The 144,179-nt window shown below is 33.3% G+C and overlaps 1 protein-coding gene across 1 annotated transcript; it reads right to left on the bottom strand.

Moving 5' to 3' along the window:
- Window positions 1–42,178: 42,178 nt before the first annotated feature.
- On the bottom strand, window positions 42,179–143,473 carry LOC129230547 (paired amphipathic helix protein Sin3b-like). The gene is made up of 24 exons (XM_054864950.1): window positions 143,357–143,473; window positions 142,592–142,723; window positions 139,843–139,988; window positions 131,744–131,966; window positions 124,845–124,928; window positions 120,951–121,073; window positions 120,538–120,618; window positions 116,250–116,336; window positions 114,146–114,264; window positions 110,527–110,663; window positions 109,185–109,282; window positions 107,969–108,085; window positions 107,414–107,571; window positions 104,913–104,993; window positions 101,477–101,660; window positions 99,041–99,158; window positions 97,030–97,146; window positions 86,713–86,930; window positions 71,896–72,067; window positions 59,528–59,688; window positions 53,242–53,421; window positions 52,309–52,481; window positions 46,908–48,483; window positions 42,179–42,503 (listed from the first exon to the last, which is right to left on the bottom strand). The coding sequence occupies exons 2-24, from the start codon at window positions 142,670–142,672 to the stop codon at window positions 42,276–42,278; spliced, it is 4,662 nt and encodes a 1,553-aa protein (XP_054720925.1). The 5' UTR covers window positions 142,673–142,723; window positions 143,357–143,473; the 3' UTR covers window positions 42,179–42,275.
- Window positions 143,474–144,179: the final 706 nt, after the last annotated feature.

The following is a 144,179-nucleotide window of genomic DNA, read 5'->3' as shown; positions in this document are numbered from 1 at the left end:
GCAGCGCCAGAGTGTCGCTAATAAAGGTGTTTTTTTGCACAAGGTGTTAAGTGCTTTTTTGACTTAGAGCTATCGAAGTTGGTAATTTTGGCCAACAAATATGGTCCGTCGAGCCGGATCTGTGTGGATATACGCTCCTAAGAATCGGTGAAAGTCGAGTGATACAGTGCATTTAGTTGCGAAAGTATTACGCGTATATCGTTATAAGGTAAGTGAACGCTTATACGATTGTACCATGTCTGAAACTCTTAAAGAACTATTATCGAGAAAGTGAGTTCTCAAAATACAACTTACAAAATTTAAACAGAAGGTCTCTGTAACAGAGTTTGAAATTAGTGACTTTGAACTATTAGAACGTAAGCATAAAGATTTAGAATTGGAATTAAAGGCTTGTTTTAAATCTATTAATGTTGCATGTAATGAAGAGGCTACTGAGTCTTTTGAAAAAGAGCAAGAAGAAATTAACGATGTTTTAGATGAATTGGCATACGAACTACATCGAAAGCATTCAAAAGCGAAAAGTGACTTGAAGGTAAATTCGAGGGTTGAATCCAACTGGAATGCCGAGACAAATGTTAAGTTGCCTAAAATGAACTTACCGTCGTTTTCAGAAAATTTGCACGAGTGGCTTTCCTTTAAAGATATATTTCTTGCAAGCATTCATCAGAACAAGAATTTGTCTGATGCAATGAAATTACAGTATTTAAAATCATCGTTAAAAGGCGATGCTTTTCGGATTGTTCAATCGATTTCAATTGTAGATAGTAATTATGCAGTAGCTTGGTTTCTGCTAGAGGAACGTTATTCAAATTCCCGGGAACAAGTTTATGCTCATCTAAAGCGCTTTTTTAGAATTCCTGCAATTCAAAATGAATCTGCCGCAGCAATCTTAAATTTATTAGATATAAGCACTGAGTGTGTGAGGTCTTTAAAAATGTTAGATCAAAAGGTAGATGGTTTTTCGTCTGTAATTCTAACTTTTATTTTAAGTCAAAAGTTAGATACAAACACTAAGCTATGGTGGGAAAGGAATCTGAAAAAAGATAATTTGCCGAAGGTATCGGAATTATTAGACTTTTTGAAAGATCATGCGCGTACTTTAAATGCTTCAAAAACAAATGTAAATGTTAAGCAAAACCAGGCAAAAACGGCCGCAATGGTTTCCGGTGTAGTAGATAAAGTTTTGCAAAAGTGCATAATTTGTGGTAAAAGAAATCATAACATTTCCTCTTGCTATCAATTTCTTAAATTAAACGCAAGAGATAGAGTAAAAGTTATTAAGAAACACAATTTATGTTTTCTGTGTTTTGATAGAAATCATGCGTCAAGAAATTGCGTTTCAAAATCTATGTGTAATATTTGCAGAAAAAGCATAATACTCTTTTATGTTTTGATATCGGGAAAAAATCTAATTTGCTTACTGGTTCGCGAGGTCAGTTGAACGCAGTGGAAGTAAATACTAACGAGATTTCCCAGGGGGTCGTACTAGAATCAAACATAAATCATTTGAACGTAGATGAGTCCGTTTGAACCAATTAATGACAAGCAAAGTTTTGCAGGGTATTCCAACGAATCGTTTCAATCGAAGAGAGTTTTATTAAGTACAGCGATTGTTTATATCAAAAGTAGGGTTGGAAATTTCTTTCCTGCTAAGTGTTTGTTAGACTGTGGCTCGCAGAGCCAATTTATGAGTTGCGAATTAGCGGACAAATTAGAACTGAGAAAAGAAAAAGCAAATGTTTCCGTATCTTGTTTGACTGGGGTGTCAATGAATGTTAAATTTAAAACGTCAGCTGTGATTCGTAACAAGGGTGGAGGTTATTCTCGGGTTTTGGATTTTTTAATTGTTCCGAAAATAACTCAAATTACTCCTGTTAGTCATGTAACTACCTCGGAGATGGGAATATTTGAGAATGTTAACTTAGCTGATTCTGAGTTTAATAGGCCAGGGAAAATTGAATTGCTACTAGGAGCAGAAGTGTTCTTAGAATTATTAAGATTTGGTCAATTGCATGTACCTAATTTAAATTTAGTATTGCAAAATACTGTGCTTGGCTTTATTGTGGGTGGTAGTACTAAAGATAATTCCCAGCCTAAAGACTTGCATTGCGGGTTAATTAATGAGGCCGAATTAAGTAGGGAAATTAAAAAATTCTGGGAAATAGAAAGTATTGACGAAACAGATCAATTTAAAAGTTCCGAAGAAATTGAGTGCAATGAGCATTTCTTAAAAACTCACAAACGAGATCAATCGGGAAGATTTGTAGTTCAAATGCCTTTTAAACAGGATCCGCGGTTATTAGGAGATTCGAAACAAATAGTAATAAAAAGGTTAAATTCTTTATGGAATCGATTGAACAAAAATCCAAAGCTCGCAGATTTGTATTGTAAATTTATGACTGAGTACAAACGTTTGGGTCACATGGAAAGAGTAATGGAAACTAAAGACCCTACTTCATGTTATTATTTACCTCATCACGGTGTCTATAGGCCTGAGAAAAACTCAACAAAACTTAGAGTAGTGTTTAATGGCTCGCAGATAACTTCTAAGGGGGAATCGTTAAATTCCTTGCAAATGAATGGCGGATTTATCCAAGAAGATTTGTTTTCTATAATTTTAAGGTTCAGGACTCATCGCTATGCATTTACTGCAGATGTCCGAATGATGTACAGAATGATTAATGTGGATGAAAGTCAACGTGACTTGCAAAGGATTGTATGGAAAAATTCTAAAAGTGAAGAGGTCAAGACTTATAGGTTATGTACGGTAACATATGGTACAACAAGCGCACCATACCTCGCCATGAGATGTCTCAAGCAGTTAAGTGTAGATGGGGAACAGCAGTATCCAAAAGCTTCAGCCATTGTGAAATCAGACTTCTATATGGACGATGTTCTGACCGGAGCGGCGGATTTAGAGACTGCGAAGGATCTTAAAGGGGAAATTATAGAACTGTTAGGAAGTTGTGGAATGCATCTTCACAAGTGGTGCGGCAATCATCCAGAGTTGATTGATACATCATCAGATGCAGATTGCTACGATTTTGATAAGCTGCGTGACACGAAAACTTTAGGACTGTTATGGAAATCACAGAATGATGTTTTTGCTTTTAATTTATCCTGCGAAGATCAACCTAAAGTTACGAAAAGAACCTGTCTTATCTAAAATTCCGCGAATATTTGATCCATTGGGGCTGCTTGGCCCCATAGTAACAAAAGCTAAAATTATTCTTCAGCGCTTATGGAAGTTACAACTAGACTGGGATGAATCTATACCTAAAAAGGAAACTGAAGAATGGCTTCGGTTTACTCATGCCCTCAAGAAAATTAGTAACGTTTACGTCGACAGATGTTTTGACTGAAACTCCAGTTGTCAAGACAATTGTCGGCTTTTCTGATGCTTCTGAATGTGCGTATGGAGCTTGCGTTTATATGGTTTCGTCCAAAGAAAGAAACTCATCCTGCTCCAAATTACTCTGCAGCAAAAGCAGAGTTGCTCCAATTAAAACCGTTACAGTTCCACGGCTGGAATTGTGTGCAGCAGTTTTATTAGCGAAGTTGGTGACAAAAGTGCTAAGAGTTCTCAACTTAATGGATAATTTGATTTACTTATACTCAGACAGTACTATAGTGCTAGCGTGGCTACAAAGATCACCATGGGAGTTAAAAACTTTTGTTGCTTCACGAGTAGCTACAATTCAGAGATTGACAGATATCAATCGTTGGTTTCACGTAAAATCGGAGGAGAATGCGGCTGATTTGGTATCGCGTGGGGTGGACCCTGAACAATTGATAAATAATGACTTTTGGTTTAACGGTCCACCTTGTCTAAAGCAGGACATTCCTAACTTTCCTTTCGATCATGAAAATGTGGAACTTGGTGATGAATCTTATCTAAAAGAGATTAAATGTTTGACTGTTGAAAACCAACCAACTGTAGTGTTAAAAAATGACTGATTTCTCTTTTGTAAATGAATTTTTAAAATTGAGTAATAAATATGACAAAATTCTTCGCATACTTTGTTATGTTCGTAGGTTAATTCATAATTTAAAAAGTAAAGATAATAGATTAACTGGAGTTATCACTTCAAAAGAAATATGTGATGCTGAAATTTTAGTTATTAAAGCAGCACAATTATCTTTAAATGATAAGTGTAAAACAAAAAGGGCAGGTAAGTTATATAATTTAAATCCATTTATTGATGAAAATGGTGTCCATCGAGTAGGTGGTCGGCTTGAAAAAGCATCCTTGCCTTTCAATCATAAATGTCCTATTCTTTTGCCAAAAAACTCTAAATTAAGTGAAATTATATTTTATACCTATCATTTAAAATTATTGCATGCAGGTCCGCAAGCTTTATTAAATGTTGTTCGTACAAAATTTTGGCCTTTAGGAAGTAAAAATTTTGCTAGAAAATGTGTTCATTCCTGTGTTACTTGTTTTAAGTGTAAACCTATTTTAACATCTGAAATTATGAGTAACTTACCTAGTGAAAGAGTAAATATTTCTTATGTATTTAATTACACGTGTTTGGATCTATGCGGTCATTTCTACGTTAAGTTTAAAAATCAACGAAAGGGTGTTCTGAATAAAGTTTACATTTGTGTATGTATATGTTTTGTAACCCGAGCAATTCATCTTGAATTGCTCTCAGATTTAACTACAGATGCCTTAATAGCAACTCTTAAAAGATTTTTTGCTAGACGCAGAAAGTGTTCCAAAATATTTACAGATAATGCGACCAATTTCGTTGGAGCCAATGCTCAGTTAAAAAAGTGGTATAGTATGATTAATTTTCCAGATGAAAAATTAGCTTCTTTCTTTAATTCTGAAGGTATTGATTGGTCGTACATCCCTCCTAAATCCCCCCCATTTTGGTGGACTTTGGGAGGCCGGTGTAAAATCTGTTAAACACCATTTGAAACGGGTAATGTCAAATTTAAGACTCACTTATGAGAAATTTGAAACGGTTACTATTCAAATTGAAGGGGTTTTAAATTCGCGACCTCTTACTCCTTTGTCAAATGATGATGATGATTTTCAATGTTTATCCCCAGGTCACTTTTTAGTTGGTAGGCCAATTTCTGCAATTGCAGAGCCTCAACTAATTGATATAAAAGATAATAGGTTAAGCCGCTGGCAAAGAACCACTAAGGTAGTCCAAACTATTTGGAGAAAATGGAAAACGGACTATTTAAGCACACTTCAACAACGCTCAAAATGGATGTTTGCAAAAGATAATGTTAAATTGGGCTCTTTAGTTTTAATAAAAGAAGACAATTTGCCATGTTGCAAGTGGTTAATTGGTAGAATTATACAACTGCATAAAGGTTCCGATGATAAAGTTAGAGTTGTGAAGATTCGAACTGCAACAGGTGAACTTAAAAGATCGGTAACCAAGATTGCTCTTTTACCAATTGAAAATTGATTTGTGCTTAGTGTTATTTTGTATTAGTGCTATATTATTGTGTATTTTGTGAAGGACTTTCTTTTCATTGATTTCATTATGAAGTTTTCTTTAATATGAATGATTAACTTTTTGAAAATTTTTGTAAAATTTATCATGGCCGGCGGTATGTTTATGCAAATTAGCATATAATGCTGTAACCGCCGGTACGCGGCCCAAGTTTATAACTGATGGCTAGTCTCAGTCTGTTAGTTCTGTTCTTTGAGAGTGTAATGTGTTTGTGTTGCAGCGCCAGAGTGTCGCTAATAAAGGTGTTTTTTTGCACAAGGTGTTAAGTGCTTTTTTGACTTAGAGCTATCGAAGTTGGTAATTTTGGCCAACAAATAGAAAAAGAACCACATCGAATTTTCGAAAAATCTCTTCGAGGTGCACACTCCCATGCTACAAACAAACTTTGCGTCAAATTTCATGAAAATCGGGCGAACGGTCTAGGCGCTATGCGAGTCACAGAGATCCAGACATCCTCCGGACATCCAGACAGAGAGATTTCAGCTTTATTATTAGTAAAGACATTTAGAAAAGTAAATACCATAATTCTTTCTGACATTTTAATTAAGTATTTGTTATTCATAAATTTATTTTATTAACTAATGCTAAGCAATTATTTAATATATTCCCCCCCCCCCCGAAAATCGATGAAATCATCAAAAGAATATATTTTTGAATGCTTGTTGGAGTATGATATAAGAATGGTGGACTATCGATCCTGGACCCCCTCTTTCAGAAATTCCTGGGTGCGCCACTGGTTTTGAAACATAAATTAGTTTGGGAAACCTTTAATATTTAAATGGTTTTAATTAAATTAGCAAACAAAAAATCCTAGAGAGGGACAAGGATTAATTTTTATTGCCAACTGCTTCTAGTTGGTACGTGTATAGGTTTTTCCTTTTAGTACCGAGCATTAATATGAAAACATATGGTGGAGTTTCGTGATGGTAAAATTATTCTATTTCTGAAATACTTTTACACTAAAAAAAATAAAATAACAGAATTTAAAAAAAAAAAAATTTAAGCACTTTTCATAATACACTCCAAAGGACAAAATAACTTTTCTGTGTCAGAAAGGACAATTTAAGAATTCCTGTATATTTCAAAAATTCCAAGAAAATGACACCACAACCGAAGAAAAGTGCGCTTCTAGTCATATCAAACCAAACCTTCCCAATAAGAAAAACATGCATACTTCAACACTCAAAGTTATGATTGAAAGCTAGATAATGATAAGAAATTCTCTTCATGACCTAAGCCGCACTTTTCTTCGTGTATGGTGTCATTTTCTTGGAATTTTTGAAAACTACAGTAATACTTAAATTGTCCTTTATGACAAAGAAAAGTTATTTTGTCCTTTTGAGTGCATGATGAAAAGTATTTAGTATTTTCTTAAATTCTGTTATTATTTGATAAAACTAACGCAGTAGAACCTCGTTTATCCGGTTCCCGTTTATACGGATCTCCGGTTTATCCGAATTAAAGATGCGGTTTTTTGAAAAGTTTTATTAGCTGAACAATAAATGCGCCAAAAATTCGCATTTTATTTTGATCGAGTGTACAACTTCTGCATAGATCATGCAATTGATTATAGTAATATAATAAACAATATGGGGTATATGAAGCATCACTCCGACACCACTACAACCGAAATATAAACGAAATGATAAAGAGATTTACGCGAGGCAATCTTATGTAACTTGGTTATAAAGCATTGTTTTTTTCTCTAATAAAAGGTATGTCTGATTATTTAAGAATTTGCACTGGCATGGAAAACAGTAAAACAAATATTTCACTAGTTTATTTGTGTTTGCATTCTTTCTCATGCCTTCCTTCTTTGATTTATAATTATTTGTTCACTTACTTATTTATTTTAAATCGAATACTGCGATTATTTTCATCTTTGTTAAAAAATTATATTGTATAAGTTTTATTTCTCTCATCACAATATTTCTGTAATTTTATACTTTGTCTCTCGCATAAAATAAACTTTACTTACCCAAAATTATTAATTATTAACAAATTTAAAAAATATTAAAAAATATTAACTTAATATTTTTTAAACTAATTTTTATTTGGCCTTATTTAATTACTTTTGTTTTTAAAGCCTCAAAAGGGATGCTCTGCAGAATGAATCAGGAGTTATATTTAGGCAACACTTTTTGAATGGGATCTCACTTTGTTCATGCATCTTAATGTTGATAATATAATTTCTTGCATAGCTTTAAACAGTTGTTTAAAGAGGTTTAAAGAAACAATTGGACTTCTTGGTAGCCGATTAATATCTTCTTTGTGTAGAAAGCTGCAAAATATTCAGCTGTTCCAACGGAATAATAACGCACAAATGCCCCTAATCCTTCATTTGGCTTGTTGGAAAGAAAGTACTTTGAAACAAATTAAGAGGGAAAGGAAAACTACGACGTTTATGATCGTATTTATTATATTCTGGGTATCTTATAAATCAGGACTTTTCAAGTTTCGTCAGCAGTGCAGCATTGCTAGTAACAAAGCCAACAAAATGCTTGGGTTTATCAATACATCTATTTCAAATAAATCTAAGAAGGTTCTTCTGCCTTTATATAGGAGTTTAGCAAGACTCCATTTGGAATACGCTGTTCAGTGTTGGTTGCCTTATCTGAAGAAAGATATTTTTGTATTGGAAAGGGTTCAAAGAAGGGTAACTAGATTAGTAAGGGGACTTTCAGATTTAGATTATGATACCAGACTTAATAGGCTTAACATGTATAGCCTGGAGCAAAGGAGAGTCAGAGGGGACATGATTCAGTTATTTAAATTTATTAAATGAAAGATGTAAATAAATTAAATTTTTGAGGGGAAAGCAGGACGAGGGGTCATTGTTTTAAACTATTTAAATCTCAGGCTAACTAGGAAATTAGGAAAAACTACTACTTTAATAGGGTCGCGGGCACTTAGAATAGCTTACCAGAAGAGGCGGTAATGAGCAAGGGGGTGGATAGCTTTAAGAGGGCCATTGATTTTCATTGAGGACTTATTAACTGACCTGGACCAGCCTAGCTTGGGCCTTTGCTGGTCGTCACATTTGTATTTGTATTTCTGGTTCCAACAAAGTGGTGGAATTCCTTCATCTAAAAGGAAAGAAATATAGCTTGTTACCTTGTGATAAGTTTCGAGTCATACAGAACTAGGAATTATTCAGTGGTATTTCAAACTCTAAACATTGCTAAGACAGTTTTAAAATGCTTAAAATTGATCTACTTAATTGAAATACACAAATTAATATGAATTTCTAACTACTCCGTTGGGTAAATTACTGGGTAAGGATGTGGATTGTTGGGCTGGGTCGCCGAGTCCCCCCCCCCAAGGTCCGGGACCCTAGTTTATTAGACTAGGCTCTGATATGGCCTCTCGTCGGGCCTGCCTGCAATAATGAATACTCTAGCCATTTTTTTCAATCAGCTCTCACCTTTCAGTCATGAAATAAAAGAACACCTTATCTTGGAAAACACAATATTCGTATCTCGTCCTTTTATTTACTTTTATAGAAATTATCCAATTTTAAGATTGAACCTTAAACTATTTTTTTTCTGTTTTATCTAATAGTGGCCGCCGCTTATATGAATCACGTTTGATCTAAACAGGTTTGATTCCATAAAGCGGCAGATTCAATAAAGCGGCTTCTTTACTAATAATAAAGCTGAAAATCTCTCTGTCCGGAGGATGTCTGGATGTCTGTAGGATGTCTGTGACGCGCATAGCGCCTAAACCGTTCGGCTGATTTTCTTGAAATTTGGCATAAAGTTAGTATGTAGCATGGGGATATGCACCTCGAAATGATTTTTCGAAAATTCGATGTGGTTCTTTTTCTATCACTAGCATTCAATATAGCTGGATTTTATTCCGTTTTTTATCATTGGATTCACTAAAGCGGTTAATTCAATTAATCGGCGGTGGCGTCCACTGTACATCGTATAACCAGTGCTGTCATAAAGCCTAGTCATCTTTATCTTTACTAATAATAAAGCTGAAAGTCTCTCTGTCCGGATCTCTGTCTGTCAGGATCTCTGTGACGCGCATAGCGCCTAGACCAGTGGTTCCCAACCTTTTTTGGCCCATCGCCCCTTTCGGAAGTTAAATTACACCTATCGCCCCCCACGTTCTTCCCTTAAAAACACAAATTAGATGGCGCTGATTTTAGTGAAGATTAATGTTACTGAACGCCTAATTTTAGTTTAAAGCTTCAAAAAGTGCGTGATAAAGCAATAATTAGCTTTAAAACTGAATTTTTTATTCTTAACCCCTTCCCCCCCCCAAGAAAAAAGATAAAACGTAATTTTAAGTGCTTTAATTAACCAACGTCATTTACATACCTTAGCAAAAAATAAGAATACTACATTTTTCAGTAACATGCTTTTTTTTTAAATTGAAATCCGAAAAAAATTGAAAATTTTAACTGTTAAGATTTGTTCTTTTTTGCCTTTTTAATGGCTGCCTTGTGCTTGATGGAACTCCCTTAAAGCTTTGATGTCTGGCTTTATATTAGTGAGATTTGATCTGAGGTCCCCTTTCAGGCAGATGTCCAATCTATTTCTTTGCTTCGTGAGAAGCTGCACTACAGAGCTAAATCCTCTTTCAACTAAATATGTTGAGGGGAATGAGATGAGGAGCTGTTCAACTTTTTTCCAAAGTTGTGGATAAGTACCCATAAGCTTCACCCAGGCAAGTTCGTAACCGTATTGCTTGAAAGTAATTTTTGATTCACAATCAAATTTCAAATCCATAAACTCTGTCTGCAAAGAGTTTTCGAGTTCATCCACATCTTCAAAACTAAATGGGTCTAAAATCCAGTCAGGAATTTGTAAGTTGATCAAATCTGCAAACCTTGATTCCAAGTTCTTTTTTAACTGATCAAGGTGATCAATCAAAATTAAAATTTTTTCTTCAGGAAGTTCATCCACGATTAAACTTTTTTTTAGATTCGGAAACAGGGTAAATTCTTTAACTGCCAATATTTGCCTTGTGGATTTCGAATTTGGCAATGAATGCTGAAATTATGCTTTTGGCCTTGATGAGGTTCATCTTGTTTCCTTGAAGCTTAATGTTGACTTCGTTCATTTTTTCAAAAATATCTATGAGATACGCAAGTTCCAGTTTGCGCTGTTTCAAATTCTCACTTAAAGCGGGATCATGCAAGTCGAGAAACTCAGCTACAGAGTCAAATAATTCAAAGAAACGGCGCAAACAGTTTCCTTTGGAAAGCCATCTCACAGACGTATGTAAAAGCAAGCGTTCGAATTTTTCATCATTTTTCATGGCAAAGCTCTCGAAACAGGCGATCATTGAAAGAAGTAGCTTTAATCTTATTAATACCAGCAATGACTAATTGTAAGGTTTCATGTAAAACACCGCTCAATTTTTTTGCAGCCAAGTGTTGACGATGAATGACACAATGGATCGTGATCACTTCTGGCACTTCTTTTTTAAGGTGTGCAAGAAACCCAATATGACGACCCGCCATGGCAGGGGCACCATCTGCTGCGCAAGCACTTGCATTTGTCAATGGAGTTTCTTTTTCTTCAAAATAATCCTTCACCACTTTAAAAATCGACGATCCCTTTGTATCAGTAATCAAAGTTCTAGCGAACAACATTTCCTCAGTTATCTCTTTCAGCTCATTAATAAACCTCACGTAAGCTAATACAATAGCTCTGTTATCTGTCACAGTTGATTCATCAATCTGTAGTGCAAATTCACTTTGTTTCAAAACATTTATGAGTTTGCACTCAACGTCAACAGCCATTTCATCTATTCTCCTGGAAACTGTGTTGTTACTCAGGGGGAGAGATTGACTTATTTTTTTACTGGAGCCCTCACCAAGCAAAATTTCAACTATTTTTTTGGCAGCCGGTAGAATGAGAGATTCGCCAATCGTATGAGGCTTACCACATTTTGCTATCAAAAGAGACACTTCGTAAGAAGCAAGAAGCCTTTGTCAAGATCTGTTGCTTGTCTTCTAAGTAATTCACCCACCTTTGGCCGTTTATCCGCTTTTGTTTTGAGGTCTTGAAAATAACTAAGAGGTTTATTTACTTTATCACCATGTACTCTTGACAAATGCTCTTTCATTCGCGAGGGCTTTATCGCTTCATTGCTAAAAAATGTTTTATCGCACAAAAGACAGTGCGGAAACTGCATATTTTGCGGTGACGTGACAAAACCAAATTTTAAATACTCTTCTGAATACTGCCGGCACTTCTTTTTCGAATTCATATCGAACTTCCACACTACGAAACATGCACAATTAAACAGAAATTCACTAAATTAAATCAAACAATAGAAACTACGTAAGGAGGTTTATGCGCTGATTGCAAGATTCTGAATGACAACTGATAAGTAAATGCAAAAATCCATTCCTACACATATCCATCCACTTTTCAGGCGTTAAATATATGCTGGCGCCAACGGTCAGACAGTGCTTACAAGATTTTTTTTTTCTTCCTCGTGAAAACGGCAATAAAATAAAAGATATTATTTTTCGCTTTTGGGATTTTTTTTATCCGAACAGATTTGATTGAGCTGTAAATCATACATACCTTATTTTCTGGGAACGCCTTTCTTTGATTTGACGTGCCATATGCTTGGTTCAGTATTACACAACACAGGTATTCTGAAAGATATTTCTGAATTGTGTACCGATTTGTTTTAATAAATATAGTTTTTGAAAGGTCAAGAATTTCCCATTACCAGGTATCCGAATACCGGTCGCCCCCCTATCGCCCCCCAGAAATTTATCGCCACCTAGAAGAGTTCGATCGCCCCTTTGGGGGCGATCGCCCCCAGGTTGGGAATTACTGCCCTAGACCGTTCGGCCGATTTTCATGAAATTTGGCACAGAATTAGTTTGTAGCATGGGGGTGTGCACCTCAAAGCGATTTTTCGAAAATTCGAAGTGGTTGTTTTTCTATTCCAATTTTAAGAACAAAAATATCATAAGATGGACGAGTAAATTACGAAATTATCATAACGTGGAACCGTAACATGGGCTCAAGCCAATTGGCGAGATACGAAATTATCATAACGTGGAACTGTAAGATGGGTACAAGCCAACTGGCGAGAAAATTCACCATACATTATTTGTAAATATACAGGCGAACCAAAAGACCTTTTGATTTTTCTATTACGGGCAAAGCCGTGCGGGTATCACTAGCATTCAATATAGCTGGGTTTTATTCTGTTTTTTACCATTGGATTCACTAAAGCGGTTAATTCAATTAATCGGCGGTGGCGTCCACTGTACATCGTATAACCAGTGCTGTCATAAAGCCTAGTCACCTTTATCTTTACTAATAATAAAGCTGAAAGTCTCTCTGTCTGTCAGGATCTCTGTGACGCGCATAGCGCCTAGACCGTTCGGCCTATTTTCATGAAATTTGGCACAGAATTAGTTTGTAGCATGGGGGTGTGCACCTCAAAGCGATTTTTCGAAAATTCGATGTGGTTGTTTTTCTATTCCAATTTTAAGAACAAAAATATCATAAGATGGACGAGTAAATTTCGAAATTATCATAACGTGGAACCGTAACATGGGCACAAGCCAATTGACGAGAAATTCACCATACATTATTTGTAAATATACACGCGGACCAGAAGACCTTTTCATTTTTCTACTGCGGGCAAAGCCGTGCGGGTACTGCTAGTTTTATTATAAAACTAGTGGTGCCCGCACGGCTTTGCCCGTAGTAGAAAATTAAACGGTCATTTAGCTCGCCTGTATATTTACAAATAATGGATGATGAATTTCTCGCCAAATTGCTATGTTCATTTGCTCGCCCATGTTACGGTTCCACGTTATGATAATTTCGTAATTTGCTCTTCCACGGTTTGATAATTTGCTCGGAAAATTTTTCTTAAAATTGGAATAAAAAAAGAACAAAATCGAATTTTCGAAAAATCGCTTTGAGGTGCACACCTCCATGCTATAAACTAATTCCGGTGCCAAATTTCATGAAAATCGGCCAAACGGTCTAGACGCTATGCGCGTCACAAAGATCCTGACAGACAGAGATCCAGAAAGAGAGAGGTCCCGACAGAGAGACTTTTAGTTTTATTATTAGTAAAGATAAAGATGATTATTTTCACTGAAAATGGCAACATATGAACTGGTGGTAATGTGTATCAGCACCACTGAGCTCGTGATGCTGAAACACTCACATTCTATTTAGCAGCACTAATACAAGGTTTTTAACCCGAATTATGAATGATCCAGGAATTTTTCACTTTCTAAACAGATGCCTCACCAAAATGGGAATTGCATGTTCTAAAATTCTTCCTAGCGTGAAACACATCACGCAATATCTTTTGGATTGATACTCCAGACAAATTTTCTTACTTCTCAGTTCTTGACGTGTGTGATATCTCCTAGATCGCTTATCTTTCCGCTAGGAAGAATAAATGCATTCTTTGCAGTGCCAGAGAGCTGTCTTTTCAGGCAAGCTTGTTTGAAGGCGAGCGAGAATTGGTTTTTGATTAGTGTGTTTAAAATAGGACATCTACATTCCGGAATTTTATTTCTATACAAACATGACACATCAAAATTTATTCGAGTGGTTCCGGTATTAGAAAACTTAGTTTGTCAAAATATACACTTTTTGGCTATTTTGTACCTTAATCTATCTAAGTGTCAATCTATCGTGGCTTAGCATGCTCCTGTTCCTCTTTTCAGTTTTGCGCGGATATTTGCTGATCACACATAATTCTGACTTTTTATGTATGATGCAGGTTCTTTTTGGAAAGACTATTTCTTAAGTTACTTTCTCTGACCTGATAGCTGCCGATTCCGCTTTATAGTTGTGGCCAAAAACAAAAATGTATAATTGTAATTGCAAAATTAATTTCGTTCATTAAGTTAAAACACTAATTTCAAAGTTGAACGTAAGCAAGCATAGATTTTTTATTTTGGGCATTTGGAACTTTTCAAGTAATAAGTACATATGTTTTCGAAGCTTTCTTTTATTCAAGTCAAGTCATTTGTTTAAAAGCGTTTTTAAAAGTTTTTTTTTCCACTATATACTTGTTCAAAACTTTTTAAATTCGAGAATACTAGCTTGCAATATTTAGAGACAATTACAGGCATACATTTACATATGTAAAGCTATTCTCTCTTTATGCCAATTCATTTATATTAAAACATAACTGAATAATGTTCATTTATTTATTTTTAATAAAAATAAAAACAGTAAAATATGTTATAATGTTTTACAAATTTTACCTGAAATAAATTTCAAAACGAAAAAAACTAAAAGAAAATAAAGAAATTTATTTTTTTTAAACATAAATACTACTTTGATAAATTTGACTCCCACAGAAATTTATGAAATAAAATTAGTGTATGATTTCTTGATGGCAACATTCAACAGTTGCAGTTAATCTTAATATCCTTTAATGTAAGTTATTTCTAAAACAGCTACTTAAATTTAAGTTAAAAATTTGAGGAAAGAAATAGGCGATAAATAGCGTTGCACAAATAGCTTTTACTACCCCGCCAATATTTCTTCTACTAGCAATTTTCAATTTAAACTTTATTGACTGCTTTAAAATTAACCTAAATAAAAAGATATTAAGATTAACTGCAATTTGTGAGCATTGGTATCGAGAAATCATACATGTACTTATTTCATTTTATAATTTTAAGTGGGAACCAAACTTGTCAAAATAGTCTTTAGAGATTTAAAAAAAAAAAAAAACATTTTTCACATTTTATTAAAAATTTAGCCTTGAATCTATCCATATATCTATATACTTTTTAGTTATTTTCTCAATTTTTAGAATTGCAGTCTTATACTTTTACGTAAATGTTTTTAATTTGATTTTTTAATGTTATTTTTTTACTTAGTATACTCATAAGGAAAGGAGAGTGGTAGCAATTTACACAAAGTACATATTTTTTTTATAATTCATCTAAAAGAAAAATTCTTGCCAAAAAGGAATTAAGTTAAAGGATTAACTGCTTGAGCTTTACACAGTTTTACCGTATCCTGTGCGAATGGAACATCATTGAGAAGAAGAATAGAAAATTCAGGGTTAAGAAAAGGCCATTGGCCTAAATCGTAATATATGTATAATTAAAGTAAAAAGAAATTCAAATTGTTGAATGAAGATTCATGAAAAAACATTTGATTTCATTTCTTAAGTAACGTACACATATATTAAGTACTTGAATAATTAAATCATTTATTTCAAAAGCAAGTCAAACGCTAGAATTGCAAAATTTCAGAAAAAATAAGTTTATATCACCCAGTCATATTTTTCAATGAAGATTGCAACATCGTTTCTTGAAAGAAATGCACCTAAATATATATCTCCTGCAGTTTAAAATACTGTAATCCTTATGGAAAACTTTTAATACGAAGGTAAAAATGTTTTTTCGAAACTTTAGAGTTTTTCACTTGATTGGTTTTGAAATAAAAGGTTTAATTAGTTCATTTAACAATTTTAAAGAAATATAATTACTCTATCTCGTGTCATTAATCTTTATTTCTGACTGTTCATTTATCTTTCATCACATCAATAGAGCGAGAAATAGTTTTAAAACTTCACTAATAGTCATTGACATTTTTAAATAATTATACGAAAAACATAACTTTAAGTAATAGGGTTGATTTTTTGTAGTAGTTCAACGACCAAACCAATAGAATTCTTAATCAATTGAAACATTCTTACTTTTTACAGTAATCACAGATCTTGACATTTGTATCTCATATTGCAAACTAATATTTGAAGTATAAAATTTCCAGAAAAGTTTTCTTTTGTAAAACAATGAGACAAAACACAATTTCATCCGACTCTTTTGGTAATAAAAGAAGATTTCTAATACACGTATACCTTTTTTTTTTCAAACATATAATAGCACCATATTTATTTGACTCCCTGTATCAGTAATCAAATATTTCTCAATATTTTGGCAACTTCCATCATAGTGTTTAAGATGTAATCAATCAGAGCTATCTCAGAACAGTTTGTTAACGGAGGTATGTCCACGATTGGAGCTAGTCTGTTTAAATTTGCACACAGCTCATTCAAATCGAAAGTCATGCCTTCTCTAATATAGGAGATCGCTGATGAAGATATGGAAACAATCTGCCGGGCGAACACAACTGTCGGATTTTCTAATTCATAATCAGTGGCAACTTCGGGTGGTGATTCAGTGTAATCTTCGTACAAACTATCATAATCTTCTGTATTCTGATATTCCTGCTCCATTGGTGATTGAAAACTTGGTTGCAATTCAACAGATGAAGATGTCCTGTTTTGTTGGAAAACATCAGATGAAATTCGTTCAGTATCCATTGACTGATCTTCACCCTTGGTTTCAGAAGCTTCACTTGAAGAAGAATCGAGGCTTGGATTTTCTGAACCATCAGTTTCATCTTTTCGCTGATTATTTTTTTCTGTAGTAGCAACTTCCGTTTCGGGATTTTGAACTGATTTTCCTTCTTCTGGAAAATCGTAATCATTTGGTTTTAGTGCGGTTCCATTTTGAAAGTTATTGTCTGAAGGTGTGTTTGAACTTTCTATTTGAGTTGGCATGTCTGTATAAAGGAAACCCGGATCTGGGGTAGAATCACTCATGACATCAAATGTTGTTGTTGGAAACATATCTTCAATAGGAAAGTTGCTTGTCTTGAAGCTAAAATTTTGCATGGACAAATCAGGATTTTCATTCACCGGCATCACTGTAGACCAAGAATCAACTGCAGCTTCAGTTTTCACAGGTAGACTCTCGGATTCCTTTTGCTGATTTTCAAACATTGCTGATTCGGTTTTCGAGATTGCAGAAGAACTCTGAAGCTGAGTTTCAACAGTTGATGTATCTTCGACCTTTTGAGAAGAATTATCCAAGAGAACAGATGCGGCTTTTGTCCTATTCATAACCTGACTGCTTATGAATTCAGCCCCGATGTTCTCCGAACTTATAGGAATTTCTGGACGTGGTTCTTCCAGCACTACAGGAGCCGGTACAATCTGAGGTGCTTGCATTTCATGTTTAATTGGCATGCTACTGGTTGCATCTTGACTGCTTATAACTTCAAGCATTGATTTTGATAACAATTCCGGGTTTATTACTCCCATCAAATTCCGAGATACCAGTGTATTTATTAACGCCCTGGAGAATGCCTCAGCGTACGTGGGATAAGCTGAACCGTTAGGTATGCTTTGGAATTGGTTTGTAATTTCTATTTCCGCTTTATTTATTGCATCAATACCGTACGGAGAAAGAGCGTTTCTTGCCATCTGCAAGCACTGGGATAAAATGAATTCTTTGTTCAAGACTGGGCTAGAAAACTCATCTCCACTTGTTGGGCTTCCTGCAGTATCTGCCACAGCAGAAGTCGCCATGTCTTTTGGTGGAGAAGTATTGTTTTGAATATTTGATTCCTGCATTGTAAAAGACACCTGGTCGTTAGTCGGAATAGTAATTATTGCCAGGGGAGGATTATTAGGTTGCCTTTGCTTAGGTTCTGCAATAAATTCTCCATGTGGTGCTTGCTGCATTTGCGCCTGTATACCGCGAGAATTAACATTTGCAAAACGCTTATTACCAAAACGGGCTTGAAGATCCGAAATCATAATATTTCCAATGCGATTAGCATGAGCAGAAAGAGGTATTCCGTAATGGTTTAACACTTCAGAAATGGACCTACTTATTGCAATAGCAAAATCCCTAGTGCCCCAATTCTGTGATCGCATCGACATTGCATTCGCAGCAAAATTTGAAGCATCAGTTATGACTACCGGACGGAAACCAGTCATAGATGTTAAAGCGATTGCTCTAGCTGCGTTAATGGCATCTTGATTCGATATTCCAGGGTGAAACACATTACTAAATACGGGTGAGCTTAGCAGAACATTTGCTATAAGGTCTTCGGGAGGAAAGCTTGGCTGCTGTGTGGTGTCGCTTGAGTAGGCGAAAGATGTAGCATCTGTTTGAGGTCTAGGTCCCACAAAAGCTTGCTGAAGTGCGAAAGTCTGCGCAGTTTGAGAGGGAGGCGAAGATAAAGCACCTTGAGGGTTTGAAGGTGCTTTTCCGTTAGTGCTGAAGAGGGGTCGTAGTGCAAAGAATATTCTGGTAATCTCCCGGAAGAAGTTCGCATCAATTTCACCAATCACTGAAAGTGAGCACTGTTCCGCTGAGATCAGAAGCTCTCTTCTTCTCGATTGGCTTGGAGCAAATCCTTCACTGAGTGATATTTCACACAGCGAAGTGATAAAAGCTGTGAGCAAAGCTTTGTTTAGTAGGTGTCCATGTTCATTGTTCGTCACTCGACGTAGTCCATCGTACAAAACGACGGCTACTGAACTTAGATCATCTCTGTCTCCTGCAGAAAAAAGAGGCGATTGACTCATCTTCTCAATCATGCATCGGCCAAACTTGAAAGCAATTGCTGGAGATGAATCCAAAGCACCATGGCTTTTACCAATTAGTGCAACCAAAACAAAAGCAGCGAGAAATACAAGTTGATTTCGCCAATCCATACCGAAATCGGCTAATTTTCTTTATCCCTCTTAATACATAAAATATATGCTTGTAGCACTAAATTTCGTGACAAGCGGCTTTGACACCTGCGCTGAAGTGATTGTGAATACATTCTCACGCTTCTCCTTCCTTTAACACGGAGATCTTGATCATGACGTAATCCACAGAAGGCTACTAATTAAACAAATCGGGGTTGTAAAACTTATAAAACGACATCGGCTACCGTTTTTGCATCTCGTTGTCATTCATAGAATGACTCATGTTTTAGTGCCCGAGAATGTGTCTGAAAGTTGTTTAAAGCTCTAATTTTAGAAGAAAATGATTGATACACCTTTGTAAAAATAATCAAAATGGTTGCAGTCTAAGAGAAGCACATAGAATGGTTGGCCGTTGTATTCCTGGTCACACAGGCGCAAATCATAAAATTCATGAAGGTGATGCATATTTGAATGTTTTAATGCGCCTTTTGATACTAGGGTAAGGTACATTTTTTGCCAAATTTATCTTTTTTTTCGTCTTCCTTGCTCTTTAACAATACGGAAAAGAAACGGTCGTAAATTCTGCTGAGATGTTGAATAGTCTTAAGGTCTTGAATTTGTCATAAAGTAATCATTACATATAAGATAAATACGAAAAAAAGCATTCGTCACTTTACTGTTTGCGTTATTCGTATTTGAGAGGACGATTTTTTATGTTTTTCATTTTTTTCCTCACATGGCATGTATCCCATTTTCTGTATTCTTGAGAGTGAAAGCAATTTCGAAAATTATACAGACGATAACCTTTTCCGTTTGTAGGTTGTAAAATGCTGTGTTTAATTTTTTTTCTTCTCTAGAACGACGCACTGTTATAGCTCAATAAAATGTATTTTAATTATTTAATAAATTAATTAAATAAATTAATAAATTATTCGGACGATTACCTTCTTTTCAGTTTGTAGACTGTAAAAAGCTGTCTTTGATTTTTATATTCTGGAACAACGCACTATTATATATATCTTATACCTAAATGAATGTATTTAAATAAATTTTTAATGATTCAATTAAATATACGAATATTTTTAAATAATTTATAAAATATTCAGATGATAACCATTTCAGTTTGTAGATAATCAATGCTGCTTTTTCATTTTTTCTGCTCCAGAATGATGCACTGTAAAATATCAATGAATGTATTTAAAAAAATTAATAAATTATTCAATTAAATGTGTTTCAATTACAGTCGAGTCCCGACTTACGCAAGGAATGCGTTCCAAGACTCCTCGCGTAAGTCGAAATTTCGCGTTGTGGAAAAATATATGCATACAAATTTTTAAAAGCATACCAAATACTTATAAACACCCCTCAAACTGCTCTAAAGCATTCCTTAACCATACACTACAGTTTCTTGCATAAAGAATGATCCTTTACTGTATTTAAAAAATAAAAAAACTGTTATTCAACATGAAATACTTTAAGATGAATAAAATGAATGACCAATGGGAATGAAAGACGTACAATTAAAATGATGCACTATAATAGTACAGTAGATACAGTAACAATATTTAAGAGTTAAAAAATGAAGATAGTGATGATTTATGCTCCATGATCGTTATTCTTATCTAATTTTACATTTTTAAATACGTTTGTTTCACCTTTATAACGTTTCAATTTATGGCAACATCTCCTCTTCCTGATCTCTTTATTAATCCACAATACAAGAGCAGCTTCCATTTTCATAATATTTACTTTGCTAGACTGCTCTGCATGATTCAATATTGAAACTAAGTTCTAAACTTTTACGGATATCTTTTACTTTTGACTTTTAATGGTACGGACGGAAGATTCACTCATACTTATATTGTTGAGTTATCGTCGAAGTTTTGTAGTTGTTAAAGTATATCGAGAATTTTAGCGTTTTTTATATTTTTCATCAGAAACTTTCTTTTTCTTCCCATCTTCAAACTTTAGATGAAGGTGACACTAAGTTGTCATATTATATTTCAACAACTTTTACATTTAGAATGAAAAAAATAAATAAATGAAGGATGCTGAGTGGTTATTTGATGCACTAGACTGGTTTGGTGTGGGAGCTTTGGCTGTCAGTGATGCTTAAAGGGATGCAATAACATTCACGAAATCAATATTTAGTCGCCAATAACGAAGCTGATACTTCCTTCCAAAAAAAATCGTGTTGTGGGCGAAAAATTCGCGTTAGCTCTAAAATTCGTTACTCATGAAAAATTCGCGTTATAGTCATTTCGCGTAAGTCGAATCGCGTTGTAGCGGGAGTCGACTGTATTAATTAATTACTCAGACGATTAAAATGCTGTCCTTTATTTTTTTCTGTTTCGGAAAAAGCACTATAGCTAAATGAGTGTTCTCTTAAACTACTAAAGTGTTCAGTTAAACGTATTTTTGAATATTTAATAAATTTTTCAGAACTTTTCAGTTTGTAGGTAGTGAAACACTGTGGCTTCTATTTTTCTGCTCCGATAGGACTCAATGTTATGTTTCAAAGAATGTTTTTTACAGCACGTTTATATATTTTTTTCCTTTATAATATAATTTCATCGACTTTTAGAAGTCTTTGTTGCTCAATTATGTTAATTTCGCATGAAATTTTTGTATTTAAGTTTGTAATAATTACGTAGAAATCAAATAAGTGTAAAAATGTCGAAAATCTTGAATGAAAGTTAATGGACTACAATCAAGTCAAGTATAAATTTGGAGCATTTTTATCGGTAATTTTTATGTTTGAATCGCTTGAAATAAATACAGTATTCGGTAATCTTTGAATCAGTTTACCAGCAAAGAGATTAAATATTTCGTTTTTAATGCCGAACATACTAGTTTAAACGCAGCACCATTTTCATGTTTAAACAGTTGCTGTAAAATGGAATAGTTTTACAACATTAATTTATTTCTTTTGTTTTGCCTACTTTCCCGTAAAAAAAGAAAGAAAAAAAAAAGAGAAAGTAAAATACACGAAAGAATTTTTTATTTTTCAACCGATTAAGCTGAATTTAGTATCAGTTTCAAGCTAATACTTTTCTCTTTCAGTGTGAATGACAAAAAGTATTCTGTGAATAGTTTGGTGTTGCCACTTTTTATCTAAAGTCACTTTTTATGCTTTTTCAATTGGGAGATTAAATAAGTCATATTTCTGGAGTACCTACTATGATCTGCGTCAAAAAAAATTTTTTGTAGCATATTTGAATCATTCTCTTGCTATGTAGAAAAAATTAAAAGAGTATTTTTTATTGTTTTGAAATACAAAATAAAATGTTTTTCAGAAAACATAAGTTTCTATTACTTTAAATCCCTTTTAAGCTTAAAAAAGCCCAAAACCTTTTCTGAATAATGAATATTCGACTGTCAAAGGGTGAAAATTGATTTGTATCAATAGCTAATTGTTAAAAAGTTGTTCACTTTGGAAAAGAATTAGAATTGTGCAAAAACCTCCGTTTCAGACTTCACACACACACAAAAAAAAAAAAAAAACACTTTTGATTAAAAGTGTACTAAATATTAAGAATAATAATTTGAAGAATAGTGTAAAAAATATATCTAATGGCGTTATTTGGCGTTTTTTTTTCGACATTTAAAGATGAAAAAAAAAAAGAAGAAGGAATAATTACTATTGAAAAATTTTCATAGCATAAATTTGTTTGGTTTACGTAACACCCTGACAATGAGCTTCCACTCTTACAATACTCATGCAATACGCATCATTCTTCTTTGGCTTTGAAAGTGAATCGACGCATAGCTTTCGTCGATTATAAAATGTGAAGTGAAAGGCATGCTTGTGCGGGCTGCACTTATTTTCAGAATTTACTTCCTTTGTATCAAAAGATGAGAAAATCAGAATTTCCATCAATAAGTTTCAAAAAGATTTTAAAATATACTTCAATCAGCAAAAATAATCTTCCTTAGAGAAATCTAGAGTTGCGCTGCATGTGTATTGTAAAGAGTGGAGGATCACTGCCAGGTGTAACGTAATCTAAAAAAGTTTATGCTATGAAAACTTTTCAATAGCATTTTTTGAGCAATCACGATTTCTTATTGTTCTCACTTGACTGTTTTGATGTGTTATCATTTTATTTTCCTTCCCACCAGAGCACCCTTTGCAGCATCACCGTCGAGCGGCTCCTCACGATGCTGCTCCTATAGCGAAAGCCGGCCCCCCTGTTGCATCCATGTCCTACACACACGCGCATACATACGCAGCTACACACACACACGCACGCACACACACATACACACAACTACCCACACATTCATGCCTGCACACAGACACAAACACATATGCTTACACACATACACATACCTCCTACACACAAACACACATATACCACCCCCCCCCCCACACACACACACGCTCGTGATTGCGAAAAACATAATTTGAATTCAAGATGTCAAAATTCAAATTACTTTTTCTTTTTTTTTTAAATCGTTTAATGTTATTAGAAATATATTTTTACGCTATTCTTCAAATTATTATTCTTAATACTAAAAAGTCGCCCGTCAAGGTATGACGGGTGAAAATTGCTTCTCTTCTTCTGCATTTTAACGAAGCAATTGCCTGTTTGGTGATGTTTTGACGGCTGAAATTGTAACCCTAACAACAGTGGATTATCCCTAAACTCCAGAAGATAGCGGTAATTGTTTTCGTTTTTTCATTCCCCTGAAATGACACAAGCCTTACCAGTAAAATTGTTAAGTTACCGGATCGAGTTCAGCCTTGTCACAATAAAATCTTTCCCTTCATGTTAAGCATTCCCAAAACATATTATCAAATTATCATGCCGCGGCGCGAGTTTCATTGTTGAAACACGCGGGTTACTCAATCATCGGCTATTATTTATATGAGGAAGACGGTCTTACCAGTAAAATAGTTAAGTTACCGTATCCAGTTCAGCATTGTCAAAATAAATCGAACATTAACAAAAAATGTTATTAAAGTATCATGCCCTGTCGCGAGTTTCTTTGTTGGTGACGTCAGGAGCGTTATTCGATCATTCGCTATTATACATATACATGAGGATGAAAAAATGTGAAAGTAAAGTATATATTGAGAAGGAGAAATTTGTATCTGACAATCTGTCCTTTCTAATGTGTCTTTAGAGAGGATAGTCGTCTGCGAACTAACTTTTTTTAATTTTTTGTTCAAAAGATATCGGCTGGGACACAGCATTCGCTTTTTTTCATCTTTTAATGAGAACAATTTTTCATTCAGTTTTAAACAGTTCAAAAGAAATTTAACATTAGTACCTGCGGAGAAATTTTAGGTATGGATAAACCTTTAAAGTAAAAAGCGAATTTTTTATGAACAAAAGAACTCTTGACGAAGAATTTGAACTTAAATCTACTTTTTTTAAATCTTATGACGATGTCTTTGCTCACATTATCAGTCATAATCCCTGCTTCCGGTTTCAAAATAATGCCAAAACTATGAAAAATAATTGTAATTACAAATTAATACTTCCACTTTTTACTGGTTGCCATAAACAATGAAAAAATGAACTGTCAATCAATTTAACAAATCAGTTTCAAGGCTGAACCTAAGCACGCATGCATTTTTCACTACTAAAACAAAATTGCTTTTAAATTCGAGCAGACAAACCAGCAATACTGAAAGAAAAAAATAAATCCTCATATAAATAATAGCCGATGATCGAGTAACCCATAGTCGTGCTGCAACAATGAAAAAAGCGCCACGGCTTGATAATTTGATAATATGTTTTGGTAATCTTTTAACATGCAGGGAAAGGCTTTATTGTGACAACGCTGTACTCGAGCCGGCAACTTAAGTTTTACTGGTAATGGGAATGAAGAAACGGAAAAATGGTCAACAATGAACGCTACCTACTAGAGTTTAGGTTAGGTTAATCCACTGGAGTTACAGTTACAATTTCAACTATCAAAGTATGATCAAACAGGAAACGGCTTCGTTCAAATGTAGAAGCAATTTTTCACCCGTCATACCTTGACGGGCGACTTTCTAGTAAATAAATAAAAGCTATTCACTCTTTATGCACAATACATTGACATTAAATGAAAGTCCATACCGTTTTTTCCCCCCTTGATAAGAATATGTAAGCTTGAAAAAGGTCGAGCTAAAAACGCAAATAACTCCCGCAAGTTAGAGCATTGAAACAAATTACGTAGAACGCGGAAAATTCTACCCTTTCCAACGATATATAATATTAATATATGCAAGTAATTTTTCACCCTTTTAATAGTCAACAATAAGCAATTTACGTGAAATTCGAACTTAAAAAATTAATTACAAAAAAAAAAAAAAAAACTAATTCGAATTTAAAAAAAAAAAAAAAAAACAGGTGCAGACCCCCGGGGCTCGAAGTAACTTTGTACAAAATTTCAAGGCTGTAGGTGCTATGGAGTCTCCTTGACGCACGTCCGCCACAGTCTTCCTTCCAGAATTCCTTTAAAACCTTACGCTGCCGTGTGCAGGTAAAGGGCAGTAACTGCAAATTTTTCATTTTTTTTTTTTTTTTTTTGCATTTTTATCATCTATTGTACGTTAGCAATATTGTGCAAGCTCGCTTATACGGTTTGTGATGAAAAAAAGGTGCGAAAAAGGCGTCTAATTCCAACATTTCTCTATTGTTAGTATTGAACTCAAAACGCGTTTCTTCAAATATCTCGAAAACTCATTTCTGCAGATACTGCCGTTTACCTGCACACGGCAGTACTTTTATTTACTACAAAGAGATTATAAATACTACTTCTACAAGCTTGACTGACGCTAAAAAGAGCGAAATAAAATAAACTTATGATTTCTTGATTAAAACACTAAAAAATTGCAGTTGATCTTAATATCTTCATATTTAGGGTAATTCTAAAGCAGCAAATAAAATTTAAATTAAAAATAGAGAGAAAAAGAAATAGGCTGCACGCAGCTTTTTACGAATAGCTTTTACTAAACCGCCTCTATTTTTTTCTGAATTTTAATAATTAAATTAACTTTTATTTGCTGCTTTAGTTTTTATTACCTTAAACCATGGCCCCACTGAATGCGCTAGCGCTTACCAGGCCTTGACAATTTTTGACTTTCCTGTGTTAAACCGGGGCAACTATTTCTGCACTTAAACATGGAAACACTAGATGGAAAAACTTCAAAACTTCATATTTGCCCATTCTGACCGCAAAGAGGCGCCACAAGCCACGGTTGCATCAACCAATCAACGACAAGGTATATGTAGTAAATTACCGCCTATTAGCCAGGCTCTAGCCAGGGCTAAAGCAGAAATATATGTGGAAATGACTGAGCTGGCAGTGTATTTCACGTAATCAACGACAAGTTTCAAAGCTTGTTTATTTTAATTAATAAATGAAACAGAAAACAAACATCAATATTTCGCAAGATGCTCAGAAATATACCGAATCAACCAATTCGAATCGATTCAGTAATGTTATTCAGCTGATTATTCAATGCGTAAATGGAGCATCTAAAGTTTGGCAATTTCTTTTAATTTAATTTTACATGCTCATTTATAGTTTGTGTTTCATTTGTTGGATTATTTTATGCATAATGGAGAAACTTAATTATTCAGAGGATTATTTTTTTATTTTAATGGACTTTTTGATCTTGTTTCTAGGCTTGTTCGCTTATAAGTCTTTAAAAAGACAAAATAGTTTATGGTATCGCCAAATAGTAAGTACTTTATATATAACTTGAAATAGTCCCTGACAATAAATAAAATTGAAACTAATCGCCAGCTTAAAAAATGCACCGCTACGTACCTATAACGGAAAATTACCCCCCTCTCCACCCTTTTTTATTTTAAGAAATGCTAGATATTTAGAGCTCCTCCTAATGCTATACAATTAGAACAAGATTACAAAAATTTGTAAGCAGATCTTAGACTCCTGCGGATTCTTAACGGTCTACTGTGTGTGTGTATTTATTTTTCCAACAGAAAATACATATCCTAATTTTCACCAAACTTGGTGATCAAATTTCTTACAAAGTTTCTAGTTCAAAGCTCCTTTCTCATTCATTTTTTAAGTGTAGAAAATAGTTTTTTTTGACTAGAATTCAATGTTTACAGGACTTTACATCGCTAAATATTTTAATTTTCTTAAAAATACAGTCGATTTGCGATAACTCGAAGTCCGATAACTCAAATATTACTATGACTCGAAGTTTTTATCAAGTCCTGACTTTTTTGTCTTTAATTCCATTCTAATTATTCTAAATAACTCGAAGTTAACCTTCTTCAACTCGAAGTTTTTTCCAAGATTACTCGAAATTTATTTCGAAAGGACGAAAAAAAAAAAAGAAAGACAGAAGTTACTATGGGAGAATAATTATTTCACGTTCACTTGCAATCCGAATTTGAAACGAATGAAGATGTGCACCTTTCCTGAAGTGGAGTCAGCTCTATTCAAGTGGTTCCAGCATGCTTTTGATTTTTTTCTATCAATATGTTTGATTAAACTGTACATATTGTACTAAAAAACTTAAGTTCTGTAATTTTGTCTGTTATATGTACATATTAATTAAATTATTCGATGGTTTTTAATATTAAAATTTCAAAAACCAAAACTAGCGTTAAGTCAAACTTTCGATAAGTCGAAGTTTATCGTCGGTCTTTTTACATTCGAGTTGTCGCAAATCGAATGTATGTTTAAAAATATCTTAAAAATGGCAAGTAAAAAAAATTCATATCATTGTTTTGCTTTTGCTAAGACAAAATAAATTTTGTACGGAACTCTTCCCCTGCTAGGATTTTACAAAATATCAACAGTGTTGATATTTTGTAAAATAATCTGTTCCCCCTTAAAAAAAAAAAAAAAAAATCAGTTTCACAAATTCATGTGTAGATATTTGAGGAGTTTCTTTCCCTATTGCATGTATTTGTTAAATGTTAAAAATAAATTTTAAAAAATAATAATAATTTGAATTTTGGCTGCTTGAGTTCGAATTAAATTATTCACGATCATGAACTGAGATAGGATCCTACTCGTTGGGTTTCTTGTTTCTAGAAATGGAATGAAATGGAAATGACCAAGAAATTTGCACCCGTCATAATATGACTGTTGATTTTCTAGAATAGGTAATACGATGCCGTAAATAAGATAAATATTTTATGGTCTAATCTGACCTTTATCATAAAGATTATTTACTGCGTGAACACTTTATAACAATTGAAAAATATATTGAAGTAATAGCACCTGGGATGCTATAGGTAAGGTGGGAGCCTGGGGGTGGGGATAGAACCTGAGCTAAAAAGAACGCTCTCCGGTCTGTGCGCCTTCCGATGTGTGTGTGTACACCCAAACCTGTTTTTGTGCGGTCTTTTTTTGTGTGATTTTTTTTGTGCGGTTTATGAAAATTATTCATAAAACGAGTGGAAATTATTTATAAAACGAGTGCGTGGTAGTATCATCAAAGGTCGACAGGGGCATTCGATGGGAAGTCACTGTGGTCTCCCAAAAATTTCTTAAATTCGGGAAATTTTTCGGGAGTCGGCAAAATTATCATCGCTTGGTTTATTTTGATTTCGTTTAAATATAACATTTTGGGTATTTTCAACGTGAGACTTTTTTTATGCGGTCCCTAATTCGCCGCATAAAAAGAGGATTGAGTGTATATATATACATTTTTTTAATGCTCAAAGCGTGTGAAGCAACAGGGTCGTTTCCGAAATTTTAAGGGTTTTTTTTTGAAAGAACATTTAAAAAATCATAGGATCTGACCATTTTTTAAAATAACTTGACTAAGTTTAATATTTTTAAAAAATGCATTAATCGGTGCGCTTTCATTGTTTACGCTTCTGCCGATGACATCACAAATGATGAAATGCCATTCACTGATGCCACTCACTGAGCACAATATTTAATTAGTTTCTTTACTCACATGTGTTGGCACCTATTTAGTATTAGCGTAGAGTGCAATATGTAATTCGCTTCTTGATCATCAGAACGTAGAAACGCGGTAGACAGATGTGCCAAAGTACATCATTTGTGACGTCATAAAGACCACGCCTTATTTTCAAAATCGGACATTTAAAAAAATTAATTAAAAACTATGCTTCGGGAAAATGAAAGTTTTTTCTACCCCCATGTTATTTTTATTTATTTTTTGATTATGCTATGAATTTTCTTTCGTAAGGAAAATAAATCTGCACTTTTTCGAAATAGCTCTTGTGCACTAAACTTTTGTGCATTTCTATGCGTATTGTGCACTAATATACAACTAATATCTACACTAAAGTTATTATAACATGAGATGTGCTAAAAATGGAAGGGGAAAAAGATAAATGACATTATTTTGGTGTCCGTAAAATATTGGTGCGAGAACCACGGAACCGTCGTAGAACCATGTATTAGTCACACTCTGATTTTAAATGTTTTTAAAATTATGTTAATGGTTCATTTTCTTAAATTGCCATCATATTTTTAACTTTTCTATTGTTCTTCTTCATTTGAAAAAGAATATTCCTAACCAGGCCTGTCAAGTGGGGATATCACGGGGGGAGGGGGCAATTATGACACCCCTAAATTTTACAAACATACTAAAATTAGGCATTTTGCTCGTATTTTGTTGTTTTTTCCCGAACACAAAACCTTTGCCCCCCCCCCCCGGAAATTTTTAAATGTCGGGCCTGTTCCCAAGCGTACATTTTTAATTAAATTCTATTCGTTGTAAAATATACACTACATTACGAGCGAAAAGAATGGCAATTGTTAACGTAAATTCCTATACCTCTCTAATCCCCATCAGGGTCAAAAGGGGCAATGAATTACCCTCTCAAGTTTTGAGAAATGAATGTATTTACAGATTGCGGACCGTGTTTTTTTTTTTTTTTTTCGATGTAATTTATTGAGCAGAAAAAATTTGCATGTAAATGAGCATGCAAAATTAGAAATGAGGGCTGAATACCATACATCATCAATCTTAGAACTGTTGTATCCAAAAAAGAAACCCCAGGGGATTTTCAATAAAAAATTTGAAAATTATTTGCAAAGCTTTCAAAAAAAAAAGAAAAGCGTTTGAAAAAATATATTAAGAATTACGCATTAATATTTAAAAACAAAATCATATGTTTTCTGCGTTTAGTTTAAATTTTTTATTACGCGTAATTTTTGATATGATATTAAAATAACAATAAGAAATGCTCTTCACCTTTGTAAAACAATGTTTATTCAGCACTTTTTCTCTTCATTCCTTCTTTTGAAACTAAAATTTTCGTCAAATGACGTACGCCCGATAATAAGTCGAGAAATCATCTATTTACAGATGCCAAAGCGCCAACGCTCACAATCACGCCAAGTGGAAATAAAAACAGGGGTAGCCAGTGGCGCCCTCTTTGTAGCCATGAGTTTCAGCGATTGCCACGGCCTTTAAGTATTCAGTGGGGCCATGCCTAAACATAACGACATAAGATCAACTGCAATTTTTTAGGGTTTTAATCAAAATATCATATACTCTCATATTTCAAACTTTTTAGCGTTAATCAAGCTTAATGAAATAATCTTTAGGATGGGATAGTTTCACAAATTTTTAAAGTATTTTTTTTTGAAAGTGCATGCTTAAAAACATAGGATCTGACCATTTTTTGATAAATTTACTTACGTTTAATATTAAAAAAAAAAATACTTTAATCGGAGCGCTTTCATTGTATACGGCTTCTGCCGATGACATCACGAATGATGAAATGCCATTCAGTGTTGCCATTCACAGTGCAAAATATTTAATTAGCATCTTTACTTACGTGTATTGGGGCCGTGGTAGCCTGATCGGTAAGGCATTGGACTCGGGGCCGGAGGGACTCGGGTTCGATCCTCGCTGGTCGAAGACCCACCGTCGTCATTAAAGGGGACTGGGCGACGTTAAATATGCTCGTGGTCTCAATGTCCTCCAAGTGAAACGATACCTCTGGGGGTGCTAGTACCAGGTAGCTATTAGCTCTTGGACTAGTTCTAAATTCTCATTAACTGTTCGATCCGGTGATGGTGCTGCCATCTATCGGTATATAAAAATAATGGAGGCAAGGCACTTAGTATGCAGTCCTCGACATAAATACAGTTGAAGTCAGTTGTGACTCTAGAATAGAATAGAATAGAATAGAATACTTACGTGTATTGGCAACGATATGGTTAATAGCAAGCGTAGAACGCAATTTTAATTCGCTGCTTGATTATCATAACGTGGACACGTGGTAGAAAGTTGCGGCAAAAGTGCATCATTTGTGACGTCATAAAGACCACGCCTTGTTTGAAAAATCGGACATTTTAAAAATTAATTTAAAAAGAACTGTTGGGAAAATGAAAGTATTTTCTGGGTCCATGTTATTTTTTTGCTTATTCTATCAATTTCAGTGACAAAAAGTACTACTTTTGACTGAAGGAAACCACCCATTAAAAAAAACATTTTATACTTTTTTTTTTGACGATGTGAGAAAAACATTTTTTGACAAATCTAAGATTTTATTAACATTAAAGCCTAAGTTCAAACTCTTATTGCAAAGAAACCAATACTAAAATGATTTTTTAGTACTTTACAACTGAAAAAATATAATATCTATTTTGTTTTTAGAAGTAAAGAAGAAAGTGATGAAAGATTGAAATGTAGTTTCTCGAGCACATAATTTGACGAAAGTTGTAAATTGATCGACTCCAGAGGTTTTAATTTTGATATAAATGATGATGGATACGTATCATTAGTTTCACAATAAAATTTGTGCAATTCATTTATATTTTTGATAACGATTAAGACGTGAATGCTAAATTCTTTTGAAACAAAATTTTGGTTTTTATGTGTTGCTGTTGTCTTGTGCCAGCTAGGCTGGCAATTTGGGGTGCGTTGCTTCACTTTTCCAACTGTACCGTAATTTGGTGTGAAGTCCGACTTCTACAGTACACACATGCCATAAGGACCCGTTTATAAGGTAGGCAACCATTCACAGCATAGCAACACATTCACACAAAGGAAATGACAAGGACAGGAGAGAGAAAGTATATCCATGCTCGGCCGGGATTCGAACCCGGGACCACCTCACCGCAGTCAGACTCCTCTGACCACTAGACAAGGCGGGCAGCAGTTTTTATGTGTTCTTTCATTTTAGTAACAATTGAAAAATGAAATAAATCTTCGGGAGAAAGGAATTTAATTTTTACTATTATCCGATTAAAACTAGGCCTCATTATTGTATGGACCTTGGACATCGAATTAAAAATAATAATAATAATAATAATAATAATAAAACATTTTGGAGACTTTTTTTTTACTGAAATTTATTTACATAGTTTGCTTCTAATATTTATTTATTATTATTATTATTATTATTTTTTTTTTTTTTTGTGCTTAAATATCTCGGAATTCAGTTGCACTATTTCGGCACTTATTACACCAAATGCCATTGTGAGCTTTCTCACAAAAGGCAAGCTAAACGACCTTCAACATTCACTTGGAGGAGCCAGCGAATCATGTAGTGGAATGGATTTTAAACATTCATCATTGCTCTGAATTCTTGAATTGCACCACAGACTTAGGTTTAATTTATGGAAAATAATTCGGAAATCGATACATGTACTAGCTCATTACGTTTATGAGACATCAGTAACAAATTATTGGCCCGACAATGTTTACAGGTATTAAAACAAAATTAAAATGTTATAGTATTTTGCGTTTGAGTACAGCGGAAGAAAGTTTTTATGAGACACAAAAGAAAAAAAACCGTCCAAATATTTTTCTACAAAATATTTCTAGATTTGTCTTATATAGCACGTATGAATTTTCAAAAGAAATTGACGCACATCTGTTTATTTACAGGCATTGACGGCGTGAAATTTGAAGCCACAGCTGTGTTTATATTATTCTACAGGTGTGTTAAATCGCATGTTATTCGACTGCATCCAGGGCTTAATTTGCATGGAAGCTTATGAGTGATGATCTTTGAGCTTCTATAGTCATTTTCAATTTCATGCGAACTTTTGCGTATAAGACGGCATGCAGGCGATTTTAGTATTAAAATAAGTTTTAATGACTATAATAGAGCTCCCAAACTTTATATTAGATCAATGATTGCATCTCAGTTGAACTAAAATGAATGAGAAGTAATTTCAATTGATTACGTTTAAAACAAGTTTTATTAAAAGCAATTTTTTTAAATTATTTCTTCGGTTTTTTCAGTGGAAATAAGTCTACGCATATTTCCATCTGGTAACGTACCCAGTTTAGTCTATTATAGTGCCACCAGGAACGCCCCAAATTAAAATTTTTGGGAGGGCGGAAATTCTTAATTTGCCGAATTGAACTCCAATTTTCGCCGAATGAAAACAGTTTTCTTTACTAATAATAAAGCTGAAAGTCTCTCTGTCTGGATATCCGGATCTATCTCTGTGACGCGCACAGCGCCTAGACCGTTCGGCCAATTTTCATGAAATTTGGCACGAAGTTAGTTTTTAGTATGGGGTCGCTTTTTCAAAGTCTTGTTGATATTCTGGCCCACGTAGAAAGAAATGAGAATCCAAGAAGCATTACTAAACGTCAAAAACTAATGCAAATTACGTAGTTCGTAGTTCTAAGCAGCAGGGCCCGATTAAGATATCGAGGGGCCCCATGCAAATATTTTTTTGGGGCCCCCTGTATTCAAACTATAACTTCAGCCGTTGGCTGAAACAAATTTAGCCATAGACTAAAGAAATTTCAGCCATTTTGGGGCCCCTAAATATCCGGGGCCCTAGGTCAGGGCCTAATTGGCCTATTCAGTAATCAGGCTCTGCTAAGCAGCCATTTCCACGATGTTGAATTCGATATTTATCACTGCTTGCTAAAACTAAATAATAATTGTGACCTGACTAGAATAACAATTAATGTTACAAAATTTAATATGACATTACGTATTATTATCAAAAAAAAGATGATACTTATTTGCTTTGCTTGGCTAGCGCTTATTGTTTTGCATTTGTAGCTGAGTTATTTCTCTCAAATTCCCGAATCGGTTAATTTAAAAATTTTCTGCTTCGATGTTTCTCTAATTTCTGAGTTATGATTTAATTATGTCATGCTATGCAAATCATCAACAAAATTCTCACGGACATATGGTGGTAGTTTTCTTTTCAGTTTGATCTACCATTATTTCTTTTTACTTATCGAATTCTGTAATCTTTCTACCATTTTATTCCACTCATGATAAAAATTAAAAATGGTTTAACCAACATGCGGAATCTCGCCAAGGTCACTTTGCTCGCACAATACTAAAACTGTAAACCTAAACAAATTTGGCGAAACCTTTCAGCTGAGAATAAAAGGAATAAAGTAAATTCTTTCTCGGTTAAACATTTTTCATTTTGTTCTACGGTAATATACTCAAGAGAATATTTTGCATACTGTCCATCCCAACTAAATGCTGCTGTAAAATATGGTTAGTTAAATTAATTTAAGATTAAAAAAAAAAAAAACATATTTTTACAAATTCACACAAAACAATAAAAAATTTTACCTGGTATAACGTTATCCAAGTTTGTTAATCCAGAGTTTTCGTGTGTTAAAGCTTTCACCATTTCTCAATCAACTCACGTTTTAGAAGGAAACTAACATTGTTTTGAGAAGCTCGAGAACACTACTGAGGGACGAAACAATTTCTGTAGTTGAAAGCAATCTAAGACACGTCGATTGCGTTACTAAATACTCAGAACAAACTGCCTGTGTTTACGTCAACAGATACACGTGTGGAACGCAATGTGGCAATGTTTTAGTTTTTTCGGCAGTTTTGTAAATCACCGCAAGATAGCGTATTCGAGCCGCTGGAGTTGCGAATATAATAAGTATATTTTTGAATTTGTAGCATAAAAGCAGTTATGAATAATTAATAATCCTTAAAAACTACAATTAAGACAAAATAGTCAGTTTTTAGCACATAAGCTTCTAAATCAATTAGAATAAAAAATCATTCTGAAGATAAAATTTTGCATTTTTCCAGAAAATAATTACGAATTATCCAAAAAAAGTGCACATTTTGTGCTGTTTTAAATCGTTTGCATTGCAATAAACATCCAATGCCGTTTTCAGAAACTTAGGCACTTAAAAAGTCTTGTGTTCCTACATCTTGGGAATGACCTAATATGGCGGGCGGCAACCCAAAAATTAAGAAACAATTTTTTGAATTAGTAGCATGAAAACAATTTTAAAATAATAAATATTCATGAAGCTACAATCCAGTTGAAAAATTTTCAGCACATTTGCTTTGGAAACTTCGGCATTTAAACATCGTGTCTATTTCCATCTTCTGAATAACCAAAATTGGCGACTGCGGAAGTTTGTTTTGGTGAGGCTACCACTTTTTAGCCTACTTTCCCAGTAAATGTCAGAAAAAGAAGAAAAAAGCATGAAAGATTGCTCAATGCATCTTAAAAATGTCGCGAAAAACAAAAAAATGTTAAAAATAATTAAAACAATTAAATAAATATCGAAAAATTAAAAATTGGAAAGTAGGGTATTGAGATGGGGAAAAATGTCTGTCGGTCCGTCGGTCTGTCCCCCCCCCCCTAATAACTTTTGAATGAATAGTCCGATTCGAAAAAACTTTTTTTTGTTCGAAAGATCTCGGCGAGGACACCTCATTCCCATATTTTACTTTTTGATTTGAACTATTTTTTGTTCAGTTTTGAACAGTTCAAATCCTTTAACAATAGCGCCTACGGGGAAACTGAAAGTCAATGTAGATTCTGTACTTGAAGGCGGATTACTTCAAACGAATTTTGTTGGAAATAGTTCTTGACGCCAAACTCCAGAGTTCCACTCCGAGAATTTAGGGGCACTTGACTCCGACTCCGACTCCCCGACTTCGACTATGACTTCGTAGCTTTGGCAAAAATTTATACACGGAGGACAAATGACTGACTCCGATTCTTAAATATTCGACTCCGACTCCTTTATCTCAAAATGAGATTGACTTCGACTCCGACTCCGCAGCTATGGTTTTAACTGTGAAATAATTATTGTTGATTAGGACTCGACCGATGCATCGGCGCCGATGGTTCAACAAGTTAGCCATCGGCATCGGCATCGGCGGCCGATGCAAACTTGCAGGAAACATCGGCCCATCGGCCTTAAAAACATCGAAAAGCCGATGGAATTGGCCGATGTTTTCAAAAAAAAAAAAAAAGACCTTTTCTGTTTTACTTTTTAATGCAAAGTAAAGGGCGTTTCTGTTTTGATATAAAATTGTTTACTTAAACTAAAGTATGAATTTCTATTTTAGTCACCCCTGAAAGAGTTTTTAATAATGCATTCTGGTACCAAACAAGTTAATTATTGCGTTGTTTCTTGCGGCTGCATGTACGTATGTATCTCTCATAAGTCATAACACAAAAATGGTAAGTTGTAGAAGGTTAAAATTTCGCATGTGGGGTGTGCGTACGTTCCAGATGTGCACTTCAATTTTTGTTTTCCATCGGGTGTTCTAAAAAGCCTATTTACTCATTTTTTGTGGCCATTAATTACTTATTTCAACACAAAAATATAGCGTCTCAGACTGACGATACACTCTATAACAAAAAAATCGACGCACCAAGAAGGAGTGATCCGATTGAGACGAAAATTGGTGGATAGGAAGACAATGCACATAATAGTAAATGATTAAATTCTTAGAACAATTGAATAAATTATGTCAGAGTTACAGTAACGAGTTCAATAAGGTATTGATCCGCCTCTAGCCTAGATACAAGCTGAAGCAGGACGTGGGAAACACCGATAAAGCTCCCGGAGATTGTCATACGGTATTTCCAGCCAAATTCGCTCTAATTGTCGGACGAGGTTACCAACATTCTTTGCCAGATGCAATCGCCATCCCATCATATCCCAGAGATGCTCGATGGGACAGAGATCTGACAAGTCACGGAAGAGTTTGACAAGCTTTCAGACAGTTCATAGCAGCACATGCTGTATGTTATCTGGCATTGTCCTGCTGAAAACCAGCCCAGAGTACTGCGAAAGGAACGGTAACAAAACAGGTCTTAGGATGTCGCCGACGTACCACTGTGCAGTAAGTGCACCTCTAACTACGACCAAAGGGGTCCAGATATCAAAGGAAATGGCACCCCAGACCATAATGCCTTGTTGAGGGCCAGTGTGGCGTGCAAAAGCGAAACCAGGATCCCTCCTCTGCCCTGGGTGTCTCCAAACACGTCTTCGATGATCGTCATGACACAATTTGAAGCGGGATTCGTCGCTAAAGGTTATACATCCCCAGTCGGCATCCTTCCAACCTGATCAAGCCATGCACCACTGTAATCTGGATCGGCAGTGTGTAGGCGTCAGTGGCAGGTGGCGTAAAGGTCGGCTCGAGCGTAGATTTCTTTCTCCCAACTGTCTGTAAATGGTCAAGATGGATACTGGTGTTTGGGTTGAATGTCTGATGGTTCATAGAGATGAAGAAAGCACTGTGACAGCTGATCGGACAATCAATCTGTCATCACGATCTGTTGTGACCCTAGGTGGACCGCTGACATCCTGACGCTGAACTCTGCCACTTTCCACCCATCCTTGCCAGTATCTTCGAATCGCCGCATGCTTTGACGCAAATGACGAGCGATTCTCCAATTTGACCAACCGGCCTCTTTCAATCCAATGATATGACCTCGTTTAAACTCTGACAGTTCCTCGTAATGAGCACGAACCATGTGGCGAGGTATTTTTAAGTTGTTGAAAGGTAATCTGAATCGCAATCAAACCGAAAGTTTTAACCACTGTTGAAGAACTGCTCATCTGCTGGATGTGCAGTTACGATGCGCTAGAGATCAAACAATTCATTCAATGGACACCAAATTTTAATCATTTGCACATCTGGTCAAAACAATCATGCATGAGATGTTGAAACAGGTTTTTGTGTCATTTTGTTAAATTCCTGTTGAACCGACGGTAATTTTTAGAACACTTGCGTTGCCCCCTCCCTGTATTTCTGAAATTAAACTCTAGTTGCACTTCCGAGTTGTTTAAAACTAACACCATTCATAAAATTAGAGATTTTTTTTAAAAACTTAATCTATCGTTTAGGGAGAATTTAGAGCATTAATGTACGAAATTGATTTAAGACGTTTTGAATGGTGACATAATTCGGAAATCAAAGGGACTTTTGAATTTTTTCTTCAGAAGTGCTAAAGTCGACTCAGAAACTCTTCCGAGGCGTTGGTGGTACTAAACAAATGAGGCCGAAGTTGGGAACGAAGTTTTTTAATGTTGTGAGTTATTCCGAAATCAGCGGGTGACCCCCCCTCCCCCGCCCCTCCCTTGTCGTTTCAAGCATTTCTTAAATATTTAGCGATTATTTATTTTGCTCAAGAAAAGTCATTTTGCGTACTTCTCATTCTTGTTTCATCTTTGTTTCGTAATGCGCCATCTTTTTCGCAGCATTTATAGCGATCGATTTTTTTCTATTGTAAGTAACTATTTTCATGTATTTTTATAAAATCAATGAACGAGTTATTTTCGTTTTCATCATATTTTTAATGATATGTTATAGAAAAGTTTCAAGTATTTTCTATTAAGCAATTTTTTAAATTTCAGCAAATTATTGTTAAATTGAAAAATTTAATTTGAACTTTGTAGTGCTTCACAAAAGACTTTAAACAATCAAATTGTTCGATATCATGTGTGAAAACATCAGATCAAGTAGTATATGCATTCAGTTATTATTGACTTGGAGAAAATATCGAGTTTGTTTATTGTAGCTGCGTTTTAAGAACCTCACCCTTTTCATGGCTATTTCTTTTTTCAGAAAAATTTATGTCACTGTTATAGCTTTTATGAAAAATGCAAGTTTTTCTATTCATGAATTTTAAATAAGTATAAAAATATTCCTATCATGATTCAATATTGTAATTTATCTGTTACCTTTTTTGTTTAATTTAATGACTAAAAAATGTCTACGTGCATCTTTCCACTTTAATTGCGTAATCTGTTGACGGTTTCATATTTTTATTCTTAAAATTTGTTTTGAATGTTTAAACAACATAATTTAAAGTTTTTTAACTATGTATAGTGTACATAATCCAGACATTATTGCAATATTGCTGAAATCTTAGTTATATGTTCAATTAAAAAAAACAAATCAGTTGGTTATTAAACAGTGTCTTTGTTTTTCTTCTTTTTTTTTTTGGATGTTGTTCTTTCTCTATCATCATACAACAGTCAAAAAGAGAAGCATAACTACATCCTATATAGATTGTACGTAGTACGATCCAAAATTTCGGGGACAAGCTGTAAAATTTTTTTACCCAGAATAGTTCACATTACCGAAGCACATCCACCTTGAAAGGGTCACCTTGAGGGACTATGTACCAGCGTTCATATAACTTTTGGAAACACTCCTGGAAGCCTTTTTCGCAACCTACTATGATGCAGCTTTATCTTCTCCTGACGGAAGAAAGCGGTGTCCATGCAAATGTTTTTTTGCTGGGTACAGGTAGAGTCATACGGAGCTAAGTCCGACGAAACGTTAGGTTATTTGTTTGTCGTATCAGAGCATTGATCAATCAAACCATGCATCCTCAAAATAAGAGTTGCCATCTTCCCCACGATGAAGCTAAAGCAGCAGTGGAAGAGTCCTTACAGGAGGTTGCGAAAAATGGCTGCCAGGAGTGCTTCTCAAAGCTATACGAACGTTGGCAGAAGGGCATAGTCGTTCAAGGTGATTATTTTGTAGATAGATGTGCTTCGGTGATGTGAACTATATTCAGGGTAAGGTTTTATACTGCTTGTCATCGAATTTTTAGATCATACTACGTATGTATGAGTTTTCAACTTACTACTTTATAACGTTTCTGAGTGACGCAAATTTTAGCGTATGAAGACATCAGAAGAGAACTTGTGATAATTAACTGAGGAGGTGTTCAAAATGGATATTTTGGTCATCTATATGTTCTTAGGTACATATGCGTGTACAGATGTGCCGAAAAAAACTTGTAAAGTTTGAATTGGGTGATCGTAAAACAGAAATTAGGTCGAAATTTGATTTTTTTTACAAGTCCTTATTCGTAGAAAGGAAGTAAAGTGAAATGAATAAATGATCCTTTAAATCCCTGACAATCTTATCAATTTATTTCCGTTAGATTTCTTTTTGCCATCGGCATCGGCCATTTGGAGGAAAACAATCGGCAATCGGCAATCATTGAACAATCGGCATCGGCCAAAAAGTGCCATCGATCGAGCCCTATTGTTGATATGACTTGTTTTTATTTTTACGCTAAAGTTTCAATTTAGGTACTCAGTTTTTGGCGAATAAACTCGAAGTCATTTATGTTTCTACATAAAGATATGCACAGATGATTTTTTTTTTTTTTGACAATGAAAATTATTTCTTTAAGTTGACATTTTATTGTTTTTTTTGTTTTGTTTTGGTAAGTGCATTAATTCATTTAAAAAAATGTTTTTGGCAACAGGGGAAAAAGACGATTTTTTTTTATATGATGTATTTATTTTAATGAGCTTATTAATTTTAATTATTATTTTTTCGTTTTGAAAGCTGTTAAAGATTTTTTGTAATGGAAAAAAGTGTATTAGCTGCTTTGTAAGTTGCTGCTATTTTATTTGTTCGGTTTTTTTTTCTTTTTTTTTTACGCATCTAATTTTTTTTAGATGAGTGAAGAATATTTTATTCCTAGAAATCAGCTTAAAGTATTTTAAAAATATGTTTGAAAAAGTTTGCGACTTTAGCTATTTTTGAGAATATTGATCAGGTACTAGAAAGTAGTATGGGTATGCGGGAAAGTAGGCTCGTCTAGTTCTAGACAGAACTTCTTGTTTTTATTGTCAGCATCATTTTGCCTCAAATTTTTTATATATTTTTTTCAGGAAGCACCAATAAAAACGAAGAGTAGATCTTTTAGTACGAAATTCCCTGGCAAAAAAAAAAAAAAAAAAAAGAAGGGGAAAAAAAAATGGGGGAACAAAATTATAAAATTCCCTGACATTTTTACCTACGTCATTTTCCCTGACAAGTCCAGGTTTTCCCGGAGCGTACGAACCCTGTTAAGATGGCTTTAGAAAGATTTTCGTTTTGAAAGAATTAGTTGTAGTCATCAAGGTATTCCTTTCAATTGCCTGGATTTGTCAGACTTTAACATGTAATAATACAAGTGATAAAACAAGTGGCGCAAAAGATTTAAACCAGATTCTACGCTTAGTTATACAGTTTTCAAGGAATTCTGCATGGAATACTTCTAGAACCTTTTCTGTTTCCAACTGCATGCACAAGTTTTTCTTCCTTTCATATTTTACAGCTTTTCAAGAAAAGTAGCTTACTTATTTATTACTTGTGTAGTTGTTTACGAAATGCTTTAAAAGGTTAATTGGGCTTCAATGGTTGTGAGGTAGAAGCTTCACGTCATATGCCTCAGATCGTGGGTTCAATTCCCCCCCCCCCCCCATGTGCTGCCCTGGGTGTTGTTTCGTCTCCTTTTCTTCTAAATCTTTCATGTGTTGTCTTACCTGCAAATAAATAAAGAAATCCAACCTCTCAAGGCAACAGCACTCAATCCTTACATAGTGTTTATTAACTGTGGACACATAAACAACAAATGGGCGATTTCTCTGATGAATTCAATAAATAAATGAAGAAAGACACTGATGGCCTTTATGCGAGAACTAGGTAAGTCCAGGCTCACTCATTTTTGATAAGACCAACAAAACACATCAGTGGCCAATAGAAATTGTATTTCCCACATTATTTACTACAAAGCAGAGGGCTGACCTTACATTTGTGTTCAGTTGTTGCAACAATCAGTACATCTATATTGCCCACACACAAAATTGAATTAAAAAAAAAGAAAGATTTGGACTTACCTGGGTTCTTGCACCAAGGCCCTCAATTGAATCCAGGAACTGCAATGACTTTAAGACCCCCCCCCCCCCCGCCAGAATTACTGCTGAAGGGAGTGAAGGGTGTGAATAATCAACAACAATATTAGGATATCTAGAAAATATTCCTTCACACATAGGGGGAAAAAAAAATCCCCCATTCTTTTTTTTCCTTATTTTTCAATTCACCTGTTGTTTTGATTTAGTGATCCATTTTCAGTATCTGAAATACTTTAAAAATTAATAATGAACTGCTGCAAAACAACACCATAATTGCTTAAGATTTTTATCAGCCTTCCCCGCCATTGTATTCTCAAGAAAATTTTTTTAACGACACACAGATTTCAATTAATTGTTTTTAAAACTTAAAAAAAAAACCTTTACATAAGTTTTCAACAGATTTTATTTAACTTTTGTTCCAGAGAATATACAACAAAATAATAAAAAAAACTTAAAATATAATACATATTTTGCAACAAATCAGCAGACAAGTTTTAAGTTTCTGTTTTGTAATATCGAAGTCTGTACTTATTGTATGGAATATATGGAGGCTTTGTGCAGTTATTTATATTGCGACGAACCAATTTATACTTCTCTGGCTCACTCCGAAGAAGCCAGTCATTACAGGATTTGAGCATTGCTGAAGTTACATAACGATCCAGCCATACTCGATGCCATGCATTGAAATTAGAAGTTTTAATTTCTGAGACCTGTTGGTGAATCTGAAAATAAACAGCAACAAACATATTAAATGCTTACTTCTCATATTACATAAAAAATGCTAAACAAAATTGGAAAAAGAGAACATAAATAATTTTTAAGCTTTCATGATGAAAATATATAATAAACTTGTATGCAAAGCAAACAGTTTAACAGAATTGCGCTTGAATCAGCTTTTATATACCACACATACCACGCTGTAGAAGGAGGACTAGTGTGTGGGCTGAAGTAAACGTCATCATGACTAGTCCCTGTACTGTGAGTCCCATGTGCAGGGCCGTCCTTTAAGGAGGTCAGATGAATCACTTGCCCTTCCGTCCCCCCCCTCATCTTTAGAAAATTAAGCTCTTCAGACCTGGCATCTGGTACACCAGACATAAACTTTGAACAGCTACTAATCACTTGATAAATGATTAGATTACTCGATTTTTTTTATAGTCAACTCTATACTTTTTGCTTATTTTTATCTGTGAAATAAATTTTAGTTTTGGAATTGAAAACACTAATAAATAGGGATTGAAAGATTGCAAATGGCTCATTTTTCCAACCATGGACTCCTATCGCAAAATCAAGATTTTTTTTTCTGATTTTTTAAAAAAATATGTTAACTTTTATTGATCATTTCAAATGCTTATATTATATTTTATTATTATTTAGAGAACATTTTACAGTGAAGTTTATTTGAAGTTCCATCGTTTTTCTTTCTGAAATATTTATTTCAAAAATATATGTCCAGAATATTGGACGTGTCTTTACTCTTAATAAGATACTCTTTAGAATAGTACACTGTCTACCAAATAAAAGCATTTTTGATTTCGTATTTCGTAACTCCGATTGTTGGGAGCTATGAAACATGTGAGCTGCATTTTTGTGGTTTTGGGTATAATATGCACTGATTATATACCCTTTGCCCCCCCCCCCCCCAGGGAAAATTCAAACTGTCAGGCCTGCCCTTGTAGTCTAATAGTTGAGGCTGTGGTCTTTTACAAAGAGGGCCTGGGCTCAAGTTGTGGCTTGGGTCATGGGAAGAGAAAAGACTGACAGAAATAGCAAAAACTTTGGAACCAGGAAGAGTTTTTAAGTGCCATGCCAGGCAAATCATATCTCAGTGTTTAAAGGGAAATTAAGTGTAACATAGCTTCTGATAGATTCTTGTTCTAAAATGACTGATCCCCAAGGCGTGTTTTTAGTCACCCAATGTTTATCAGACACTTGCCATGAATCCACTACTTCTGTCGTGCAGTACGGCATTCCCAAGGCTTTATGCTAAAGAAATTGGTGGAAATGAACTTTTCCACTGCCTTTTATTTTAGGCATAATACTGTCTTATATTTAGGCTTAAATTCAATGACTGGCAAATTTTTTTTTTAAATCAAAAGCAAAAACTTATTTGTGGCAAAAAGATCCACCCAAGACAACCTTTTGCACCAAGGGACTTATTTTTAGTTCAAAACTAGTTTTTAATGCCATGAATTTTCCAAAAATTCCTTTATTGCACTCTTGATCCACAAGTTCTGGCTATCAATCTGACACCTTCATTTAGAGCAAGGCTGTCCAACTGGTGGCCTGCGGGTCGAATGCGGCCCGCCACCTTCTTATTCAGCATATTTCTTTTTTCGACATTTTATGGTATCAAGAAGCATCCAAGACTACCATTTATGGTCAAGCTGAGGTCCCTGAAATTTCCTCTTGATCGCTGTTTTACTCCTTTCATTTTGTATTGGGAGAAAAAGGTAAAGGACATCTACAGGTCAAGGTCAAGCAGTCCTACCCTGCACACTGGTGTTCAAACGAATTCCTAGACATAGTATTGCCTCTCGTTGGCTGGGGGAGACAGGGACGGTAGAGAAAAGCATTTTAGATAAGCAAAACTTGCCTGCAATTGGTTAAAAATAAAGACCCCCCATCACTGACTCCCCGGCTTTTGGTGATTTCGAAAAAGAAATTGAGAATTTGCTCTCGTTAATTCCATGTTTGGGAGCACATACTTATGAGAAAGTGCTTTTTTGGCGATGAACTTTATCGAGTATCGTCACAGGAGCTCTCTCTCCGACAGTTCATTGATAGACCTCATTCTGTTGGCAACGACAAACATCGATGTTGACACTCCTGCCCTTGTAAAGAAGGCGGATTGGCCTCAGCTTTCCCATTAAAATTTAAGCAAATCGTTTTATAATCATTCTGTTTCACTGTTTTATAATTAATAATTAAACTTGTAATTGTATAAGAGGTAAGAGGTTCAACTTTTTCAAACTGCGGCCAGCTAGGTGATTGAAGACCGAATTTCTGGTCCGTGGGCTCTTTGCAGTTGGACAGCCTTGATTTAAAGACTCTAAAAAGAACTAAATGGTCAGGTATATCTACGACTTCAACCCCCTCGAAAAACATAAGGTTTAATGCATTAGAAAACTCATTCTTCTATTACTCCATATCACAAATTGACAAATTTTATGTAAAGATTTAGTCATTCTGCACATTCAGAATATTTCAGCACGTCTTTCAGGACAGCTGAGAGAAAGGTATGGCACTTTGAATTCAAAAATGATCAAAAATTTAAATTAAAATAAAAGTATGTAAAAGTAGTGCAACTGCAACAACAAGGAATGGTTTTGTGAAGTATGTTTTAAGATTATGAGAAGAGAAAGCTTTGGCACAGTTTTGCCTAAAAGTTGATATCTTAAGTTTAAAATGGCTTAACATGTTCCTTAACCAAGCTTTGTTAAATGTTTTTTGTACTAATAAATTTTAGACAACATAGATAGGTTCTCTTATGGATAATGGACAGTTTTTTTTTTCATGTGTATGACAGCAGTTTTGTGAAACATTTATAATGAAAACTAGAAGGTTATCCTACTAATCACTGAAAATTCATTCAACTAGCTGAACCTGTACAGAACTTCTGTGCTCTTCTTAAGTTTGAAAAAATAATCTATCAACGCAGCATGCAGAGATTTTTTAGAGTCAGAAGCTTGTTGTGATCATGAACACTGGCAAAAACTTCATAACCAAGTTTCTTGGGACAACATACCCATACAGTCATATTTCCAACTAGCGGTATCCGAAAGGCTTTGCCCGTAATAGAAAATTAAAATGTCATTAAGTTTGCCTGTATATTTAGAAATAATGGAGGATGAATTTCTCGCCAATTTGCTATGTTAATTTGCTCCCCCATGGTCGCATATGGTAATTTGTTCGTCTACGTTATGGTAATTTGCTAATCCACGTTATGGTAATTTGTTTGTCCACGTTATGTTAATTTGCTAGTCCACGTTATGGTAATTTGTTCGTCCAAGTTATGATAATTTGCTCAATAAAATGTTTTTAAAATTGGAATAGAAAATGAACAAAATCGAGTTTTTGAAAAATCGCTTCGAGGGGCTTCCCCCTATGATACAAACTCATTTTGTGCCAAATTTCATGAAAATCGGCCGAACGGTCGAGGCACCATGTACGTAACAGACATTCAGAGATCCAGAGACACAGACTTTCAGTTTTATTATTGGTAAAGAAAATGTTTTTAAAATTGGAACAGAAAATGAACAAAATTGAGTTTTTGAAAAATGGCTTCGAGGTGCTCCCCCCATGCCACAAACTCATTTTGTGCCAAATTTCATGAAAATCGGCCGAACGGTCGAGGCGCTATGCGCATAACAGACATCCAGAGACACAGACTTTCAGCTTTATTATTAGTAAAGAAAAAGCATTTGAGGATGATCGCTCAATTTCTGAAATAATATAATTTGTCCTTTATTGCTAAGGATAACTTTTTTATTGATATGAAGGCAATGTGGTTTTCTTAAGACTAACTGTTTCACTTCTAACTGATACATCCTTTAAATTACTCCAATTCAGGCTTCGTGCAGTCCTTTCCTATCTGAATTGTTAGAAGCATGGCCATTTAAATAAAATTACCAATAATAGACCCAGTTCATGAACTCACCAAGCTGTTACGCTAAAGAAAAAAATAGTAGTTTTGGCCTGAAAGCAAACTGATCGAATGTCATAAATGTTTTATATATCTATAGATATTTTTAAATAAATTTTCTTATTGCTTAGCAAACAAATGATCAACCGGTAACAAGATTTTGTTACCAAATGGGAGAAAGAAATATAGATTCTTTTTCCACCACGCATACACATTTTAAATGCTCATCAATTATCTAGAGTGAATAGAAAAAAAAAAGTGCACATGATGCTAGCAATGCCTTGCATAGGTTTTCAAACAAAAATATATAAGGTACAATAAATTATAAATTCTCAAGCTATATAACTTTCATCATCATATGATTCATTTTTAAAAATAACTTGACTCCAAAAGAACCATGTCAAATATTTTATACTTGACATTAAGAAAAAAAAAAGAGATAACATGCAAAGAATTTTAGAAAATACAATACAAATTTTACCTCTTTAGCCTTGGACAAGCTGAAATTTCGATACATGTAAAAGCCTTTTTTCTGAACAAAGAGCATTTTATAGGAATCTTTTTTAAACGAGCATTCTGTATCATCATGAACGTACACAGATTTCATTGCTAAATCAAAAGATTTGTCTTCTTCAGGCAATTCGGAAAAAGCAGCAAAATCAAAAGAAATGTCATCATATTCTTTTGGGATTTTAGGTCCTGATTTTCGTTTTTTTTCTTTTGGCCCAGAGGAATAACTTGATCTCAAATTACTTTTCTTTACTCTACGCCTAATGTAATCTTGATGCAATCTTGATTTACGCCTTGTTCCTCCTTCATAAGCTTTTCGAGAAAGTTTTGGCCTTGATGGTTTTGATTCGGTTTTTGATTTAGAATCATCTCGTTCATCGCTTTTTGTAGGTTTTTCTACAGAAGAATCACTCACAATAGCAATATCTTCCTCAAAAGAGCTTTCTACAGTGATGACATCAACTTGCTCTCCAACAGTTTCAACAGTCTCATCAGCTTCAGCAGATTCAACTGTCACATTAGCTTCAGCAGGTTCAACTGTCACATCAGCTTCAGCAGGTTCAACTGTCACATCAGCTTCAGCAGGTTCAACTGTCACATCAGCTTCAGCAGGTTCAACCACCACATCAGCTTCAGCAGGTTCAACAGTCACATCAGCTTCAGCAGGTTCAACAGTCACAGCTTCAGCAGGTTCAACAGTCACAGCTTCAGCAGGTTCAACAGTCACATCAGCTTCAGCAGGTTCAATGGTCACATCAGTTTCAGCAGGTTCAATGGTTACATTAGTCTCACCAACATCAGTTTCACCATCTGTAGGACTGATATCTATCACAACAACAACATCACCTTCAGATTTTCTACCAGAACCTAAGTTATCTTCACTGTAATTACTGTCCCTACTACTTTCTTTCTTCTCCACGCTAACAGTAGAGCTGCATGAGTTATAGTCCACATCCATAGATTCTTGATCATCTTTAAAAACTTCAAGATCAATATCATTGGTCAACGTGCTTATGTTCGTCTCTTCAAACAAAAGAGAGCTTTCTTGTGGTACATCACCAAGAGTAGTTTCCTCTGATATTCCCTCTTCACATTCAAATTTCAAAATCTCACTAGCAACATTTTCTTGTATGTCATCCTCAGTTTGTTCAACAGCAAGTAAGAAAACAGATTTATTTTCCCCATCATTATCCTCATCTTTGTCATCATTAGGATTATTCATACTAGAATCTTCATCATTAGTAGAAACTACTTTACTAGCTTCACCATCGTCTACTAGCATTTCTTCATCAGAAACATTTACTTGAACAGGTTCAATGTTTTCATTGTTTACCTCAGACACAACTTCATCTTCAACTGCAATGTCATCATTAGGTTCAGAGCAGGCTATTTTTCTGCGTGCAAGAGAAAGCTGATATGCAGCTTTCCTTTTCCGTTTGAGTATTGGAGGATGGCGTTTCAAAAATGATTTAGAATAACGAGTCTTCCATAAGTTTTCCACATATAACACCTTTTTTTTCCAGTAATCTTGCTGTCGCTTTAGGTTTCTGGAAAAGTTAACATCTACATATGAATATGCATGACAATAAGAAATTAAAATTTAATCAAAATATACTTCAAGTACAGATATCTTCAAATGATTAATGTAACGTACAGCATAAAGAAAAATGGAGAAATATTACCACAATCTAAAAATAACAATAAGCCAAAAAAAAAAAAACCCCTTTACTACTCTAACACATAAGCATTACTAATATTGATCAGCCTTGGTCTGATAAGATTAATTCTGACTGATAAAAGATAAAATGATTCCACTTGTAAAATCGAGTCTGGTTTGCTTTGCCATTAACGATTATATGCATAGTGCAAGAGAAAATACAACAATTCCTCCTCTTTCAACATTAACATAACTGAACACCTCCAAGATTAAGCATCTTGTTATCACAGCCCTATTATACAACAACCTTGATACAACTATACTTAACACTAGAAAGACTGAAGGGGCCAGTGTGGCCCCTACTCATTTTTGGAGTGAATTCTTTTGAAAATTCTTCCTAAGTGATTCAACCTGCTCGATGCACCTTCTTTTATGACTAAATAAAAAAAATAGTCCGTAGTTATTTTGAATTTCTCAGGCTCTACTCAGGAAAGGTAGAATTAGTTTCTCTTTCCAAGATCAATGACTATCGTTTGGTTCATAAGCAATCGGTACTGTTTACAGCATTTGGATATCCAACTGGATGCAAAAGGAGGAAGTTACAGGTTAAACTAGAGTGAACTGCATTTTTTCTTATGCTACAACAATGGGGAGAAAAGAAAAACAAATCTTTTAATATTGTAAAACAGCTTAGGGGTCACTGTGGCCCCTCCCATCTTTCTAGGGATAGGGATCGATATTTACTGGACTATGAGGCCAATGACTAAATGATTAAACAAGCATACAAAGAGTGTCATTAAAAGAACAATCAGAAAGTTCCATTAAGCTTTGTTAGATATTAATCAAGCCATTGAATAACAAAGTAAACAAGGGGCCACAGAGCCCCTCCATCCTTCTCGCGTTAAGGGACCTAAAACAAATATTATTGAACAAGCTTGCATAATTGTATCCAGATGTGCCACACTTTTAATTTTACATACAACTTACAGCTTGTTTAACCTGGGAGAACTCGCATCGGGCCTCTCAGGCCCGGTCATTACAAAACTACGCTGCCAAAAATCACCCTTTCAACGCAAATGAATGAGGTCGACAGTAGCTGCGTTCGAGGTGACCTACATACTGACCACATGCTTTTCAGGAATGTACATTTCCCCTTTTCCCCAGAAAATTCCGGTTTGGGCCTCAGAGGCCCGGAGCGAGCGCTAACGCTTTTCATTTCAGATTGTGAATGTAAAGGAAGAGGTTGTGAAATGCATCGCTATTTAAGCTACAAAGATGAAATGAAAAGGTTGCAGACCTTGTTGGTTGAGGTTTCAATTGATTGAGAAGTCTTTTAATGAAGATGATGAAAAAGTTGACACAGAACAGCAAAGCGATCATCAGTAATGCTTATAAGAAGATTTAGATTCATGTATCATAAAACTTCCTTAAACCTTACTTTTTAAAACATATTTTAGAGGCTGTTTATCTATTTTTAATTCAGTGTTGAAAACACATTTTTTTTTCTATTTTGCAAACTTAATTTACTGAAATAACCACTCCGGGCCTATGGAGCCCCCCGCGAGCGTTCGTGTGACGAAAAGTACCGCGAGTTCTCCCGGGTTAATATGTTTCTAACCTTGTTATGATTTAGAAGGAAAAAAAAACAGTTACTGAAGCAGATAATGTATTTCCATATTTACTTAATACACACAATAATTACTTAAAAAAACGTATATAAAAGGAAAAGATAACCATCCCTTTTTTAATTGGAAAATTTTTTGGAATTTTTAAAATTTTTGGAAGATGTGTTGTTATTATATAAAGTCCTCCCGAAACTGGGAGGGGGGGGCATTGCCCCCTCTGCCCCCCCCCCCATAAATCCGCCTATGTCAGAAGCCCCTGTATTTGAGTCACATTTGAAATAAAAAAGAGTCCTTCAATTTCCCACACCTCCTATTTATTTTTTGACTTTGTAATGGCCCTGAGAGTCAGATCATGCTGCGGTAGCAACTTCTGACACTTGCCACTGATACAAAAGAGGGTTTTAATCCTTTTGAAAAGACCAAAGACAGTCCAAAATTAGGTTTTTAAGCATGGGTGCCCATATGCAAAATTGTAAGGGGGGGGGGGGCGCTCAGAAATTTTAACCATGATTTAGCATTATATTTTCCCCATGGAGGCAGATTTCAGGACAGATTAGTCATTAAAATTTGATGTTTTTAATTATTTATCCATTAATGGCTGGAGAAGAAGTATTTTTATATTTATGCAAAGAAAAAAGTATTAAAAGCAAGAAGTTCTAATTTCCAAGGGGGAGGGGGGCTCGAGCCCCCCCTTGCCCCCCTATATGGGCTCCTTTGTTTTTAAGCACTTAATTTTGGAAAATTTTCGGATCAGAGTCCCCAATTCCTGCTATCCTCCTTAATATCACAAAAGGTAACTTAAAATTGCATTTTCAGAATTTTGATTTCAAAAATGTATGGAAGATAGCAGCTGCTTACCAGCCGCTTATGCCATTGTACCAAACATAACCAAAAATCTTATTTCTTGGACTTAGTTTGCAAACAATATTGCTTGGGGAACCTCTTTTCCTTGTCTAACATTATCAAAGAGAACTTTAGAATGTGTTTTAAAAAGGAAAAGCTCTCAAATTTCCATCTCCTTACCATAAACTTAATCAAAGAAAATTTGTAATGACGTTTTTAAAGTCTTAGTGTCAAAAATTTGAGAATCCCTTGAACCTCTTCTCTTCTCCCCTAGCCTCATCAATCGTAGACCTTGTAACTTCGAAAAATTTCCAAGTTAGAGCAACCAGCTCCTCCTTTAACATGTCAACATGCATCTCAAAATTACGTTTTTAAGGCTTCAAAAATTTCCAGGGAATCATCCTTCACAAACCAAACCCTTTTCCTTGTGTTACTACCAAATATAGCCTGAAATTGCATCTAAAATGAGATACCGAACCCAGTGTCAATTTGGCATGCATTTTAAAATATTAAAAATACTCCTAGGGATGCTCCTCTCTTACAAACAATAATTTGGATGCTCCTGACCTTCAAAGCTCATGAAAAGTGATTGGTGGTACATATTACTATTTCATGTTCCAACTTGAGGGCCAATTGAAGGTCCTTATGCCATTGGTATCTTTCGCAATTGTGCCATTTACGACACCACACATCATTTTACGTACCAATAAAACTTGTAAATTATTCAATTTTGGTTATATGATATTATAATAATAAATTTAAATTTCTGAGGAAACATTTGCTCACATTTAAACATTTTGTTACAGTAACCTTAACTCTTGGTAATTCAGTAAAATTATTGTTCAAAAGAAAAAATTGAAACAACCAATACTTCTGTTTGCCCCCGCCCCTGTCTTCCAAATTTTTTTCAGTTTTCTGTTTTGCCCCCCCCCCCATTACCATATATCTACCAATGCGAAGCAATGCTTCAAGAATTGGCGCAACATACGACTTTTTCGCCTTTTTTGTCGAAAATTTCAGACCCCCCCCCCTTGGAACAAAAATCTGGCTATGACCTGGTGTAAATATTAATACATGATGTTAGTACATCAAATTGTTATATGGTACGTTAACAGGTAGGGTCACTAGTAAAAGAACAAAAGTTTTTTTATACTAAAATTACAAAATCATAGATTTTTATACACTTTAATATTTGTAATAAAAAAAAAAAAAATACTGTTAAACGTAAAAAAAAAAAAAAAGCTTACCTGGGTAAAAATACAGGCAATCCCATAAAAAATGATACATATTCTTCACATACAGAATCATCTCTAACAAAGTCATCTAAATAATTGGAAAACTTTTCTACTTCACAAGGATCTGGAATTATTTCATTCTGACGTTCTATTAATTCTATAACTAGGGTGTGTTCCTTCTTGTGCTGGGGAAAAAAAAAAAGAAGAAAATATATATATATATAATACTATATATTAACTGTACCGTATTTTAAGTAAAACGCATGCTTGTATATATATATATATATATATATATATATATATATATATATATATATATATATATATATATATATATATAATATATATACAAGCATGTGTTTTAATTAAATTCATTTCTACTAAAATGCTGCTGGTGATTCTTAAACAAATAACAAAGACCTTAACAAAAAGCTTGTCAGTCATTGTAGACTCAAAATAAAAAGTTAATAAGTTTAAATAACTAAAATAATTCATAATGATTTAAATAAATTCCAAAAAAAATTTGCATTATATGCTGGTGCATATCATTTAAATTTTTTCTGTAAATGAAAACATTAAAAACATTTGGCACATACAAAGTTTTGCATACATGTGCTATCAGTTCCGCAAGAGAAAAGTTTATTTTGAGTTTTAACATGTATTTCAAAGAAATCAGGGACGTGCACAGAAATTTTGGGGTCAGTCACAAATGACTTTTACGAGCACCCTCCATATTGTTTACCCCAATATTTCACTCCTCATTTAAAAATATTGGGCCCCCTTCAGGCTTGGGCACAGGCCAACAGGTGTCCCTTCTCCCAACTGTGTACGCCCCTGAAAGAAATACATTATGGTTGCCAAATTAATATAAAGCAATTAATGTGCCTAATATGAATGTGACCAATCAAAAAAAAAAAAAAAAGAATACAATGGGAATATACATACCCACATAATTTTAAAACAGTTTTCCTCTTCTAACAATCTTTCCGTTTTCTTTAAATACTTGGCTTCAATCTGAGTAGCCTCAACTGCAGAAGCATAACCGCCAGAAGAAACTGCTTTCATGTGTTGCATAAATAGTCCAGTTAACTGCTTACACAAATCATCGTTTATAATTTGCTGCAACTGAAAAAAAAAAGGGAAAATAAACAAATCAATAAATGACGATTAAATACAGTAGTACAGACAAAATTTACTTTGGGAGTGGAGGATGGTTATTACATTCCGTACATGTAAACAAACTACCATACTAGGCAGGCCCGTCATTTGGGCGATCAGGGGGGTTAATTGACTTGAATTTTAAAAACAGATTATAATAATGCATTTTGCATGTAGTTTGGTGCTTTTTCCCAAGAAATGTATTGAGTGTACACCCTTAGTTCAGGAAAACTTTGTAATGATAGGTCTGGCACTAGGACTGGAAATATGGCTAAAACAATGTTGAGAGGGTGGGGATTGACCTCCACACTCTCCCAGCAAATTAAAAGTAAAAAAAAAAAAAGCACAACTTTCATTTTTTGGAATTTCTTATTACAATCGACTCTAACTACTTATTGCAACTTACTATTGAGCTGCAAATTAAGTTTTATATATATTAACAGATTATATTAGGCTTCTGTAGAGATTCAAATGCCCTGCTTATTGGATAATAATGTAAAAGCACTTAAAAACATTATTTCTTGAGATTTATTCCAAATAAAAAAAATATCAGCGGTTTTGCGAGCTGAAAATTTCAAGAAATTTTTATGTACAAAAAAAAAATTATGATGAAAAACTATTTTGCAAGGCTTAAATTGTCATGATTACGGCATGCTCCAGAAAATTAAAGCCTAGCAAAAATAAGTGCCTTTACAGTAGTGGTTGTATCCCTTGATATTTGTTTAAACGGAGCTGACAGCATACATATCTGTGTCTATTTTTAGTAACCTTTTTTTTTTGTTCTGCAAGGTATTTGAAGTGTTGAAACAGTTGCTCTTCATCAATAATTTCTTTTCCTGTCATTTTTTTTCCTTTCATTACAAAACAGTTTTCAACCACACTATTGCTTTCTAGAATCTAGATTTTTATGTTATGTATAGGCTACTGTTAAACTGAAATGGGTTGTATCACAGAACTAAGTATTTTATGATATAACTAGACAAGTCAGTTAAAGCATATAAAATCATTGAATTCTACAATGTAACTAGGAATTCTATAGAGTAAATATTACTTGATCGTTTAAAGTGTGATATACACTTCTCGAGAGTTCTTTGAGCTGGTTCTAGCTGCTTTTAGTCAGTTTCGAATAGCTAATAGCTGCTTTGCAATGATGTGTGCCTATTTCTGTATCATATTCTCTTTTTTCTAATCTGTTTAAACACATGTTAGCAATATGAGCAATTATAAGTTAACGCTTTCTGCTTTTTATTATTACTTATCAATTAAACATCCACAACAGGGACAAAATGTATTCCTTTAGAGATTTTAGCTATTTGTGATCAACTAAATTACAAAATGACTCTGAAATTGATTATTTTCAGTACATTCTGTTATAGTGCCTCAAAAACGATCAAACAATCAAAACATTTTTTATTACTTATTTCAAAACTACGAACTATTCCGAACACAGGGAAAAAATTTCATCGCTTTAGTTCAAATATTTAAAAAGTTATGAGTGTTGTAGGTCATGCTCGCTATGTGCACTCATGCAAAAGAAAAACTTTAAATAGCTTTTTCTCGGTGATCGTTTTTGTGTGTTTTCACATCATTAGAATCCCTAAGGATTTTTTTCTATTAAAGATAAAACTTTAAAGTAATACTTTTGCAATCAAGATAATATATTTTACAAAACTATGCATTGGACAAGAATTTTATAAATTACTCAAATGTTTAGAGCATGTTACATCTTTAAAAAAAAACAAAAAAAAAAAAACAAAAAAAAAAAAAACAAACAAAAAACACGATCTGTTGCTTAATTAATCACAGAAAATGTTGTAATGCATATATATATGTAAATGAATGCAGATTTTTAGAGATGATTATTGTGATTGCTTAGCAAAAAACTTTTTTAAATAAGTGCAAAAACAAAAAATTTTAAAAAATTTAAATTTTTAGAATTTTTAAAAAATGTGGGCGATGTTTTAAGATTTTGATTGCGAAATAAGTGTGCTGCATGTTATGGTTTCAAAGAAAAATAAAATTTTCATAAATTAAAAAAAAATGTTCTGAAGGTACTGTGACCCCTTAAATGCTCTGTCATTAGACATTTCATAGAATAACTTGTTATTTCATCGAATAATTACGTAAAATATGATATTTTTTATCTATAACAGTGGCATAGGCTGATTTAGGACTGAGTTCCGGGGGGGGGGGGGGGCATGATTTTTTTTTTGAGCAACATTTTTATAGCCCTCACCCCCATGTTTTTGTCTGTTTTCTGCGATGCATGTCCATGCTTTACTTTTTTGTGTGTTGTTTTCATTAATATGTGTTTTCATGCTATCCTTTTTGTATTGACCTTAAGAGAGAGGGCTGGTATTATAAGAGAGTGACACAGGGTTCCCTTTTAAGTGGGAAATAGAATATCTCCAATTTTAGGGGTCCCGGGGGTTTCTCTCCCATAGGAAATTTTGTAAAATGGATATAAAATTCTGCATTTTGAAGCCTTATAAAGGTTAATGGTACAGACATAGAAATTGATAACTAGATTATACAGTTGTACAGTATTGTTCAAACTTTGTAAGAAACAGCCATTTTAAGTTTGAAAGAAAAAATAAACTATAGATTTCTCATTACAACAACCTTTTTTTTAATTATAAGTAGCGCAGAAAACGAAAAGGAATAGAGGTAGTGCATCATTTTTTTTTCGGGCTAAACAGATTAACAATACGCAGTAGAAGTAAGATAAAAGCAATCAATACAAAAGAATTTCCAAAATACTGCATTTGAGATTGAATGTATAGCAAGATATGAAACATGTGAGTCACAAAAATTTATTTCGAATAATATGTTACAAACGTGAGAACCATGATTTTTACATTTTTAATGCAGGATGTGGCAAGGAGCTGAATTTGATAAATTTTGGCATTCCTCTCCCTCTACTATTTGTTAGAAATTTTAAAATTTAAGGTTTGTCGCCACATGTTTCCAAATATTCAAAGTTTTCAAGCACTTGAAAATGAAATTAGATTTTTCAACCAATTTCCATTTTTTAAGGAACGAATCATGCAATTTTTTTGGGAGTTAGGGAACCACTTCAAAGCATGGGCCCTAAGCAATAGCTTGTTTATCTTGTATGCAAATTCAGCCCTGTTTGTAATTCACTCTTACCTGCAGATTTTTGCTTGATTTTTTGGTAATTTTTACAAAAATTCGTCAGTTTTTACGATTAAAGGATTTTTACGATTTTACTAATCTTTGTTAGGTTTTTATAGATTTTTATAAAATTTTAGCAAATTTTCCCAAAACTTTTGCTGACTCAATTATTTAGATTTCAATAATGACAAGGACTGACTCACTTAGACTTAGATGATTATGACTTACCTTACTTTTTAAACAGTATTTATAAAGTAAGTAAAATTGTACTTTCCCTCTAAGTAAAAAGATTCAATTAATCAGAACACTCAGATAACTGAAATTTATTCAGTTTGAGATAGAATTTAATCTCTCTCTCTCTCTCTCTCTCAAAAAAAAAAAAAAAAAAGGAAAAAAACTATTTTTTAGAATCTCTCAAAAAGCTAATTAATCTACTAAGAACATAAATATTATGGACAAATATACTTGAAATGTGGACACAAATCATAACAAGTAGATCGTTCTGTTAGCGCGAATTTGGGAGGTTAGTTTTCCTCCCTTTGTTTTAGGTTCTAATTTGTTAAAATAATCGTCAATTATTATAAGCGTTGCAGCTTAATGTATAGCTTGTTTAGCCTATATTTTCATACACTTGCACAAATGGTTTTCAGTCCAAAGTAGTGAGTTTAGACACATTTTCAGCACCCCAGTGACAGCTGCACTATTTGTATTTAATGTTCGGTTTTTTCCTTTTATTTTCTCCCATCAGAAAAGGACATTCGCTATTCTCTTTATTTTCACTGAACTATTCAAAAAAGAAAAAAGTCATGATTTTTTTGTTTTAAGATTTTGGAAGATGTGTTCTTACTATATAAAGTCCTCAAAACTGGGGGGCATTGCCCCTATGCCCCCCCCCCTATAAATCCACCCATGCTCTTTTGAACTATTCAAAAAAGAAAAAAATGTTTTTTTTTTTTAAATTTTTGGAAGATAATACAAATACAAAAGTGACGACCAGCAACAGGCTCTGGGCCCAGCTAGATTGGTCCTAGTCAATTTACAATCCCCAGTGAAGATCAATGGTCCTCTTAAAACTATCTACTCCCTTCCTCACTACCACCTCTTCCGGTAAACTGTTCCAAGGTTCCACTACCCTGCTAAAATAATAATTTTTCCTAACATTTATGTTAGCCTGAGATTTAAATAGCTTAAAACAATGACCCCTTGTCCTGTTTTCAGTGCTGGGGGGGGGGGGCTCAAATGTTTTCCCCATGATTTAGCTGGATATTTTCTCCATGGAAACTAATTTCAGGACAGATTAGTCATTGAAATTTGATTTTTAATAACTTATTCATTAATGGCTGGAGAAGAAATGTTTTTACATTTTTGCAAAGAAAAAGTTCTAACAGCAAGGAAGTTCTAATTTAAAAAAAGAGGGGGGGGGGGGCCTCGAGCCCACACTTACCCCCCTATATGGGCGCCCTTGATGGCAACCAAGAATCATTTTAATATGAAGTGCGGCCCTTGGGTAAAAAAAAGCTTGGGCGCCTTTACTGACTTGTCTAGTTAGTAGTCCCTGAAATAGCTGCAATATATTTTTTAACAGTAACATATAATTATTTCCTGGATATATTGCTTTCTGTTTCAAATATAGAAATAGATATTTGACTGGAATAAAAGTTTCTAAATTAGGTTGGTGTTGATCACTAAACTAAAGTCAGCACCAAAATTGTAACAATTTATTCATATACTAGTGGTACCCGCACGGCTTTGCCCGTAATAGAAAATTAAAAGGTCTTTTCGTTCGCCTGTATATTTACAAATAATGTATGGTGAATTTTCTCGCCAATTGGCTTGTACCCATGTTACGGTGCCAAGTTATGATAATTTCGTATCTCGCCAATTGACTAATGACCATGTTACGGTTCCACGTTATTATAATTTCGTAATTTACTCGTCCATCTTATGATATTTTCGTTCTTAAAATTGGAATAGAAAAAGAATCACATCGAATTTTCAAAAAATTGCTTCGAGGTGCACACCCCCATGCTACAAATTAACTTTGTGCCAAATTTCATGAAAATCGGCCGAACGGTCTAGACGCTATGTGCGTCACAGAGATCCAGACATCCTCCGGACAGACTTTCAGCTTTATTATTAGCAATTTCGTAATTTACTCGTCTATCTTATGATATTTTTTTTCTTAAAATTGGAATAGAAAAAGAACCACATCGAATTTTCGAAAAATCGCTTCGAGGTGCACACCCCCATGCTACATACTAATTTTGTGCCAAATTTCATGAAAATCGGCCGAACGGTTTAGGCGCTATGCGCGTCACAGATATCCTACAGACATCCAGATAACCAGACATCCTCCGGACAGAGAGACTTTCAGTTTTATTATTAGTAAAGATTCTGCCGTATGCAGGTAAAGGGTAGTAACTGCAAAATTTACATTTTTTTTGCATTTTTGTCATCTATGATACGTGAGCTTTATTGTAAATAGTGATACCCGCACGGCTTCGCCCGCAATAGAAAAATCAAAAGGTCTTTTGGTTCGCCTGTATATTTACAAATAATGTATAGTGAATTTTCTCGCCAGTTGGCTTGTACCGACATTACGGTTCCACGTTATGATCATTTCGTATCTCGCCAATTGGCTTGTGCCCATGTTACGGTTCCACGTTACGATAATTTCGTAATTTATGATACTTTTTTTCTTAAAATTGGAATAAAAAAAGAACCACATCGAATTTTCGAAAAATCGCTTCGAGGTGCACACCCCCATGCTACATACTAACTTTGTGCCAAATTTCATGAAAATCGGCCGAACGGTTTAAGCGCTATGCGCGTCACAGACATCCTACGGACATCCTACAGACATCCTACAGACATCCTCCGGACAGAGAGACTTACTGCTTTATTATTAGTAAAGAAGGTATAAAATTATATAACTCACCTGTCTTACTATATTAAGTATCAATTTGTCCATTGTGAAACTCACAAAGGCATAAATACCAAAAAGTGACCTAGTATCTTCTTCAAATGTAGGATAATCAATAGTCCCGCTCAGTAATTGGCCAAGTTTAGTGATAAGTTCTATATATGTCGGCTTTCTTTCTAAAATCACATAAAGATAAAATAAGTTGATTTTTACAAAAAATTATGCTACCATAAATAAATATAACATGCATTATTTATGAAAATCTAACCATATTCATTTTTTCCTACTTTCTCTTTCTCCAATCTTTACAATATTTAACTAGCATTCCCGTACCCGGCATTGCTCGGGTAATGGAATTAGAAGATGTTAACAGTGCTTGGTGCAGCTAGTTTCGAAAATCCCCTATAATAATTACTTATTACCTATAACTTTTTCTAATTTGGGGAGGATCCCGGGGCCCCTGGACTCCTTATATATATGCCCTTGTCCTTAACCGATCTTTAACTGTTACTAACGATCCTTTTAAAGTATTGATTATCTTTGCAAACACAGGCCATCCACATTTTATTGTTATACCTATGTTTAAGCAAGAACTTCTTTGTGTACAACATTTTTAGTTTTTTTTTTCTGGTGCTAAAATTATTAAGCTGCTTGATGAACTGACTTTGGAGCAAGCTACATAACATTGGCCGTGTGAAAAAAAGTCTTCTCTTAAATCGATCCCTGCTACTTTTAATGTCTGTCCTTGTGACTTATTAATGGTTATTGCAAAGCAAACTTTAACAGGAAACTGCACTCTTCTAAATTCAAAAGGATAGTCCGCCTGTGATGATGTTCTTAAAAACTTTGTTTCTAGTTTTGAAAAAACGAAAGCAATAGACAGAAACATTATGATTTGACTTGAGAAAAGCCTCGAAGAATCACGTGAGAAACAAAAACAATATCAAATTTATAGTTCGCTACGACCAAAAGTTGAGATGAAGTACTGAATAATGATTTGAATGGAGGAAAGCCTTCGAAAATAAGGGATTTGAATTTCAATGACAGGTTTTAATTTTGCAGAAATTAAGGGGTTTTAATTAATTTCTCCCGAACTAATTGAGATTTCGAAAAATCCTTTCTTAGTGGTTACTTTCGTAATCATGCGGACATGTCTGCCAAATTTCAAGTCTGAAGCTTCAGCGGTTTCGGCTGTGCGTTGATATATATATATATATATATATATATATATATCTATCTATATATATATATATATATATATATATATATATATATATATATATATATATATGTATATGTATATATGTTATCTCAGGACATTGATTTTTATATATTAAGATATTTTTGTTTGCTTTATTTGTTTATTATAATTTTACACTAATAAGTGATCCTCAAAATAACAGACTTTTGCAAAAGATAAAAATTAAAAATATTATTGTCAGCAAAATTCTTCAAGAAAGTAGGAATTGTTAAAAAAGTGTCCTGCATATTTTACCTGTTGCCAGCCAGAGATAAATATTTGAATTTTCTCTCCAAAAACTCACTAATTTTTCATGAGCCATTTACCATTGGCATGGATAGAAAAATCCATGCTAGTGACAAATGTGAACAAATGAGATTATAAATCAAACAATAATTGTAACACAATATTACTTTCTGTGGCAATTAAACACACCAAAGTTATTTGCAAATCAGCAAAATAATAATTTTTACCTGTTGCCAGCAGAGATAAATATTTAAATTTTCTTTTCAAAAACTCATTAATTTTTCATGAGCCATTTACTATTGGCATAGATTGAAAAATCCATGCTAGTGACAAATGTGAACAAATGAGATTATAACTCAAACAATAATTACAACATAATGTTCCTTTCTGTGGCAATTAAACATACCAAAGTTATATGCAAATCAGCAATATAAACATTTTTAGTTGAACATTGTGAAATTACTGTTCATGCTAATGACAAAGAAATGATGTCCTGATCTAATATATAACCTTTGTTCCGAAATACCACAGATACTTGTTTCTATTTGCACATTAATCTAAAATGGCTTCTTGTTGCTAAATAGAACCTTTCAAAAAAAAAGTTTATTGTCTATAAAAATGAAATTTGCAGGTCCAATAAAACTATCGGAGGACCAGTTGGTCTATTCAGAATTCAGGCTTGGGGTATATAGATTGATAACCAGCTGTTAAAGTATTACCTTGATTTAAAAATTAAATATGGAGGATAAACTTGAATTCTTTTGTTGACCATTACAATTTCATTTTTAAAAATGAGTTTATTGATAAATAATAACTTCTTTGAATAAATTAAAAAAAAAAAAGACATTTGTTTGGTCTAAAATATGATTTTAATACTTCAAAAATTATAGCTTCTGTGGACATACATGCTATTGACATTTGAAATATTTATTCCGTTGTTTTGAAGTGATTGTAATTGAAAAGAGTAATTTTTTGGCTAAAAAAACAAACAAACATAACAGAGGTTAAATAAATTCTAGAAAGTCAGCGGATTAATTTTGGATGCTTAAGGACAAAAATTCTCTCTCACTTTGAGAATCACTCTAATATATTTTTTACCACTTTCACTTTTGTGCACTTAAGAAAAAAAAAACACACACACACACACAAGGGTTTTAATGATGAATTCTAGTTGTCAATTGAAGAATAACAATTCAAACAAAAGTAAAAACAAGTACCAGGGCTTGCACTAGGTTGCGGTATTGCACAACTTTTTCTGAAATCTCATGCAATAAAAAATCCTTTGCAGGCTGTTCCTGATGATCCTCATTTGCAAAATTAATGGAATGGCTTACGATCAACTGCCATCTTATTATCAGTTAACAGAAGGATCTAAGAATTTAGCCGCAAGGAACAGGAATAAAACATCGACAACAGCTTTGTTCTCTGGGTTTACTGAATGCTCAAAAACTGAATTTCAGTTTTTTTCTTTTGCTAGTTGCACCAAGAAAAAAAAACCCACATTTTGGGTCGAAGCTGGACCATAATGCTTTTGTTGTTGTCAAAAATCGCCATTTTCAGATTTTCTTTACTTTTGGAGTATAGAGACGTAACCAGGGCCGCGTCGTCCCTATGTGCGAGGTCATGCGACGTACGACGGCACCAGAGTCAAAAAGGCGCCTACCTCTACCAATGAAAAATGCTCCAAATAAATGGAAAAAATCTTCAAACTAAAATATTGAACGATTCATTATATCTAATAGTGGCAGTGAAATTATACTGCTCCTTCAGCAAGCAATCCTCCTCTCTGCCGGCCTAAAAGGAAAAATTATTGCCTTGCTGTGTCTAAATATGCTGTTATTCAACAGTGCAATCGTTTACGGTGAAAACACATGATACTAATTGATGCATAATTTTGCATTTGTCTTCATATTTGGAGCCGTGAATGCTATTTCGGTATAATATATTTTCACAAGGTTGAGCATACGAAGCGCAAGAAATTTGCTATTACCCATTTTGGTTATTACGGTGAATATGTTGTACTACAATTTGTGCAATATGTCTTTTTGCGATTTTTAACTATTGTTTGTGGCAATTTCACTGTACCGTACTTCTTTCTGTTATCATACATAAAAAAATACGGTAAGCACATTTGCATATCATTTACATGTGCATAATACACATACATTTTAGACAATAATTTCGGTTAGTTTTTTAGTTCCGAAAAGTAACGACTTGACCATAATTACTCAATTCCCCTACCCCCTTTTTCTTCAACAATTTGTGTATTGATTTAAAGAAAGAGCTTTGGACAATGTGTTTGTTTCAGATATTAAATTCAATGCCTTTTTAACAATTCCGTAATTAAGAATTTTTCGTTTTACCGGCAAGTTTCTGTTTTAGATTTTAATGTGGAATATCCTCTACAATATTATCCTTCAATTTAGAAACATAATGTACCCCCCTGTTCCGTGGCACAACTAGAGGAGGGATGTCACATGGCACCCTTGGTTGCCCCATCTCTCCAGAATGCTGAGTTAAATGTTTTTTAAAAATATTCTTTATTATTGAGGAGAAAAAAAAAAGACGCTTCTTTGGAAAACAAAGTGATTTTAATAAGAAAAAAATAATGATGTTGGGGTAAAACTTTTATTTTGTTAAGAAAGAAATCTTTGAAGCAAAAGTTTTAACATGTTCATATAATTGGTCAGCTACTCGTCCCCTCCGCCCTATTTTTTTTCTTTTTTCTTAATCATTTTTCTTTTTTCTAGTTCCTCTGAAAGTACGGAAGTCTTAAAATGCAGCTCCTCCGAATCTTTCCCTGTCCCCCCGCAAGAGCATTACAGAGCATCTCAAACTTCGTTTCCAGATCTTCAATTTTGCAAAATTTCAAGGGAAAATCCCCCGCCCCGGGGGAATAGGGGATCCCAGGGGGTTTCCCCAAAAACCAAATAACATCACTTGAAACTGCTTTCGAAAATCATCTAAAAGTGCGTGAAAGATTGCCGGACCAATGTAACCAAATATGGTCTTACAATCGCGTTTTTAAGATTTCAATGTCAGAAAATATTCGGGCAACGTCCTCCAAATAAGCTTTTCTTTAATATCATCAAAAAATAGGTTTTTTTAAACATGATTTACAAAAACTTTAAGTTAAATTGCCTCTGAACCTCTTCTTCTAATATCATAGAATATTGCTTAAGTTTTTAGGACTTCAATTTTTAAAAAAATTCTAAGGGGGAGCTCCAGAATCCCCTTCTTATAAAAATCTTTGAAGTTGTCTACAATTGCATTTTTGGAAGTTTAATTTCGAAAAATTGGGAGGAGAGAGGAAAAATTGATTTCTTTCCAAAAAAAAAAAAAAAATCGTTCCTGTTCTAACGTCAATAAATATGACCTATTATCGAGTTTTAAGGTTTCAACTTCTACAAATTTTTGCCGAGCCCCTTGTACCATTTTTCCTCATAATACCACCAACTACTAGCGTCCCTTTATACTCAGTATAAAGAATTGTTACCAAATACCGTCTGAAACTGCGTTTTAAAACTACAAGTTTCAAAATTTTTCCGGGGAGAACATCTGGTCCTTTCTTTTGAAAGGGGATTTTTTTTTTAAATGTGCCCCCCCCCCTAAAACTATTTCTAGTTGTGCGGTCACTGCTCCTGTTGGCATGTTTTGAAAGGGACAGGCATAAAAGTTTCATTAATTATGCATCACTTTGAGATTAGATACGTGTAGATATTCAAAATGGTATTAGCTTTGATATTTTAAACATTATCTTTTTCCGAAACGTATTATTGGCACATCAAAAGGAACTGCTGAACTCGAAATAATTTTGAGATGTGAAATAAAAACATACACCACGTTCCAAAATTAATATTCACTCATTATTTTTTGTATACGGGTCATTCTCCAGAAAACGTAACTTTTGAACGCAAAACTTTTTCAATTTCGAAACCTTTCGTTTTCTTTTTCTTTTCATTCTTACTTGAAAGTGTTACCTACTAAAAGTAACCATAAACAATGGCCCAGCTAAGTTCCAATTATTTTAGTCATAAATAAAAAAAATAAAAGAATGCCTTGCTCACAGAAATAAAAAAAAAGAAAAAATTTAATATTTAAAAATCGAGGTCAATTTAATTAAGTAGTAATTTTGTAGCTATTTTAAAGATTAGTGGGAATAAAATATTAAGCTCTACACGGCTTAATTAGCAGTTTCAAATGTATGTTAAAAAAAGTATTTAGTAAATTTGAGGATATACTGGCAATTTATAATTTTGGTAGAATGCGTATTATTGATGTGTTTCCCCTTTATCATTTATTTTCATCTCAGAAATAATGACATTGATAAGGTCTGTCACCGAAGTGAGGAATTTTCCAATAATATAGGCCTAATAGATACTATTTTCAGGGAATTTTTTTTTCTTCGTTGCTACAATCTGCACCTGTAAAGCATACGAAAACATGAAGAGAAATGAAGAGACTTCTCTTTCAATGTTATGTTTGTTAAGTACGTTTTGTGTTCCATGATATGCAAACACAGCAGGGTTGCCAACTGCTCCACAAAAAAAAACTCTGTAGCTCTGCGAATAAGTTATTTTCAGGCCTGGCTCCTGGGGTAGGGGACCCAGGCGGCCGCCAAGGGTGGTAGATTTTAGGGGCGGAAATTTCGAAATTGAAATTTGTTTAAGTATGAATATCTAGTTCAGCACCAAAAGATTCACTGCTTCAATGCTAAATAGTAATAATAGTACTTTAGATTGTGTACCAGTGCTTGGATATGCAAAACACAGCTCAGAATTTAAAAAGAAATTCAATTTAATTTTTGATGTGGAAAAATGTGATTGAAAAGTGTTTTGAAAATATTAATATCTGTTTCAGTGCCATAAGATGTACAAATTTAATGTTAAAAATACAATTTAAAGTGTGTACCAATGCTTGAATATGAAAAACCCAGTATGGAATTTAACTAGAAACTCACCTTAATTTTAAGCACTTTACCAGGGATGCCCACAAGGGGGGATTATGGCGCAAGTTGCGCCATCAAAATTTTTGGGGGGATTTTTTTTACAGAACTTTTTTTTTTATTTAGAACATGAAATTTTTAAATTTTGGAAAGAAAAAATATTTAAACCCATTCAACAAGAAATAGAAGCATTAATAATACTTTTTCCGCGTACTTTTTCAGGGCCATCGCCGTAGCAAGCCCCCGTTTTTCAGAAGTGTGGCCGACAATTTCATTTTAGCGATGCAACTAACGAAGAAAAAGGAAAACTCTTCGTTGTTTTGAAAAATTAAAATAGTAATTTATAAATGAACAAGTGAAATAATAGTGACAAAAAGTATTTTTTCTGTCAAATTTGAATAGAAAATGTTATCTTAAAATACAATTTAGGAACATCCATGATTCTCTTTTATTAAGAGTATCTATGCATGGGACGCGCAAATGTACGCTTCAAATATTTTTATTAACACAAAAAAAAGTATTCAGTACAGTACACTTTTCACTAAGCCGCAGCGTGCGTATGTCTGCCAAGTCGGAAACTATGCGCTCGGCTCGAATTAAAAACATTGTGCATAGAGCAAAATTTGAATAATGGGAGGGAGGACAGGTGACCAAACTAACATGTTGCACGCCTTTGTCTCTCGGGGGCCCTGGTTATACAAAACCATGCTTCGTGGTTCTGCAGTTAAAAAAAAAAATAATACAAAAATACATAAATAAATAGGACAGCCCATAGAATAGGGGTCGCCGAAACATTCCCATATGTATATCCTTTTTTTAATGAAAAATGTTGTCCTGAAAATCATTGCTAAGTGGAGAAAAATGTATTGGTTGCCGAAGTAAATTTGAAATAGAGATATAGAGAAAAAAAAACAGTTAAATGCAAAGAGAGATTCAAAGTATTATAATGAATACTCACACCAATTCTAAATGTTTGAATGTAAAAATCGGAAATAAATCAAAGTTTGATCAAGAGATGCAGGTGGCATATTTAAAATAAAACGAAGTGGAATAGAAACCTAAGGTATCGCAGAAAATTAGCACTTCCGTTCAAAATGTTAAAAGTCCTTTTTCTAAGGGTGCAAATGCTTGTATTGCAAGTAAAAAAAAATATTGTGCGGAAAATTTAAAACTTTACTATGGAAAACCCAAGCAAATTACCGTTTTGGCAAAGGAAAATTGGAAAAAAATATTACCACAGTATGTTTATCAATTATTGAAATTTACAATGAAGATAGGAGGGACGTAGCCAAACTGAAAGGAATACTGAGGAACTCCAAACATTTCTTTTTACGTCCCCAAAGCTGGCCTGGAAGTGAGTTTTTAAAACTTGGGTTTTTAAAAAATCCCGGGAAAACAATCTCAAACCCCATCCCATACCCTAACGTGATTAAAGATAGCCTACACCTAAGTATTTAGGACTACAATTTCGAAAAGCTGTGAGAGTGCTCTCAACGTGACCTCCGAGAAACGCCCTCTCAATTGATCATTCATCATCATTCAAGTTCGAATCAATTTCGTCTTTTGGACTTTAATTAAAAAAAAAAAAAAACTCCCTGAGGTGTCCCAAAACTCGTTCTCCTAATATTACCGAAGATTCTCAAAAATTTCATTGTTAAGGCTTTAATTCAGAAAAATTTTCGGGGGAGATCTCCAAAACCTTCTACTCCTCTAACAGTATTTAAAATCGTCTACGATTGCTTTAACTGAATTTAATTTTGAAAATTTGCCAGGGGAGGACTCCGAATCTCTCCACCCATTAGCATTACCAAAAATCTTCTAAAACTGCAGTTTCTACAGCTCGAAATTTTCTCAAGGGAATGCCCCCCCCCCCCGCCCTCTCTCTCTCGCCAACATCATCGAAAAATGTCTTAAATCTCGCCTTTTTAGTGCTTCAATTACGAAACATTTCTGGTCTCGAGCCCCTTCAAGACTCCCCCTTCCCTCTTTCATCGAAGGTTGGCTTAAATTACGTTTTCGGAGCTTTAATTTCAAGAAACTGGCGGTGAACTAGATTTTAAACAAAAAAAGTCTACAATCATGTTTTTAAGGCTTCAAAATTTCAAAAATCTTTGGAGGGGGGAGCATTTTTCTTCCCTTTAATATCACCATAGATCATCTAAAATTGCATTTTTCAAACTACAGTTTTCAGATTTTTCCCAGGGGAGAGCCCCCAGATCCCCCTTTACGTGTCACAATCACAAATAATTCACAATTGGGAATACGTGCTTGAAGTTTGCATTTTGAAAAATTATAGAACGATGACCCCGAGTCTCTTCCTCCCTTAACATCAGCATAGGTCGTCTAAAACTGTATTTTTCAAATAACAATCTTGAAAATTCCTGGGGGTGAGCCCCAGACCCCCTCTTCTGAACATAATTAAATATAACGTACGAGTGTGTTGAGAACTTAAAATTGGAAAAATTATCGGGAGAGGCTATCCTGGACCTCCTCTCTTCCATCCTCCCAAACTTAAAATATAGTCTAAAACTACGTTTTTAAGTCTTCAATTTCGAAATAATGCAAGAAGGTAGCCCTCCGACATCTCCTAATTCTGATTGAATATTATCTTTACGATTAACTTTATATTGCTAGTACTAAGGTCTAGTAATATGACTATCCCTGCTAAACCTGAAGCCAAATCTTCTTTCTCCCTCTCTGCACATTGGAACATGCGTTTGAAACAATTAACGAGCCGCCAAAAGCGTACCCCCCTCCCCTCTCCAGTTTTTTTGACCTAGCGACGGCCCTGGTACTCTTTCCAAAATTTAATGACCGTGTCTCTTTTACAATGAAGAGAACATCACAGACAGCATGGAGTAAGTGTCCGTTTCAAAGCTGGGTCAGACGATTTGATTTCTTTTCAATCTTTTTATAAATTTTCTGGAAGTAGCACAATTATGCATGATGAATGCGTGTGCAAAAATAATGAGAGGGAGAGAGGCCAAAAATGTTTTATTGTTTGTAATAATTCTGACCAGTATGCTCTAGTCTTCCATTGATTGATTTGCACCTCGACAATCGTTAAGAACTAGTTTTGAAGTTTGCGAATAACATATTTTTTATCCCTTCAATTGACAATTAATATATTTTCTTCATTAACGAGCTTAAGCTTGTGAAGAATGTTTCTCTCTCTCTCTCTCATTTTACTTTGCTCCCATCTTCTCCACCATTTTTAAACTGATTGTTTCAATTTATCATTAGATGATTTTTATTAAAACTTTCAGCGATGTTAATTTTCGCTGATGGAGGTAGAACAGTCTGTTCTTAAGGTGTTTAAGTTATGTTTCGTAATCATATTTACTTTCTTCTATATCTGATATGTATAGAAGGATATTTCATTCATTAAAATTCTCGAGTTCTGATTTTCGATGTGTGCTGAATAGCTGAATCCATGTTTGAGGATTTTCGAAACATATCTGTCACGGTGTGTCTAAACCATCTTTTTTGGATATGTAACTTCAATTTTGGAAAACTTCCAGGAGAGCGTCCCCCACTGTAGCGCCAGAATAACACCCTCTTTTCATCAAGAGTTATCTAAAACTGCGTTTGTCGAACTGCAATTTTGAAAAATTAATAGGAGAGAGCCCTTGATTCCCCCCTCTTTCCTTAACATGATTAAAGACAAGCCTAGAATTGCGTTTTTGGAGTATCAATTTCAAACAATTGCCGAGGGAATGGCACCGAAATTCACCTTCCACTAACATTATCCAGATCTATCAAAACTGCGTTTTTAAAGCTGCAAGTTCGAAAATTTAAGTGGAGCGCCCCTCTCCCTCCCCCCTACTCTCGTCAACATCATTAAAAATCGTGTTAAATTTGGTTTTCAGGGCTTCACTTTCTAGAAAATTCCGGGAGAGCTTCCGAAAACTCGTTTTCTTAACGTCACAAAGGTCGGCTACAACTGCGATTTTAGAGCTTCAATTTCAGAAAACTGCTTTTCCCCTAACCATAGATAGCGTTTTTAAGACTTTAATTTTGAAAATTTTCCTGGGGCAAGCTCTAAGATCACTTCTTTCCCTAACATTACCACAGATAGTCTAAAACTGCGTTTTTAGAACTACAATTTTGAAAATAAAGGAAAAGCCCTCTTTCACATAACGTTAAACTATCTATGATTGCGCTTTTAAAGTTTCAGTATTGAAACATTACCGGGAAGGGCACACCAAACCTTCTATTCCCTAAACATCACCAAAGATCGTCTAAAACTGGTTTTAAAACTACAATTTCGAAAATATTCCGGAGGAGAAACCCCCGGAACCCATATCTAAGTGACAATAAAATAAGATTCATATTTTATAGATTCATATTGTATACATCCAGTAATAACTTCATCCAAAGCCAGAAAGTAGAATCCACTCTTCTTATAATTGTTCAAAATATTGTTTGAAAAAAAAAAGGTGTAGCAAAATTCAGAGGTACCCATAACTTGTTTACTCAAGGTGCACGTTGTAAAATTTGGGAAGGCAAGGCAGATCAACAATCCAATAATACTGGTATTTCAGTTCAAATGCTATTTATTAGCGCTACCCCCCCCCCCCCCCCCCCATGAATTTGGCTATAAATTACACACTCTAAAAACTGTTATATTTTACCCGATTCGAAAGCGAGAAATTTTTTGGGGGGGGGGGAATTTGCGCCATTGAGCTTGGGGGGGGGGATGGGCACCCCTGCACTTTACTATTATTTTTATTTTATTAATAATTATTATTTTATCATTGGTGGTGGGGGGGGAGGAGGTGGCACTTGTCAATATCGCCTAGGGCAGCAGAACTACTAGAGTTGGCCCTGGTTATTTTGCTCCACATTTCCCGTTTGGTCTTTATTCGGACCAGGCTAACCAAAGATTTTAATAACATTGAATTTATTTTTATTATATTTTTCTAGTCTGTTAGGCATGCATGTAAATATTAAAGTTACACACTTATACTCAATGCATGACAAAGTGTTTAAAGTTATAGGGTTAAAGTGGTTGAAGTGTTATTAATTTAAAAATAATTATTCTAGTGCTAGTGCTTGAAATGATTATCAAAGCTCAAAAACAGTTTTAGATAAGAGGTTTGTTCTATTTACTTTTTTATTGATTTTTATACAAAGTATCGAGCTGCTCCACAAAATTTTAAGATGCTCCTCAAAATCACCACAGTTGCTCCTCAAATCATTTCTACAAGTTTGGCAACCCTTATACATTATGAGACCTCAAATACGGAATGCTTAGGACTGCAACCTTTCCGGATTTTGGATTCTGACTCAAAAAATTATATAAATATTTACACTTATCATCGTAAAAAAGCTTTAAAAAAAAGCTGAACTGAAAGTAGTATTTTAAACAAGTAATTGCTGAACATTAACAATTTTAAACTTTTAACACAGAAAAAAAAAGCAGAAAAAATTTTCTTTTTGATTTTTTAAAAATTTCAAAAATATTTAAGTGAATAAGTTTCAGTTTTCCGGCTTTCGGGATTCTGAAAGTAAGGTCTCATTCTTTTCTTTGTTCAAATAAATATTTATCCAAAATGTTCAAGCAATTAAAAAAAAAAAAAAAACTACTCCCACTTCCATTTTAAAAATTCCGCTTAAAATTTTGGTTAGTGTGGGAGATACTATTTTATTTATTTTTTCTTAGTAATGATGGGTCAATATGAAAAGAAAAAGATGTTCACGAAATTTAAGACTTACAGTTAACCACATAAAAACAAATAACAAATGACTTTCATATAAAGTAACGCATATTAATGTATGGAATCAAATCTGACTCCGTTCAAAATATAATGGAAATAAAAGGTACTCAAAAAATAAAAAAAACCCCAACAATGTAACCTTAACCCCCTTGCGGTTGGGCAGTCCCAGAATTACATGTTAAATGGACAAGATATCTCGTCAAGAACAGCAAGGTGATTAATATTGAACTACCTATAATTTCCTCCATCATGTTTTCACCATCCTCTGATGAGCCTTTTATCACAGTTCTGTCCTTGTTATTTCCTTCATGCAATAAACGAGACAGTCTTTCACACAAAATGTGAAATTGACGAAAAAATATGTACCAGCTTTTACTCACCAAAAACTGTATGTAAGGTAGATTCTGGAATACAGTAGAAAATATTAGTGGAAGAGTTATGTATATCCTTGTTTTTTGAAAAATAATATGCTACAGATCTTTTGAAATTACAACATTTAAAATCAAAAAGAGTACAAGTAAATATTTACAGCAGCAAGTCAAAGAATGACTCTATACATTTTATTTTATCTAGGAGGTAAAAAATAGAACAAAATATGGTTTATTTGACATTTAAATTACCAGAAAGTTTAAAATTATGAATACCACACCTAAAAATTTCATTTTATTAACAGCATTATATTGATGGAACTGTTGTTTTAGTAGTACAGCAGATTCCTTTGTGCATGTTATCGTTGCATGGTTGTCTGACAACAGCAAGATTCAAATTAACTGCATCTTCATTTCAGTTTCGTACATTTGTTACACATGCTAAAGGGAGCTATATACAATATTGAAAATTGTCGTCAGAAAATTAGTTGAGATACTGAAACTGACAACATGAGTCTTGAAAAATGTGTCTTGGCAGGGGCGTAGCTAAGGGGGGGGGGTTTGGGGACAACCCCCCCCCCCCCCCGAAAAGTTAGTCTCAAAAAAAAGAGAAAAAGAAGAGAGAAGAGAAAGAAAAAAAAAGGAGAAAAGGAAAAAATTCCAAGCGATTATATATATATATGTATATATATATATATATATATATATATTAGGGTGGTCCTTATTTTTGAAGTTGTAGATATTTTACACGATGCCCCCTCAATTTGTTCCATTATACGAAAAAATGATCCATGCAAAATTTTAAGTCAATCCATGAATATTAACTCGTGCCCCTAGGGCCCCCTTTTTTGAGTTTCGAAGAAAAAAATGCGGATTTTCTCATTTTTATGTAAAATTATTCCTTGGTTTCATATTTAAAGTAATTTTGAATCTCAATAGATGCTGCTACTTCCATACCAACCATTCTCTCACTTTCATTCTGTAAAATTTTACATATTACATAGGGTACATGTACACCAATGGCCTTGGGACAGGGATACCGCGATTCGCGCTTGTTTCAAACCAAGCGGCAGGAGAACATTTCTTTTCACCCAGATGGACACAAGGGTTTCTAAAGGCCATTAATGAATGGAATAGGCCATTAATGAATGATTTTTGACAACAACAAATTGCCTCCTCCAGGTTTTGGGGGTGTTGATTTAGAACATTTTCTGTGTATGTAATAGGTGTGGCAAATAGGGTCACTAGGTTTCCATGCTATAAATATAAGTAATGACAATTATATTTTAATTCGCTGTTCTTTAGTTATATAATTAAATGTTTATGCATTCTTATAATTTAAATTTTGAAATATCCTCGATTACCCTACCATAAAAATAAACTCTATTTTCCATATCTAAAATATAAATTTAAAAAAATTCCAGATCGGAATAATGTAAAAATCTATACTTTAACCCTTCAAGCGGCTGTGACGTAAAATTCCTTCATCCCGTGATGTATCGAAGAGCGGCCGTGTCGAAATATTTCGCCATGAATATTCTTCCATAGAATTTTACGCTGCAACTGTTCTCGAAGCAGAATATTCAAGGCCAAATTTTTCGACACGGCCGCTCTTCAATACATCGCTGGGTGAAGGAATTTTACGTCACGGCCGCTTGAAGGGTTAAACTATCTTCTATTTCAGTACATAGTCCTTTATTATCATCAAATTCCTCTTGCAATTCACAAGATTTAGAAACCGAAATGGGTATCTATCCTAACCTGTTGAACTTTTTTTCTATATCTGGTCTACCACAACGCAAGAAAGTTTGACAACTATTGAGATGTGCTCGCATTTCATCAATGTTAGACAAATGCCATATTAGGGACAAAGATGCTGCTCATTTATTAACAGCCTATGCAGATGCAGTAAATTTAAATCCAAATAACCTTATGATCAATCGTACATCCCTTAAGAGAGCAAGAGAAAATCTTCGAGAGGTAAAATCAGATTTCATGAATTTAAATTTGGATTTTTTAGTTATTCTCTGGGATACAAAGCTACTTCCCGATGTAACTAGAAAAAAAACGCCGATAGGCTTACCATGATAGCTTCAGGTTCCAATGTTGAACAGTTACTCAGAATTTCTGAGATATTTCTTCAGTTGTATATTATATCTTAGATGATTGCTCTTTATTGCTAACTGTTCAAGCTGTAGTGTTTTATACAGCGGCTTACAATACCTTCCGTATAAATTGTGCATGTAATTTTTCAGAGCAAAAGCTGAACGGTGATATATTGCATTTGTATTGCTGTCATCATGCACTTGAAATCGTACTGCAGAGTTTCTTTAAAGAAGTTCTTGCCTTTCTTAGTTCTAGACTCGATATTCCATTATTTAAGTGCTTCAAAATTCAAAAAGTACACATACCACTTAAATTCTAAAAGAAGAATTTGCTGACATATTATTGTTCGTAGAAAGCGGAATTAAGAAATATTAGAGAGAATTCTCATAATGTGTAATAATATTTCTTGGTGAAGTCCTCCCTCCTACAGGGATATGTTTTTGGCAACCTGAAGCTTATCTGTGAGCCAGATGGGTGGCAAAAGGAATTTATTGTTTGAATATTTATATATATAGGAAACAATTTAAATTGACCTTACATGAAGAGAATGATCATAAATGCTGTTTTGCAGTTAAATGTTGTATGAAGATATAGTTTTTCGCAGCAACTCATTCTAGAACTTCTAAATTATTAAGTGTAGTGTCTAAAAAACCTGCAGCGTACAAAATGGTGACAAACATACAGCAGAAGCAATGACTGAAAAATTCATAAATCACTTATGGTACTTAGGGGATGAACTAGTAGCTTTGTCCGTATTGGATGAAGGAATTAACTTTGAAGATAGGAAAAGACTACTTCAAAAAATGCTTGTTGAATAGGAAGACGTGTCTGATGATTGTATAAAAAATTTCCGATAACAGTAGATGATTTAGAATACTTTCTTAGTAAAGATCTTTCTCTTTATAGAATCAATTACAAGTCAATAAAACTGTTTGATAAGTTACAAACACCAAAAGATGTTTTCCTATTTGATCCTGATTCATGGCAAAATGAAGGAAGCTACTTAAAGGGAAGAGATATCGTTAAAATGCTAAAAGTTGTGAATGATACTACTGAAAGAGGAGCACAATTAATCTAAGAATTTCACAATCAATTTATACAAAATATGAGTCACAAAAGCAATTTAGTATTTTACAGACAGTCCAAGACTATCAGAAAAAAAATGCACACGATTGTGATACATTGAGAAAAGCGTACGATTAATGTAAAGTTTCTAAAGCACTATTTCATTCTTATTTAATGTAAAATCTTTAGGCGATAAGATGTAATTAAAAAGATTAATTTTAGTGCTACCTCGCTGTAAAAATATTTTGCAAACATAGAAGAAACTATGTACGGGGACTGAAGTAAAAACTCGATTTGTGAGCAAATTATCAAAAGTGTTGAATTCAGCGTCCTAGGGGCACGTGTTATTATTGACCGATCGAGTTCAAATTTTGCACCGATTACTTTTTATTATAGTGTCACAAAACTAGGGGGCGTCACTTGTTGAACTCCGAAAAAAATTTTTTCCCATATAAATAAGGACCACCCTAATATATATATATATATATATATATATATATATATATATATATATATATATATATATATATATATATATATATATATATATATATATATTAGGGTGGAACGAAAAAAACAAAGTTTTTATTTTCGAATTGTAATAGTGCAGAAAAGTTGCGATTGGTGAAGACTTACAAAACAAAACAAAAATTTTTAAAATCGGATAATATCTTCCAATCCCGCAACGAGCCTAAAAATTTGAAAAAATGGAAAATTTCATGTGTTCTTAGAGATTTTTAAAAAAAATTTCTCCAACGTTTCTTTTTAATACTCTAAGACGGAAAAATTACGATTGGTGAAGCCTTCAGAAATTTAAAAAAACATATTAAAATCAAATAATACCTTCTGATCCAGGAACAAGCATGAAAAGTAAAAAAAGGGAGAATTTCATCTTTTCTTAGTGATTAAAAATAAAATTGTTCTTGTTTTTTTCCCCCGGTGTTACAGGGAAAAGCCTTTTTAAAAACCCTATATTACACATAAACATTAATTTATTTCTTGACTATGCAAAACTACCATTCTTTACGACAATGAAACATTTTCAAATAATAGAACTTTATAAAATATTTACCAAATTTACAATCCAGTATACAAGTCTTATTGTTTTAAGTGTTAGTTGTTAAAGCTAATTTATAATCAGATTTTTTGGAAAATTCGGGCATAATTGATCTGGATTTCAATGTTGCTCTTAAGTAGCCATCTCTTGATTTAAATCCACACATTTTGAGTGAAGCCTCCGTCACTAGCTTCATACATCTTTCGACAGCTTGCGTATGGCAGGGGAATAGTTTCATATCCCAGTTGGGTATAGTGCCTGTTGCAATAAGATTTTCAATGTCTTTGTTAGGAACTTTTCAAAGAAAAGGTGGAGAAGATAGCTTTGTCGTGTTCCAATTAATAATCTCTGTGTAACTTTCTGCTTCGAAATTTAGAGATGGAATGACAAAGTTTCTAATGCTTTTGCCTTTAGAAACAGATTTTCTGGCTTTTAAGGCGTTTTTAAAGTTCTCTTATGTGCCTCCTTTCATCAAACACCATTGCCATTAATAAGTTTTCGGGATGCGCAAAGAAAGAGTTTCTTTCAATGACAGGGTAAATTACTTGTTTTAGATTGTCAGGTACGTATCGACAGGTTTGAGTTGTTCTGTAAACATGAATGGCACCGTCTGTGAAATTTTTGTGGTTCTTTATTTCGCTAATGGGGCGTATTAGATGCATACACTGTACTAAGCGGCATAAACAAATATGAGTATCGCGGGATTAAAGAGCCATGTGAACAATTTACAAGCAGGCTCTAGTACTAAAATATCACATTTGTTTTATAAACAAACGTTCTTCCATTAGTATTTCATACCGAACTTATGAGAATCGTTAAACTAAAAGAAAAAAAAAGCTGAAAAAGGGCTTAAAGTTTACATTTTTTCAAACATGTAGGTTCGTTGCGCGATCGGAAGATATTGTTTTATTTCAAAAAGATATTTTTTTTTCGCTTTGAAGTCTTTACTAAACGTAACTTCTCCGTTCTGTAGCCTGAAAAAGTACATTGATCAAAAAATGTTAAAAATTTGGAAAAATCCTGAAATTCTCAATTTTTTCGATTTTTTAGGCTTGGTTCTGGATTAGAAGGTATTATTCGATTTCAAATTTTTTTTTTATTTCTGAAGGTTTCACCAATCGTAACTTTTCCGTCTTAGAGCCTTAAAAAGAAACATAAAACAAAATTTTTGAAAAATCACTAAGAAAACACGAAATTTTCCATTTTTTCAAATATTCAGGCTCGTTGCGGGATCGGAAGATATTATCCGATTTTAAAAATCTTTGTTTTGTTTTGTAAGTCTTCATCAATCGCAACTTTTCCGCACTATTACGATTCGAAAATATAAACTTTGTTTTTTTCGTTCCACCCTAATATATATATATATATATATAATATATATAATATATATATATATATATAGATATATATACATATATAATATATATATATTATAATATAATATATATATATATATATATATATATATAAAAGAAGTAATCCCCCCCCCCCGAAAGTCGGGTCTAGCTACGCCACTGTGTCTTGGATTTAATAGTCTAAGAGCTAGCAACGTTTTCGAGATAGAATTTTAGGAAAGCTGATTTCTCTATATATTTTTCCCTGTGACGTATCGAACAGCGTGCATGCTGTCTGGCGACCGTTAAACGCTGCGTTTATTACTGCGCATCACATCTTTAGAGGTAAAAATATGGATTTTGAAATCATTTTAGTAAGAATCTTTTCTTTTTCAGGGAATTCTAAACACTTTTCGAAACATGAATTTAATATTGCCAGACATTTTTGCTGTTGCCAATATCATGCCAGATGATATTTTTTACGAAAAAAATAATTAAAAAAAAACTATTTTAGTATGTCTGTCATTTTAATATTATTTTACCTACATATGAATAAGTACAAAACTAATTTGACAGACATGAATTCGGTTGCGTACTCGACAGACAGACCGATAAGCTGAGACCAAACGAAAGAAGTATTCCTAGCGTGGTGCCCAAGTTTTAGGTCAAATTAGTCACCTCGCTTTAAAATTAAGAATTGCTTGTTGAATTCACACACATGTTGCCTATTTTTTGTTAAAATTTATGTAAAAAGTTAAGTATTTTCCATTTTGCGAGCGTGCCGCGCAGAGAACCACATCCATTTTCAATTTGCGCACTGTGATGTAATTCTTGTTGATCACTTACTGAAACAGGAAGATAATAACGATTGTGGTGGCGCAATCATAGAGCTGAGATAAAAATTACAATATTGTAATTTAAATCTTCAGTTAAAGCTTTTTTTTTTATTTTTTTAAAAATACATATATATATATATATATATATATTTGTAAAGGTCTATAATAGTGAATTGCTTGCTCAAGATCTTTTGAAGACTCTTTTCTGACTCCTTTTTTCCCTTCCTCGTCTGCCGTGTTTTACATTTGAACATTTAATATTTATCAAACATTACAAACGATATTTAAATTAAATAATGCAAAGAAAAAAGAACATTGCATACGATAATTCGCAACTCCAACGAACTATAGGGGGCACTGAAGTCACTGTCTAATGGCGGAATTGAAAACTAAAACAAACGCACATGGTAACGAAGAAAATGCTAAAAGTGTTGTGATTTTTGTTCGTACGTATGATTGTTTCGCTTTATTCTTTTTAAATTAATTTTCAAAGTCTTGTTGATATTCTGACCCACGTAGAAAGAAATGAGAATTCAAGAAGCATTACTAAACGTCAAACATTAATGCAAAGTACGTAGTTCGTAGTTCTAAGCAGCCATTTTCACGATGTTGAATTCGATATTTATCAATTCTTGATAAAACTAAATAATAATTGTGGCCTGACAAGAATAACAATTAATGCTAGAAAATTTAATATGACATTACAAATTATTACCAAAAGAAGATGATACTTCTTTGCTTTGCTTTGGCTAGCGCTTGTTTTCCATTTGTAGCTGAGTTATTTCTCTTGAATTCCCGAATCGGTTAATTTAAAAATTTTCTGTTTCGATTTTTCTAATTTCTGAGTTACGATTTAATTGTGTCATGTTATGCAAATCATCAACAAAATTCTCACGGATATATGGTGGTAGTTTTCTTTTCAGTTGACTGACAATTATTTCTTTTTACTTATCGAATTCTGTAATCTTACTACCATTTTATTCCACTCATGATAAAATTTGAAAATGGTTTAACTAAAAACGCGAAATCTCGCCAAGGCTACTTTGCTCGCACAATGCCAAAATTATAACCCTAAACAAATTTGGCGATACCTTTCAGCTGAGAATAAAAGGAATAAAGTAAATTCTTTCTCGGTTATTCATTTTGTTCTACGATAATATATTCAAGAAAATATTTTGCATACTGTCCATTCCAACTAAATGCTGCTGTAAAATATGGTAAGTTTAATTAATTTAAGAATAAAAAAACTCCCATATTCTTACAAATTCATACAAAACAATAAAATTTTTTACCTTGTATAACGTTATCCAAGTTTGTTAATCCAGAATTTTCGCTTTCACCTATTATTAAGGAAATAATGAAAACTAACATTATTTTGAGGAGCTCGAGAATACTACTAAGGGACAAATTAATTTCTGTAGCTGAAAGCAAACTAAGACACATCGATTGCGTTAATAAATACTCAGAACAAACTGCCTGTGTTTACGTCAACAGACACACATGGAACGCAACGTGGCAAAGTTTTAGTTGCATTCGCAGTTTTATAAATCACCGCAAGGTAGCGTATTCGAGCGCTGGAGTTCCGAATAGTCTGAAATGCTTATACTTCTTTGTTTTATTTAATTAAACTATCGTCTGCAATGTTTATGTGTCTTTGCGTTATTTAACTTAAATATCGTCTGCTTTTTCTTATTTTCTTTGTAATATCAGCGAAAACAGAAATTAGATAGAACAGTGGAAATGTTTTGCTGGTATGTAAACTTTGTTTTTCTTACGCGTCTTTGACGAAAAATGTTACTGTAAATTTTCTCATCAATATGATTATTCTTAAATATTATTTTTAAAAATGTATTCAAAATTATCGTGAAAATTATGACAGAATAATGGCAAATAAAATGAAATGTGTATTTTGCAATGGAATAAATGAAAAAATAATAGCATTTGACGAAGGAAAATTGAAAAAATGTGAAGAAGTTTTGAGTGTTCGTGTTACATTCAACTTGAAATATAGTAATATAAAGTTACCCCAACAACTAAATACTTCTGATGGATACCACACACGATGTTACAAATCCTTTGCATCCTTGATGGCGAAGTATCGGAATATATCTGATGATAATTATGATTCATCAATAACTCTTCCTGGCACATCAAGTTCTTCTTCAACATTACCGAATAATCCAGTAGATGCAAGAGAGACTTTGTCATGTAGTGATGCCTGTTCAAGTCTTAGTAATGAAAGAGTCTGTTTTTTCTGTGAAAAGGATCGAAAACAAGTCAAAGGTAAGCAACAAAATTTACATTCTTCCAATGATGTCAAGATGCTTGAAAAAGTAACGCAGTGGGTTGAAAAATGCCAAAATCAAGAGTTGATACAAAAAATTAGTTATCTGAAAACCTCAAATGGTCCAATATTCTATCATCATTCATGTGAATTGGAATATTTCAATCATTACAAAAGAATAATTACTGATACTGCACGAACCTCTTGGCATTGCGTAAGAGATATTCACAACACTGTTTTCGATAAAATTGTGTCAATAATTCAGGAAGACATAATTTTAAAAAAAAGTTATTTGCTATTAAATTCTCTTTGTGACACTTATAATTATGAATTACAACAGGAATTAGTACTTCATCCTGAATCAGAAATAAATATGATGAAAAATCATCAGCTTGAAGAAAAAATATTAAAACAGTTCAAGCAAATAAAGATTATAACAAAATACAAAAAAAAGATTATTATGCATACTGATAGTAACTTATTAGAAGAAGAAGACTTTATGATGCTCGAAGAAAATGATCTCATCGATAAAGTTGCTTCGATTCTAAGAAATACAATTTTGAAAATGGAGAAAACAAAATTACCTGCTGCAATGAAAACAAAGGATTTGATAAATGGTGAATGCACAATTCCTGAAAAATTAGATCGTTTCTTTAAAGCATTGATTGGAGGTAAAGATATTCGTCGCAGAGATGGAGTTAATTGTCATAGATTGAGCAACTCATTGGCTTCTGATGCTGTTTTTTGTGTAAGCAACGGTACTGTGAAACCATCAAAACATATAAACCTGGTAATGTATTTCTATTTGTTATCAAATAAAATACTTGTAATGGGTTTTAGCAAACTAGGCTCTTCAAAAGATTTTCAATTTTTTCTCTTGATTCTGCTTTGCGCTAGCAAAACTTAGTAGTTGTAATCGTCTTCCCTTTTCCATGCTTTCCCAAGTTATCCCGGAAAAATAATATAATGAAAGAAAATATAAATAAATTTAATTTTATACGTGTTCTGACTCGCGAGGTTCATCTTAATATAAAGCTAGGCATCGGGCTCAAGTTTCTTTTGAATTTTTTAACTTAATATTAGTTGCTCTTTTTTTTTTTTTTTGTTTACTTAAGATGTGGGTTTCTCTGCTCCCCAATAAATATTTTGAGCTAGTGGATGAGCACTGCTATAACCTTGAGCCATGGGAGTTTCCCTCCGTAAATTTGTGTGTTTATAAGGTTTGATTACGGAAGGGGGGGGAGGGACCCTCAGTATCTTAATCGGTCACTAACCCCATCACTCTAACGTTACCAAACATGACCTACAATTGCGTTTTCGATACTTTAATTTTAAAACTTTTTCGGGGGTGCACCTCGACTCTCACTCCCTATAAAATAACATTACAGATCGACTAAAAGTTCGTTTATTGGACTTCAATTTCTTAAAATTCTTTGGGGGTGAGCACCCAAATCCTTCTCTCCATGAAATTACCGAAGATCATCTAAAATTGCGTTTTCAGAGCTACAATTTCGAAAAATTTACGGGGGGAAACCCCCGGACCCCCCTAATTTCTACAAGCACAACTAAATTCCTGTTGTTAAGTTTCTTTCTCTGCATAAAATTCTGTTGGGCACACATTTATAATGATTTTACATCATAGTCAGACTTTTCGTCAATATCTAATTCTCATACAGTTCTAGTTTATTGATCTCACATGACCCTGCTCACAAAAGCCTAGTTTTATGTTTTTCATTTAAAATTTGATTTTTTTCCCTACATATTTCATTTTGTCTATTTTAAATTTTTTATTTTTTGCTTTTAATTTTTATAGGGAATTCGTGTTCTTAGAAGCAAAAAATGATTAGTTTCTTTATCACTTGAATTGGAGGGGGGCAGAGCCTGATTACCGCAGGAGCATGTGGGGCACAGGCCCTTCCTCTTAGATTTCAGGGGGCCCAAAATACCCTTAATTTATGATGTTAATTAAAAATAAATAATGATTTCAATCAGAATCTAGAGTACAATGATATCATTGATAGTTTTGCAAATGCCAAAACAAGGAAAAAATCTATTTGTTGTTAAAAATTCGCCTTAAAAGTGTGATCTCTTTGCAAATCAGAAAACCACTCCAAATTTAGTCTGTATTTACTATTAAAAGTTATATGATAGATCATTTTGGTATTTACGGTTTATTGCAAAGTTTAACCACATTCATATATTTATCGTATACTACTACATATCTTCTACTTTTTAAATGTATATATTACATTGTGATATGAGGTACCACCAAATTTAGTACGGTTGTGTAAAAATGCAAGTATCGAAATAAATATTTTATTGCTTCAACATATAAAAAAAAAGCTGGAATGGGGGGGGGAGGCACAAAATGAATTTCCTGAAATAGAAATGTGCCCCATGTCCAATGTCAGGATGATCAGGCTCTGGGGGGGGGGGGGGGGGGAATCTTGCAAAGTAAAATTTGGCTATGCCCCCCTGTTGGGCAAGTTTGCCACCCTGTCGGGGATTTCCTAGCGCCACCACTGCTTCCATAAAAGATTGTGAGCGTTTACGTCGCAGTGAATTAACCAGTACAGTTTTCATCAAACCTAGTCAAATTCGGCCTCATCATTTTGCTGGTGAACTCAGAAACTCGCAGTTCAAGGAAGCTCTTGTAAGGTTTTTTATTGATCATTGGGCAAATGATGACATGTTTCCTTTTATTGGGAATAAAACTATTTACCTGAGTTTTGATAAGTGTTACTCGTATCAGGTTGTAAATAATCAAGTTATTAGAATCGTTGAAGAATCATTATCATGTGAAGAACACGAAGAAGCTGATACTCGTATCATATACCATATTTGCCAGATAAATTTTGACTCTCAAGTTCTTGTACGTTGCTCAGACTCTGATATTCTTATTATACTTCTAGGCAATATGGATCACCTGAATGCACCTTTAAAGCTTTGGATTCAATGGGGAGTAGGAAACCATGAACGTCTAATAAACTTCAATGAGTTATATCAAGCTTTTGGTATTTCCTTATCAAAAGCTCTACCATGTTTCCACGCAATAACAGGATGTGATTACACCCCAGCTTTTTTCCGGAAAGGTAAACTAAGGCCCTTCAAGTTGCTAGAGAAATCTGTTGAGTACCAGTTGGCATGTCAAGAGATTACAACAGACGATGAGCGTGTACTAGAACGCACATTTGACAGGTTAGAAAACTTTATATGTCACATGTATGGGGTGACTAATCCTTCAAATGTTAACGATGTTCGCTTTTATCTGTTTTCAAAAACTTATGAATCGAAAAAATGTAGTGATAACTTTGAAAAAAAAATTCGAAATTTTGATGCATCTTGCTTACCCCCATGCAAAGCTGAATTATATCAGCATTTATTGCGAGTGCAGTATGTGACAAAAATTTGGAGAAACACTAATTTAAAAAATCCGTCATCTTTATTGCCGTTAACTTCCGGTTGGGTCATCAATGATGATAAATACGATTTTCTCTGGTTTGCTGGGGAGCAGTTTCCATCATCAGTTGCTGACATCGTTATTGAAAGTGAAGTATTATCCAACGAAAACTCTACGCAAGATGACGATGATTACAATGATTATGATGAGAGCAGTGACGACGATGACGACTATGGAGATACATCACTTTTTTGCGATACAATTATAGAATGAACATACCTATTTTAGTTAAAAATGGATTGTAATTTTTTAAGTATAATATTTATAAGTAGTGAGAACTTTGGCTCTAAATTAAAGTTCTTTTTCCTGTATCTTTTACAAAAATAATGTAATTTAGTTACAATTGGATTTTTATGATTTAAATATAATCTGTAAATATTCTAATTTTGATACTTATAAGTGACATATTTCTCCTGTTATTAAACAAAATATATATCCAGCTATTTTATATCATTTTGGCACGAATTTAAATAATAATGTTTCATTTTTCTCATATTCAGAGGCATAATGCTGCGCTACTCTACAGCAATAAATCGATCTGTCTGTTGAGTACGCAACCGAATTCATGTCTGTCAAATTAATTTTGTACTTATTCATATGTAGGTAAAATAATGTTAAAATGACAGACATACTAAAATAGTTTTTTTTTTTTAATTTTTTTTTTCGTAAAAAATTGAATCTGGCACGATATTCGCAACAACAAAATTGTCTGGCAATATTAAATTCGTGTTTCGAAAAGTGTTTAGAATTCACTGAAAAAGAAAAGATTCTTACTAAAATGATTTCAAAATCCATATTTTTACTTCTAAAGATGTGATGCGCACTAAAAAACACAAGGTTTACCGGCCGCCAGACAACCCGCACGCTGTTCGAAACGTCTTCGGGAAAGATATATTAAAGAACCAGCTTTCCTAAAATTCTTGTTTTTTCGACGTTGCTAGCTCTTGGACTATAATGGAAAACAGGATTAGGGTAACAGCACCAGTAACAGACATGCTTAAGACATTGCTCTCAGGTTAACTCCATTTTCTGAGCCTTTAAATGTATTAAAATTATTTTTCTCTCATGCAACAACATCTCATCTAACGTTTGGCAGCTTCTGGATCCTCCGAATGAGTTAATTCTATTTTCATTTGCTTAATTTCGAAAAAAAGTTCGACCCCAGTAACAGACACCGACAATTCTGATGATACCCAGTAACAGATAGGATGATGAGGAAAGGATGAGTAATGGACAGAATTCCCCTTTTCTCTTCAAGATGTGCAAAAGTTCTTTATTTTTAGGCATAAAACCTTATTAAATTCAAATGAACATGAAACACCAGTTGACTTTGTGGTGGCTGTTCATAACTTTCCACCACTACCTTGGATCCAACTGGCTCATAAAATTGACTCTGATAACATTAAATGGTTGCACCGTATTCATGGGTCGCAGCAACATCAGTTTTACCTGGCTAAAATTCTTATTATTTGAATCCAAACTTAAAACTGTCTATTACTGGACCCTTGTCTGTTACTGGTGCCATTACCCTAGTATTGAAACACATGAAAAAATTTTGAAATACATGAAAAAAATTGTTTTCAGTTATGAGAACAATTTTATAGCACTATTAATAAATTCAATTGAGAGGCAAAAAAAAAAAAAAAAAAAAAAATAATAATAAAAAAAAATCCAGCCCTTGGCATTTATTTGGGCGTCTTGAATACAAATTATGTTTTTTGTAATCACAAATTGTGATAGGATCCTATTCGTTGGGTTTCCTGTTTCTACAAATGGAATTGAATGGAAATTTGCACTTGTCACATTATAACTGGTGATTTTCCAAATTAGGTAATATGAGGTTCTCTTAAAGAAAAATGACCATTCAGTGTAAATGATGATTTCAAATGTTTAATACTAATAGTTGACCTAAAAAATCAATAGAACAGAGCTTTGTGAAACACAAATCCCACTTATGATATGAGAAGATAAAGCGCAGTATTTGCAGAAATGAAATTTTGAGACATTCAAAGAGACGTGTTTTGGATTTAATTCTAACAGTAGGCAAATTTTGGAAGTTTTTTTTTTTTTTTTTTTTGTGGGCTTTATTCCCAGCAGAAACTAAATAAGTAAGCTTGCATAGCAAAGCTAACGTACAAAATAAATGACAAAAAAAAAAAAAAAGCAAAATGAAAAATTTGCAGAAAATTTGCAGATACTGAGATTTACCTTGTTATGGCAGAATATGTTTGTTCTCGAATGAGCTAGCGTTCTGTGAAAATACACACAAAAATTAATCTAATACGCACATAGTTTAGGTATTACATAATTGAGCATATGAATTAATAAATCATTTTGTCACAGCTAGTGTGAGAAAACCATTTGTTAGTATTTTCGAAAGTGTTGACAAAATTACATTTTGACTCATAAAAACTGTATTCATCACTTATACTTTTTTTCTTTGAAAAAACAGTTGGATCATTTAATGCAAAAATGCGGATTGCACTTTGTTACTTCATTAACCAATATGAGATAAAAGATGTTGAACATGTATCCATACCGTTGAGGGTAAACTTTCCATTTTATCAAATATATCACTATCTTCTATAAAGCTGTCTTTGTCAGATTCTTCGGAACGCTCATTTTCCTCAACAGAATTTGATTCATCTGGATCACTTATTTCTTCATCTCGCGAACATGCACCACTTTCAGAAGGGGAAGTATGACCACTTCTTTCTTCACCAAAATTTTCAATTTCCATATTTTCTTCTTCCACTTCTATATGAAGCAATAAATAAATTTAAAAAAACATGCAAAAAATACATGCACAATTAAAAAAAAAAAAAGACTTATAATGAGACAACTGAGCACAGAATATGTGCCATTAGCAAGTGTCACAAAGAAATCACTCCAAAGCCAAAGGGCGAGAAAGGAGAGCGATGGAATCCTTTTCACGAACACAGAGCAACCCTGAACTCAGAGGGGTCGGGAGAGGAGAGAAAGGTTAGAAGGACGGTAACCACCATTGGAGAAGCGGTTAGTTAACTGGTGCTGGTTGGCAGCAGGGGGTGAGTTTATCCGGAAATCTTCTTGTATCTATTATTCTTGAGCGATGTAATTAACGTAAGGCAATGTACAAAATTAATCAAAGAATTCCATGTGCAAGTTAACCATGTTTGGTTCCTGACCATCGTTATGTCCCAACATGTCCGAGCCTTGTTTCACAAGTATTTCAATTAATTTGAATAAAGTTGAATAATTTTTTGACATTATTTTACAATAAACTTAGCATATTTTGTTTAGTCAGCCAATTTTTTAAAATTCAAATATTATTATTTTTATTTTGAATAAAAATCAAAAACATTTATAATAGATTTTATACTAAGAGTGAAAAAAAATTACATTATTTACAATGTACTGTTTAGTAACTTCATAGGAATTTAAATGCAAAATAAAAAGCTAACAATTTTAGGATTGACAAATGATAATATATAGAGCATCTAAGAACCAAGTAATGCATAGGACAGATCAGGGGGTCATAACTCCCTTAAAATGGCCAAGGAAAGTTCGGAACTGCATTTTGCGGGACTTCAATTTAGTGAAATTTTTGGAAGAGAGAACTTAAATGATTTATACTCATGATCTCATGGTTTGAGCAGTCATATTTTAATAATGACCCTTCTCCAGACCCAGAAGTTACATCTGCTCTTGATATATTATGCACACATAGAATTTTACTAGCGAAAGTCATTAAGGCAATTTTTTATTAATGTAATAAAACTTAAAAAAATACAAAAAATGATGATTAATTTTAGATATTGAACAAATTTATTGTACAAACTCACATCATAGACCCCACCCCTCCCTCTGCATATGCCACTGCCTCCCAGTACAATATTAAACAAAATACAATGTATTAGAATATCCAATATTTTAGGATAATTTTGAAACAAAATACAATATTTTTGCAAAATATTTTTTACCAATTTAAAAAGACACAATTTGGAACAAACCTGATGTCAAAGTGAAGAAAAAACCCAAATAAGCTGTAAAAGATGCATATTTGAACCATCTGACATAGTAACTAGGTCTGTCATTGGGGGAGGGGGGTTAGAAGGGGGGTCAGGAGTAGGACTCGACCGATGCATCGGTCAGGCCGATGGTTCAACAATTTAGCCATCAGCATCGGCGGCCGATGCTAACTTGCAGGAAACATCGGCCCATTGGCCTTAAAAAATATCGAAAAGCCGATGGAATTGGCCGATGTTTTTGAAAAAAAAAGGATCTTTGCTATTTTATTTTTTAATACAAAGTAAAGAGAGTTATTGTTTTTATATAAAATTGTTTACTTAAATTTCAGTATGAATTTCTATTTTAGTCACCCCTAAAAGAGTTTTTAATACTGCATTCAGGTACCGAAAAAGTAACTTGCTTTATGTCTTGCGGCTGGATGTACGTATGTATCTCTCATAAGTCATAACTCAAAAATGGAAAGCTGTAGAAGGCTAAATTTTCGCATGTGGGATTTGCGTATGTTCTAGTTGTGCACTTCCATTTTTGCTTTCGATCGGGTGTTCTAAAAATCCTTTTAACTCATTTTTTGTGGCTATTAATTACTCAGACTGACGATCATTTGGTGATATATTGCCGAATTGGAGACCATGGAAAAAAATATGAGATGGCGAAACCGGTTTTGTTTCATTTTGTTAGATTCCCGTTGAAATGACGGTAATTTTTAATTTTTCTACATTTGTAAAATGAATCACAGTAATGAAGTCTTTTCTGTACCGCTTCGGCGGAGTTACAAGTTTGGGGCCCGTCGAAATACATTTTGGGGCCCTATTTCTCTATCAAAGAAGTTGTAAAACATTTATTATAAGCACTTTTGTAACTCCTACGGTGCCCCTATGGTTATGGGGACTCTCGAGCAATTGCAACATTTGCTATATTTTAAATCCGTCACTGCACGTCAAAACAAACTCGGGTGCAAGTTTTGAAAAGGTTTTTCTGCTTCATGATTATTTTGAACTCTATTTTTTTACGACTATTTTTTGAATTTCAGAGAACACTTGCGTGCCCCTCCTCCCACTCCCTCAATTTCGGAAATTAAACTCTAGTTGTACTTCTGAGTTGTTTAAAACCAACACCATTCATAAAATTAGAGATTTTTTTTTTCAAACTATATCTATTGTTTAGAAATAATTTAGAGCATTAATGTAAGAAATTAATTAAAGACGTTTTGAATAGTAACATAATTCCATTGGTGTGCATATCAATATTTTTAGGGGACTAGTTGGTTACGGTAAATTACGATACACAAAAGTAAAAAGATTTATAGACATATTATCTTCCCTATTATTATCAACTTCAGTGTTATGCTTCAAAGTTGATGAGCATCATTGCTCACTAAGATGAAAATCTATTTGAGTTTTACCAAAAGTTTTCTACTGAGTAATGGCTTGGTAGTGTCCTTGGGTTTTCTCGTGACGAATCGTTGCCTTGTGGAAATTGCTCATATCTGAAATTCCATTGGCATTCCAGACGCCTTTTTCCTTCTCAAAAAGGACGCAGGGCCAGCAAAATAATTTTTTTTTTTGACTTACAAGCAGTCAGCCATTTAACAGTCTCAAAGTAATCTTTCTTAAAATGCCGATTGTAATTTTTTAGCTTCGCAGATATTGCTAGGTCAGAAGTAGGCCTGCTCTGTGAAATTATTTGAGCTTTCTCTTCGCCAAGTCAAAGCTTCGAACGAACGGTTTGCGAGAACATCCAGCAGGCAGCAATTCTCTTCCGAGCTCCCTGGCAGTCTGTGCTGTTGCGCATGCTCCTCAACTACGTCCAGTTGGGGACTTGTTTTTTCGACCGAGTCCCCTTCCATTACAAAAGAAAACACAATGGACGCAGGAAAATAACTTTGACTAGTGAATTTGTTGTTTCCTGAAGCTCACATAGAAACCTGTACACTAGGTACGGAAACAAAAATTTATCCGTTGGTTTAAAAAATGCATGAAATAATCAAATAAGCTTTCGAACGAACGCCAAGGATCTAACAAAGCTATATGAGATCTGGGGAAGGGGTTCTTAAGAGCTAGTCCCTCGGACAAGTCCATTTAAGACATCGCACACAGGGGAGAAAGGGAGGGAGGGCAGTAAAAGAAGTACCGCTTTCTAATAAACTTGTTTTTCTGCTCACGTTTTTTCTTAATAAATTATTCTGCAAGGTAATTTTTTTTGAAGGGGCAAATATTTAAGGGACCAGCCTAGTCCCTCTGGTACATGGGCGGCACGCCACTGAATTCGGAAATCAAAGGGACTTTTTGAATTTTTTCCTTGGAAGTGCTGAAGTAGATTCAGAAACCCTTCCGAGGCGTTGGTGGTAGTGGTTCTGTATTAAAAAGGTAAGGCCGAGGTTAGGGCCGAAGTGTGAGTAACTCCAAAATCAGAGGGTGACCCCCCCTAACCCTCTCTCGTCGTTTCAAGCATTTCTTAAATATTTAGCGATTATTTATTTTGGTCAAGAAATGTCATTTTGCGTATTTCTCATACTTGTTACGCCTATATTTCGTAATGCGCCATCTTTTTTTTGCGGCATTAATAGCAATCGATTTTTTTTCTCTTGTGAGTAACTATTTTCATGTATTTATATAAAATCAATGAATAAGTTATTTTCGTTTTTTATAGAAAAGTTTCAAGGATTTTCTATAATGCAATTTTTTAAATTTCAGAAAATTATTGTTAAATCGAAAAATTTAATTTGAACTTGTTTGTAAAGCTTCATAAAAGGTTAAACAATCAAATTGTTCAATATTATGTGTGCAAACATCAGATCAAGTAGTATATGTATTCAGTTTTTAACTTAGTGTAAATATTGAGTTTGTTTATTGTAGCTGCGTTTTAAGAACCTCGCTCTTTTCATGGCTATTTTTTTTTTTTTTAGCAAAATTTATGTCACTGTTATAGAATTATGAAAGATGCAAACTTTTCTATTCATAAATTTAAAATAAGTATAAAAATATTCCTATTATGATTTAATATTGTAAGTTATCTGTTACTTTTTTTGTTTAATTTGATGACTGAAAAATGTTTACGTACAATCTTTCCACTTTAATTGCGTAATTTGTTGATGGTTTCATAGTTTTATTCTTAACTAGTGGTATACGCACGGCTTTGCCCATAATAGAAAATTAAAAGGTCTTTTGGTTTGCCTGTATATTTACAAATAATGTATGGTGAATTTTCTCGCCAATTGGCTTGTGCCCATGTTACGGTTCCAGGTTATGATGATTTCGTAATTTACTCATCTTATGATAATTTTGGTCTTAAAACTGGAATAGAAAAAGAAACCACATCAAATTTTCGAAAAATCGCTCCAAGGTGCACACCCTCATGCTACAAACTAACTTAGTGCCAAATTTCATGAAAATTGGCTGAACGGTCTATGCGCTATTCGCATCACAGAGATCCTGACAGACAGAGATCTGGACAGAGAGACTTTCAGCTTTATTATTAGTAAAGATTTTTTTTTGAATGATTAAACAACATAATTTAATGTTTTTTAACTATGGTTAATGTACATAAACCATTTATTATTACAATATTAAGGGGAGTCAGTACCCCCTATACCGTCAATGTTAATTTGCACAGGTTCATGTACCTTTTTCTGAAAATCTATTAACCTTTAGGCTACGGCAACTATACAATTATCTTTTCCCTCTCCCTACGGCTCAAAGCTTTCTTAGTTCCTTCCCCCCCCGAATAGGACAGCATAAAGGGGGCGATGTCCACTTTCGACCGCTGAGCTCTCCGCAATACAGGGTTTCTATAGTGGGACACTATACTTGGCTAGTCATCACTTATTCAATGGTTTGAAAATAATTTTTTTCCCTCCTTGTTCCTTATGGGGTTCTCTAGGTTTAGATTTTCTGCAGAGCCGTGTCCAAGGGGAGGGTTTTGGGGTTAAACCCCTCCCATTGGAGAAAAAATAATAAACCAAAAGAAGAAAATGTGTAGTTGAATTTAATAACTTCAATGTGAAAGTTTGTGTAAAGCGCTTTGAAAGAAAACCTCGAGGTTTTTCTGCAATTTAAGACTGTTAGAGCTTTATCAACTGAAATAACATTTTGTAAACCTGTGGGGGAAGAATCGCTAAATGAAAGATTTGTCAACACAAAGCATCAACAGCGTTAATATTGCTTGAGAACTGAGGAGGTTATGATGAATTCGGTATATGTTGCAGCTGCGAAGATGCATTGATTGTGTTTGGTAATGTAATTTGCATCCACAACAAGCTTTTTCTTGTTTAGTGTACAACGCATTATTTCAGAATATGAAACCCAATATACATGCTACATTATAAAAGAATCTGTGGGCAGTTTTTAAAATTAATTGCAATCAATAACCGCACAGTAAACAGACTTGATTAAAACAAAAACAAACAAGGTTTGATTAAAAAGAGGATGTAAAATGAATGAATACTGCTGTTATTTACGCAGCTAGAATTATTCTTCTGGGGGGGGGGGGGGGGTATAGCAGTCCTTACAGGTCTATAAATGCCATGCTGGGATTGGCAATTTAACGTAAAACCAAAGTTTGGTGGATAAACTCTCAGCCCCCCCCCCCCCTCGGGAAAGAATGTAGAAGCTATAAAACCCCTCCCTTCATGAAAACCTGAACACGGGCCTGATTTTCTGTAAGTATATTTGGTTCAGTTTTAAAATTGAAATCACTGAAATAACGCTTCTCATCTAACCTAAGGCTAACGACAACAAAATAATAAATATCAAACTCTATTTGTGAGGTAGACCACTGGATTCAATAAATGCCAGATGTCCTTATCTATGCGCTAAAATGCGGAGGTAAATAGCGTTCAACTGAGACCAAAGCCATTGTAAATATACAATGTAGAATACCTTAGATTCAAGGGAGGCAACTTTGCTTTTCAGCTTGGCTATTCAGAAAAATGATGACACTAATACGTGTGTCCAAGAAAGAATCCACAATAATAGCAAACAATTCCTTGCTTTGCTTTTCTGAGCAGGTACAAGCGGAATATGCTTGAACACCGTATTCATTTACATAAAGAACGTTAGCGCTTATCTATCTTTTAGAGCATGCAAGGCACCCTTTTTTGTATATGAAGCTGGCGTTTCAAAGTCAATCACTGTCGAGTGAGATAATATGGAGAGACAGCCTACAAATCCCCTGATATCCCCATTCACTCTTTCTTCTAATTGTGGTTGAAATACCTCTAGTAATAGTTGAAGGATTAAGTTCCGCGCCCTTCACAATGCACAAGAAAAATATCTGGGCAAATTTGTTTTAGATTCCAAGTCTTTCCTCTTTTCAACATTTCCTATTTATGTACTATCTTTATAATACATTTTCACTACCCAGTACGTTGTTATTTGTGAGTAAGAGAAGATAAGTAAAAAAAAAATACGCATGAGTAAACAGAAAACCAACCTCTTTCTTCCATTTTTTACTGGCATAAACAGTTCCAAATGTAAGAATTAATTAACAGAAAAAAACAAAAAAATAAACAGACATTAGACTCTCATTGAAAACTGAGTAAGATATATCAGGTGCTCTTATAAATCTTTTCACTTAACCTCTTTTTTTTTGCACAAGGAAGAAAGAGGAGCAACCGACTTTGACTTAAAAATTAACATTTCTGAAGCCCCTTAAATACAAACAGGGGGAAAACTGAATGCACAAATTTATACTTTATTAACTGCTTTATAAGGCCATAACGTTTAAGAATTCCTAAGTTGAACCATAAAATTAAAAAATTCAGCGAAAAAAAAAAATCCTCGTAAACGTGCCCCGGTGTACCATACTTATTTTGTCTCATTCAGCATATCCTTAGTCCTTTTGACTTTCTACTGAAATAATATTCGCTATAGACAAAATATCAAGGAAATACATTTATATTTTCTAAAATATCAAAATTAAGTTTTTATGCTTTTCACTCAATAAGTGATCAATTAGATAGATTTTGAGGCGTAGCGAAGGGGGGGGGGGTAAAAACACCCCTCAGAGCCCTTGATTTTAACATTCTTGCCATCCCTAGTGCAATAACTTTTACATATGAAAAGGCTCGTTTTGAACAGAAAAACCCCTCCAGAAGATAATTCTGGCTGTGCTAGTGACTCTTTTTATAAAAAAAAAAAGAGCATTTAGTCTAACTTTCAATTTTCAAACCAAAAGATTCACGACACAGATTCTTAATTGAACCTCTCTTTCAAATTTATTGATTTTAGAATGTTTTCCATGTTTTGTTGAAACGGTATTACAAATAATTTTCAGTTAAAATGTAAATAAAGAAATAAAACGTGGCAAATCGCAAATTGATAAGTTGTTTCTTATTCAGCCTGATATTCATTTTCGAAAAGTTAGCAAAATAAGATATGCTTTTCAAGTGTTTAATTATTTTTATAAAACCATAACAAAAGAAATATTTTGGAGAATGATGTTTCTTGCGCTCTGCTCCCTAAATATCTACACTGCTTAAACTAAATAGGTGTTTTGTACTCAGTAAAATATGCTGTTATTAATTATAGGAAGCCTTACTATTGGGTTATTAAACAGAAAAAGGCTATCAAAATTTTTTATTTCCTTCAAGTATTTTACTTCTGCTTAACTTTCTCCCCTCTTTTTCGAAACTTCGCCATACATTCCTTCACTGGGAACAAAACTATGCCAAACGCCTCTGATTGACAGACCCCCAAAAGGGGTGTAGTGCGTTTCATTCATTTTCTCCCTGCGTAGGCGTGTGTGAAAGGATTATCAACTGCGGGAAGTAACTGGAGGGGGAAGGGAAGGACTGGTACAGACGTTGTACCACAGCCGTAGGAAGAGAGCACTTTTTGTCGGTACAGCATATGTACCGCCGTTGGCTAAAGGTTAAAGATACAAATATGAATTTTTTTCTGTACCTCAAGTAGACTCTGTTCTCTATACTGAAGTAAAATTTTACAGAAAGAAAGCTTAATTTTTTTGTAAAAAAATCTAATGTGTAAGTCATTGTATTTGTTTCAAAAAATACCATTTTGTCACACAAAATCAGCTCTATAAAAAAATAATTTTCGAATGTGAGAAAAAGTTTACTTCAGTATATGCAGTTAGATGTATGGAATAGGTGGTAAAAATTTCAAAGCCTAACACAATTTAGTTTCTGAGAAAAAGGAACATTTAGTTTAAAAAATACCATTTCGAGATATTGCAATTTAAAGGGGAAAATCATACCTCATCAAAATAGGTTTTACATTTTTAAGCTTATTTTAACTTACTTTTATATGAGCACGTTCAAGATGTTTGTATCATTAAAAAGGTATTGAAATGGAGTTTCAAAATATATAAAAATCAAAAAATCGAATTTTTGAAAGTATTTAGGATACTGACTCCCCTTAATAATAATAAATTGAACATATAATCTTAGTTATATGTTCAATTAAAAAAAACAAAAACAAATCAATTGGAAACAAAACAGTATCTTCTCTTTGTTTTTCTTCCTTTTTTTTCCTTTCTTTTTTTTTTTGGTTGTTCTTTCTCTTTCATCATACAGCAGTCAAAAAAGAAGAAACATAACTACTCCCTATACAGATTGTACGTAGTACGATCCAAAAGTTCGGGGACAAGCTGTATAAAACCTTATCCAGAATAGTTCACATTGCCGAAGCACATCCACCTTCAAAAGGTCACCTTGAGGGACTATGTACTTCTGCCAGTGTTCATATACTTTTGGAAACACTCCTGGAAGTCATTTTTCGCTACCTTCTATGACTGAGCTTTATCTTCTAATGACGGAAGAAAGCGGAGTCCATGCAAATGTTTTTTTGCTGGGAACAGGTAAAAGTCACACGGAGCTAAGACCGACGAAACGTTACGTTATTTGTTTGTCATATCAGAGTATTGACCAATCAAACCGTGCATCCTCAACATGAAGTCGCCTTCTTCCCCACGATGAAGTTAAAGCAGCTGCGCAAGAGGTCTTACAGGAGGTTGCGAAAAATGTGTTCCAGGAGTGTTTCTAAAAGCTATACGATCGTTGGCAGAATTGCATAGTCGTTCAAGGATTTGTAGATAGATGTGCTTCAGTAATGTGAACTAATCAGGAAAAAGTTTTATACAACTTATCTTCGAACTTTTAGATCATACTACGTACGTATGAGTTTTCAACTTACTATTTCATAACGTTTTTGAGTGACGCAAGTTTACGCGCATGAAGGCATCACAAGATAATTTGCTATAATTAACTGAGGAGGTGTTCAAAATAGATATTTCGGTCATCTATATGTTCTTAGGTACATGTGCAATGTACATTGTACAGATATGCTGAAAAAATTTGTGAAGTTGAAATTGGGTGATCGTAAAATAGAAATTTAGGTCGAAATCTGTTTTTTTTTTGTGACTACAATTTTTTATTTGTAGAAAGGAAGTAAAATGAAATGAATCAATGATTCTTTAAATTCCTGACAATCTTATCAATTTATTTGTTTTTTTTTTTTGCCATCGGCCAACGGCATCGGCCATCGGCAATCGGCCATTTGGAGGAAAACAATAAGCCATCGGCCGTCTTTGAACAATCGGCCCATCGGCCAAAAAATGCCATCGGTCGAGCCCTAGTCAGGAGTGAGAGCAATAGCTCCCTCTTGACTTTAAGAAATTCTTGGTTTGCTTCCTGCCACCAGAAAAATTTGAAACAATGCTCCTGATTGCAACTGCTGTTATTTTGTATGAATACCTAATGTTTTGAAGTTAAAAAATTTACTTAATTTTTTTAGTATTTAAGGAATAGTGTTCAGTTGTGAAAAGAGAATGATATGTTTTCAAATTTATATAGTAATGGAAGTGATTTATTTATAGACAAGAAACATACGTTCTTCCTCTTCCTCATTTTCTTCCTCTGAAACATTTGCCCGTGGATAGCCAAAGAAGTCAGGTATGAACGTTCTAAGCAGATGTTCTATTCTTCGTCTATCATCACGAAGCATCGCTGCAAATTTAAAAAACAAGTACATAAATATCATGTAAAATATTCACACAAAATAACTTTTCTTCTTTACAAATAATATAATATTTCAAAATAAAGTAACATTTATTTTATTTTATAGAATTTTGAATAATAAAGCATCAGATTTCCCCTCCCACTTTTTGAACTTTTATTCAAAATAAATAAATTAATAAGTACAGTAGGCTTTCTGTTTAACGATGCTCTATTTAACGACTTTCTCTATTTAAAGACGACTTTTCATGGTCCCAGATGCTCCACTGTAGTTTTCAAAGCATTCTATTTAAGGACGCATTCTGCTTAAGGACTATTTTGTGCGGTCCCTTAAAAGTCTTTAAATAGAGAGTCAACTGTAATAAGTAAATAATAAAAAATAACAAAATTAAAAAAATAATAAATACATACATAAAAACTAATTCTGAACACAACTTTGCATTAGATAAATAAATACCTTTGTGCTGACATTGCTGTTTTTAACGTTGTTTTTCTTACTTTACAGCTTTGCATTATCAATTATGAGGTAAATATATAATGAAAACAACAGTGCAAAAATTAACTTTATAAACTTTTTAAAACGGTTGTCTTATCACCTTTTAAAAAATACTGAACTCGTACAGGGTCTGTATAAAAAGTAATGAGACTGAACTGTGTTCTAAGAATTTATTGCAGATATCAATACTCACACCTAAAATTCTTCAAAATAAGAACCTTGGCCTAGCACACAATTATCCCAGAGAGTCTTTTAAGCTTTGAAGGCTGCTTTGTAGCCTGCTTCCAGAATGGCCTATAAAAGTCTTGTATTAGTGCTTTCACTGCATCCAGAGTTCCACGATGATGTCTTTTTGGTGATGTTTTCATCTGCAGGAATAGAAAGAAGTATGCTGGGGCTAAATAGTGGCTGTTGGTGGGCTGGGGAAGCGTAAAGATACCATTATGGACTTGGAAGTTTTGGAGGATGAAGCAGGTGTTTCCAGTATTTCTCAAGTTTTCAGTGATGGTGCTGTGAACTGTCTTTGTATCAAGTCCAAATTCATCTGCAATCATTCTCACTTAACCAGTGGTCCTAATTCAGAACAACATGCTCACGAACCACATTTGAGTCCGTTCTGCTGGTTGGCAGAGATTCATCCTCGATGCTCTGCCAGCCATCTTTGAAACACTTGTGCCACCGAAACACAATCACCTTTCATAGACAATTATCCCCAAACACTTGCTTACACATCTCTAAAGTCTCTGAGGAAGATTTACCAAGTTCCACACGAAACTTAATCGTGTAATGCTGCTTAAATAATGTTCTCTGCATTTTGGAGCTGGAACCGATGGTAGCAACAGAGGTACACTATAACTAAAATGCTGTCAGAACAAAGACTCCCAGGCGATTGTATTCCAGAGTGAGTCCTACCAGTAACCCCTGCCACCGACTTAACCGATTTGTAAGCCCTTGGGAGGTACATCACCCCCGAGGGCCCCTTGTTCCTCTAATAACCACCAGGCAGGAAAAAATTACCCACCGTGTTGGGCACCAGGAAAAAGTTAGTCTCATTACTTTTTATACAGATCCTGAATTACCACCTGGTTGACACAATTCCAAATCTTGATGATTTTATGGTTCTTTTCATATATTCCTTATTGTGGTAAGTGCAATTTTTGAATTGCGTTTCTAAACCGAATGAATCATTCATAGTAAACCTGTTTGCAGTCTTCCATCAGTGCCTTTTGTACGTGAATGATGATATTCACCAGCTAATGATGACATTTACTAGATTTTGGACACTCACAATAACATATACATATTATTTGAAATATAAATTGAATACATTTTATAATGATATATATTAACGCATTCATTCCTATTAAGAGAAAGAAAGTACAAAAATACCTGGTATCTTTTTCAAATATTGGCATATTAAATTCAAAGCATCTAAAAATACAGTTGGTTCTTTCAATTCCAGAAGAAAATGGGGAAGGGAAGTGGTACAAGAGAGCCTTTCCTTTTTCTACACAAAAAAATTAAAAAAATGGTGAAAACATCATTCATTTATTAATGTTTTGAATGCATGAAAATCAATTCACTTTTACTCAAGAGTAAATTTTTATGAAAATTTAAGTTCAAAAAAAAAAAAAAAAAAAAAAAAACCAATAATTTTCCAAATTTTATTTCTACCACTGTATTTTGACATTCTTTATATAATATCAAATGCTATACCCATGGTTAACTTCAGTGTTGTTGAGAGATTATATGCTTAACTAGAAGTGAATAATTCATTCTTTTTTTTTTGCCTTATGCTTGGACAAAATGCCTAACATATTTAAAATCTCTTAGTTATATCTAGCCATCATGAAGTTTAAAACTTCTGAAACATAACACAGTTGTCAGTGCTCTTGAAGTTAATGCATTGAAATCAAATCAATTCAAGAACTGTTTTGATGACTGTTTGTAGATTTGTATAGCATTCTGAAAAAAGATAAATGTGAGCCATTTACTATCGAAAACCGTTTGACAGACAGCATTCATTCCCCACATTGGCTTTGAAATACAGTTGCTTTAACTCTTTGAGGCACAGTTAAAGCAACTTTTGTTGCCATTGTGCCTCAAAGGTTTAACAATTGACAATAAAAACCAAACCCAGTGGTGCAACAGCCCATAAGGGCTAAGGCCTACTGTGCATCTCCTTTTCCCTGACCAACGGCACTGGGATGTAGGCATATGTGCCAATTAGGTGGTCAGTTGAACGCAGAGAACTCCGGGTTTAGTTCCCAAGCATGTTTGGTACTCATTTTTATCAGTCCACTGAAAGGATAAACAGTCCAGTAGAACATGCTCAACCAGGGTATTGAACCTGGGTTTGCTGTGAGAAAGCACAAAGCGCTACCGCTGAGCCACTGGGCTCTGAATTGACACTAATATATTAATAACGGGGACATGAGGGCAAAAATGTATGCATCCCGAAACATGCTTTACTATGCTCTTTTTTGCTGCCTTTATAATGTTTTTCATCATTACACAATTGTATAGTTTCCTGGATAGCTATTTTCTATGATATATGTATATTTTTACCATTAACTAAAATATTTAAGATTATGCCAAGCTAATGTGCCCATAACTAACCCAATTAAAAGTACATATTTTAGTTATGGGCATACATGAACATAACTTTTTTAGTTACTCTTACTCCAGATTAGTATTTAGGATTGATGATAAAACAAAAGTTAAATTTGGCAAACAACAAATAAAATATGCAACAGTAGAATAGTTCTATGCATGTTTTTTTTTTTATTTATTTTTTGTTGTTTATTAGACGAACCTTTCAAAAGCAATTCGTCAGTTATCCATTTTTTATTTAATTTTTTTTTTTGAATTGATGTGTCAAGATACTTTAAGCTTGATTATGTTGTAAGAAAAATAAGTGTTTTACTATTGTTAAAAACTTTTTTTGTGTGTATTTTCTGAAAATAACTGAATTCATCTAGCATGACCATAACTAGCTTTTAGTATACACATTACTAGGCGGAAGTGATCATAACTGGTCAAACCAGTGTATTCTAATTTACAAAAATAAATAAACAAATCAGTTGAAAATTACTGAGAATTTCACAGCTATTAAAGTGCAATTTCTAAGTTCTAACACCATGAGAATTACTTTTTTTGCTATAAACTAGAACTGTAACAACACAGTTCAACAACAAATTAAAAAAAAAAAACCTTAACCATGCCCAAAAGTAGTTGTTTACCCTATACACATTTTTTTAATTTCAAGTCACTACGGTAAAATGAAACGGACATAACTTATTTTTGTGACACAGCAATGCTTAACCTGCAACACATAGACTACATGCCGTCCACCTAATTTTTTGCTTCAAGCAAAAAAAAAAAAAAAAAGAAAAAAAAAAAGCAACATTCACCCAGTACATGAAATACACTGCCAGCTCAGTCAATTCCAGCCGAAGACTGCAGTTTTGTGCATATTAGCACTCATCAGCCTGGCATAGGAGTGACTGAGCAGGTGGTGAAAAACCCCTTAAAGAAGCCAAGAGTGTCCTGTATTAGCTACCAGTCTGTTTGGCACTCTTGGCTTCCTTAAGAGGTTTTCCACCTCCAGCTCAGTCACTCGTATGCCGGGCTGATGAGTGCTAATAAGCACGAAACTGCAGTCCTCGGCTGGAATGACTGAGCTGGCAGTGTATTTCATGTATTACTTACTGCCTTTGCCCTAGCTATAGGGCGGTAACTCACTGAATTTTTCCAGTACTTAATTTTTATGCAATAGCTAATTTACAAATAGAAAGAAATAATCATAAAAAAATAAAAAGTTACCTCAGCATACACCATCTCCATTTCGTTCAGAAGGCTTTTGGAACGGAAGCTTTTGCTGTCATTCTGCTTAAAGTTGATGCCCTGATGATCTAAAGACTTCATGTAGTAGTTGTCGATTTGTTCTCTCCAAATGTTATTAAAAGCTTTCTGTTTCTCTTTCCATTCGTCATGCTTTGCTTTCAACCTGGCATTGAAAAAAAATTCATTTAAAATAGCTACCCTTGATGCTGCTAATTTTATATTTCGTTCAAGAAAGAGGAGGAGATTTAATGAAACAATGTCTACATACGAGGCATTGAGAAGCAAAGGATGTAAGTGCCAAAATTAAAAATTTGGAGATAACCAGTACAAATGGAAGGTACCCTCTCCTCTGTTTGGGGGCAAGAGATAGTACTGGTAGGTGCTGCTATACATCATGATTTACAAAAAATATTTCAATTAAGCCTACCTAGGACATCAACTTTAAATGTGTTTTACTCAAAACTTGAAAATATCCATACATTCCTCTGCTTCTCACTGCCCCATTTAATCAAAAAAAAAATTAATGTTCGGTGTAATTATAGACAGGGCTGCAGAGTCGGAGAAAGAATGACTGACTCTGGGAATTTAGTGCCCTCAAATTCGACTCCTTTACACCAAAATCAGCCCAGCTCCGGCTCTGCAAGCACCGGCAGAGTTGCCGACTTCAAGAGAAAATGACCGACTCAGACTCTTAAAATTTTAAACCTTTGACTCCCGTTATTCATATGAGGCTGTGAGGAATCAAGGGATATAAGTAGCGATTTTCAAGTTTTGAGTAAAATGTGTTTAAAACTCCAGTCCTAGATAGGCTTCCATTGAAAAGTTTTTCTAAATCATGCGGTATAGCAGTACTTACCAGGGCTACTAGTACTATCTCTTGCTTCAAGACAGAGGAGAGGTTCACCTACCACTTGTACTGGTTATCTCCAAATTTTTAATTTTGCTACCTACATCTCTTTGCTTCTCACCCCCTCACATATACTAAATAAAATTCATAATTATTCAAAGTTTTAAGTTTTATTACTTTATTAATTAAAATTTAATTAAAAAAGGATAAGAGCAAAGCTTCATGGCATACAGAAATTACTTTAAAGTAATTGATTTCATGGATTTGTTTCATGTCATGAAATTTACAATGCAATACAATCACAATTGGCGTTCACACTTCAAGTTTTATATCCAAAGTTTGTTAGTTGCCAGTGGTGGCGATTCGGGGCGGTTCCCGCTTTTTTTTTTATTTTCCAATTTGGGAACCAAAACTAGAATTCATAAAGCAAACAGACATGTCAAAATTTTCGGAACAAAATTATTTGTTTTACTTTGTATATTGGTTTACAAAACATTTAGCACAAGCAATAACTTTTAGTTTAAGTATTCATTGTTTAGATATTAGTAAATCAATTGTTTACTTAAACTAGCCGTTACTTGTTGAATTAAATTACTACCAAATGTTTGTAAAACTCAAAATTCTTTGGGGTAAATAATGTAAATCAAACTCATGTCTCAATGTTTCTTCAGGGAAAGTTGTTATGTACAAAATCTTAAGAAAAATGTGAGTTAAGTTGTTAGACTTGCATAAATTTCCACTTCTCGCATCAATATTCTCAAAACCTTCCCTAACAAAATTTTGAAGTTTTTTTTTTTTTTTTTTCATTTCTTTGCTGCTGCTATTATGCAGCTCTGGTTAGTTGAGCTGTGACCTTGACTAAGTTTATCTGTTTTAGGGGAGTTTAGTGAAAAATAGACATGTTGTTGGCTCGGATTTTAGTTGGAATATTTTTGAAAAACTACTAAGAAAGTTTCTCAACTCAACTTAGCGCCAATTACCCCTCCCTATTTACCGAAACAGAGGTAAACATTGTCTGAGTCGGAACTCAACTTCTCAGAGTTGCACAATATAAGTCCCATGGCTTTTGTTTTTTTCGTTTTGCCCCCCCCCCCTCATAAGCCCCAATCCTTGCCACTGTTAGTTGCTGTGCACTCTCCATCGGCCATAAGCCTACTTGAATAAATTGCTGAGAGGGCAAACCATGCATTTAACTTTCAGCAAGTGATTTACAATATTTCATTCACATATGTTCAAGTGAAATAGCATCATGTAATTTTTCGAGGAAAAGTTAAACTTGAACTCCAGTAAATTCACTATTTCTATTCACGACTTTTTTATTCACTTTTTTCAATTTTTTTTTTCTCTGTGACTGTCTCTTAATCAGAGGCAAATACATGGAATTCCCTAAATAGAGTTGACCCTAACTTGAATGCATCCCTTTAAGGAGGTTCTACTGTACATAAGATCTAAAGTATTTTATAAACATGAAAGCTAACAACAAAAAATTAGTACACTACTAGCATAGGTTGATACATGAATTTCAATTTTGAAATGCATTTTACAAGTAGCAATTTTACAAAAGTTTGGAGTTTAGTTTGCTCAGACAAAAAAGATTCTTGTTTTTCTTTATTTCATAGCCGAGCATTATTCAACAATGTTGCAGCCGTTTGGTTCCTTCAAAACACCAAACAGTTTGATAGCAAGAAAAATTTTAAACATGCATGTAGACATGACACAGAAGAGGGGGGGGGGGGAGAAAGGATAAGTATGTTGCCTTAAGTTCAGCTGTGTTACTATAGTGGCATTTTATTGTAGTTATTGTCTATATCTTTCTTCTCTCTCGCTAAAATACCTTGATGTGCAATTGTGTATAGTAAATTCAGTACTTTTTCTTCATTTATTTTGCAATGTGTGCTAAAGCTCTTAAAAGTTTGCTAAAGTTCAACTATTTCTTGTTCCAAAAATGGGCTTAAGGGAAAAAATTGCTATACAAAGTAATTCAGTAAACAATGTTTCATATAATTGAGGTTATACTGTACATGTAAATAATTAGTCTTCATTTTATTGACCCTCTTTAAAAAATAAATTATTTGTTTATATTTTGCATAAAAAATGATTTGAAATGTTTTAATAATTGCAATAACTTAAAAATGGTACTAAAAATCACATTTGGATATTTTTATTCATTTATTAATGATTATTATTGTTATTATTATTATTATTATTACTATTATTATTATTATTTTGAGGTTTTGTATCAAAGAGCAAATTAGATTGTTTTTACAATTCACTGTATCATTTCTGTACCTCAGAGCCAGAGTATTGTTACACAAAAATGGCAATTTTTAAATTGCTGCATTGTATGTAGAATCTTATTCTCATTGAGTAATAACAACAAATTTAAAAAAAAAGTTTCCTTTACAATTATTTACCAGTGTTAAAAGAGTGTGAGTCTGCGAGTCCAAATCTTTGTACATACCAGACAAATATTTTATGCTCTCCTGTAAGTAATGATGCGACTTACATTAGTCTGGCACTGTGGTACAGATTTAAAGTAACGTACAGATTAAAAATTCAAATCCATACCTTTTCAGAATGATAGGCACTGCTACAACTGGGTTCCTTTTAAGGCCTTCAACTAATTCATCTGTTTTATCACCATAAATCCTTAAAATAAAACTTAAAACTTAAACAGTATCCAAAAAAAAAAAAAAAAAAAAATCAACAATTCAAATTTGTTTGCAATAAAAAAAGTGAAAACATTTAAAAAAGTTTTATAAAATTCAACTGTAAGATGAAAAGTTTACTGAATGTTGACAATTGAACAACAACAATTGAGAATTTATTGACAATAACATGACAATTTACTGAATACTGACCATTTCATCACATGATTACTTTTAAAAGATAACAAAAAGTTACTGGTTCTAGTCTTAGTGTGAAAAAGTCACAAAATACCTTAAACTCAAACACATTAATCAGTATAACCCATGGGTATATCCAGGGGATGGCAAGGCAGGGCGGGCAGCTGCCTCACTTCCCAAAATATAAAATTTTTGAAATAACACCAAAAAGAAAAAAAGAAAAAAAAAAAAAAAAAACTTGAATTCTGAAATTTTGAATTCAAATTCTGTTTTTATCAAATTATGTTTACATTAAGCTCTCTTAATTAAAGTATACCTTAATTAGTAGTTTCAAATGTAAGTTACAAAATAGTATTTAGTAAATTTGAGGATGTACTGGCAATTCATAATTTTGAGAGACTGCCTGTTATTGATGTATTTCCCTTCCATCATTAATTTTCAACTCAGAAATAATGACATTGATAAGGTCTGTCACGAAGGTGAGATTCACGGAGGTGAGGAATTTTCCATTAATATAGTCCTAATAGACACATTTTTCAGGATTTTTTTTTCTACGTTGCTACAATCTGCTCATGTTAAACATATGAAAACATGTTCACTTCTTTTTTTTACATTAGTTTACATCCCTGAAATTCAAGTTCAGAGGTGAGAAGTCAGAATAACCACACTAAGTTTTTAAAGCAAAATCTATCTTCCTGTTTTTCGACAAAAATCTCACAACTTCAACTATGGCTGAAAATAAAAAAGGCTGCTCCCTTGTGTCATGGAAAATAAAACTTGATGTCATTACTGCCACGTGTTAATGATTAATGGCGTTTTATGCTTAGGTAACGGAGGTGAGAATTTGTGTCACATGATTCCTTGTCCTACTAAAACACAATATTAAAAAAATAAATATAATTAAACTATTAGTATTTGAGAAACTTGTGAAAGGAATAATAAATAAATAAGTATATACTTTTAATTAAACAAGTTATTAAGCAACATAAACAGTCACACAAGGAGTGTGACATGCCACGGAGGTGAGAATTCACATTTTGTGAACCAAAAATATACTAAAATAAAAATTATTATTAAAAAATTGTAGGCAGGTTTAAATAGATATATTTTTGATGAAATTAAAAATCATTGTTAAATGAATTGTTCCTTAACGTTTTTACTTTAAAAGGCATGTGACAGAAAAGTTACTTTTTGAAGAATGACCCTTATATTCACAAAAATATAATCATTTCTTTCAAAAATATCAATTTTGTTTGCATGGTTTTGGCTCATAACAGGCATTTTTTCATCCTGGCTTACCAAACTTTCAGAAAATTTAATAGTATACAAGAAATTCATTATACTAAAATTTAGAACCAAAATTTTGAAAGTTTGATGAAATATGAACGTTTAAAGTAATTAAATTTTCACCACTAATGCACGAAAGATAGCGATAAAACCTTCGTAATTTAAAACCCAAGTAGATCGCTGAACTCCTAGCAAAATTCCAGTTTAATATCTTAAAGATATCAGTGATCTAATGAGTCAAATTTCAATAACTCATGGATAGGCAACGAATGCAATTATTTTTATAAATGTTTAAGTTTAATGTTGAGTTTTAATTAGTAATGTTAAGTTTCAATTAATGTTAAATATGATAAAATAAGTGATGAAACAATTAGCTTTAATGTAAAAAAAAACATGTGCGGGACTTCATCAGTTGTCTTAAATCTTCTATTTGTTGTCCTTGCAAAAATGTAAATAGACAGCACCCCACTCCTTTTTTACATTGAAGTTTATTGGTTGGTCAATTATTTTATCATACTTAACATGCAAAGATTGTTTTTTACTTTCTAGTTCACATTACTACAAAAGTGTGGTTTTTCATATACTAACCTTTTTATTTATTTTTTTACTTTTCCATTTTTTTTTTCACATCTGTTGTATATTTTACACTTTAGTTGCTGTTAGACTGAAATAATATCAGTTTTTTTTTTTACAAAATAGTCCCTTTTGTGTTAATTTAGGCAAAAATAGTCGTCATAGTCTGCAACTCTTCAAAGTAGTCGCAATAGTCGCTTTTTTGGTTACCAGTGGCAGCCCTGAAACTATACGTAAACTTTCCACAATGTTATACATGTTTTGTTGAGGAGTGCTACAATAAATTTAGTTTGAGTTTGCAATGCAAGGTAAATAAAAAACAGTTTGAAAATTACACAAATTATGAGAAATAATGAAAAGTACCTGTGCAAAGCTTTCTGATGCAAAACTGTTGATGTACCACCTAAAGTATCATCTAAAGCAAACATGCTCTTTTCATCAGTAGTCATTTTGTTGATTCGTTTTTGAACATTCTCTAAAACTCCAATTGTATGAAGGTTAGCTTGGATAGCAATGTCAAGCTATAAATAGACAAAATGTTTGGACAGTAGAAAACATACTAAATTAGACACATTGAAAAAATTAGGTGGGTCAAAAATAACGAGGAAAATGCACACAAAAAAGTGTTAAAATAAATCAAGTTTTATAATTATGGGAAATACAATAATAGACTGTCAAGAATTATTAATAAAGTGATTAAACTAACAATTTTATTTTCTTTAAAAATGAAAACAATACAATTGAAGTTCTCTGCAAAATAAAGTGTATCTAAAAAAAAAAGAGAATATTGAATATTACTAAAGAACTGCATAACGATTGCAGTTGCTTAGTTAAGAGAAATTAATGTTACTTAAATAGTTATAAGATCTCATGGAATAATAATAGTTAAATCATAGGAACATAAAAAGAAAAAAATACTTCAAATCTTTCATCTTCGCAGCGATATATCATTTCTTCATATTCAGTTTTACGAGAAGTGACAAACGTAGAATCTTCGGACCAGGATGGGAAAGAAACCCAAATGTCATTTAACACCTAATTGGAGAGAGAAGATAAGTTTTGGCATTCGCAAGTCACATAGTTTTTTTGGCAGTGTAAAGTCAATCACACTGACCAATAATTCCCAAATTTTACACCATTTTCATCTTTTTGCCTTTTTTCTTTTGGATTTCTTTTGGTCATTCCCCACCTCCCTCTCACTGCACCAGTTTTATTATCTCAAAAGCAATGTTTTGTTAACCTGAGCTTATTAGAAAAGGCTATCCAGTATATTTGGGGAAAAATTGCAATAGAGTGAAGTCAGGAAAGTCATAACTTAAAGTGGCGAGGAGCAGTGTTTCATAATGTAAGTTTCTTCTAAACATGTATATAAAAAATTAAAACACAAATGACAACCAATAAAATCTTTCAATCATGTAAGTTGTGAATAGGCATTTTTTTCTTTTAAATTTTTTTTTTCAAATTTAAAAGCATATAGCGCAACACACCTCATTGTGAATAAAGCTCCTTGAGTTTGCCAGACTTGATTTTCAAACTTCTATTATTATTTTTAAGAACAATTTAAAACCTATAGCCCAGAAATAATGATTGAACGACTCTAAATCTTAAAAATACAAGAATTAGTCACAGCAAAAACATTACATACGATTACAGTAAGTATATTTTCTGAAACAAAATTTCACAATTACAGTGGTGCACACAGGAACTTTTCAAAAGGGGGAGAGGTCCAGGATCGAAGGTCCACCCATTGAATAGTTACTTAGCATTAGGTAATAAAATAAATTCATCAATAACAAATACTCAATTAAAATACCAGAAAGCATAAGAATGAATATATTTACTTTTCTCAGAGTAAAAAATAAAAACAGCGAAGCAAAATCATCATTATAGAACAATTTATGTTCACATACAGTTCGATTTTGGGGAAGAAAGGAAGAAAATAAATTTTACTTTTTCATTTACAAACTCTGAATTAATGTAAATTTTGATGGGAGCTATTTATGTACTACATAAATAGGATCATAGTCAATCAAAAAACCCCTAAGAGGAAAGGAGGGGTCTGGACCCCCTGAACTCTCTCCTTGTGTGCACCACTTCAAGATTATAGAAACAAAATATTGAGTGTCGAACTCACTTCTTTGCACAACGAAGTACGGCCTGAGCATTTGGGCTGCTTATGTTCTTTTGTCAAAGCTCTGTAACTTGCCCCATTTCTTCCTCCAGTAGCATAATCTGCATTAAAATTAAGAAAATAAATAAATAAAAAAGGATCCAAGCAGAGTGAAGATAAAATATCAAAAATGGGGGCAAGTATTCTTTCAAGTATTTTGAAAGAGACTGTCATTGTTTTTATCTTTTAATTATGTAACCAAAAAATAGAAAAATGTATGATAACAAAGTTACCACCAAAGGAGTATTTAGTTTATTAGAAAACTGAGATCAGGAAGTTTATATCTAACTCTGCACCAAGAAATATTAAATCTTATCAAGCTGGCTGAAATACTAACAATTACACTCATGTCAGAGCATAGAAAAAAATAAAATGCATTACAGTTAACCCTCGTTTATCGCGGTTAATTCGTTCCAGACTTTAACGCGATAACTGAATTTCCGCGAAGTAGGATTCTGTATATATTTTTCTAATTAGAGCGGATAAAACTTACTTAGGGCAATTTAAATAGGTTTTTTATCATAGAGCCCCCTAGACATGAAACAGCACCCTTAGCCAACATTACCTTTGTATTACTTAATATATTGCACAAAATGAGAAAATTAGATTCGTTATACGTAATAGATATCACATTGTTAATTATTGGGAAATAAACTACACACACACGCAGTTCTTACACACTACTACTAGTCTATGAAAAACCTCAACTTGTTCGATGATGAATCAATTGCCCGTTAGTGACCGTAGAGGAGTCGCCGTTCTTCCTCTACATTTACCTATACAACTTAAAAAGCTAGTACATTGTCGAACACCATTTACAGATGTATTTATCCCCTAGTAATAATACAGTGATTTATACTTTCTAGTTAGTGCTTACGGTTAAAATGAGATAGCGATTCCCTACATTATTTTATACCTCCACTCCCTCAACTAGTATAACTAGCCCATCAGATCTTAATTAAAAGCTTACCTTACTTAAAAGACATATACTTTGTTATTCTTTTGTAGAAAAAAGTTTACACAAGCGCATAAAAAAGGCTAACTACTATATTTGAAAAAGAAAAAAAACTAGAAAAAAACGCGATGTAGTGAAGCCGCGAAAGTCGAAGCGCGAAGTAGCGAGGGACGACTGTACTGATTTATAGGTACACAAAATTAATTTAGAAGTAAAAATTTTTACTTAATATGTATGAAATATTGCAACAATTATATAAAAAAGGAAACATTTGACATATCAGCATTAAATACACTAGAATGATTAAAAGAAAATTATATTTGGCATGCATTGTAAACAAGCCATAGTTACCAATATCTAAAGCCTTTTCAGTATTATTTCGCTGAAGCACGTATGTTATTATTCGCATAGGCACTGGTTCAATATTTTCACCAGATTCATTGAATCCTAGCATATCCTTTAAATCTTTAAGGAGACCAGGTGACCTTCTGCAAATATATTCAGATTTTTATGCATACTTGTAACATTGTCAACTGCATCATTGAAAAAGAAAAAAGTATAGATATATCCTAGAGACATATCGAGTACTCGGTAACTACTCGGTACTCAGCCAATTTGCTGAGTACTCGGTACTCGGCCAAACTCTGATCAGCTACTTGGCCAATACCGAGTAGTTGCAAAAAATTGAATATTGTCCAAGGCAGATGCTAAAATTTATATAAAAAAGAGCAAGCATTATATTATGCAATCATTTACAATTAAAATTTATAAGTCAAATTTAAATTTTGAGAATAATGAAGTTTGTAATGCTTCAGTGGAATAAATCTTTATTTTAATGTCCCCAAAGTTAATAAAACTTTTTTATTAAAAATTATGCAAAAAAGGTAAGTATAGAAAATATGGAATTTTTATATTAAAAATGCCTTTTTCAATGCACAAAGTGGGAGCTCGAAGATTTAAAGGCATCCGACAAAAGTCGGATTTTTTTGTCAAATGTCTTTACATTCTTCAGCTCACATGTTATGCACTGAAAAAGATGTTCCTTGTAACGGGGGAGGGGGGGCAGAAACATGTGTCTGCAGTGTTCCCGCACATTTGTTGTATTAAAATTATTTATGTTTGGCGAACTAAAACTATAATTTATTGGTATACAGTGAAATCCCTCCTAACGGACACCTCTCAAAGGCGGACAATTTTTAATTCCCCAGTTCCAATGCAAATAACATCATTAAACCCCTATCCTGCGGACACCTCTCTATTGCAGACAAAAAAAAAAAAATTGTCCTGTTAGTGTCCGCATTAGAGGGATTTTACTGTAATTTGTTTTAATTTTAACTTGATTAATCATACCTCTTATTTATTTATTTTTAATTTAAAAAATAATTTTTTTGTAAAATTTTTGACACAAATAAAATTGTTTATATAATGCGTAATTGAATTTCAGCAGGAATTTAGTTTTAAAAACTATTATATGGACAAGGAGGTCTATACTACTATTCCAATGAGTTCAAAATTCATCACATGTGTGTTGGTGCTCCTTCTTAAAACATAATTGGTACTTGGTAACTCGGCCGAGTACTCGGTAACTCGGTACTCGGCCGGGTAGTGAAAGGCCGAGTACTCAGTACTCGGCTACGGCCAAAGTGCTACTCGGTACCACTCTAATATATCCCTCCCCTTCCCCCAGAATTGAAATGAGGTTACACTGTGTCAATATAATTTAAGAAAAAAAAATTTTAATCTCTGATTTCAACAAAATATTTCAAAAATATGCTTTAATTAATGTTTTACATATTAATTTATTAAACGTATATATATATATATATATATATATATATATATATATAGTAAAACCTCAAGAAGTAGTCAACTGGTTAAGTGGTCATTCCGTTTTTAAGTTGTTGTTTTCCTTTGTTCCCGACAAGGTCTCGTTCACAGTAATGTAAAATGATCCTCTTTTACTCGTCACCAAATTTAATTTTACGCCCATTAACTAGTCACTCAAAAATTGTTTTCAGATCTTAGAAAATAGCGTCAGGCTTTGTTATTAGATCTTACAGGCCTTAGCATCAGGCCTTTCTTATCAGATCTTAGAAAATAGCGTCAGACTTTGTTGAAATGCTGTGAAATGAAATGCAAGACATTTTTCCTTGAAATCTTGCTCCTCGTTTCTGGTCATGCAAAGCATACTTCTTGCTGCGACTCTGGCTAGTGTGGAGAATATGAATCAAACTTCACCTAGCAATACAGACAAAATCTAATACCCGGAGAAACTTTGTCAGTATTTGACATCAGTTCAAGGTACAATAGATGCAGGATTTAAAGCTTGAAGTATGTTAGAAGAGGGAGTTATTTTTAGTAAACAATAACTTCATCACTCAACATTACTGGATTGTTTTAATACACTCTAAGTACATTAAAATAAGTTGTTATTATTATTAAGTAATGTGGGTCATTCCACGAAAATGTCAACCTGTAGGCCAAAATTTCAAATTCAATCAATATATAATGTGTTATACATAATTTTAGAAATAACATTCTTAATTTTTGAATCTGGTAAAACATTTTTTAAGATAGTGTAGAATAATTACTGCTTGAAGATGGACTCCAGTAACCATGATCAATGTTGCATAAGTTGTTATTTTTCTCACTAAATTCTACAGCTATTTATGAAAGTATTTGTGAGGCAATTTTTTCCTTCTTTAATTTCCCACTCCACATAAGTGGTCCAAATTTTTGGTCCCTTGAGTGACGGCTTAACCAGGTTTTACTGTATATATAAAATAAAGGGTCAAACAAATGCCTTCTCCCCCTTAAAAAAAAAAAAAAAAAAAAAAAAAAAAAAAAAAAAAAAACCCTTAGGCGATTAGTTCTATTAGAACAAGAATCTTTCAGAAGCCATATTTTTCAAAGAACGTTCTTATAAACTCAGATAAATAATTTATTAGGCACATGAAAATTTTAACATTTTCATGGCTATTTTGAATTTAATTTTGATGATCATTATAGTATCGTACCCAAACGGGGTGGGGGTGTAAAGGGACAAATGCATCCCCTAATATTTTGTTATATTATTTTAATAAATGGCACAGAGTTTTGAAAATCAGTGGAAAGGTTCAAATCCAAAATGGGATGAGTGATTCAATATGGATGGTTGCGAAAGAGGGCTGGATTTCAAAATGTAACTTTCATAAAAATATGCTTCATATTTTTTGAAAATGAAAAATACTTGATAAAACCATCAAATATTGCGCATTATATGCTTCTTTCCACAACTATAAGTGAAAAGTGATACTATGTTTTTAGTCATGAAAATGTAAAACGATGTGTAGGGTTGCTTAGCATGTAAAATACAGTTCAAGTAAGATCTAGGATTTTAATTCTATCTTCCACAGACATAATTGCATTCAAGCAATTTTTACTTTTTTTTTGAATAGTATAAGGATTTTATAAATTTTCCAATGGGTATTTACAATAGCTTTACATAACTGTTTTGACCCCCCTCCCCCCCCCTCCCCAAAAAAAATCCAGAGAAGATAATTCTGGATGCAATAGTGTTTTGAGTTTGGCTGGTGAGAATGTTTGTTCTCAAGATAAGGTCATTACTCTTAAATGATAGTTATTTTTGTATTTCTTATTATTGCATAAAAACTTTAACAGTTGAAGAGGAATCATAGGAAAAAAGATAAAATACATATATATTCATTTTCTGCCAATAAATAAATAAGTAAAAAAATACTGTACTCTTTTTTTTACAAGTTTATCTGAAAAAAAGAAAAGAAAAAAAAATGCATTATGGGGTTAAGGTATGGTTAAGTCATGGTAATAAGATTTTCAAAAAAAAATAATAAAAAAGGTGGAGGGGGGGGGGAGTTAAAAATTCTATTTTTTTTCCCTATGAGTAAGTTGTGCAAGCCATTTAAATAAATAAATAAATTAAAAACTATAAGTAAGGAAATCTAAAACATACCCTAGAAAAGAGGTTGCAAGGCTCAGCAACTCTGACCGAGTTACTATGTCTTCATTAAACAGCATTAAACACCGTAAAAAGTTGTCATACACTTCTTGAGATTCCAGTGCAGTTCTAACCTGTGGGAAATTTTTAAAATTGCTATTTATACTCCTTTAAAAGTAGAATCACAACGATAATGTTACTTTAAGACTATTGCTGTCTGAATACAGCAGTATGCCAATCATGAAGTATTAATAGCGATGAAAATGTTCAACACAGTCCCCCATTTAGGCATGACAAGTACAAAAAGTTCAATAAATGTACAAAATGTTTCAAAATTTAAATAATTATTTACTGTATAGCAAGAAATAAATCTTCCCTTTCCCATCGGCGATCTCTAGCCTTTTTGCAGAAGGTCAGGAAAACAGATTTAAAAAATAATTAATTACAGTTTCAGCTTTTACTTTAGTAGAAATACAACAAATGCAATAGTAAAGAGTCAAATTTCTCGAAGTATGACACAACAATATTTGAAAACAAAAGACAGTTTTATTATGCATGTTTTAAAGCAAATTTAGATTCTCATTAACATAGTTTTTTGTTAACATCAATTAAATTGAAAGGAAAAAGGGTTTGTTATTATTCTTAAAATAAATTAATAAAAAGTAATATACTGTATCATCACATTCATCCAGATAAATGCTAGCACCAATTAAATTGAAATTAAAAAGGGTTTGTTGTTATTCTTAAAATAAATTAATAAAAAGTAATATACTGTATCATTATATTAATCTAGATAAATGCTAGCACCAATTAAATTGAAATTAAAAAAGGTTTGTTATTATTCTTAAAATAAATAAATAAAAATAATATACTGTATCATTACACAATAAATCATTTGAAATCCACGGAATTTTCTCCCAATTAATGATGAAAAAAATTTAATGCATTACAACTTGGTTTTAATTTGAAAATGATACGAGTTCATACCATATATTTCAAAAATTTAAAAACCTTCATTTTTTTCACTTTTTGCATAAACTGGAAAACACAATAAGGGACCACTGAATAATATATTTGGAATATTGTTATTTCATAAAACACAGTAAAAATACGTATCATTAATAAAATATGAAACAGAGCAAAATTGCTCCAAAGAAAATTTATATTCACTTCAAATCTTTAAAATTCATAAATTGTAGCAACATAGCTATTCATAAGTTACAATCACAGTAATTAAATAACAAAGATCATCATTAAGTTAAAACAAAATATTTGTTTCAAATAAAGAAATTCATTTTGATTGAATTTAACTGGAATCTAATAAATACAGTCGGACCTCCATATATCGAAGTAGCAAATAGTTGGGAAAAAAATCAATATATAGAAATTTCAATACATAGAAACAATCTAATTTTATCCTAAAAGTGTCCTAAAACATTAAAATTTAAGCTAATTTAGGTGTATGAAACCCAATTTCTAATTGATATGAGCATCGGATGAAATAAAAGTTAATAATTAAAAAAATAACAGAAATTACATTTTTGCACCTTCATACATCATCAATTCCACTTGATCTGCAACATTAGGGGATTTTCATTTTGACAACGTAATCGAGAGAAAAGTAAAAAAATCAAACTACTTAAATTGAATGATTTTTACTGCAGCTAAAAAGACTAGGAATGATAATCAACAGACAAAAGGAGAACTTGAAACTGATTTTACAATGTTACTGGTTACAACTAAGATTTGAAATAAACTTAAGAGAATTTAAGAACTCCAAAGTGAAACAACGACCTATCTACACACCCCTCAACCCGAGATTCCTTATGAGTTTTGTAGCATCCTTTAATAAACATATTTTTCTTTCCTAACATTCATTTTTCATGAGACAAACAGTCTAAAGTGGGAAAAAAATCTACGAATGTTTCGAAAAAAAATCGATATATAGAGATTTTTTTGATATATAGAAACAATTTTTCTATGAAATGAACATAGAAATTTGCTGGGATTTTGATATATAGAAAATTTTCGATATGTGGAAGTTCGATATATGGAGGTTTGACTGTATATCAATCCTGAAAATAAAACTGTTGTAGAAATAAATAAATCATATCTCAACCTTGTCAAAAAAGAGGTGTTCTTCATAAGCTCCATATTTATAAACAGGTGCTGCAGAGGGATCCATTACAAAGGAATAACCTGACTCCTAAATATATAAAAAATAGAAAAGTAAGCACTTAAATGAAAGCATTTAGTGATATGATAATGCCTCAACTAAGTAATAAAAACAGTGAAATCCGTTACAACAAACTTCAAGGGACTTTGTTGTAATTGGATTCAAGCAATGTTGTAGAAATTAAATTATGACTGAAAATTTATTTCATTGTATTGGTATTTGCTGTAACAGGATTTCACTGTATTATTCCTTCTTCACTCATTCAATTTCTGAGGAAAATGTCAGCATTAGTTACACAGGCTGAAAAAAAAAAAAAAACGGTATAATATAATTTAGAAAGAGAAATTGGCTGAAAAAACAAAACAAAAAAAGATAAATTTTAATAACTTTCTATGTTTTAAATAACAAAATTTATTAGTGTAAAATTATCCTATTTTTTGTGTTTTTTTATCCATCTTTTAACTTCTACATTTCAAAAGTAGGTAGTTGTAGTTTAATATTTGTAACAAAGATAGTTGCAGCTGTAGTTAACCACAAAAAAAAAGGTATATCGGATCACTGGTTTCAACACTTTTGGATGAGAAATAAACTTATTTCTCTGTGCTGACTAAATAAATAAATTAATTAAAAAGAACCCATTAACCAAGCTTAAAATTACAAAATTATTAAATACAATAAAATTTATTTATTGAGCCCCTGTATATCCAAACCTTGGGTTAATCTGAATAAAATTTGTAAAGTTTAAAAAAGAAAAAAAAATATATTCACCAAAATAATAATTTTAAATTTTGATTTTAAGAATGGAACTATAGGTACGCCAAACATTTGTTTTCTGTTTCGACTAAATGTACAACTTCTGCATAAATGGTGCAATACACTATAGTCTGTAGTCTAACAAATATCATGGTGTAAACTAAAAAATAACAACATTTAAGTGCATAAAATTCCATATTACTGCATACACATGTTTCAAGGTTACAAGTAACCCCTTTTACAATGCAAAATAAGTGAGCTTTGTTGGATGTCTTTTCACCGAAAAGCTCACTTATTTTGCATTGAGAAAGGAGTTACTTGTTACCCGGAAACACATGTATGCAGTAATCTGGAACTTTGTGTACTTAAACATTGTTATTTCTTATTTTACTTCTCAAGCACAAAAGTATTTATTTCATTTTATCATGGTTTTTTTATGTGTCAGTTCGACACCACTGTAACTGAACTATAAATGATAAAGTGCTTGCGTGAAACAATCCTATGTAATTTTGTAACAAAGCACTTTTTTTTGCAGTAATAAAAGATAAATCTGCTTAATTAACAACTTGTTTTGCTTTTTACCCAAGTTATCCCGATTTTTGTTAATCCAAATTGCTTTTGTTCCCAGTTACTTTGTATAATAAAAGGTTTTACTACAGCCAGGCTTAAAAGGGAAATTGTTTTACGCATAGATAAACTTATGAGCCTCTAAAACTAAGCAGCAAGTCTCTAAAACTAAGCTCTAAAAGTCAAGCAAAGAGGCTTCTAAAAGATCTGCAACAATATGTCAAGAAACTTTAAAGTTCTGCATAGAAAAGGGGTTCCCTTGAAACCGTAAAATATATGTATGCAACAATTTTTCAAGTATATGCTCTAATAATATTCCTGATGTTATTAGTTACTTTGGAATCTTTCAAACGCCACCAAGAAGGCTCATGAACAATCTTCTTAGAAATAACATCAAAATTTCACATTAAGTAACAATAATTGGAATTTCTGTTTATTTTAAACAGCAAAGTCACAGGAGCCTACCAACAGAATGTTACTTAATCACAGGAGCATCATTTAAGCAAGTGGATAGTACTACAGTGAAACCTGTGTATAACAATACTATCTATAACAATAAACCTGTCTATAACGATCAGGGTAGCGACAGGAATTGGAAAAAAAAGTTCTCTGACTTTTCCTTGATTAAGTTCACCAAATCTCCCTGATTTATGTTAATAATGATAATGGTTTCAATAAAATGCAGTTTAAAACGGTTTAAGCTGTTAATTAAAAATATATTTTGAAAAGATGTTCTTTTTTTTTTTGGTAAAAATTGTACATTAAATTATCGAAAGAGAAATATTGTAGGAAATCTAAAACAAATACTTTACGTCCAGGAACCAATTAACATAAGAATCTCATCCTGAGATTGAATACTTTGACCTTGAGCGGGGCTGGCTCTAGTAGCTATGCCACCCTAGGCAATATTGACAATGCCGCCCCCTTCCCCATTGAATAATAACAAATAATAATAATGTAAAATAATGATATATTAATAAAACAAAAATAATAGCGAAGTGCTTAAAATAAAAGCGAGTTTTTAATTTCAAACTGGGTTTTGCATAGCCAAGCACTGGTACACAATTTATAATATCTTTTTTAATATTTAAATAGTGCATCTTATGGCATTGAAATTGATATTAATATTTTCAAAAAACTTTTGAATCAATCAATTTGTTGCCTCTAAAATTAAAATGAATTTCTAATTTAATTCCGAACTATGTTTTGCATATCCAAGCACTGGTACACACTCTAAATTAATATTATTTTTTATATTTTGCATTGAAGCAGTGAAAGTGAATCTTATGGTGCTGGAACAGATATTCATACTTAAAAAAACAAGCTTCAACCTCAATATTTGCCGCCCTAAGCGGCCGCCTAGGTTGCCTACCCCAGGAGCCGTTCCTGCATTGAGGAAAAAAGATGAAAAAATATAGGTAACTGTATAATCCCACCACTTTTATTTTACTTTTTTAAAAACAAATAATTGGCAGAAAAATTCGTAGGGAATCAAAGTACTGAATTTTGCAAGGAAAAATATTTTTTTTTCTCCATTTGATCCATTTCCCCTGAATTTTTGTTTTTTTTTTCAAAATTCCCGGATTTTTTCCTGAGTGATAAAGTTCCCTGACTTTTCCCTGATCTCCCTGATCTGTCGCCACCCTGATGATATCTTCCATGGTTCTAGCAAAATGTCAGCATAAATAATCATACTCTCTATAACAACAACCTGTCTATAACAATATTTTTTAGGTCCCAACAGTATCATAGACAGGTTTCACTGTAGTAAGTTACACAGCAGAATGAAATATTTATAAGCACACATAAAATTTTCTTTTCCCACTATATATTAAAAATTGTGCCAAGTTGTAGAAATAAAATGAGGAGAAAAGATTTGAAACACATTAATTTTTTTAGAGGAGAAATAAATTGGTATCTTCTTCAGGAGGGAAAACTGACTGATAATACTCCACTTTTTAAAAATTTTTGGAAGTACGAGTAACAAGAGGTTGGGATCGCCCCTAGAGCCTCCAAGCATTTCTTGCACCCAAAATTTTGTAAAAATCACAGGAGCTCGAAATTGCCAACTCAACAGAAAGCAGTTCTAATTTTAAGAAGTATTCGCATGTTTTTCAAAAATCAGAAAGAGTAAAAATTTAGGTTTAAAAAATATAGTGCCCCAAGAGCCAGAGGAACATAGAAATGTGGATTTTCTTTCCCTTTCCTTAATTGATGCCCATGCAGACTGAGGCTAAGCAGCTGCTTCACCAACCCCCAGTCCAGCCGAAAAAAAAGATCAGTTTAAAAGAAGATTGGGTGGTTGAGCATGGCGGACTATGTGGCTTTAAGAATTTGTAGAGCCTCTTACGCTTTGGGGTGAGTTCACAATAAAAATGCTTGCATAACTCTACTGAACATTTATTACAACACACGAAAAAATAACATTTACAACATGAATTCAGAATAAATATAACTCAGGAATGTAGGAGATATTTAGGGAATAACAGAATGTAACGCAGCAATGCCGTTTGACTTATCGCTACTACGGAATCTTTTGTTCTATCAAGAAAAAAAAACAATTTTAAACGTCGCCACTCATGTGGGCACTGAAAATACTAATAATTAAGTCTTAGGCTCAGCTGCAGCTGATAAAAACTACCATTTGGAGAAAGCTAGCTTATCAACATATCCTAAGAACTACAGATAACTTTCAAATTTGGCAAAATATAATGTTTCGGCTCTGCTAAAAGTTTTTGGTTCAAAGAAGATATTGATACTTTTAACAAAAAATTTAAAAATGGTAGTTTAATAGCATTTAAATCAAATCTTCATTCTCCACAAATCATGAAAAAACATTCATCTGTTGAGTTTTTCTCGAAGCAGTATTCACATGACAGTATGCAGCTATAAGAAGGAATAGCATATTTACCAGAACATCAGGTACGTTGGAAGAATCACCATTAAATAAAAATTGTTCAATATCTTCTGAAGTATTTTGTTCTATATTATCCTTTAAAATAAAAAAAAGGAATAAACAATGCAATGTAAAGTATTTATTTATCTTAATTGTATATACTGATAAATAGCATCTATGGCTTCGGTTTTAAAAGTAATGAAAAAGTGTCAAAATATTGGTAGTACATAGTTAATACAAAAAAAAGAGACAGTATATATATATATATTTTTTTCACAAAACGAAATAAAATAAATAATAGATTGAAACCAACATTAGAAAACTAAGACAAATGTAAAATATACTAGTGAAAAATATAAGCAATGGATTCATTATGTACTTGACAGATAATTTGGTTAAGTTCACAAATATTTGATGCAAAAACATACCTGTAGTTCTAAACTTTCAGCTCCAGACAGAAAGACTTTAAAGTCTTCAATCAAGTCTTCATGTTTTTCAAATAACTTTATGATTTCTTTGCAAATATTCTTGAAGAAGGCAGCTTTTTCTTCCTAAACAAAACAATTTCAAATGTGAAATAAAAATTCTACACAAAAAAATATATTTTAAGATAAATTTAAATCTGTCCAAACTTAACTTTTTGAACATTGAAGCAAAACTCAACGCTTTTCTGATTGTTACGAATCGTAAAAATTGTTACACCTTCTTAGCAAAAGCCCATTTAAATAATATTTTTACAAAAATTGTACTCAAATATTTTTTAACGTCATTAAGGAAATGAAAGGTTGTTGAAGTACATTCTAAGGGCTAAGCGCAACATGCTTACGCATCTATTCAGCACATATTTAGATATTAATAAAATTCTATATGATTAATTCATGACATCAAAAACTTTCTTCAGCCATTCAAAGCATTAATGAATCAACATTTAAACAAATGCTTGCTTTTTTTGAGAGCAGATGGGAAAAAAAAAGAAGCTTTTTAAAATTTCAACTCTGTGTAACTACATGCAATATGCCAGACAGCCCGGTTATCACTTCCTGAGACTGCAATTTCGTTCATATTAGAACTCCTCCGAGCTGGAGGCAGGTGTCATCTCATTGAAGCTGAGAGTGAGAGGAAACTGGTAGACAAAGTGAATATGTGATAACTGGGCTGTCTGATAAATTGCATACAGTTCTGCCTTAGCTCTTGCTTAGGGGTGGTAATTTACTATTTATTCATTAAGTTACCGCCCTATAGCCAGGGCTAAGGCAGAAATACATGAAATACACCACCAGCTCAGTCAATTCCAGCCTAGGACTGCAGTTTCGTGCTTATTAGCACTCATCAGCCCGGCATAGGAGTGACTGAGACAAACAACTGTTTGTTTGGCACTCTAGGCTTCCTTCAGAGGTTTTCCATCTCCAGCTCAGTCACTCCTATGCCGGGCTGATGAGTACTAATAAGCACGAACTGCAGCCCTCGGCTGGAATTGACTGAACTGGCGGTGTATTTCATGTATTTCTGCCTTAGCCCTGGCTATAGGGCAGTACCTTACTAAATATACCTGCCTTGCCTTAAATATTCAAGTTGAACCAAACCATTGTTTTGGTCACTCGTCTGGTCAGTGCTAATTATAAATTAGCTACCAGTTTGTTTGGCACTCTAGGCTTTCTTAAGAGGTTTTCCACCTCCAGCTCAGTCACTCCTGTGCCAGGCTGATGAGTGCTAATAAGCACGAAACTGCGGTCATCGGCTGGAATTGACTGAGCTGGCGGTGTATTTCATGAACTTACTATTTACCCAAGCTTTGCAAACCGCACCATGCTGCACTTCGCTGTGATAGGTGCTCAGGAAATAAGTGTTCTTCGCTGTGTGTGTCTCAGGGTGTGAGAACCGTCTGTCTGGTATACTGCATGTAGTTCAGCTTTAGCTCTGACTTAAGGGTGGTAACTTACTGCTATGTGTGAAAGTTTTTTTGATGAAGGCACTTTTTCGATATGCTTTATTCTGGTACATGAGTGAAAAGGCCTAAAATTTCCGACTCCAAAAAAGGAATGGTGCACCTCTTTAAAAATGACCCTTCTTTTGAACAGTGAACGTTTTGGAATTAAGAATATTGTAATGATACACTAATAGTTTGTTTTTACTTTTATAAGTTTTTAAGCTATACAACACAAGTAAACATATTGTTGGCTCTATTTCTCTTATCTTTACAAATAATAAAGCTCAAAGTCTCTCTGTCTGGATGGCTGGATGTCTGTGACATGCATGTCACCAAGTTTGTAGCATGGTGGTATGCACCTAGAAACGATTTTTCGAAAATTCGATTTTGTTCTTTTTCTATTTTAATTTTAAGAACATTTTCCGGAGCAAAATTATCATAAGATGGACGAGTAAATCACGAAATTAGCATGACGTGGAATGGGAGAGCAAATGAACATAGCCAATAGGTGAGAAATTCGTCATCCATTATTTGTAAATATGCAGGCAAACCGACTGACCTTTTAATTTTCAAACATGGGCAAAGCTGTGCAGGTACCACGAGTTTTATGATAAAGCATTCAGCATCTCTTACTCTTCTGCTTTGGTGATTGTCTTGTTTACACAGGTAAGTTAATGAATTGGCCTACTGTTCGGGATAAAAAAATTATTTATGATTTAATAAATTTATGATTTTTAATTATTTATGTTTGATAATTATTTTAAAGGACTTATTTCGAAAAGTAAATACCTTTTCAAATGAACAAATAAAAAAAAGGGAGATCTTTAGATGAATGGATCTTTAAAAAGAACGACATAGCCCATGCCTACTTCATTCTACTCAGTCCTGAAATGTGCAGCAAAGCAATCAGGGGAGAGGTATCTGACGTATTTAGAGACAAAAATGCTTGGTAGCGTTTTACCCATTCCTTTGATATTCAGCAACAACATCTTTTCTTAATTCAATTATATTGCAGTAATTCCAATTAGTAGATAATAGGCATTACCTATGAACAAGGGCTCCCATATAGGGGGTCAAGGGGGGGAGGAGCTCAAGCCCCCCTTAGAAATGAGAACTTCCTTGCTTTTAGCGCTTTTTCTTTGCAAAAATTTATAAAATTTTCTTTTCTAGTCATTAATGATTAAGTTATTAAAAACGTCAAATTTTAATATCTCTAATCTGTACTGAAATTGGTTTCCATGGGGAAAATATTCTGCTAAACCATGGAGAAATTCTTTGAGCCCCCCTCCCTTTAAATTTTGCATATGCGCGCCCTTGCCTATGGAGTTATACTGGGAGAAATATAGGGTCGGCAATTTCAAAACTATAATCTTAGGCCTAAACCATGAAATATATTTTTTTTCCCTTACATTTCTTTAGTTATTCATACTTTTTAATGCATGTTATAGCCGGCCGCTTTGTCTAGTGGTCAGAGAAGTCTTACAGTGATGGGGAGGTCCCGGGTTCGAATCCCGGTTCGGGCATGGAAGTACTTTCTCTCCCCTGTCCTTTCTTTGTGTTAATGTGTTGTCATTCTGTGAAAGGTTGTCCACCCTATAAACAGGGATCCCTATGGCAGACTTAAATAATATGAAAAGCTTTCGGCAAACACAAATTGTGACTGGAAAATTTTCTGCAACTAATTACTTTGCCTAACTCATCCTTGAATAAAGAATTAAATTTATATTCAAATATGAAAGAGGTCAAAAAAAAAAAAAAAAAAAAAAAAAATTGCTTTAAATCATTTTTTTTTTTTTTTTACAATAACATGTAGTTTGTACTTATTTCTCACCAACTGAAAAAAACTGTCAAAACCATTATTTTTATCATGCATGTGCTTTAAAAGGCTTTAACAGAAACAAACTGGGATTTTTTTAAAAAGTCCCTTAATTTTTTTTTTCAACATTAGCAGTTTGGAAAAAATTTCTGCAGAGCCAAAAATTTTCTGCGAACGCCATTCGTGTGTTCGTGTATATTATGTGAGACTGCCCTATGGCATGGGTGTACTGTGGAAGTCGGACTTTACACCAAATTATGGTACAGTTGGAAAAGTGAAGCTGCACACCCCGAATTACCAGACTAGTTGGCACAAGACAACAACAACATGGTATATTATAACCATTTTAAAAAATTAAAAGTTTCTGCCATCATCTCTTGAAAGATAACTAGGTGTTAACTGAATGTGAAAATTATTTTTATTACACATTTTAAAGAAATTTAGCAATTAATTCTTGTCATGCTATCAAGAAAGATGTTCTTTATTAATCTCTGGTGGAAATTTGTACTCCCATCATTTAAAAATTTTACTGACAAAAACTGTATTTTATTTTGTTTAAACTTATGGTTAATTACTCACACAGTCAGTAGCTGTATCCTCTGTCATAGAGCTAAGCAACTGCAAAAACTTTTCATGAATTTCTGGTTCATCTTCAAACCTTTCCTGCAAAATTGAAGCACTAAATCAAATACATTGCAAGTAAAATTCTTTTAGGGAATGGGGTTGTTTCCTTCAGTCAAACGTAGTACTTCTAGTCACTGAAGTTGATAGAATAAGCAAAAAAAAACATGGACCCAGAAAATTCTTTCATTTTCCCAACAGTTATTTTTTAATTAATATTTTAAAATGTTCGATTTTGCCAACAATGGTATTGATGACATAACAAATGATGCTCTTTTGCGCAATTTGTACCGCGTTTCCATGTAATGATAATCAAGAAGTGAATTAAAAATGCGCTGTACACTTGCTATCAACCAGATCATTGCCAATACACATGAGTAAAGATGCGAATTAAATATTTTGCTCTATGAATGGCAACACAGAATGGAATTTCACCATTTGTGATGTCATCGGCAAGAGATGTAAACAATGAAAGAGCAACGATTTAAGTAGTTTTTTAAAAATATCAAACTTAAACAAATTATTTAAAAAATGGTTAGATCCTATGTTTTAAAACATGTTCTTTCAGAAAAAAATACTTTTAAAATTTTGGAAACGACCCCATTACTAGTTCTTTCAATTGAAACTGACAAAATTTAAAGCCTAAAGAGTCCTTTGTTCAGTGCATGAAGGTAAGAACAGTATAATTATAACATATTTTATTACGAGCAAAGTTGACCTTTATATAGCAACCACCTCCAAAAACAAAAGTCTTTTGAAGTCACTGATTTCCCCCTTTTGGACTTAATGTTAAGGGGCAGTCCACAAAGATGTCATGAAGGAGGAGTTGTGAAATTTTGACAATTTGTGACAAGATGGAAGGAGAACAAAAAGTGTGACATCAAGCCTTTTTAATAGAAATGTTTAAATACAGTTGAACTATATTAATACGACCAGTCAATACAAAATCAGGGCTAAAATGAACACTTTGTTAATTAAGTTTGGTTTACTATTTAATTACATTAAAAATATCACAGATATTAAACAGAATCAAATGAAAATTTCGGGTTAAGACAAAACTTCTGACCTCTTCCTGGAAAAAAATCCCGATTGAGAGCTTCAATTTTCTTTTTCAGCAATTTTGTGTCAGTTTAGAAAGCTCTCCATGTATTCTTTAATTCTGTGAGTAACTTCCAACCTTTTTCTTTTAGGCATCAAGTAGTGACAGCTATTCTATCTTTTCCGGGTGGCACTGAATATTTTAAGTGAAAGTTAAACTGCTGTCAACGCAGGCATTATCCCCATATTGTCCTTCATATCACCTGCCCCTTCTTAATCTTGAACACACAATACACTGCAAGTTCATACTTCAAAAAATCAGTAATCCAACGTCATTAAGCACAAAAATTGCAAAAAATTGCAGAAATTTTTGTGCTTAGTGACATTGGATTGCTGATTTTTTGAATCTTCAGCACAAAGGTATTTATTCCTTATTAAGTTCATACTTGTTAGCTCTCTAGGGGGTGGAAAATATTCTCGGCTGAATTGAGCTACTGCGGGTAGTCAAGGCCTATGCTATTCTGAAAGAGCTAAAGCTCATTATACACCTTCCGACAAGTCAGTCTGCTTGGGGATAAAACTGTCTATCTTTTCATTTGGGTATTACCACCTGTCCTCCAACTATCACCTTTCTTCGAAATGCTAAAAAAATTTTACACAATAAAAATTACTGTCCCACTTTTTCCGACTCTTCTATTTAGTTTCTTCTAGAATATCGATAAAGCATGTTGTTTCATGTTGTAAATAAGCATAGCTTTTTCTGGGTCATGCAAAAAAAAAAATCTGTAGTATCTGTCCTGCCTGGTAGTTTGACGTTTCTTATAAATTGAATGTTGCTTTATTTGGTAGCCCATAAAAAGCTAAAGATGGTGAGCGTAAAAAGAACAGCATTAATCCCTTGAGGACCAGCGCTCGGAAAATGAAGCGCAGCTACGGGACCGAACGTTCTGAAATGGAACGCCGCCATCGGCCCGAGCATTTACAGCAGTTAAGCCTAACTGAACAAAAATATTCATATAAAATCAGCATCTCAAAATAATGGCTTGAAATTTTAATTTTGTTTAAACAATGTACTACTGATTACTAATTACTAATATAAAGACTATTACATTATTAGAAGGAACGAAATAAGTAGAATACTAAAACTTTAACCATGTGCACAAAATTAAATGATATGTGCACAACAACAAAGTTAGAGTTTGACATCGTGAGTGTGGAATCAAAGAAAAAGAAATGTAGCAAAAAAATATGTTCCTTATGTAATTTTGATTAAAACAACTTAGGTCAACGAATTTAAACTAGTTATATTTCCCACGCGACAAGTTTCAAAACTGCTTCATAATTCACTCGAAAACATTCCCTTTCACTCACTTCGCTAATCATTTTTATTGCAGTTTCCCATCCCCAAATGAAAAAGAATAAATACAGAAGAACAATATCAGAAAGGATTCAAAAATAATCATAAACTTCAGGCCTCTTGAACTCATTCCTGTACTCTCATTGAACGGGGAATCCCAAAAGTCTGGAACACATACGCAAAAATATTTTAACCTTCCTTCCCTCCCCCATAATTTATTCAGCTAGATGTATATCTCTTTCAATTACTCGTAAAAAAAAGAGAAGCAAAGATATAAGCAAGAGCAATTGAGACCTCATAAATCATATGCGCAGAGCAGTGATTCACTGTTGTTTACATAAAAAAAAAAAATCTATCCCATTGAGAGGCCCAAATAAGAAACTAAAGCGTGTACATGAAGGTCAAATACCATGTGACTCGAATATGATCAAAGTTATAGCCATTTAGCGCCATCTAGTATCATTTAAATATTCAATTCAATCGTTCCATTTCGAGAAAGCATATACGTGACGCTGGGACTACAGCGTCGATCAGAGCGCGTAGCGGATAAGTGACGCTGGGCTGATAGGAGAGGAATTGTTGCGTAGCGTCCGCGTGACGCTGGGTGCGAACGGGTTAACAATTAGTGAAAAGGTAGACATAGTAAATGAGTTGCGAAGCAATTCTGTTTTAAATTTACAAATGCATTTTTTATTTTTCCTCATTTTACTTATTCACAGTTGTTACAAATAACGGCTAATACAAAGAAATTTGAGTATTTTTAGCATTTCGTATTAACAGAGTTCAACTGTATGTTTATGAAAACTAGCATGACACGTGACATGCTGGTGAAGTGTGGTGAATTTGTGACAAGTTGTAAGGAGAAATGTGGTTGTACTTTGTGACAAAAAGCGAGGGTAAGGTGAAGTGTGGGCAATAGAGGGACGGGAATGTTGAAAAAAAAAAGGTTGCATAATTTATGGACAACCCCAAAAGGAAATCTAAGGGACACCAGTCAACACACCCTTAACAACTAGATTTATCTCTAATCTGAACATTTTCTTGCCTTTTCCCCTGTTTGCATACTGACCAACATAGTTAAATGTGAAAGGGTTTAGAATATTTTATGTCCTTCAGCCATTGACATAAAGTCAAGAAGACAGTAAAATGCTGTCATTTTGTAGATAGACCCCAGATTGGCACCCCCTCTCCCCCACACACAGAAAATATTCAAATAAATGAACTGCATCATCTCAAACTGTCACAGCATTGCAAGATATTAAAATAAATGCTCTTTCTTAAGAATTGAAAGATAAATTATGAAAAATGAAAAAAGAAATTGGATACTGTGAGTGTGAGGAAAAAAAATAAAAATATTTTTCTTTCAAAATTTTTTTACCATTCCTAAAAAGCAAAATTCCCTTCTCTTATGGACTGATTTTATTTGGAATGACAAGGAACAAAGTATGACATTACCTTTACTTTAGACAGAAAAGAGAATGCTTCACTTCTTGAGACTTCACTTCCTTTCTCAAGGTCTTGTGACATTTGAATTTCAGATGACTCTGAAAGATCAGCTACGTTGTCTGGTTGGCTGGGTTCAGAAGCTTCAATCTAAAACAAAAGCATAAATCTGCAATTAAAATGCTGTAGAGTTTTGAAACAAATTATCAAAAAGGACTGTTCAAATGCTGTTACAGCAAATAAAACAGGTCTCCAAACAGATTTTTATTTATTTCTTGGGGGGGAAAAGGGGACCAAAAGTCAGATTTTTAGGGACTTTTTTTCCAAATTTAAAATGAGAATAATAGGGTTGTAACCATTGGCAAATAAGGAGGGGAGTGATTGAATCTTTCCAAAAGCATAGTAATTTCATGTGGAAAAAAAAAGCTTTTGTAATGAAATCATATTTCTTTGAGAAATTATTTATCCCATGGTCTTTTTCTTCTTTTACTTTTGGGTTCATTCGATTTCTCTTTAATTGATCAGCTTGCCATTTCGAAAGCTAGTCTCAAATATCAGTTTCAAAGGATTCTTTTTAATTTATTCCAACCTTCTGTTGCAGCAATGGCGCTGAAAAAATGACTAGATTAATCACTTTTTCTGTTGAATTTACTGGTTTCAACTGCTCTGGCTTTGTGGGAAAACTTGTTTTTATGTACCAAATGGGAATTTCTGGGTCTGTTTCAGCATATTGTACTAAATGAATAAATAGTTCTTTGATTTATAAAATTTTTTAGTAATAACTTTTAAATAAATATTTGATTGATGTGTAATAAAAGCGGATTGTCATCTGTCAACTTTTTTTTCATATAAGTCGTTGTTTTAGAATTTGAGATGCCCGCTGTTCAATCCTATTAAGACAAATAGCTATTTTTTTTAAGTTACCAGTTCGGCATGACAGAACTCTATTAAACTAATACATAAAAATGCTATTTTTGTAACAAATGTAAACATTAAAAGAAATGTCTTCCTTGCATTGTTTTGCGAACATTGAATTAAGTTTGTATCAATCTTAACTATTCTTGTCACACATTTTTTTTATAGTTTCTAGCAATTTCTTTTGTTTTATTATTTTTATCATGTAATTTTTTTCTGCATTGCTATGTAAGGGTCTAAATCAGGATAATTTTATTTAATGTCACGTTTTCATCCAATATTCCAAATATTCTTCCCCCACAACTAGAAACTAGTATGTTGTGGCCATCACGAAACTTTCTTCTATATTTTTCTTTTTTTTTTCTGATCCCTCCCCATGCTTGACGAGGAAGCAATATTCCCAACAAAAACAAAATTACACATGCAAAAACTTGACGACCATCCCAATGTCTGCAAAAGCAAAGCAAAGAGCGAAAATTGAAAGCTATTTTAAAAGCCTTGCTTGAATTAATTACAAATTTTTTATTTGTTAACAAACATAAGATGGCAACAGTTAAAATTTTTTAAATCATTGAGATAATATTTCTGATCATTTCCATACAATTAAAATCACGAGAAATACGCAGACGAAAATCTATTACGATTTATCTTTCTTATTGTTGCATTAGCTATTTTTATTCGCAAAAAAAAAAAAAAAATCAACACCTCTTGGAGCGATTGGCGTCAAAACTGAACCAAAGCCTGTTTGCACATGGATTTACATATATTCCAAATTTCGACCAGAACGTACCATTACTTCTTGAGACAGGGGTCACAATGGAAAAAAAGAATGGGCGATTGCGCTACCCCCTTTTTAGCTGTTGATACCAAAATAAAATCAGCTCTTATACCCACTAAGGGCTACTTGCCGATAAATATTTCTTTCATTCCGTTCATTATTTCTTAAAATACAGCAGTCACAATTGAAGACAAAAAACGCTCTATAGCTCAACCCCTGTTTGAGTTATTGACACCCAAATTGAATCAGCACCTGTTCCTGTTAATGGCAACATATGGACCAAATTTTGTTTGGTTCCGCCAGTTACTTCCTGAGGAATAGCAAGCACGCGTAACTCAAAAAACGTCCTATTGCTTCACCCCCCTCGGAGGAATTCGCGCCAAAAACCAATGGGCACAAGTTCACAGAGGGGCACATATGTGTACCAAATTTCGTTCAATTTCATGCAGTAGTTTTTGCTGTAGAGCGGCCACAAAAAACTGGTCACACACAGACGTGACACACGGACACACACAGACAGACAGATAGACATTTTCCGAAAATAGTCGAAATGGACTCAGCACACCTCAAAACGTTCGAATCCGTCAAAATTCGAAATTCATATAGAAGAAAGTAAAAACGAACAAAAAAGGAAAAAAAAAAATGCGCAAAAAATTTGAAAGACAAGTAGAACAGCATTTCATATTTGATTTCAAGCACAATAGTCATTGAAGTCATAAAAGAAAGAGGTAGTATCAGTGGCATAGCCAAGGGGAGGGTCCATAGAATGAACTCTCCCCAAAATGAGTAAAAAAAATTTAAAATGTCCATATTTTTACACATCATTTTCCAACTCGTAAAACAAAAATTGAGTGCCTACAATTATATATGTATATTTCCTACTCCTTGTATGATATTAACTGAATCTGAAAATATCGTTTTGTTCCTTTTTCATAAAAAAAGTATTATAAATTCACAAAAAGGTTATGAAAAAAATACATTGGGTACTTACTCCTTATAAGAAGCAACAAGATCAAATATAAGAGATTGCCCCTCAAATTTCAAAGTCAAAGCATGGTCTGAGTCATTTTGTTAAAATAGAGTTTGGGTAAGAACGTTTTAAAAACCAAAACTATCAGTTTGACTGGAAGAAAAAAAAAAAGGCTTCAAATAGATTTTATTCTGTTTTTGATGTTTTCTTACTAAAAATATACACTTTCAGACACTTTCGGATACAAAGGTTTTGGACAGGACAGTTCAGCAGATTTTTAACAGGGAACAAATTAAAGTGAAATTTAAATAATGGTGAATATTGAAGAAAAAAGCTTTAAGATAGCAATGACTTACTTTTACATCTACAGTTGGTGTACCTCCATTTTGCGCACCCTCTTCAATCTTTATTTCAGCAGAATATATATCTTCAGGGCAGGAATCTCGAAATAAAAGTTGGCCCTGAGTTTGCAACATCAAATTCATACTGGGAGGCAAAAACATTCCAAAACCAATAAGCAGCTCAGGGTAATATTTCAATAAATGATATACTTTCATTATCACCTCTTGAGGATCACAGCTATAAAAGATGAAACAAAAATGATATTATTAAGCAGCTACAAGCATAAATTGCATCTCAGTTAATTTATGAAATACAGTGCTCGCCAAATTATTAGACTAGAAGATTTTTTTTTTGTTTTGTTTTTGTACACTATTTGTACTAAAATACCATTTATTTTATTGCTAAAGTACAGTACGTACTGTGCACTGATTATTACGTTATTTTAACATAATTTAATGTTTGCAGGTGGCAGCACTGTCTGCTTTGCAGTGGCGGATCACCGCATAGGCGCATGAGGCGCTAGCTGGGGCCTCCAGAAAAGCAGGGGGCCTCGGAGCTGTGAACTGGCCTATCCTCAAAACCCAAATTTTTGTTTTGAGAATTTGTCGTGGAAAGCTATAATTTTGAGTGGAAAATGTTCAAAACTCATGAAAATTGATATTTAATCATGAATTTTAGGCGCGGGCTGATTGCTTCCAATAGGGCCCCCTGAGTCTTAGGGGGTCCCTGGCTTCAGGTGCCTTTGTTTGGATTTTCCCTAAAGTTTGGATTTTCCTTTTTCATTCCACAATTTCAGCATAAAATTGTCTTTGTAAAATACTCGACAAAATTATTCTGATAAAATGCACAGTTAGTCTTGCCAGCAGGCCCTGCGTACCCGCAAACCACGCAGTGCAGGGGGGGGGGACACGACCTGAAAGGACTCAGTGTCCCAAGAAATTGAAAAAATAATAATAAATAAAAATAAAAAAACTAGCACTTAGTTCTTATTGACGGTACGAATGTACACACTGCTGGCCTCTGGGGAGTGGCCCTACAGAGTTTTTGCAGGGGGCCCCAAAATTTATACATCCGGGCCTGCTTGCCAGAAGAACTTTTCCCGTTCCATTGAGTTCTTTGACCATTTACAAGTCGCCTTCGTCTGAGTAAGGAGTATGCATCTTGTTTTAAAAAAGTACTATTGATATACACATGAAGATACTTGCTTTAATTGGAACAGCCATATAGCTAGGAAGTGTCGAGAGTGGGTAGAGTGAGGTGAGACCCCCCTCCTCTTCTCAAAGAAATGATAACCAGTCGTCATTTTTGTGTCAGTATTATATCAGTCCTCAAAATATATCAATCGTCATTTGTGCGATTATGCCCGAATCGGTGTTTTTCTAAATACGAGGAGCAGGCAGCAGGATTTACAACATGGGTTGTAAAACTCGACCTCTTGGAATGGTCCTCTTCTTGACTAACAATTATATTCCCTTTCCTTATCTAGAATGCTGAAGGGAGAAGAGACAGATCTGTGGGGGGTTCACATCGAATTCGTTTTCACACGCTGGGCACAGTGCACAGCTGTGTTATCCTGTGTTTTCTTTCTTTACTTTTTGCTAAATTTCCCACTTTCCCATCAGTGACCAACCCGTAACAAGATAGTTTTATGACGTATTTAACTAAATCAGCAGTTTAGAAAAGGCGGGAATTTTTTCTTTCTTTCTTTTTTTTCGGAGGAAGAAAGAAGAAGTTATGTCATTTGCTGTTTTGATTCACACGTGCTCGTGCTTTTGCGCTGTGTCTTCAATCAACGACAAGATCATCATTCCTTTTGAGATAAGTTAAATATGTTTTAATGACTATTTTATTTTTAGAATTATGCTGCAATCTTGGTGTTAAATGATAAATTTTGAAATATAATAGGCTACAATTAAAGTTGTACAAAGGTATTGCTTTTGAAAAAAAGAATATACTGTTAATTCTTCTTTAAATTATATTTCCACTACAGAGAAAAGAACCATTTGTCAATTCATTGCAAATACGCTTTATAAAATTACTATAAAAATTTTAAATGCCTCTGCTGCGAAAGTAGTTGATTTTGAGTGTTCTCCTTCTTTTACTGGTGCCATTTGTTGTAATATATTTTACAATTTCAACTTCATTAAGATTGATTTACTTATTAAAGACAAACGTTTTATATAAAAACTGTAATTGCGGCAAACCTAACCTGACAGCGTCGTAATGCTATAATTAAGATCTGCGTAGCTTTCTTATAATGCTGCCAGGTTAGTTTCTCCCCAACTATTGAAATGTTTCAGTTTTATTTTCAGGAGTGTACATCAACATTTGCCATGTACTAAAAGGCATGTTTTACTGCTTCAAAAAAAAAAAAAAAAAAAGATGGTAATGATTATATAAAAAAAACATAGGCTTTAAGATTTGCTTGAAAACTTCTGAAGAATCAGAATTTTCAAACATTAAAGGAAATTAAAGAAAAGCAAAAAGTTTTCAAGCAAATTAAACTTTAAGATTTGCTAGAAAACTTCTGAAGAATCAGGATTTTCAAACATTAGAGAAATTAAATTACGAATTTTGAATTTCAGAAGTATATAAATAATTTCAGGAAAAGTAAAATATGAGAGTAAGAATTTCACTTGGATTTGTTCATAGTTGCGCGCGCGCGCGCGCGAACTCATTATACTTTTCTCCTTATCACCCCACTTCTTAGCGTAAGCCTTACGATTACCACCCAGGACTCCGAAAGCGGATGAACTCTTTGAATTTCAGAAAATACTCGAGCAAAGGTCCCCGAACAAACTTTCTTTAATATCATAAAAAAATTAAATTTTTTTATACTACACTTAGAAAAAATTAAAATGGTATAGCCCCTGAATATAAAATGTTGCTGAAGTTTTTAGGACCATAATTTTGAAAAAAAAAATTTCATGGAAGAACCCCAGCACCTCTTTCCCGTAAAAATTGTTTATCATGTAAATTTTGTCTGCAATATAGTGTTTTTAAAAGTTCAATTTTGAAATTGGGAAGGGGGGGGGGGGTGCCGAGAATTGATTTCAAACAATTTTTTTAAAAAAAATATTGGGGGCACTCCCTGGGCTCCATCCTTTAACGTTAACCCCCCCCTCCCCTAACGTTAATAAAATGGCCTATAATCGCGTTTTTAAGGTTTCAATTTCTACCACTTTTCGCTGAGACAACTTCTTCTTTTTGTCCATAAACATCAGCAAAGAAAGTCTAAAATGGCGTTTTTAAGCCTTCCAAGTTTCAAAAATTTTCCGGGGGAGAACCCCCGAACCCCCCTTTCCTTATCAGATTACAAGTTTTCTCTCTCTTCTTTTTGCTAAGCGCATCGCCCTCCTTGGACTTTTTTCTGATTGCACAACTGAATTATACTTGCATTGGTAAACTGAGGAAATCTGGGATTTTGCTAAATGCCCAGGGTTAGGAATTGTCCTAAAATTCCTAAAATTTCTATAGTGTTCACACTATATTCCCTACTTGTGCAGAAAAATGAAACTTTTCATGCTGATATGCCTGTATTTTAAGACAAGATAAACTTCGTAGACCTTAAGAAATTTTTTTTTAAGAAAGAGAAAAACCTATGCTGCTGCTACTTTTTTTCTAGAGAAGAGGGGGGGGGGATGCAGTTAACAAAAACAAATGCTCAACTATAAAACTTTTTTATCTATACTTTCTAAATCTTGCAGTCATTCCTCTTCTACAAAAAAGCTATACAACAAATTAAGAACCCAAATGTAAGCACTTGGTTCAAAAAGCTTATTTAAAACAAAAGTTAAATGGTTTGTCCCCAGGTGGGAAGTAATATTTATTTTTATAATGCTTATCTTGCGTTGTAGTCTGAGCATTAGCTTGTTCTTCCAATACAAAGGCTCAGTTTGCTTTTATTTGTGTTTCTGTTCAGTGAAGTTGGATTATTTCTTGCACATATAATTTTTAAATTTAGTCACTAACTTTTTGTTTTAAAAATGTGAATAACAGTTTGTTTTATTTAAATGCCATGGGAAACGAAATTCTCTTCCCTGTGGTTGAAAAGGCAGAGAGAAATAGATGCAAAATTAGCACATGGTGCCATGCAGACAGGGATGAATTTAAAGCATTTTATTTTCACAGTATTGTCTCATGCTGATGCGGCGAGACATAAGAGGTTGACAAGTAGCTTGAAAAATCAAGCCGTATTTTAAATTCCATGTTCTTTGTCTTTTACTGAAAACATATAGGTTATAATGAAGCAATCCAAAGCTTTTGTTTCAATTTTACCCCAAGATAAAATTTCGTAAGCGGAGGTTTTCTTATAGTTTTAGTTGCCATAAAAAACAATTATTCATTTGCGTCTTTCAATGATTTATCTGGAATTTACAGGGGTATTTTTGATGATTTTGAGGTACCAAAATGTACCAGATTATCTAATAAAAAGAAAAATGCAATAAATTTTGGACTTGCACCTTGCACTCTGTTTTTAAACCCTCCTTATTAAGGACATTTTTTCAACAACAACAAAACAAGTAAAGAAGCAGTTGGACATATGTACGTTTATTTTTATTTCATACTGGTCACTGTGTTAAAGAATAAAAGATTGAATGTTGTATCCTAAAATTTTTGAAATCACTACTCCGACCCCTGTAAATGCCAGAAAGCGGGACTCGGAGGATCTCTCCCCCTGTACTGACTAAATTACGTACAAATACAGGAGGCAAAATTTTTCACTTTTTTTTTTTTGGGGGGGGGGGGGGGTCAGAAATGTTGTTTTTTCCCATTTAAATAAGAATGTAACTGTCCCCCCCCCAAAGCTTGTTTGTTTATTCAAAGAATAAAAAAAGTTATGATTTCCAGCATTGTTAATATTAGTAAGACTCGATCGTTTTTGTTGTGAGGGCCTCAGGATTAGGCTGCGCCTGGGGCCTCACAATCACATGATCCGCCACTGCTGCTTTGCTTATCTTCTTACCAGGAACATAACCTCAATCAGCTCAAACAGTTCACTAGTTCTTCTTATTAGTGTGTTCTGTTATATTTTAAGTTAGTTTTAGGTAATTAGTGAGTATGAGTTTGTGACTATATAGTATGATAGTGAGTATAAACAATTTTTCACCTCCTTTTTTAAGAAGTTAAGAAATGGTGTAAACCTTGTGAAAAGTATGCCAAAAAGACTTAAAATGCTCATCAAGAACAAGGGAACGCATACTAAATATCAGATAATTATTTCACTGTTCGTTAATGTGTCTATAGTTATGTAATCAATAAAGAATTTGCTTTTAAGAAAGTCTTAGTCTAATAATTTGGCCAGCACTGTAAAATATATACAAAAAAAAAAAAAAAAACCCCTTCATTCTAAAGTTCATTAGAATTTGAAAAATTTGAAGAAATGAAAACAAACGTGACTGTAATATGAGTTTTTTAAAACAAGGTTTAGAGCATTTACAAATGACAAACAAAGTTTAATCAAAATGCATAACCATGTTTTATGCAGGAATACCCTGATGACAGATCATGGGAGGTCACTGTGTCCCCCCAAAAATTTCCTCAGTCTGCAAATTTTGCGGAAAAAATTGCAATTTTTAATTACCAAATGTATTTTTTCATTAGATGTACTTATGTGTGTAAATTTGTATTTTATCATTAGGCAAAATTTAGAGCTCTACTCAGCAAATTCAGAATTTTTGTCCTCTAAAAAATTTTATTTCATAGCACTCTGGTTTTATGATTTAGCATGTTCTATGATTTTATTGACATTATTATTCTTTTAGTGCAGCAATTCCCAGCCCTTTTAGTTGTGCGAATCACCAGCTATATACATATATATATAGTAGTACCTCCTTTAAGGGACACCTCTATTTAAGGGACACTTTTCCTGGTCCCAGTCCCTTTGAATAAGGACCTCAATGTATTTACCTCTGATTAAGAGACACTCTATCTAAGGGACAGTCACAGAGAAAATTTGCAGTGATTAATGCATAAAAGCAGAAGGAAAAGTTGAATTTATTGAAATTAAGGATCTTTTTTTGCCTAAAAATTAACTATAAAACAGTTTGTCTTGACATTAAGATGCAAAACAGCAAATATGTATTTTAAAATTCTTGCTGAGATTAACATTGATGATTTTCCCTGAAAGCAATTTATTCATCCAACGGATTACACCGCCCATGACAAATTTTTTATAGAGAACTTGAAATATGGTCTGTTATTCGCTGATCGATCACTGTTATTTGCATTGCGTTTTGTAAAATTTATGACATGAAACAATTTCGTGAACCAAATTACTTCAAAATTATTTGTATAATTACATAACTTTAACTGCAATAAATTTTTGGTTAAATTTTAATTTTTTAAATAATATGTTTTTCAATTTGAATAACTCTCAATTTTGCTTAACATCTATAAAACATTTTCACTATTTAATCTTTAATGTTAATAGTTTATATTTATTTTGATATTATACTAAGTACACGTCATGCATCAATCCATTAACCTCCAAACAAGGGACACCTCTATTTAAGGGACAAAAAGTCTCTTAGTGTCCCTTATTGAGAGGTTCTACTGTATATATATATATATATATATATATATATATATATATATATATATATATATATATATATATATATATATATATAAAAGGGTTGATAAGATTGTGTCTTGGATCACTCAAAATTACTTTATGAGAGGAAAATGATCACTCTCACATCCAGAGGTTTTTTTTTTTTTTAAATTTCCAATGGCAAAGTTTACAAGACCACTACAGCTGCTGAACAAATAAAACAAAAGGAAAAAGTATTACCACAAACTCAGAAAACAAATACAAAAATAAACAACTGCAACATCCACTGAGGTTATAGGCAGCATTTGAATTTGAGTTCCGAGTTAGCATATGTAATTTCTCACAAAAGTTTCCTGCTTTGCCTCGATAAAACTGTCAATTCCACGCAAAATTTCGAAGACTGGGTCATTGCTCAAAATACATTTGGGGAATTCAATTCATTAACCGATTAAATTCAGTTAACACTGCAAGCTACTTACTGATAATGTCTTTCAAGATTGGTATTTCAAACTACACTATAAATATTGTAAATGCAGCAAAAATGTGCATCAATAGATTTGAAACAAAATATTATGCAATGACAGCAGAGGGTGGGCAAAGGATAAAAATACATAATATTTGGTCTCTACTAAGTGAAATATCAATGAAACGAAGGAACAAATGTCATAACGAATCACAAGTAACTCAAATTAAAAATTTAAAGCAATCCTGACTGAGTTGCAACTATAGAATCAAGAGGGAAATTGAAAATTCTTTAAAAGCCTTGTACTATTAAAAATCAATTTCAAATATTTTATTTGCCAACAAATAGAAATTGTCAACAGATAAAAATTTTAAATCATTGCGTTTAATTTCCTTGTTGGCCAACAATGAATTTGGTTATCAATTGCGTGAATAAAGGCTTAGCGGTTATTAAAATCTGCTTTAAAAACGTTATAATTTGAATTCTATGTAACATGGAAGTTCCAAACATTCTATCAGACACAGAAAAAAGCTTTTTATTTTGGTACTAAATGCTTTAATTTTTAAATATGTTTTTCCTGCAAAAAACTTTTTAGAGGTTTTTAATTAATATCTTCATTAATTAATGTCATTCAAAGACGCAACCTAGCTTAAGAACACTCTTGATGAACTCTCCTTTCGAACAAAATTTTTTTTCCAACATTGGTCTACCCGTTTAGGCGCTAGAGTGCTACAGACAGACAGACAGACACACACATACACGTCAAACATATAACAACCCTTCCTTCCTTTGTGTGTCGAGGGTTTAAAATAAGTTTTTACTTTTAAAATGTAGCTTTTACTTTGTCCAGTAGGCCCACCAGTTATTTCTTATTTTAAATCAAGACATGGTTTTTATTTCATTGATGTAAAAATTTAAAACTTTTAAGAACTAAAAATAACAATAATAAATAGATAATTAAATAAAACAGTAAATAAAAAATATTAAAAATATATAAATCCTACTAAGTAAAGTGCTCTGATAAGTTGAGAGTCAAATTTTACTACAATACTAAATTATGATTTTAATTACTTTACATAATGCATATTGCATACTTTGGCTTTTTGCTTTCACCCATGATGTCCATAAATTCTTCAAACTGTTCGGCTCCCAGCTTTGACTTAACTAAATCTAGATATGAAAGGGCTTCATTCACAGTGAGTTCTCGAGGAAGCTGATCTTGCAATAAAATCTTCAATGCCTATTTAAAATAGAGATTATTACACTTGTGTCATAATCCAAACATATGAAACACATACAAATGAGAAAATAAAAGGGAGGAAAAATGAAATAGAAAAGCAGATAATGGCTTTAATAGCTTTATTAATAGATAGAAAATGTTTTAGTATTCCTCCAATGTTAATTATTTTACTTATATTCATTTCTTTTAATTATCATAAATGTGTTCAAGTTTCAAACTGTAACCATATGTAAGAAAACATCTAAGCTCATGAAAAATTCAGTTTTTAAAGCCAGGGACCAACAAATATTGAAAAAAACTTAGGAGCAGGAAAATATTTTTTGCATACTAAACCATTCACCCATCCAGAAAAAAAAGTACAAAATGGCTACAAAAATTCCAGACATGTGTTTTAGAGTTGTAAGAAAACACTTTTTAAATGCAAGAAGATGTGAACTTGCAAATGAAATGCATGACTTTGCTCCCTAAGCTCACATCTTTTTACATTGAAAAAACAGGCTCATTGTAATCCCTAAAATGCCTGTAATAATAATTTTTATCTTGTGCCTTAAATGCTGCTTTTTCTTTTCAAATTTTTTGCTGGAGCTACAATTTGCTTGTAATTGGCATAGTATATAATTTTAAATCTTGTCTATATACAGTGAAGCACCGTTTATAGGTTTCTCGTTTATATGATTTTATCAATTACATGTTTTTTAAATTGGTCCTTGTAGAATCTAATACACATTAACGTACACATATTATACGTTTTTTCATTTATATGCTTTTTTCATATGCTCCCTTAACAAACGTATAAACGGTGCTTCACTGTATTTTGTAAAATTTAAACAAGCAAGTTCAAATAAAGCTTTAAACATTGGACCAGAGGAGGTAAAAAATGTTGTAAAAAGTGCGACATTATTTCATGACAGACCCTTAACACAATTTATATTTGATCAAACATAAAACATTTATCACGTTTTGGAATTTTGTGGAAAATTCGGAACTGATGTGATATACCCCACCCTTGGCGACTTTTTCCTGTTGGCGCCAAGAAAACGATGTATGACGACATATGTCATACATCGTTCCTAGCGATGCTTTTTTAGCGCCAACAGGAAAAAATCAGATAAAAAATCATGATCAAAGCACTTCAGAACACAATATATATAAAAACAACATAAAAGCACAACAAAAAAACATCACGAATATATGCTTCAAAAATGTACAGGGCCGGGGTTTTTTGTAAACATATTAAAATACAATGAAATAAATTATTGTATTAATTACAAGTCGAAATTAATGCATTAATTTTTTTTCCATCATTTCTCCGGGATACGAGCCCTCGGTCTCATAGTACTTTCGTAATGACACCTCGGCTCGCCGGCCCTGCCTCGGTCTCATTACGAAAGTACTATGAGACCTCTGGCTCGCCAGGACCTCGCTCCGCTCGGTCCGTTGTCCCTCCGACTGTTGATATACATTACAGTCGGAGTATGGTCACAGTTATGTATATTTTCATGGAGACACCCAAGGGTGGCTCCTTCCGTTCAGTGTACAATAATGACACAGTTTTAAGTATGAAATATGAACCATTATTGTGCAGATTTATTAATAAAATTCAGCATTTTTAAGAGTACAACTGAAAGAACTTTCAATTGTTAACATAAAATTCAGTACCTAAAGGAGGCATGTTAATAGAATGTCTAAATAATTCGTGGCATCGATAAGAATTAACTTTTAGAACAAAATAACCGTACTATTTCTGTAAAATTAATTTACATACAGTAAAAATAAAGTTAAAAACTACAAGAACCCCTCAAGGATTTGTAAAAACAAAGAATTTTGGAAGTGAAAGGTTTTTTTTTGAATTCTAAAATAAAGAACTTACCTTTTTATAAGGTATAAATATTCACACTTAGTCTAAAACAATACATCATATGACAATGGCACGTTACAGATACACACCACGTTGGAGTTAACTTTTAATTAACCTTCAAGTTTGAAGAAACTGGCATTTTCTAATGTTTTTACTTCAAAACACAACTACTGAATTTAAACTAACACAAAATAAGCATTCCTGTAAGGTATATTGCACGAAACAACACCACGTATCTCTCCTGTGTGAAACCCAAACAAACCAAGTAAACAAGTTTGAACAGACCTGTAAGATTGCCTTCGGGTTGCTAAACACAGGTTAGTTTGGCCAGGGATGCCATGCATAAAAAATTATCGCCTCATTGGCGAGAAAAATATTTTAATTTTGTGCAAAAAAATCGAATGTCGCCAAATGGGGGGGGGGGGGGGGTAAATCACATCTGTACTGAAAATTCAATGATACAAAAATACATGATAATTTTACAACGCGGATGTTAAATGTAACATTTTACAGCATGGAAATATCCATAAGATAATATAAGTCAAATAATATACTGGTACTTAGTCACTCTCCCAAAAAATTGTGAACCCTTCAAAAGATAAAACTGAGAACAAAGTCTTCTCTCCATGAAAATTTTTGAAAATTATTTCCTGTCCTGGTTATAAATCCAAATCTATTTTTTGAAAGTATAGAGCCAATTTTACTATAATTTCAAAATTTCTATTGGATGAAAATAAATACGTACTTGTGCATGGGCATCTGCATGTGCGTGTTTCACACTTCCTGTTTGCTGCTTGTAAGTTGAATTTTTCTCACTTAATTCCATTTTCAAAATATTTTAAATTAGCAAGCAGCAAAAATGAAGAACAATAAATATCTGAAATACAAAGGATACTTTCTCAAAACATCCATCAAAAAATATTAAAAAGTGATGAAAACTATGTCAAAAATAAAAACAATAACTAAAGATTATTCCCTTAGAGGATACTTAAAAAAGTGCAGTTTGGCATGGTCGAAAATTTTTGGTATGAATAATTTTACCATGGTTGTAAATTAAGTAATAACAGTACAGGTATAAATCAATTTATATAATGAACTTCCAAATACAATTGCATTTTATTCCTTCCATAATCGGATCCTTCCATAATCGCGCCAAAGATTTCAGTAAATTTTGTCGCATTCATAAAGAATTAACACATTAAGCGCTTAAAGAATCACCTGTTTAATATCGTGGCAGTTTTGATTGATTGTACTAAGTTACTTAGTATTACTTACAAAATTAATTATTTTTAAGATTTACTTTCTTCTCTTGCAGGTAGCAATACATGTTTCATTAATAATGCGATAAATGAATAAAACGGAATGTTAACTCTCTAAAGTAGCGGAAATTAATTACACATGAAAAAATGATTTTGATCATTAAGTTTCTAACATTTACATTACGGCAAGTGCCATCAATTATTTTATTTTATTGCGTTTATCGACAGAGATTCCGAGCTAAAATACTCACATGCGAAAGCGAAAAGAACAAAGCGGCTTTTAAATTAATTTAAGCATGTTTCTGGAACAAAAATGTCCTAAATCGGCCGTCAAACCATTCAAAACAATAACATGACAACAAACACTGCAAACTGCAACCGCAACATATTTTAAAACATGAATCTCTTCACTTCACTTCATGATATTTGCCATTACGAGTTAAACCCTGGAAGAGAAGACAGCTTGGAGTATTTCTTGAGCTTGTGAGTTAACTCGCAAAGTCTTAACTTTGCGTGACGTCATCATGGTATACGAGCTATGGGCACTCATAAAGCAAACATGTCCCACCTTCGGTGCTCATTTACGTATCGGTTTTCGAGGCTCAAAAACATCTAATAATTTCCATTTATAAAATACGTCTTTGAATGACTTTTAGCTTAAAAAAATCTAAATGAAAAATCAATCATTCATTTTCATTTATTGGTTCAGTTTACTCAACGGTCTACAGCCAAAAGGAAGCTTGCAGACTGAAAAAAGAAAGCATTTTTTTATTTAGTAATATAGTAGAGTCTCAAAAATTCGAGGTTCCGTTTAATTTAGGTGCGAAATTTAATGTTAATTCATATTTTTAATAGATAAAAAAACTATTTTCATTAAAATCTGAAAATCAAAATCTTCTGCTGTGTAAAACTTCCTTAGTTATTATGTGCAATAAAGTATAATGAAAATGAATTGATAATTTCGGTGTCAATAACACTCGCCAAGGAGTACAAAATATTCATTGACTACTGGAGATGCTTTAATAGATTAATTTATTAATAGATTAATTTATTAATAAATACCTTTGGAGATAG

The sequence above is a fragment of the Uloborus diversus genome, chromosome 9 (assembly GCF_026930045.1).
Source record: "Uloborus diversus isolate 005 chromosome 9, Udiv.v.3.1, whole genome shotgun sequence".
NCBI classification, from domain to species: Eukaryota; Metazoa; Arthropoda; class Arachnida; order Araneae; family Uloboridae; genus Uloborus; species Uloborus diversus.
Note: the sequence above shows the minus strand (reverse complement) of the source record. Positions and strands in the feature narration are given on the sequence as shown.

Coding starts and splice junctions, on each gene's coding strand:
- LOC129230547 (XM_054864950.1), bottom strand. CDS start 142,672: ATGGAATTAAGTGAGAAAAATTCAACTTACAAGCAGCAAACAGGAAGT. Junction 139,989..142,591: donor ATGCAGATGCCCATGCACAA/GTACGTATTTAT, acceptor TATTTTAAATAG/GCATTGAAGATTTTATTGCA. Junction 53,422..59,527: donor TACTTAATATAGTAAGACAG/GTGAGTTATATA, acceptor TTTTTTTTTCAG/TTGCAGCAAATTATAAACGA.